The sequence below is a fragment of the Lineus longissimus genome, chromosome 12, assembly GCF_910592395.1.
Source record: "Lineus longissimus chromosome 12, tnLinLong1.2, whole genome shotgun sequence".
NCBI classification, from domain to species: Eukaryota; Metazoa; Nemertea; class Pilidiophora; order Heteronemertea; family Lineidae; genus Lineus; species Lineus longissimus.
In genome coordinates this window covers 4,219,012-4,363,190 of record NC_088319.1, presented here as the reverse complement: position 1 = coordinate 4,363,190, position 144,179 = coordinate 4,219,012, and the positions used below count along the sequence as shown (strand labels likewise).

The following is a 144,179-nucleotide window of genomic DNA, read 5'->3' as shown; positions in this document are numbered from 1 at the left end:
TCAAAATCTGACTGAATTATCACTCTTTTTCGATGTTGACTCCGATTTGACCCGAGTTAGCTCTACATGCGTCGACCATTTCCACGTGGATCGATGCACTAGTAAGGCGTTTCTTGGAGCCATGGATCTACCTTGTGACCTCTTGGTGCTGATCTCGAATTTTCTGTCGTCACGCTGATGGCGCTTGATTACCCCGCAACTGCGACAATAAATAGAAATGACGTTGCATCTTAATAGCGGGGTGACGAACACGCGGATCTCAGCGTGTACTCACGTGGCGGAAAAGGTCTTTCGCGCCAAGACTTGTGCGTACTAGAAATAACGAAACAACGCGTTTTTCTTCTATGTAAGAGCTGAAACAGAATTGGAAAAGCATCGAACACGTTCAGAAAAATAGTTTACTCCTGATGAACCAGAGGAAGAACAAACATACTGCAATAAAAAACCGTCCATACCTTTAAGCAATTCAGATTTAAACTTCCGCCATAGGAGCAGAAATATCAGTCTCTCACTGTCACACGTCATTCAAGGTCATTTAGCATAATACAGTATCTCAAAGGGACAACTCGGGCGTGGATTGTAGCTTGCCATGAGGATAGTAAAAACGCGATTGGGGTAAGGACAGGGTCATGGTCAATTACAACATCTGCTCCTGGATAGGTCCTGGTCTCAGCCATGCTGATGCTGCTCACGAAAACTTTCGTAACCGTAATGTACTCGATCATGTTGTGTGTGTTACCAATAGGAGAATGCCAAGTTGCCTTTCGACTGAGTTTTTGAGGAAATTCAGTTATCCGGAGGCCCCTCTTGTTTGTTACTCCTGAGCAAAATCTCCCGACGTTGCCTTTCCATTGGTCCTAGGCATCGGTGCCGATTTTTGCGTCACAGCCCCCTACTACCATAATAATGTCCTGCTTTGGGAGAGACTGCATAGTAGCCATGATGTCTTCGTAAAATCCATTCATCCTGTCCTCGGATCCAAAGCTTGTTGGAGCGTAGATCTGGACAACTGACAGGTTGAATGGTTTTGCGCTGATCCTCACAGTCATCATACGGTTGGAGACTGGTCAATACTCTTTTTAAAATTAAATAGTGAAAGTAACTAATTATTGTTATGTTTTACTACTCTGGTACATGTAGTTGCTATTGCACTGACTGTGGAATTATTTGTTTTAACTATCAACATGGTAATTCTTAACCATTTTGATGGTAGTTTTACTACCTATTTTAGTTGGAACCACTAATTAATGGTTAGTTTTTACTAATTTCACAGTTGGTGCACTAGGGACTACCAATAGGTTGCTTTTAGAACTGCTGGTGCCGTGTCCTTATGAATCATGGCTGCCATCCCATATCCACGCTTGGAATGTTTACCACTAAAGAAGAGTCTGTGTCCATCGGCTGTTCTCATCTCACCTGTACCAGTGAGCCTTGCCTCAGCCAGACCAACACTGTTCGACCTATATCGCCTAACTTCATACTCGAGCTGTTCGATCTTGCCCGCATGGGAATGGAGTAATATAATTAGATAGCAGACGCTAGCTCACCTGAACACTCATACATGAACGCGTACGTCAGGGAGAACAAGGCACAAAGAAAAATGCAGCCGAAACTATGACCCTCAAAATAAGAAACGGTGGGCATGTTATTACTCAATTCCTGATTTTAAGGTTTCGATCGGATCTCAATCACACTTCAACTGACTGGTAAGTGTCTTCTATTATAACTATTAATCATGCTCATCAAATGATCCCAAGAGGCTTGAAAGCCTCGTGTCTGAATGATGACCAGAACCACAGGTTTAATGATAACATAACAGCAAGCCATGCATCTAGCCAGCATTGAGAAGTACTCTAAAATAGACATAAAAAATAGAAACACAACGATCCAAAGATTTTCATGAACTCCGACTCGGAGACGATTTTCAACCTGAGATCGTTGAAACGTGGTTGTAAGCTCCGACTCGGTGACTGCACTCGACCAGCGATCGTTGAAACACGAACGTGAGCATGAACTCCAACTCGGTGACGACGGCGACCAGACATCTTTGAAACGAGGACGTAAGCTCCGATTCGATGAAGATAATCGTCCAGATATCTTTGCAACGCGATGGTGAACTCAATTATTCAATGACAAAATTGAACTGGGTCACACAATCCAGTACAGTGTAGAAGTGGAAAATGTCCCCCTGGAAAAAGTATCCGTCCGTTTTGAATTCTGATGGATTGTATTATATGGTGCATAGAGGCCATGACCGTCAATAAAAGAAGATGCAAGCTGAAACCTCCGAATATCGCTTTCTTTCACTTTCAATTTACAACTATTGCATTGAATTGCAATAACAGTTTAGTGGTCGAACTGACTCTTTCCATACTCTCATTTGAAAGATGATCTCCAAAATACGGCGATCGTCATTCAAATAACAGTCTGTCTTCGACTTGCTCATAGTGTTTTTCATCTCGTCTGGCCGAGGGCACTTTAATAGTTGAACTAAGGTATGTGACCACATCACATTTATCAAAAGATAGTGGTGTTGCTCAGAACAAGATTACTTAGTATCCTTGGGATTTGCCTGACCAGAGTCTTTCAACCAGTCTGAGAGTCTTTCAAATTTTTTATTTAAAGACTCTTGCCTAACCAATGCTCCTTTATGGTGTCAACCAAATACACTTTACTGCATGTGTAATTTCCCTCAATATACTTATTGCGACAATTATATCTCCCGGAATATCAATGAATTTATTTATGCAACACGGAAATTCCTTACGGTAGAGAGTGGAATGCTATGATGTCTGTTTCGATTTCGCGTAGATATAAGGATTTAGACAAAGATTCTAGTGTGCAAATTCCGAAAAATTAACGTAGTGAATTATTAGACATAGTAGCAGTCAGAAATATTGCATCCATAGCTGTGCCGTATCCGTCTCATCTTAGTTTCTTAATCAGCTACTGTGAGATTTGTTCGTGCAGCTCAGCTTTATAAACAATATAAGTCCACCCGAGTACTTTGTTACAGAGTAAATACCTTTGCGGTCATTTGCTTACCAGTAGCGAATTTGGGCCAGGCAAATAATCTTTCATTCGCATCGACTATTAACCAATGGTTGGAGACAAAAGGGTCACGTAAGGTCATCAATAACGTATTCTTAGCTTCCACCTCGGATTCATCCAGGCATGGCCCCAATTGCAACCTAAACAGAAATAGAGCGTGATTCTTAGGATTCAGCCTAAAGCTCTCCTTAGGACGCTTACTTAAAAATATGGTAACGAACTTCGCCCGATGAACCTCAACGACGACATTATATGATCCTAGCAAAGACAGAATTGCGGAGTCTCCCAATTTTCTGAACAAATCATCACGTAAGATAATCGACGTGGATTTATTATACTCGTCACACAACTTCTCTAATTTTCTTAAATTTTTTCTCCAGTCAAACACCAGTCAACACATAGTTGAAGAGCGACTCACAGTCAAATCCTAGTCAAACTATTTTACAACAGTCAAACACCAGTTAAAACCGGTCTTCAATTTTGAAGACCGAACTCTCAGTCAAACACAGTCAAACACATTTTTCCCCAGTCAAAACACCAGTCAACCCGCTCTTCAACAGTCAAACACCAGTCAAACTATTCTACAATTCTACAGACCGCTCGCTTCGCTCGCTGAACAACAATTCTACAATTCTACAAAAGTACACAACTTCTTCAACGGACACAAAATACATAACTTAATAAAAATTATTTTTTGTATATGATAAAGTATGTCCTTCCTCTTCGACGAACAACTTGAAACCCGTATCACACGATCGACAAATTATCTAAAGTGGAAAGAGCTCCCGTTGAACGTGAACTTAATGAAAAATTATTATTTTGTATAAATAAATGAACACCCCCATGATGATTTTCATCGCTTGCGACAAAATTCTCATGGGTGTGGTGAGCCCTGAATCCTACATTTTCGACCAAGTGGTGATTATATAGGATACAAAAATTCACAAACAAGTTCATCTGTCGAAATTCCCTCAGTTGGATAAACGTATGGTTTTTATATGAGAACATTTCATTTTATAGTCAAGTTTTTTTACTATGAAATGACTTACCGTAACCAAAACCGAAACTATAAAAGGGGAATTCCCTTTCCAAACGTAGATCTAATAAAAAATTATTTTTTTGTATAAATAAATATGACAACCTCATATAAAATCCACGACACTTACCCAACTGAGGGACTTTCGACCGATGAGTTGAAAATTCTCGCCTTTAGGCACAAAGTTAAAAAATACGGATCACTTTCAAGAGCTAATCTACTTGAACAACTTCAACAAATTCCGAATAGTTTCAACGATGTTGAAGTGAAAATTGACAAGCCAGTTTCTGACTTGTCTCAAATTGAGAAACGTGTTCTTTCGCAAAGACTCGGAGTCAATGCTAGAAAATTCAAAAAAGAACAGCTGGACTCAATTTTAGAAGATAAAATTCAGCATGTGAATTTGTCTGACATTAAACCAAAAGCTGTGAAAGCAAAAATTTCTATCAGAAAGCCGCTTTTACAGCAAGTTAAGGCTCTTGGTCATAAAAATTTTCAGAATCTCAACATTGAGAAGTTGAAAGAACTCTTGACCAAAGAACCAGTCAAAAGATTATTAAAATCTGATCTTTTCAAACAAGCGAAAGAGCTTGACATCAATGTCAAAAGTTCAATGACTAAAAAACTCATTCAGGAGTTGATCAAACAACATTCTGAATCAACCTCCTTCGTAAAAGTCAACTCTGCTTTCAAAGGTTATGTTAACCATTTCAGAATGCAAGGACTGCCAAAAATTGGAATACAGCCCTTCCTTGAGAAAGTTAAAACAGCCTTACAAGATAAAATTAAAGCTGAAACTCAGCACAACAGTTTAAAAATTAGCATTGTCTTATATATTTCAATGCAAAGGAAGACTGAAGTTCAAGAGTTTCAACTTCGATCTAGGCACATCCTTTACGTGGGTCAAGAACTTAATTATGACTCTCTCATCGAAGATATGCTTAAAGAATTGAAGAATCTCATTCAGAAAGGTTCTGGATGGAAATTTATAGAAGTAACCAAGATTGAGTTACACACTGTAAAATATCAACCACTTTCGGGATCTTCTTATATTCCTTTACCTCAACAGATCCAAAGGAAAAAAGCAGTGATCAATGTACAAAATACTGATCAGCTTTGCTTCAGATATTCTGTTGAAGCTTATCTTTTAAAGATTGAGAATCATGCCGAACGTGTGGCAAATTACAGCAAGCCTGAATTTGATCACATGTTCAAAGGTCTTGACCATCCTCTCAAAATAAAAGATATTGAGAAATTTGAGAACAACAACCCTGACATTGGAGTCAATGTGTTTACATTTATTCCTAGACAGGAAGTGGATAAAAATGGAGAAGAATCTACCATTTACCCAATTTCTCCTGTTAGAATCTCTGAGAGAATTTTAGCAGAAGACAAGTATATCAATCTTCTACACTATAAAGAAGAAGATGATATACCAGAAAATGGGCTCTAGGAAAATTCGTCCCCAGAAAATTCGTCCCCGGAAAACTCGTCCCCGGAAAATTCGTCCCCTAGGAAAATTCGTCCCCGGAAAATTCGTCCTCGAGGAAAATTCGTCCCCGGATAATTCATCCCCGAGGATAATTCGTCCCTGGAGAATTCGTCCCCGAGGATAATTCGTCCCTGGAAAATTCGTCCCCGAGGAAAATTTCGTCCCCGGAAAATATGTCCCCTAGGATAATTCGTCCCTGAGAAATTTGTCCTCAAAGATAATTCGTCCCCGGAAAATCAAACAACAATTGAAAGTTTCTGACATTACTTTCTAGTAATAACTACTACTTACTACTTTCGACTTTTCTCATTCATTATATCTCTCCTTACTACCCTACTAGCTAGTTACCTACTCCACTCTTTTCATAGTAGGTAGAGGTAGGCAGGGGAAATAATTTTTTTTTTTCAAATAAGTATTTTTACTGGTCAAAATGAAAGAAAAGCTCAAAATTCTTCAATAAAATATTTCGCCTGCCTACTTCTACCTACTATAAAAATAGTGGGGGAGGTAACTAGCTGTATGGTAGTAAAGAGAGGTGTTACACTGAATGAGAAAAATCGAAAGTAGTAGTTATTACTACAGTCCATTCGACAAGACTTAGAAAGTAAAGTCAGAAACTTTCAACTTTGTAAAATATTCTATATATATTCTATATATTTCCTGTAACCCCCAACTTTCAACTTTGTAAAATATTCTAGGGACGAATTATCCTCGGGGACGAACTTTCCAGGGACGAATTATCCTCGGGGACAAATTTTCCGGGGACGAATTATCCTCGGGGACGAATTATCCTCGGGGACGAATTTTCCGGGGACGAATTTTCCTTGGGGACGAATTATCCGGGGACGAATTTGCGGGGACGAATTTTCCGGGGACGAATTATCCGGGGACGGATTTTCCTGTAACCCAGAAAATGAGTGCATGGAAGACATCCAAGACGATGCTAATTACCATTACGCTTGGATCAAAAACTTCTCAAGACTTGTATCTGCCTCACATTCAAAACGTGATGGACAAGTCAAAGTTTGCTTCAGATGCATGAAAATTATTTCAGCATCAACGAGTGAATTTCTTGATGTACGATACAATTAACATCTTGAGAACTGCAAACAGTTTGAATGTGTAAAAGTTAGTATTCCTAATTGTCATACAAACCTCCTACTATTTAAAGATAAAAAAATGGAGCAAAAGCACCCTGTCTTTATAGTAGCTGATTTTGAGTCTACTTTGAAGGAAGTTGACCGACAATTAGGTGAAAAAACTGAGCAAATTCAGGAACACATTCCTAACTCATTTAGCTTCTATGTTGTATTTGATAAAGATCAAATTAAAGCTAGAAATCTCTTAGTAGAATATAGCTTTGACATTGATGATCCTAGCGAAAATATAGGAGAAAGATTCTGTGAAGAACTTGAAAAAGTCGTATATAAAATTTATGACAAGTTCTTTAGCCAATCTAAAGCTATGGAAGTATTAACACAAGTACAACAGGATAACTATGAGTCAGCTGGAAAATGTTATCTCTGTGACAAAGATTTCACAGCACAAAATTTCAAAGTGCGTGATCACAATCATTTCACAGGCGAATACAGAGGAGCAGCACATAAAATTTGTAACCTTCAATTTCAAGCTCCAAACTTCATACCTGTCTATTTACACAATCTGTCAGGCTATTATGCTCATCTGTTTGTGAAACATCTTAAAGGACAGCTTAAAGTGATCGCGAGTAATAGCGAAAACTATATATCTTTCAGTAAGGTGCTACATGTTGAAGATGGGAAGAGATTGTCGATCAGATTCCTTGATTCATATAGACTCATGCAGTCATCTCTAGCAAATCTAGCAAAGAATTTGCCAAACACAGAGAAAAAGCATCTGTCAAAATATTACAAAGATGAACAATTTGACCTATTAACTAGAAAAGGAGTATATCCTTATGAATGGGTTAATTCATCTGAAAAATTTGAACAGACTGAATTACCTTCGATTGACGCATTTTATTCCACATTCAATAATGCTGGAATAACCCAAGAAGAGTACTCACACGCACAACATGTATGGAAAAAATTTGGATGCAAAACATTCAGAGATTACCATGAAGTGTATTTGAGAACTGATGTACTTCTACTAGCTGATATCCTTGAAAATTTCAGACAGACTTGCATGGACATCTATAATTTAGATCCAGTGTGGACTTATTCGGCCTCAGGACTGTCTTGGCAAGCTATGCTTAAAAAGACTGATGTTGAGATTGAACTCCTCACATATGTGGATAAGTACAACTTCTTCGAATGTGGTATTCGAGGAGGAATATGTCAAGCAAGTCACAGATACGCAAAAGCTGAAGAAGGTAAATCCGTCATCGTCAATTTGGATGCAAATAATTTGTATGGCTTGGCGATGAGTGAAAAATTACCACATTCTAATTTTTGCTGGATGTCCCGCTTTCAATTGAGAAATTGGCAAGACATCCCGTGCACACTTGAAGTTGACTTAGAATATCCTAAGCATTTACACAACTTGCACAATGACTATCCTCTTGCCCCTGAGCACAAGAATGATAAGCTCATTCCTAACTTGCAAGACAAGAAAAATTATATTGTGCACCACAAGGCCTTGAAGTTCTATTTGAGTCAAGGTCTCATATTGACTAAGATTCACAGAGGAATTTCCTACACAGAGTCATACTTTTTGAAAGAGTACATTGACTTAAACACAAGTCAACGTGCAAATGCTAATAATGACTTCGAAAAGGACTTCTTCAAATTGATGAACAATTCATGCTTTGGAAAGACAATGGAGTCTGTAAGAGACAGAAAAGACATTTCTTTAGCCACAGTTGTCAATCAGCTTCGAAAATTAGTCAATTCGAATAACTATAAGTCGCATAAAATTTTTGGAGAAGATCTAGTCATGGTTGAGAGACAAAAAGCAAATGTCTATCTCAATAAGCCAATATTTATGGGTCAAACAATTTTAGATCTCTCAAAAATACACATGTATGACTTCCACTATAATCATATGATGAAAAAGTATGGAGACAAAGCACAACTGCTTTACACTGACACTGACTCATTAGTCTACCATATCGAAACCCCCGATTTGTATCAAGACTTGCATGAAGATGCAGAATTATTTGACTTTTCAAATTTTCCAAAAGATCATGCACTGTTTTCAGATGCAAATAAGAAAGTAATTGGCAAGTTCAAAGACGAAGAAGCTGGACATGCCATCACCGAGTTCATCGCCTTAAGATCTAAGCTGTATTCCTACACCACAGATGAAAAGCAAATTAAGAAATGCAAAGGTGTCAAGAAGAATGTGATTGTCAAGGACATCACCTTCGAAAACTACAAGTCTGTGCTCTTGGACAAGGCTCCAATCGAAAAAAGTATGAAAGTGTTTCGAAGTCGTCATCATAAACTTTACACTGAACAAGTCACCAAAGTGGCTTTAGATTCAAATGATGACAAGCGAGTAACTTTACCAGATGGTATTTCAACCTTAGCTTTAGGGCATTACAAACTTACTAAACACATTCTAGACAGATTTGTTATAGAAAGACAGTATGAAACACACATCGTGAATAAATTTCTTAAACAGCGTTATAGAAGAGATGAATATAGAGGAGAAGCATACACACACATCGGTGTATACAACCCAAAAGGAACGTTTTACATTAGTGACGATGATGAACTCGAATTCATAAAATTATATACAGAATGCATTGAAATGGGGTGTGACATTGGATTAGCTGAAAGAAGACGTCCGCTAGATGGATACGATTCAATCATCGTTGATCTTGACATAAAAATGGACCCGTCTGACTATAAAAATACTGAACATCTGTACACAAATGACCAGCTCATGGGAGTTATTGAAATTTACCAAAAATTCCTTCGCGAACACATTAAAGATCTGCCAGAAAAAGCATTAGAATGTTTTGTCTTAGAAAAGCCTATATCAACTAAAGATATCAAATTATCAAATGGTATTCACTTACATTTTCCTTATTGTCGAATAATAAATCGGGAGCATAGAGAACTTATATGCCTTATTAAAAAAAGTGTGAATAGTCTGTTCAATCAAGAAGTTTTGGATGCAGCTGTTATTAGTGTGCCTTGGTTAATGTATGGCTCTCGAAAGAAGACAGACTCTCATCCATATCTAGTCACTAAAATAATAGACTCAAATCTTAATGAAATTAAAAACGACTTCACATTAACTGAGTTGATACAATTACTAAGATTGAACAAGAATGACATTAACAAAAAAGTGAGGAAAAAATATGCTATGACGCTTGTTTCCGAAAGACTTGAAGCAGAAAGACAAGCCAAAAAATATGATGACGATGATGTAGAATTTGACAATAATCTCGAGCATTGTAAAATACTACTAGATTTATTGTCATATGAAAGATCATCTACATACAGAAATTGGATATTTATAGGTCAAATATTACATACAATATCTGACACTGAAGAATCATTCGATCTATGGGATGAATTTTCACAAAGATGTGTCTCTAAATATAAGTACAGCACATGTGAAGAAAAATGGTGTAATTTTAGAGAATCAGACCACGATATTTCTGTCTTACACTCAATGGCCAAATTTGACAATAAACAGAAGTACAATGAACTTAAATTCGAATAATTCTGTTGAATGTTGATTTGGCTCTTGGACATTACTCGCTGTGCTCAAGGAGGATACCGCGGTGACGTCACATCACGTGATCCCGACCCATATTAGTGATCGCTATGGCCAATCAGATTCAGTCTACTGACAGCACCAGCACTGAACACATCTCCACGTCTCACTGTCTGGTGCGCTCCTGTACACAAAAACACCAATAGACATGAAATATTGCAATACCTAGTATGGATTCTTCCTGTGTAAAATAAAATTTACAGAGCAGATTAACTTCCACGAATAAAAAAGACGTTTGGCGTGGCCAAAGTGCGGAAATAATGTCTCCGCTAAAATACACTACGAAATACACTAGGCAATACACTACGCAATATACAGTAGAGATGCAGTTGAGTTTGTTATTGTTTTGACTTAGAAGCCCGCCCATATCATAATATATTCATGTGTTCATGAAGTATGAACACATTTCTGTCCCATACAACTCTAAGAACAGTCAATTTCTCCTTAAATCATCACCTAAACCGCGATATCCGCAGGAAGATTTCGTTCTAGTGTCCGAAAATGCATGATCTTATAGGGGCGCTAACTCGTCAAATAGAGGGGATCTATGGGGATCTATGCCAGTTTTAGGTATTACAGGTCTCGAACTTGTAAAATCTGTAAACATGCCTCCAAATCCCATTATGATAATAAAGAGATTGCCCCATATCTGGGAGACTGTTTTGAAACCATCGCTAATTTTGGAAGATCGGTGCCGGCTATTTGGTTTAAAAAACCCTATTTTTCCCCATCAAAACAGCACTTTTCATTATTCAAATGATAGCTTATTGTCTGAAGACTTATTTCATAGCAGAAAAGTACTAATAACTCTGACTTGATGCGAAAAATCTAACTTTTTTGATGACTTGATTTTCCCTTGGCCGTGGATCGAGTTTGTTTACAATATGCAGCGCCATCGTGGAAAAGCCGTGACGTCACCGCGGTATCCTCCTTGCGCTGTGCTGTAAAAATTTTAACATAAATAAATAGAAACATTTCCTACATATCTTAAATTTAACTCAGAAGCAAATTATCCTGTCACTTACAAGAATAATTCTTTAACCAAAGATCCTTTCATTCATCATCACATTCAAGTAGCACCACATCAAAGCTTTGAATACGATACAATTGATATTTTCCCAGATAAATCGCCTCCACGAATATTTTCAAGTTATGCACAAGTGCAAGACTATTTAAAAAATGCGGCCATGGATAACTGGGACAACCAATTTAAATTTGCATTATTTTGTGCGACATCTGGCTGCGGTGTGTCATGGCACAATCATGTTAACCATGCTGACCCTTTAGTACAGAGTATCTTTAGATTCCATGTGTACTTTACCATCAGAAAGATATTACATCAGCTAAAAATTCCTTTACCAGGAAATCCTGACTTTAATTCAAAGAAGAACCCCTATCACACACAAGCATATGAAAATTTAAAGCTTGAATTTGCCTCTGTAGACTTCAACTACTTTCACAAAGGCAAAATGCAAGCATTAGACATCGTAATGGACAATGGTAACTATTACTTAAGTGACCCAAGTAAGTTTCCGTTTAATGCAGACAAAAAGGGGTATGTGTATGCTGATCATCGCAGGCTCTATATTGACACATTATCTTTCATTTACTCAGACGATTGGACAAATTTTATCACTTTAGACAGTCAAGGATTGACTAAAGCAGGCATGAGTAGAATCAATGAATCGATTAGAACATATGTGTATTGCATCCTGGGTGCACAAACCATGATCAGGCAAGACATTTTAGACTCCTTAGATGCGCAAAAGCAGTTCGGAATTTTAGTGGAAGATGCGATTCAAGGTCAAACGTTAGTCGATTCCATCAAAACATTTCAGACGGCTAGTATTTTAATCCGGTCTAAACAATCGTATGCGAACGCCTTAGAAAAAGTTGGTTCACGATTAGACTTTGCTGTAGGTTTAGGATTACAACTTGTACCGAGTCATATGCGTTTACATATTGGTACGATTGAAGGGTATAATAACTCTCTGTTAACTGCTACAGAAAATACAAATTTTGGCATCAACTCACATATCAATGTCAGAAAAAAGCGACAAGCGAGCACAACGCTCGCTTCGCTCGCTCCACCAAGTTCACCACGTTCACCAAGTTCACCCTCACAAGCGGGGCGTGTGGCAAGTACTGTGAGTTCAGTGAGTGAATCAGCTACAGTGAGCACAGCGAGCGAAGCGAGCGTTAGTGAGAGCAGTCATCTACCATTTACAATAGGATTAATTACTGTAGGTCTTTTAGTTCAAAATATTCTCTAAAATAAATATGTCATCTGTAATGCAAGAAGAATATGCGAAGTACTACTATCCATCTGCTTTAAAATTTTATAAGATCATGAAGAAGAAAGATCCTAGCATAAAATTTGATGACATTGATGCATTTGTAAAGCAGCAAAAACGTTATCAGCTTCACGAAAAGCAGCCACGAAAGATTCAGGCTCACATTATAGCCTATCGTGAGAATGCTCTATGGTTCATGGATCTTTTAGACATGTCAAATTACTCAAGACAAAATAAAGGTTACAAATGGATACTTCTTGCTATTGATACATTTACTAGAAAAGCCTATGCTGAAGCTTTAAAAAATAAGACAAAATTTGAAGTGAAAAATGGCTTTGAAAAAATTTACACACTTGCGAGCCCAATCACACTTATTATTACAGACTCAGGCAATGAATTCCTAAATAAGCCAGTACAAGACCTATTCAAAGAGTTAAACATCAAGCACGATACAGTGGACATAGGAGATCATCATGCTCTAGGACTTATTGACAGACTATCTAGAACCATTAAAGAGATGATATTCAAGGACTTTACAGAACGAAATTCAGTTAAATGGGTTGATCATTTGCAAGAGTACATTTCAGCTTACAATAGTAGGCCACATAGAGGAATTTTAGACTATAGTCCAAATGAAGCTGCGCATCATGAAAGTGAGTTGATTGAATTAAATGCTGAAAAGTCTATGCCAGTTGAATACAAATTTAAAATAGGTGAAAGTGTTAGAAAGAAGTTAAAAAGACCTATATTTACTAAAGGTTACAAACAAATATGGTCCAATAGAACTTACACTGTAAAAAATATTGAGGGAGTGCATGCAGTATTGAATGATGATGAAAGAGTTAGACTTGATCACTTACAAAAAATTACACCCGTCGCTAACGCTAAAGATTTTGAGTCTGTTTCTTCAGAGGTTGATCGCGTTGAAAAAGAAGCTAAAATTGAGTCAACAATTAAACACAAAGAAGGCTTAGATCCTGAAAATATTATTGACTCACGGTTGAGAAAGAAGTAAGATATTTATAATGTAAAATCATATTATAAACATGTTACTCAATTTGCAATGAAGGTGCTTTTTTCATTTCTTTTGGTACATCTTTCCATCTTCTACGGGTCAACATATAGTCTAAATAAGTTCCAATAATAGCCCACCATGTTTCTAATTTGGTGAAACTGTCATTTACTGATGTCTCAAGTTGATCCACTTTAAGATTGACATTAGTCACTGTCATAACGCCAGCATCAAACTGATCTAATTTAAACCTGTTTTTAACCTTTAGGATGTCTTCTTTTATATTCTCAATAGCTGCTGCTTGATCATCTTGTTCAGCATTGAACTTAATCGTACACATGTTACTCATTTATTTTAACATTTTATTTTTTATATAAATAAATGGCCATGTCCTACGGTAAATACTTAGATCCTTATCGAACAAATAAAGAATCAAGAGGCTTAAAAGCCAAAAGAAATGTTGAGGTCATTACACATAATCCTAATTCTGTGAATCCGGGTGAAACACTTTATGTGAAGATTCCGAAGCTTGAGAAAGGACAAGTGATTGTCCCTGAAAGCATGAAGCTCACGTTTAAACTTTCCACCTCATCAAAAGCAAGCAATGCAGCCAATGCTACACCTGCTACATTTGTGGCTAATGTAGGTCGAAATATTGTAGAAAGAATCACCACAAGCTTGGGAGGTCAACACATGAGTGAGGTGAATAAAGCTTTTATCTACAACACCTTCAAGGACTTTTGGCTCACTGAGAAACAGCGAAAGAATCGAGTACAACAAGGGATTGTGAAGGATCAGCGAAAAGATGGCATTAAAACAGCTTTTGAGGATCGTTACTGCATTCCTATTGAATCAGAACTATTTGATACACATGCGCCCTTTTACCCATCAGCTATTTTGGAGTCCATTGAGTATGATATCAAATTCAATGACGCAAAGTATGTTGTCGCTGGAACAGCATCCTCAAAGACATATGCTGTGACTGATATTCAGCTTGAATATGAAACAATCACCTCTGATGTCCTGGCTGAAACCATTGAATCTGTGTATAACTCTCAGATGAGATGGATGTATGAAGACGTGCATCTTTTGAGAACAGAGTCAATTGGAAAGAATAAGCGAATGAATATCAATGTAGATGTCAATCGCGCTTCTACAAAGGGCATCCTAATATTTTTCCAGAAAAATTTCAGTGAGTATGATGCAGAAAATACAAGTTTTCAAAATCCAGACATCACTAATGTGAGCATTACTTCAGAAGGAATTTCTCACTGTATATTCAAGTCGGGATTGAAAGCCTATAATCAATTTGATGAAGTCAAACGACTTTATATGTCAGAAGACCTTAAGCACACTGAAGGCTGTATGATGGATGTCGAAAAATTCTACGACAAACATAAATATGCGCTGTGGATTGATCTGAGAAGTACAGAAGATAACTCAGTGCATGGATCAGGAACAGCCATGAGCAATATCAAACATGGTTTACAACTTGAACTTACCAGAAGTTCTGACACAGAATATGACATGCTTGTCTATATTGTGGCAGATGGACTAGTAGGACTTGAGAAAGTGAAAGGTATTGTACATTAACGCGTAAAATAAATGGAAACATTTCATTCTTGTGATCTGCCTTTCAACATGTTAGTTGTTGGAATGACTGATTGCGGGAAAACATATTTTATACTTGACTTACTAGAACAAGAATTTCAGAAAAAATTCGATGACATCGTGATATTTTGTCCTACGATTGACATGAACAAAACTTATTAAGATAGAGCATGGATTACACAAGACAAAAATATACATATTTACCCATCTAAGTTAGTGTTAAGCGATTTAAATGCTTGCTTAGAAGATGCTGTTAATGTACTAAAAAGTCAAGATCATCAATCACTATTTATCATTGACGATTGTGCTAATTTGTGGGAAGCAAAGAATAAATGCACTAAATTAACTGAACTAGCTTTCTCTGGGCGACACTTTGGCATTTCTGTATGGCTTTTAACTCAAAAATATAATGCAGTCGTAAAAGACTTCCGTGAAAATTGTAAACATATGGTCATACATACGTTGAATGATCAATGTTCACTGGACCAAGTGTTTAAAGAAAATCGCTGTATTCCCAATAGCGAAAAGGACAGAGTGCTTGCGCAAATTGATGCAGGTAAGCGACTTTTACTACGCAGAAAGATACCATTTGAGTACTCGCTGTGTTCGTAAAATTTTGTAATATATAAATGGAGACAAGCGTAGACGTGTGTGTAGACAACTCGTGTGATTCGGTAACGGAGATGCGTACAGAACTTTTAGCACAATACCAAAGCGGACTTTTAACAAAATTAGGCATGAAAGCGAGTGAAGCGACTATCAAAAAGGCGAGTGGGAAAAACCTTGAAAAAATGTTCAATGAATATAAAGTGCGCTATAATACACAGATTGCTGACGATTTAGTATCTAATTTAATATTTGGATATACGCAAGCTGTGAGTGTGATGTTCCCAAATTTAGACCAGAAAAAACTTAAATGACAATTAAATGACAATGTTATAGTCAACAATGAAATCAAGAAACAACTGGGTCAATATATGAATCCAACACTTTTAGCTGCAGGTACAATTGTAGCAAATACTGCAGAAACTGCATTGGAAGCACCTGCACCAACGAGAAGTGTAGCAGCGAGTGAACTCTCACGAGCAGCGAGCGAAGCGAGCGAGTGTCAATAATTTTATAAGGTCTAACACAACCTATAAAATTAAGGCCAGTTTAACTGTTTAAATTCAGCATACACCTTTTTTAATGATGGAGTTAATTTTTTTGGTTGTTCAATCAAGAAGTAGTGTTCAAGTAATTTTTGCAGTATAAATTTATTAGTGAAGAAGTTCTTCCTATTTATTTCATCTTTCTTCTCATCAAACAATGCTTCGAGTGTTTTAAAATCTTTTTCAATCATATTATATTCCATTGTTTTGAACAATAGCTCGTCTTTATATTGGGCTTTAAATTTTGAAAATTTAGTTGGCACAATCACGTGTGTTCTTTCCATGCCATAGTTGAACCTCTGAATAGGGCTTTTTTTAATTGTATTTGACCATAAATCCAGTGTATGATTGAGCGGATCATAAGCATTGTCTACCGTTCCACAATCATAGCAAACTACTTCATGATCTAGTATAGCATGATCAGTTGAATAACAATCTTGACAAATCCAATGTTTGCAATACAAGATCACATATTTTTTTGCTATTTCGAGCTGTTCTTTAAGATGTGTAGCGTTTGAAATTTCATTTTGATACAGTGTAAGCTCTATTGGATTTTCTGCCAGTGCTTCAACAACTTTATCATAAATTTCATCAAATGTGTCAAAATTAATATCTGGTCTCATTTTATTCATAGTAGAAGAATAATTAAATATAAGTCACTTTAATAATGACTTTAATAGCCGCCAATAGTCACTTTAATAATGACTTTAATAATGACTTTAATAATGACTTTAATAGTCGCTAATAGTCACTTTAATAATGACTTTAATAGTCGTCAATAGTCGCTAATAGTCGTTAATATTTTTTCATATAAATAAAATGACGGATGTACAAGCTAAAGAGATTACAACAACTGAAGAAAAGCCAAAGAACCCTAAGAGAGTTGAATGGGGTAAGAAATTAGGTCAGTTGAATAAAGGAAAGAAGAAGCCTGTACAACAAGACGCCGTACAAGCTATGAACTACTATCCTTTAATTGTGGTAGGTGGTATTGGTGTAGCTGCATTTATGTGGTATTACAGCTCACACTCACGGGCAGCGAGCGAAGTGAGCGTGGTGAGTACTAGAAACTCATCGAGTAACGCAAAGACTAATGGAGATGCTCAACGCAGTAATACAAAGCTAGAAATTTAATTTTATTTTTTTTCATATAAATAAATGGACACTACCATTGACACAAAAACAATCAGTAATACAATTTACCATTCCGCAGTTTTGGCAGCACTTGTTGTTGGCTATGGTATGGCTGCAAAGAAACTACTGAAGTCAAACATTGGAGACCCTAGTAAACCTGACCTAATGGAAGCTGTTAAGCTCACTGGTGCAGTGTCGCTTGCTATTATTACGAAAGGTTATCTGGAAAAGCAAGAATTACCAAAGAACATCACTAATTAACTGAATTTCTTCTATAAATAAATGGCTGGAATGATACTTTCGACGATTTTTGGAGCAGTAGCTAATGCGACTGCTTTCGTAGGAGGTTCTGCTCTCTTTCACGCATTTGATAAACAGAATGCAGCAGTTGAACGTAAGCGCCATGACCTAGCATTAGAAAAATTACAAAAACAATCTGCGATGTGGTCACAGAATAGAATTAAACACCTTGACTTCCTTGCAGAACAACGTCAGAAAAAACATCAGGCACAATCAGACATGTTAGACATGAAAGACTCTATCCGCTATTACGACAGCATCCATCCTGAACCTACTTTAAAGCATTTCTATACACCTAGTGAATCTCAGAAAAAGTATGAACAAATGTATATTGCGGGCAGTGTCATTGGATCTGCGGTGTTATCAAAATTTATTTAAAATAAATGGAGAATGTCATAGAAATTGAAAATCCAGCCTATGAAGAAGATCCCGAATTTGTGGATGCGGAAGATGTCTCAGATCAACAAGGGGCGAATAATGATAATCTTATGAATAATTTTACTGGAGATGTACCACGACCTGCAAGAGCTAGTTTAATGAACGAAGAGGTCATCATTGATGCAAAAGAAAGATTTTTAGAAAAATTTATGCGTAGAAATAAGTTAAAATTAAGCGGAGACATGAACGAACTGCGTAACAGACTGACAATTAATGAAATCAATGAAATATTTTTTCGCAACTCAAGTGGGGAGAGCATTAGGCTAACAAGAAATAATAAAGAGCCTTATTTGCTTAGTTCTGTAAAAAGAAGATCAGAACTCATGTCATATTTTAGACCAAATAATGATGGGGAAACGCCAATACTTGAAAATGTTGGAGAAAAAACAGCTAGAAGACAATTGACCTACGAAGATGGAGCAAGATCTAGTTCTTCAGATAACATAAGGGACGTAATTCCACTGGAGCCTGAAGTTATTGTTACTAATACTGACTACAACCTCTTCCAAGAGACCAATGTTGATACAGGTGAAACAAATCTCGTTGAAGCTGACTCTAATGATGTAGACAACCTCCAAGATGCCATTTTGAATTCAAACGAACCTATGAAAACAAAGAATTCTAAATTAGATGAGGTCATTGACTACTTCAGGCGCCAGAATAAAGCTATTAAAGAAAAATATAGTCGAACACGTGACAGACTAAAAGATAAAATAAACACATTGAGACAAAGTGACGATATTGAAATGCAGCCTTTAATTGAGCCTGAAGAACAAAATTTAAAGGTGGCTAATGAAGCAGAAGCAGATGAAGTGACTAATTTGACTGAAAGAAGCAAGGGAGCTTTTAAACGATTAGCTATGAATTTACGAGATACAGTCAATGATACAAGAGAATCCTTAGGGGACAGACTTAGCGCTTTGTTCAAATTGAAAGGCTTTAAACTTGCCACCATTGTCAGTGCAGTTATTTTAGCATTGTCTGCCATTGGTTCAAGTTTCGTGTATGGTGTAGGTTCTTTAGTAAAACCAAGTGCACCTTCTAAGCCAGTTAAACCTGATACACCAGGAAGACCTGATAGACCTAGTAAACCTATAGGACCTAGCACACCTGGTCATCCTAGTAAAATTACGCAAGGTCTGATAAAATTTAAAAATTGGTTACTTTCCTTAGGTTCAAAAGCTCTCGCAGCACTCCCTGGAATTCTAGGAGCCATTGTATCCACTCTCTTGAAAGCAGCTGCTGGTGTAGTAGGATTTTTAGCAGAGCATTTGATTATAGCAGTGGCTGTCACTATTCTTGTCATTGTTCAAGTATTGACAAACAATATGGGGGTCATTAAACAAAGAGCAAATAAAATTACTTCTAAAATAAATGAACATTAGGTTCCACAACACATTAAGATGTGAACTCTCTGAGAGCATTCAACCATTTAAAACGGTAAAAGTTGAAAAGGCTATTATCCCTATGACTTACTATAATTTTTCAAGAGAATAAAAAAATCATTATCTACGATTTGCGACTGTTGTTGATGGGGCCTATACAAATCAAGACTTGATCACTATTCCCAACGGATTTTATACTCCAGTTACCTACAATAAAGCAGTACAAGAAGCGCTGAGTGAAAAAGGACATTCTGATAAATTTGAGTTAACTTATTTACCTAATGAAGGTAAAATTTAAATTAAAGTCGAGCCTCCATTTGCTGTAGTTCTCCATAAAGAACTAGGTGAATTATTAGGAATAACTTTTGAAGACAATACCTTTATAAGCTCAGAAATTACAGGTGATAAACCTTGTCAATTTTTACCTCATCATGAGTACAGAATTTCTTGTAATATTGTCGATACGAGTAAAAATTTAGTGAATGGAAAGCGTAGTGATCTTATTACTACATTTGTTCCCAAAGGTAAATATTATGGAGATATGCATGAATATACCTCCCTGCAAAAAGTAAAGATCAAACAGTATGACCATAAGTATATTGAACTTCAAATCAAAGAGCAGAATGAAGAGCCTATTGAATTTTTAACACCTGTTTCAATTGATTTACGGTTAAAATAAATGGATGATGTCGATGGTGTTGGTGTTGAAGAATTTAGACTTGAGAAAATTAAAGATAAAATTACTGAATTAGAGCTTAATGTTGGGGAAAGAAAAAAATTATATAGCAGATATAAGAAAGCCAGACAAATCTTGCATGGTTGTGAAATTGGAATGTATATCACCAGCATCACTGTGGCATCGATTGGTGCGGCGACTGTGATTGGAAATGTAGTAAGCATACCAATTTCCGCCATTTGTACAGTGTTAGGGTTGTCTGGAAAAATTGTAGTCCCTCAGTTAAGGAAAAAAGAGAAGAAACATTTAGATATTTTAACCAAGAAAAAAGCATGCTTAAATAATGTCAATAATTTACTTTCAAGAGTCATTGATAATGGAACTATTTCTGCGAGCGAATTTGAGCTCATCATTACATCCTAGTATCCAAAATTGGAAGAAAAAAAAAATAAAATGTGAAAATAAATGGCACAGTGATCGATACGAAAAATATTGGAAACACAATTTACCACTCTGTAGTTTTAGCAGCACTTGTTGGCTATGGATAATAAATGGGTGGAATTTTACAATAAAATTCCACCCATTGAATGATAAATTTTAGCTTCTAACATAATCCTCAATTGAGCGAAAACGATAGAAGCAGGGCTTATCACACCCAAAGTATCCGAAATGACATGACTTTCATCTGAGATAATCAGTTTGGGCTATTTTAGCAAGTCAGACAAAAGTAGTGTGGGTGTAATTTTATAGGCTTAAGAGCTTATAAAATTATTCCACCAGGTCAAACCCGTAGTAATTCTTACCATTGATTGACTCTTTCATACCTGTGGACCGTATATACTGGTGGTCAGATGTGATTTTTCGCTTAATGACACTCGTTGACCACACTGTGACATTGTCACCTTTCGAATCTTCCAGCGTGAGTAACATTGACTCACCCACTTTAGTCCTCAAATCTTTTAAGGCGTTGATTTTGTACCATACGTTCAACGGGAGCTCTTTCCACTTTAGATAATTTGTCGATCGTGTGATACGGGTTTCAAGTTGTTCGTCGGAGAGGAAGGACATACTTTATTATATACAAAAAATAATTTTTATTAAGTTATGTATTTTGTGTCCGTTGAAGAAGTTGTGTACTTTTGTAGAATTGTAGAATTGTTGTTCAGCGAGCGAAGCGAGCGGTTTGTAGAATTGTAGAATAGTTTGACTGGTGTTTGACTGTTGAAGAGCGGGTTGACTGGTGTTTTGACTGGGGAAAAATGTGTTTGACTGTGTTTGACTGAGAGTTCGGTCTTCAAAATTGAAGACCGGTTTTAACTGGTGTTTGACTGTTGTAAAATAGTTTGACTAGGATTTGACTGTGAGTCGCTCTTCAACTATGTGTTGACTGGTGTTTGACTGAATAATTGTTTGACTAGGATTTAACTGAAAGGAAATGAGAAAAGTGTTGACTGGTGTTTGACTGAAAGAAAAGTCAGTCAATTGTGGTCAGGTCCAGAACTGTCACTTTTACACTACTGAGTAATTCATACTAGCTGTAAATAAACCCAACACACTAAATATACTAAATATGGCTTCTTCATCCCTGGTAGGCAACCAGTCTAGGACTAACGAAATTCCGATATCAAACAGTCCAGTGCGAGCTTGTCAGTAGGGCGAGCAACGCCGTCCTAGTGTCTAACCGGTTGCGCACGCAACAACAGCAAATTATGTCTTTATTGCAAAATAGGTTGCGAATATAAAAACCGAAATATTGGCTACCTGCTTTTTCCAAAGCCGATGCCCTGTTTTCCCGCCTCTGCAAGTCCAGTCCTTGGTAGCAGCATCCTTGTGAAGATGGCAGGTTTCCGTTTGATCATGGCCGCATGGCCGTTCTTGGGGGTGGTGAAAAAGGCAACGCACATCTGAATATTCGAGCATGCCATACCACATCGAAGAATTGACTGAACTCGTAAGATTGCGAAAGTTAAATTGCTATCAGTTCCGTTAATGTCCATTGCCATGAATTGAAATGAGGAAAACACTAAACTTGCTAGAGCTCTGTCAATGTCGGTCAGGACCAGCAATAACTCCCATGTAGTCATGAATTGCATTTACACGCAATATAATTCTTGATTGGATTACCTGCTTTCTCGAGATATTGATGGTGTCATTGCAAACTTATACCACAGACAAAATCCTCCGGAGCAAATCTTTAAAGAAAATGGCCAAAAATGGCCAAAAAAGGCTATATAAAATCTATACCGGTATAGCACCTGTATAGGGTTTGTAAAGGACAACCTATAAACTATAAGATCCCATGTGAAAAAAAATCTATATAGTATATACAGTATAGTCTATGTATTTTATAAACATAGAAATTCTATATAACTAAAATAACTTTTTAAATCATACATGAAAAACCTATATAGCACCTATTAAAATCCGTTTAGAATACTGTAAAGGTAAAGGGTTTCTCAACAGATTTTCTTCAGAAATTTTTTTGCATGTGATTGTTTCTGAGCATTTTTGAATACACGATATAGCTAAAACAAATTAACTAGTGTCACCTACATCTACATGTAGGTGTCTATCCTTCACAATATTTCAGTCGACCTAACACATGCAATACAGCCAGTGTCGTCAAAAGGGCAAGTGTCGTCATGGGTGCACACTAGGTGTACCAAGGACCAAGCTGGGTGTACCTTAACAGCACCGCACCCAGGATGCTCCTGGGTGCTGCTTTAAAATGATCATTATGTGCAAACAGATTGAAATACGCGCCGATTAAAAAACCTGTGTCCGATGTGGGGTACGCGTGCTTTTGCTCTACATCCGTAATTTTGCTGAACACTAACTGTAAACGAGGTGTCAAAATGTCAGTTCGACATCAGTGGCAGGATCTAGGGGTCATTGCGCACACGTATGCTATGAACGGATGTATGTATGGATGGGGGAATCATCTCATACAGCATACCTAATGACATAGTAAATAGTATTATGTTCTTAAAAATACTTTTTCTTTATTTCTTACCACCATCTGTCATACATGTATATTTATACACTTTTTAAGCGAAAAATAGAGCAAATGTTCGACACGAGATTTTGTGATTTGCTACAAGACAAACATACCATTTTCAACCTAAGACACAGGTTTTTAATCGGCGCGAATTTCACACTGGGTGCACATACGGATATTTAAGTGAAGTTAAGGTACACCAAGATTGGTCCTGGGTGGGCACTATTCAAGACATGTGGAATTTGTGGTTATTAGGAGTCATTACGATACGTGCTAATTTCGAAGGGCAGACTGTAAACGCAGTCTCTTTAAACACCTCGATCGCAATAAGGCCTGTAGCTGGATGCAATGCCAACAATGACATGGAATTCTTGCCGAAAAGGAAAGGATTTTCGCGGCAGAATGCTTTCGCGATCATGAACTACTCGCCAAATTTGTGAAAACCTCCTAAACGCGAAATTTTCTGTTAAGACAAGCATATTTCGACAATGGATCAATGACGATTTGATTATCGAAGTAACATTCTGAAATACATTGCTATCACAAATCATAGTTAGCCTCTTTCTGTTTGCGGAACTGAGAGTTTTTGGAAACTCAACCAAGAGCCTCCTGGGATATGTTAAAATGCAGAATTTTGCATGGCACGAGCGTACATGTATATCTCAAATGCATTTGTGTACAAATAACATACTTTAACACTGCTGTCAGCGCTGACCCCAAACATTCGTCGGTCAAATGCCAGACACATCAACTGAAACCAAGGACGTTTAATAGAGCGTACACGTAATTCACAACAACACATCAAAGGTAAAAGCACACATTTACCATGCGGAAATAATAATTAGGCATATCAAGCTTCGTTTGGTCAATAGTTCGCCAAAAGTAAATCTCTTAAGTAAGTGAGGACGTAAGTGAGGACGTCAGCGTCTACGTCTCTGAGCTCCGCTACAAGAGGCGCTGATCAGGAAATGGTGAATTTCGAAAATAGCATGTTAAGTCACCTCTCTGATCTTGTGTCCCTAGTTCTGCTGCGACAGACACAACCGATGCAATAGAGCCTGATATTAGCAAGATAACTGTGGCTTTAACAAGACAACGTTTAATCAATAACAACACAACCAGCGTCAATAACTGTATTTGTTAAAATTGATTCAAAGAAAACAGTGCATCAACTTATTTTGACATCGATTGCTTTGAAAATGGATATCGTGGAATAGAATCCGACCCCATACGCATGTTCACATATAAAAATGTTGTTACGTAGCTATTTCTGATCCTGATCCTTGAAGCTAAAGTAGACTGGTGCTTTTTGTCACTACGACCTGTGATCATGATTGCATGCAACAAAAATCGCTCGTTTACCATGTTAACGGTGGTCATCGTAGGTCCTTGCATGGGGGACAGGAATCGATTATCGCGGCTCTGATCTCCCCGGCCAAAATCAAGAATTAAGATTTGTATAAGATTTTAAAGATATTATTCAGTTTTGTGAACGAGTGCATGTACATTTCGTTGCAAGATTTCTTATTTTAGATCTTAACTATATTAGGAATCTGGCAAGAATCCTCTTACAAATGTACAGTCTAGCTCGTAATAAAGGACGGTACAATACTAGTATATTATCTCTATCATTTTATCAGTTGTTTAATCGGGAATAGCATAGAAACTTCTTAACCTGTTTCCTACTTTTATCATCCTGTTTGCATTCCTGACTTGCCGGACTAGTATGGGTTATATTTTATGAGATGCCTATAATCAAGTTGTTCACTGGCATGATAATTATGATTAAACGTAAACACTAGGAATGTTGACCACTCAAGAAGAGTCTGTGTCCATCAGCTTTTGTCATCTCACCTGTACCAGTGAGCCTGGCCACAGCCAGACAAACAATATTCCACCTGTACCGCTGAAGTTCATACTCGAGCTGTTCGACCTTGTCCGCAGCTGGCATTCAGGGTCCGCACATGCCATTTTCCGATAACGATGATCTGTCGCCGAAGGCAGATTATGGGTGTCTGGATGCCAGTTGCACATTTATCAACTCCACCCTGGCTTGTAATAGGCGCGAACGTTCATAACCCGGGACGCATCCGATCCGGTATGGATTTCGTTGTTTTCCTTGCCATGTTGATTCACGGGCTGGGTAACTCCTTGTGGAGCCCATCTCCACTACAGGAGTCGATAGATGGCCACAAGAGGCGCTGATCAGGAAATGGTGAATTTCGAAAATAGCATGTTTAGTCACCTCTCTGATCTTGTGTCCCTAGTTCTGCTGCGACAGACACAACCGATACAATAGAGCCTGATATCAGCAAGATAACTGTGGCTTTAACAAGACAACGTTTAATCAATAACAACACAACCAGCGTCAATAACTGTATTTGTGAAAATTGATTCAAAGAAAACAGTGCATGAACTTATTTTGACATCGATTGCTTTTAAAATGGATATCGTGGAATAGAATCCGACCCCATACGCATGTTCACATATAAAAAATGTACATGTAGTTACGTAGCTATTTCTGATCCTGATCCTTGAACCTAAAGTAGACTTATGCTTTTTGTCACTGCGACCTGTGATCATGATTGCATGCAACAAAAATCGCTCGTTTACCATGTTTACGGTGGTCATCGTAGGTCCTTGCATGGGACAGGAACCGATTATCGCGGCTCTGATCTCCCCAGCTAAAATCCAGAATTAAGATTTGTATAAGATTTTAAAGATATTATTCAGTTTTGTGAACGAGTGCATGTACATTTCGTTGCAAGATTTCTTAGTTTAGATCTTAACTATATTAGGAATCTGGCAAGAATCCTCTTACGAATGTACAGTGTAGCTCGTAATAAAGGACGATAAAATACTAGTATATTATCTCTATCATTTTATCAGTTGTTTAATCGAGTATAGCATAGAAACTTCTTAACCTGTTTCCTACTTTTATCATCCTGTTTGCATTCCTGACTTGCTGGACTGGTATGGGTTATATTTTATGAGATACCTATAATCAAGTTGTTCACTGACATGATAATTATGATTAAACGTAAAAAGAATTTAGAGCGGGTTGGCATTTATTAAGCAATTAACATTTGAAATTCAGCCTTTGGAGCAGAAATATCAGTCTCAAGGGACAACTTGGATTGTAGCCTGGATTGTAGCTTGTAACCTGGATTGTAGCTTGTCATGAGGATAGTAAAAGCGCCATTGGGGTAAGGACAGGGTCATGGTCAATTCCAACATCTGCTCCTGGATAGGTCCTGGTCTCAGCCATGCTGATGCTGCTCACGAAAACTTTCGTAACCGTAATGTACTCGATCATGTTGTGTGTGTTACCAATAGAGGAATGCCAAGTTGCCTTTCGACTGAGTTTTTGAGGAAATTCAATTATCCGGAGGCCCCTCTTGTTTGTTACTCCTGAGCAAAATCTCCCGACGTTGCCTTTCCATTGGTCCTAGGCATCGGTGCCGATTTTTGCGTCACAGCCCCCTACTACCATAATAATGTCCTGCTTTGGGAGAGACTGCATAGTAGCCATGATGTCTTCGTAAAATCCATTCATCCTGTCCTCGGATCCAAAGCTTGTTGGAGCGTAGATCTGGACAACTGACAGGTTGAATGGTTTTGCGCTGATCCTCACAGTCATCATACGGTTGGAGACTGGTCAATACTCTTTTTAAAATTAAATAGTGAAAGTAACTAATTATTGTTATGTTTTACTACTCTGGTACATGTAGTTGCTATTGCACTGACTGTGGAATTATTTGTTTTAACTATCAAAATGATAATTCTTAACCATTTTGATGGTAGTTTTACTACCTATTTTAGTTGGAACCACTAATTAATGGTTAGTTTTTACTAATTTCACAGTTGGTGCACTAGGGACTACCAATAGGTTGCTTTTAGAACTGCTGGTGCCGTGTCCTTATGAATCATGGCTGCCATCCCATATCCACGCTTGGAATGTTTACCACTAAAGAAGAGTCTGTGTACATCGGCTGTTGTCATCTCACCTGTACCAGTGAGCCTTGCCTCAGCCAGACCAACACTGTTCGACCTATATCGCCTAACTTCATACTCGAGCTGTTCGATCTTGCCCGCATTGGAATGGAGTAATAAAATTAGATAGCAGACGCTAGCTCACCAGAACACTCATACTTGAACGTGTACGTCAGGGAGAACAAGGCACAAAGAAAAATGCAGCCGAAACTATGACCCTCAAAAATAAGAAACGGCGGGCATGTTATTACTCAATTCCTGATTTTAAGGTTTCGATCGGATCTCAATCACACTTCAACTGACTGGTAAGTGTCTTCTATTATAACTATTAATCATGCTCATCAAATGATCCCAAGAGGCTTGAAAGCCTCGTGTCTGAATGATGACCAGAACCACAGGTTTAATGATAACATAACAGCAAGCCATGCATCTAGCCAGCATTGAGAAGTAGTCTAAAATAGACATAAAAAATAGAAACACAACGATCCAAAGATTTTCATGAACTCCGACTCGGAGACGATTTTCAACCTGAGATCGTTGAAACGTGGTCGTAAGCTCCGACTCGGTGACTGCACTCGACCAGCGATCGTTGAAACACGAACGTGAGCATGAACTCCAACTCGGTAACGACGGCGACCAGACATCTTTGAAACGAGGACGTAAGCTCCGATTCGATGAAGATAATCGTCCAGATATCTTGGCAACGCGATGGTGAACTCAATTATTCAATGACAAAATTGAACTGGGTCACACAATCCAGTACAGTGTAGAAGTGGAAAATGTCCCCCTGGAAAAAGTCTCCGTCCGTTTTGAATTCTGATGGATTGTATTATATGGTGCATAGAGGCCATGACCGTCAATAAAAGAAGATGCAAGCTGAAACCTCCGAATATCGCTTTCTTTCACTTTCAATTTACAACTATTGCGTTGTATTGCAATAACAGTTTAGTGGTCGAACTGACTCTTTCCATACTCTCATTTGAAAGATGATCTCCAAAATACGGCGATCGTCATTCAAATAACAGTCTGTCTTCGACTTGCTCATAGTGTTTTTCATCTCGTCTGGCCGAGGGCACTTAGTTGAACTGAGGTATGTGACCACATCACGTTTATTAAAAGATAGTGGTGTTGCTCAGAACAAGATTACTTAGTATCCTTGGGATTTGCCTGACCAGAGTCTTTCAACCAGTCTGAAAGTCTTTCAATTTTTTTATTTAAAGACTCTTGCCTAACCAATGCTCCTTTATGGTGTCAACTAAACCTGGTCAACTATGACACCGGCTGCCCAAGGCTGTGTTTCATTACTATAATATTGGTGATCACACTATTACAATGCAGTGACAAGAGAAGAGCCAAGTAAATATGGCCAGATCTAAAATAATCCGAAATACACTTATACTGCATGTGTAATTTCCCTCAATATACTTATTGCGACAATTATATCTCCCGGAATATCAATGAATTTATTTATGCAACACGGAAATTCCTTACGGTAGAGAGTGGAATGCTATGATGTCTGTTTCGATTTCGCGTAGATATAAGGATTTAGACAAAGATTCTAGTGTGCAAATTCCGAAAAATTAACGTAGTGAATTATTAGACATAGTAGCAGTCAGAAATATTGCATCCATAGCTGTGCCGTATCCGTCTCATCTTAGTTTCTTAATCAGCTACTGTGAGATTTGTTCGTGCAGCTCAGCTTTATAAACAATATAAGTCCACCTGAGTACTTTGTTACGGAGTAAATACCTTTGCGGTCAATTGCTTACCAGCAGCGAATTTGGGCCAGGCAAATAATCTTTCATTCGCACCGACAATTAACCAATTGTTGGAGACAAAAGGGTCACGTAAGGTCATCAATAACGTATTCTTAGCTTCCACCTCGGATTCATCCAGGCATGGCCCCAATTGCAACCTAAACAGAAATAGCGAGTGATTCTTAGGATTCAGCCTAAAGCTCTCCTTAGGAAGCTTACTTAAAAATATGGTAACGAACTTCGCCCGATGAACCTCAACGACGACATTATATGATCCTAGCAAAGACAGAATTGCGGAGTCTCCCAATTTTCTGAAAAAATCATCACGTAAGATAATCGACGTGGATTTATTATACTCGTACGGTTTTTCTAAGATGGTGATGGAGTGTGTTCTGGATGATGATTTATAGAGATAACCATTCAAATCACATCGGATATCCTTTAACATGATGTTATCCATATCAGATAATAAAGCACTTTCGGCTTCAGGCACAAGAGAGTAATTTATCTCTTTTAGGCTTTTAACATACCGAAGTTTAAGAACAAACCCTATGTTTACTATTTTATACCAATTTAACCAAGACATAAACAGGTCTTTTCCCCTGTTTTTGTGCTGCTGAAATTTGCATCGAAAGGTCAACTCCAAGAAAACATTCTTACCACATGAAACCATTTTGAAATATTTGAACCTCGAATTCTTTGGACCGACGCTTTTCTCAAGTTCACCATAAGGTAGAATCAACTCTCTGCAATTGCTACTTCCAATCAAATCGAATTGAAATGCTCGCAACTTTTCAGCGACATATTTTCGTCTACGACGAGCGCTAACACCTATGACATCATTGCCATATTCGCCAGCAATGTATATGAGCTCGTCAAAATGAAAATGATACATCAGTTTAAAATCTCCGCTTATATCATCTTGGCTGTAGACGTAGACATTACGATAAGTACTCAAGGAGTAATGAAAACGAGCCATTGTGACTATGACACTTAGCCCAGTGTGGTAAAATACCGATGCCGCCCACGGTGGGAACTGGCCATAGATCCTTACATCACGGTACGACCGATAGGTGCCCCTCTGCTAGTTCGGCGTGGCGGTTAAAAGTTAAGATATGACAGTTTTAAATGAAGTGGATGAAATTGTTAAAATTAGGTTTTAATACATTACATTGTGGGAGAGATGGAAGGCTGTCTCTCTTTGTTGATTAGACAATCTTCATAAGTAATGCGCTCATCTTGTTTATATAAACCCATTATTAACGTATAGGCGGATACAGCCTTTTTGGTATACCCTGTATATATTATAGACAGGTTGGCAACAATGAGCGCCACTCTGAAAATCATCCTGACGGCCAGGGCAATTAAGCGGAATCTACGAAAACTGCGGAAAACTGGGAAAACTGGAAAATTATGGTAAAATTGAGCGGAAACACCCAAAAACAATGCACATGAAAAGATCGCTATAGAATATGTATATGATAATTATTTGTAAAAATTGCTACGTTTGGCCTTCTCCCCCACCACAGCCGATGTGGAAATGGTCCGAGAAGAATAATGCAGATCATTTTGTCATGCATGTTGGTTTTTTTTTTTCCTAAGTCGATAAATATATGGGTTTCAGCAAATTGATACTAATAGAACTTTTCAAATGTTTATTGCAGATTCCGCTAAATCTGAGCCTTGGCCCGTTCCGAGTCCCTCTCCGAGTCCCACTCCGACCTCATCTCCGATATTGAATTACGTACGGTTATCTAATATTCAGTTAATTGACGATCGTTTTCATTGTGCCATTCCACCTGGATTTTTACAGTAATGTTTATTTGGATCAGTGTATAAGATGGCTACAACGAAGTGGTTATCCAAATTGCAGTGCACGACTTAAAATACGACTTCATTATAGACAGGTACGCCTAAAGCAGAGGTCGGTCTGAATTTGAAAGTACTATTGTGCAGTTTCACGTAATTTTTATCATATATTTGTGAAAAATGTTTACCAGTTCAGTTGAATCGAAGTAATCATCAGACGACCATAATTTACCCTCAAAGTTGAAGTGTAGGTGTAAACCTTATTCCTCAGTTGACTGTACGCCATGCATTCGCACGAGAATTAGGTTTTTGTTTCAACAACTGCATAAAGTTGCATATTCAAGTCTCGGGCGATCGATTATCGTCGTTAAAGAAAATTTGAGTTCTAACAATGCGCAATGCGCGGATGATGGAGATCATTCAATAGAACGAGTCATTCATACTAACTGTAATTAAACCCAACACACTAAATATACTAAATATGGCTTCTTTAGCCCTGGTAGGCAACCAGTCTTGGACCAACGAAATTCCGATATCAAACAGTCCAATGCGAGCTTGTCAGTAGGACAAGCAACGCCGTCCTAGTGTCTAACCGGTTGCGCACGCAACAACAGCAAATTATGTCTTTATTGCAAAATAGGTTGCGAATATAAAAACCGAAATATTGGCTACCTGCTTTTTCCAAAGCCGATGCCCTGTTTTCCCGTCTCTACAAGTCCAGTAATTGGTAGCAGCATCCTTGTGAAGATGGCAGGTTTCCGTTTGATCATGGCCGTCATGGCCGTTCTTGGGGGTGGTGAAAAAGGCAACGCACATCTGAATATTCGAGCATGCCATACCACATCGAAGAATTGACTGAACTCGTAAGATTGCGAAAGTTAAATTGCTATCAGTTCCGTTAATGTCCATTGCCATGAATTGAAATGAGGAAAACACTAAACTTGCTAGAGCTCTGTCAATGTTGGTCAGGACCAGCAATAACTCCCATGTAGTCATGAATTGCATTTACACGCAATATAATTCTTGATTGGATTACCTGCTTTCTCGAGATATTGATGGTGTCATTGCAAACTTATACCACAGACAAAATCCTCCGGAGCAAATCTTTAAAGAAAATGGCCAAAAATGGCCAAAAAAGGCTATATAAAATCTATACCGGTATAGCACCTGTATAGGGTTTGTAAAGGACAACCTATAAACTATAAGATCCCATGTGAAAAAAAATCTATACAGTATATACAGTATAGTCTATGTATTTTATAAACATAGAAATTCTATATAACTAAAATAACTTTTTAAATCATACATGAAAAACCTATATAGCACCTATTAAAATCCGTTTAGAATACTGTAAAGGTAATGGGTTTCTCAACAGATTTTCTTCAGAAATTTTTTTGCATGTGATTGTTTCTTTCATTTTTGAATACACGATATAACTAAAACAAATTAACTAGTGTCACCTACATCTACATGTAAGTGTCTATCCTTCACAATATTTCAGTCGACCTAACACATGCAATACAGTCAGTGTCGTCGAAAGGGCAAATGTCGACATGGGTGCACCTTAGGTGTACCAAGGACCAAGCTGGGTGTACCTTAACAGCACCGCACCCAGGATGCTCCTGGGTGCTGCTTTAAAAGGATCATTATGTGCAAACAGATTGAAATACGCGCCGATTAAAAAACCTGTGTCCGATGTGGGGTACGCGTGCTTTTGCTCTACATCCGTAATTTTGCTGAACACTAACTGTAAACGAGGTGTCAAAATGTCAGTTCGACATCAGTGGCAGGATCTAGGGGTCATTGCGCACACGTGTGCTATGAACGGATGTATGTATGGATGGGGGAATCATCTCATGCAGCATACCTAATGACATAGTAAATAGTATTATGTCGGTCTTAAAAATACTTTTTCTTTATTTCTTACCGCCATATGTAATACATGTATATGAGCAAATGTTCGACACGAGATGTTCTGATTTGCTACAAGACAAACATACCATTTTCAACCTTGGACAAAGGTTTTTAATCGGCGCGAATTTCACACTGGGTGCAGATAAGAATCTTGTAGTGAAGTTAAGGTACACCAAGATTGGTCCTGGGTGCACTTAAGGTGCACCAAGGACCAACGATTGTTGGGCACTATTTAAGACATGTTGAACTTGTGGTTTTTAGGAGTCATTACGACACGTGCTAATTGCGTAGGGTACACTGTATACGCAGTTTCTTTAAACACCTCGATCAAAATAGGGGCTGTAGCTGGATGCAATGCCAACAATGACATGTAATTCTTGCCGAAAAGGAAAGGATTTTCGCGGCAGAATGCTTTCGCGATCATGACCTACTCGAGAAATTTGTGCAAAACCTCCTTAACGCGAAATTTTCTGTTAAGACAAGCATATTTCGGCAATGGATCAATGACGATTTGATTGTCGAAGGGACATTCTGAAATACATTTCTATCACAAATCATGGTTAGCCTCTTTCTGTTTGCGGAACTGAGAGTTTTTGGAGACTCAGCCAAGAGCCTCCTTGATTATGTTAAAATGCAGAATTTTGCATGGCACGAGCGTACGTGTATATCTCAAATGCATTTGTGTACAAATTAAATTCTTTAAGACTGCATTCAGCGCTGACCCCAAACATTCGTCGGTCAAATGCCAGACACATCAACTGAAACCAAGGACGTTTAATAGAGCGTACACGTAATTCACAACAACATCTATCAAATGTAAAATCACACAATTACCATGCGACAAGAATAATTAGGCATATCAAGCTTCGTTTGGTCAATAGTTCGCCAAAAGTAAATCAATTTCGAAGTAATTGAGGACGTCAGCGTCTACGTCTCAGAGCTCCGCTACAAGAGGCGCTGATCAGGAAATGGTGAATTTCGAAAATAGCATGTTTAGTCACCTCTCTGATCTTGTGTCCCTAGTTCTGCTGCGACAGACACAACCGATGCAATAGAGCCTGATTTTAGCAAGATAACTGTGGCTTTAACAAGACAACGTTTAATCAATAAAACCACAACCAGCGTCAATAACTGTATTTGTTAAATTTGATTCAAAGAAAACAGTGCATAAACTTATTTTGACATCGATTGCTTTGAAAATGGATATCGTGGAATAGAATCCGACCCCATACGCATGTTCACATATGAAAAATGTTGTTACGTAGCTATTTGTGATTCTGATCCTTGAACCTAAAGTAGACTTATGCTTTTTGTCACTACGACCTGTGATCATGATTGCATGCAACAAAAATTCCTCGTTTACCATGTTTACGGTGGTCATCGTAGGTCCTTGCATGGGACAGGAATCGATTATCGCGGCTCTGATCTCCCCGGCCAAAATCCAGAATTAAGATTTGAATAAGATTTTAAAGATATTATTCAGTTTTGTGAACGAGTGCATGTACATTTCGTTGCAAGTTTCTTAGTTTAGATCTTAACTATATTAGGAATCTGGCAAGAATCCTCTTACGAATGTACAGTCTAGCTCGTAATAAAGGACCGTACAATATTAGTATATTATCTCTATCATTGTATCAGTTGTTTAATCGGGAATAGCATAGAAACTTCTTAACCTGTTTTCACTTTTTTCATCCTGTTTGCATTCCTGACTTGCTGGACTAGTATGGGTTATGTTTTATGAGATGCCTATAATCAAGTTGTTCACTGACATGATAATTATGATTAGACGTAAAATGAATTTAGAGCGTTTTGGCATTTATTATGCAATTACAATTTGAAATTCAGCCTTTGGAGCAGAAATATCAGTCTCAAGGGACAATTTGGATTGTAGCCTGGATTGTAGCTTGTAACCTGGATTGTAGCTTGTCATGAGGTGAGTAAAAGCGCCATTGGGGTAAGGACAGGCTCATGGTCAAATCCAACATCTGCTCCTGGATAGATCCTGATCTTAGCCATGTTAATGCTGCTCATGAACCTTTTCGTAACCATAATGTAGCCGATCATGTTGTGTGTGTTACTACTAGGAGAATGCCAGGTTGTCTTTCGACTGAGTTTTTGAGGCTGGAAGGTGTTGGCTATGGCGAGTTCGTGGAATCTAGCAAATTCAGTAAGCCGGAGGCCCCTCTTGATGTTACTCCGGAGGAAAATCTCCCGACGTTGCCTTTCAATTAGTCTGAGGCGTCAGTGCCGATGTTTGCGTTACAGCGCCCTACTACCAGAATTATATCCTGCTTTGAGAGAGACTGCATAGTAGCCATGAAATCGTCGTAAAAGCCATTCATCCTGTCCTCGGATCCATCGCTTGTTGGAGCGTAGATCTGGACAACTGACAGGTTGAATGGTTTTGCGCTGATCCTCACAGTCATCATACGGTTGGAGACTGGTCAGTACTCTTTTTAAAATTAAATAGTAAAAGTAACTAATTATAGTTATGTTTTGCTACTCTGGTACATGCAGTTGCTATTATACTGACTGTGAAATTAGTTGTTTTAACTATGGTAATTCTTAACCATTTTAATGGTAGTTTTACTATACCCTTTTTAGTTGGAACAACTAATAATTGGTTAGTTTTTAGTAATTTCCAAGTTGGTGCAATAGGAGCTACCAATTAGTTGCTTTTAGAACTGCTGGAGCCGTGTCCTTATGAACCAAGCTTGCCGTTCCATACCCGCACACTAGGAATGTTGACGACTCAAGAAGAGTCTGTGTCCATCAGCTTTTGTCATCTCACCTGTACCAGTGAGCCTGGCCACAGCCAGACCAACATTATTCCACCTGTACCGCTGAAGTTCATACTCGAGCTGTTCGACCTTGTCCGCAGCTAGCATTCAGGGTTCGCACATGCCATTTTCCGATAACGATGTTCTTTCGCCGAAGACAGATTATGGGTGTCTGGGTGCCAGTTGCACATTTATCACCTCCACCCTGGCTTGTGGTAGGCGCGAAAGTTCATAACCCGGGACGCATCCGATCCGGTATGGATTTCGTTGTTTTCCTTGCCATGTTGATTCACGGGCTGGGTAACTCCTTGTGGAGCCTATCTCCACTACAGGAGTCGATAGATGGCCAAGGGCTGGACAATGAGCTCATCAGCTCTTAAGATGGAGATTGGTTTTAGTTCCATCTGGGTGTTTGGCCACCCTCCACACCAGAGTCAAAGACTCTGGTTGGGGTACCGGTTAAGTCGCCGATTGTCCGACCCTGAGCAAGTTGCACTGGTCTACAGGTTTGCCAGTGGCAGGTCATTGGCCGGACCTGACAGAATTGCAAGCCATACAATTTTTAAAAGTACAATGAGCAGAGTGGAGCTAAACGTTGCGATTCCATGGGACCCTCAATCGGGAATGGAGTTATTGCATGAGATAACAGACGCTAGCTGACCTGACCATCTGCACATGAATGAACGCGGACGTCGGAAGGTTTCGATCGAATCTAAATCACACTTCAACTTACTGGCAAGTGTCTTCTATCTTACAATTAACCATGCTCATGAAGTGATCCCAGGAGGTTTGAAAGCTTCGCGATTGAATGATGTCCAGGGTCCTGTTTCATAAAACTTTTTAACGGACTTCTTTCAAGGTACCATAAAGGAAGGATATAACGTCTATTTAAAGCTACATATTAAAAGCGTTTCATAACTCGTTTTTACTCTGCCATTACATTAAATTTAACAGGCCTGCCATTAATAAATGATTGTATGGTGTACCTCATTGGTGAAAAAAAGTTACTCGAACGCAGAGTGATTTTATATATTGTGTTGAGATTCGTAATACATGATCGGGCTGTGACAAAATGTGTCAATTTCAGTGTCTTTGGTTACTATACACTATATGAATGCTCTTTCGACATACGAACCTTCCTTTCGATGCATTAACTCTGTTCCCGGAACATGGCCAAGAGACAGCGATCTCGCAATGGGACTGATAATGAATTTGTGACCCGCTCTACCAAAACTAGGCGCTTGTCGCATCTGAACTTGACAGGTTGATACGGACTTGTTGTTCATTTCCCTGTTGTAGACCTTTTGTGAAATCTGATTTCACAAAAGGTCTACAATAGGGAAATGAACAACAAGTCCGTATCAACCTGTCAAGTTCAGATGCGAGATTTCACAAAAGGTCTACAACAGGGAAATGAACAACAAGTCCGTATCAACCTGTCAAGTTCAGATGCGACAAGCGCCTAGTTTTGGTAGAGCACCCTGGTGGCCAAATCTGTCACTTTTGGGTCTTTTAAGGGCGAAATCATACCGGGTCCCGATCGAGGTATTCCTTGGATTTCGTTGGTGCATCCAATTGGTACAGGACTGAATACTCTACCCTGAGACTGACTGGCTAATAGACTCTGTTGTGTACAGAAGGGGGTGGCACGGAAAAAGCCCCGCCATATCATTTTAAAGTCGTTCTTCCGTCCTGATTGACTGTTAGATGAAACTTGGCATGGATAAAGTTGCGTCAAAGACATGGACTAAGTCGTGTCAGTTCAATCCAGGATCGCCCTTCTTGGTGGATGGCAGGATAAAACTTGGCATGGAGAAGGTCGCGCCAGTTCAACCTCGAATCGTCCTTCCTTCTCGGTGGATGACGGGATGAAACTTGGCATGGACAAAGTCGCGCCAGTTCAACTTGGAATCGCCCTTCCTTCTCCGTGGGTGGCAGGAGGAAACTTGGCATGGACAAAGACGCGCCAAAGGGATCGCCTCAACACGAGGCGAGATAGGAACATTCCACATAATGAAATGTATGCTCAGTACCATAAGGGAGCTTCCATTAAGTACGGATAAAGATGTTCACCAACTATCGCATTTGTGACAACAAGTAACAAGTTCCGTGACTCGTGACTTTATGTTAGTCCGTAAGGGCACGCCACAAAGCTTGTATGTAATAATATCAACGATCCCGAGCTTTGTTTAATAATTGTTCATGTGCACAATCAATATCGTTCATGACATGGAAGCATGGTCTAATATAAAGTTTTGATGATGACAATGGGAAGACGGATGAAGAGGCGACATGAGAGTTCAGTTCTCAGTTAAATCAAACGAATAGAGATTTGACGTTGAACTCCTAATGAGTATCTAAAATCCTAAAACAGAGGACGATCCTCTCCATTATTCAATATTACCAACCACCTAGGCTAAGCGAAGCGAGGGGTGGTCTGATAACAAAGCACTTGTAGAAATGTACATGTACATGTACATGTAATTATTGAATTATGAATAAATGTTAGTGTTTGATCGTGGTCTTTTAATGCATTAGGGTCTGCCCGCGCTGACATAATGGGAAGCATGGGGCTGACAAACGAACATTAACATATATAGAAATGGAAAAAGGAATTTCGAAATTGAATGACGATTCTGAAATTCAGACTAAAATTCCATGTGCCATGTACGTCCCTAATACCGAAGCATAGACTTTCTCACAGGCAAGCCTGTGCGTGTATCGCTTTGATTTTTAGTATTTGAACCTTACAAGTTTGAGTGCCAAATTGTTATTGAAAGACTGTCCAGAAATGACGCCGTTCTATATATTTTTGACGTCAAAAACATGACGTCACGACAGCGATTGACCAATAGGTATCGTGGAAATCTGGATTCTGAGGACGTAGAATTCTGTCCAAAAATGTCCAAAATTTACATTTCAAACTCACGAATAATTCTTCTACAAGTTGTCGCATAGAAATTATACACACCAGATAGATCTTGACGAGGAAGTTTATAGAAATCAACTCACAAAGAATGATTTGCCAGATCAATGGAAAGCCCGAATTTTCCTGACAAAATTTTTTAACATTAATTCCCTGAGAAGGACGCGAAAGTCTGAGACCAAGTTTGGTATTTTGATCGGCAAATAATTATTCTACAAGACAAGAATTAATAATTATACATACAGTATAGATTAGGAACTTATCTACCAAGGAGAGGAAGTTTACGGAAATTCCCCCACAAAGAAATTATTTGAGAACCAATTCCCCCTGGAAATTTGTAAGGAAAAGTTACCAAAATGGCGGCTTTGCGGCTTCATTCATGCAAAACGGGATCAACGTAAGGCAAAGTATTTCTAGCTAGAAATAATTATTTTACTAGCAACTTTCTGCTGAAAAAGACATAGACGACGAAGAGAGATGATTCAACTGCTAGTTGCAAAAGTTTCAGCAAAAATCCTCTATAAGGTCAAAACAAGTTAAATGTGATGTTTCTGGTTTCATGGTCAACTGAAAATGGATGCGATCATGCGGAAATTTTTTTCTGCGATAACTTTTATTACTTCTCGTAAGCTAATTTGGCAATATCCACATAACCAAACGGGTGGAGAATTTTGATACCAAACGATATGGCAACAGAAATTAGCTGCCGTGACATTGTTGTACCAATACAATGAAATGCTCACGTGGCGTGTCAAAACTACTCACATCCGTAGCGGCGTGTGGCCAACCAATGCTGAATAATGTATACAAATCAATTCATGCCTGAGGGAAATTTCATCAATGAGTCATCAACTAACCAGCCCTCTCAACTTGAAGATGGTCAAGGACCAAAGTTATCAATCATTCAATGAATTTGTTCCAGGTCATTCCAATGAGTAAACTCTATTTTCCTAAAAGCTACTTTAATTTTACTAAAACTTACTACATGTAGCAGAGAAATAAACCAGGAGCTATGGCACAATTTGAGCACATTTTTTTCAATGGACAAACTAGATAAAAATCAATAACATTTCCAATAACATGTAGCAAAACAGAAATCGATAAAAACCCTGTTAGATGTAAATGTTCATGTTGGCATAAATAACTTAACAAAGTTTGTTGAAAACCACTTTTTCCATTTTAGGATGGGTCAACAACGATTTTTTATAAGATGTTTGAGCTTCCACTTGAAATACATGTCCAACACAATACAATCTAAGAATAACAACAATTATAGATTAGATTTAATCTATATTTGAGAACTATAATAAATATGAAATGTCCTAGGGACATTGTGCTCACCTGGGAATGACTGCGTGGTAGATGAAATGAGACATGGAGATTAAATTGACTTTTAGAGACTTGATTGAAGGCCGATTTCGGGTCAACTTGCACAAATGCCTATATGTGTCTACATATAAAATTTGAAGAATCTGTGACAAATAGCGGTGAAACGTACCACCCATATTGAAAGTTTAGAGTTTGACCTTTTTGACCTTGGAAACTAGGTCAAGGTCAAAATTTTATAAGCACCATGGCAAGCTTGATCATATCAATCAATGATGCACATAAAGATCACACAGTGCAGGTTTCCCTATATAATACCGACATGGGTTTTGTGACCTGACCTACTTACAACTGAAAAGTAGGTCACATTGGCCTGATTTTTAAAGATTTGTACAGATGCCCAATAGGTGTCTACATATCAAATTTGAAGAGTCTAGGACATTTAATGACGAAACCTGTAATTTTAGAGTTTGACCTCTGTGACCTTCAAAAGAAGGTCAAATCAAAAATTGTGTCATGAAGTCTCGACAGAAGTATTGAAAGTAAAAATTTCATAGTTCTAGCTATCAGCATTCATGAGTTATTGACAAAATAAGGTTTTCAAAGATGGCCCCCTGGAGCCCGGAAAGTAGGTCAAATGGCGATGATTTTTTTTGTGTGTCAAGTCATGTTGTCATAAGACATACACATACCAAGCTTCAACTTTCTAGACTCAACAGTGAGCAAACGGGCCACTACTGTTGACTCCCTTTGAAATTTTCATGTTAAGACTTACCGTCTCCATTAAAGCTTACGTGTTTTTGAACAACCCAGCCCTGGTTTCAATATAAAGTAAAAATATTGTCAAAATAGTGTTGGTTTTCATTATAAGAATTTGCAGAAATCATAATACTCTAATTTTTTTCTTAACATTAAATGCCAGCAAATCTAAAAGATGGTGAAGTATATCGAAGCGATGGTCAAGTTATCCTGCACTTAGAAACACTGATGCATTTTCTGCGGGTTAGCAAGATGAGTTAATTCCAGGAAATACTATGTCTAACTGAGGCATGCCCTTGGGAAATGTCGATTTGATTCTCTAGGGTGACATTAGGGAAGCCATGGTGTGACTTTATCAGTTTGGATGTGACATGAATTGTGAGATGGTCCCCTTCAATATCGGATATAACTTTCTAATATTCCAATCAAAAGAAATTCATGCAATTCCTGAATCTGTGACAAATATTCCAATTAAAAGAAATTCATGCAATTCCTGAATCTGAGGCACTGGCGAAGTTTCCTGTTTCCCAGCACCTGTAATTCAGCTCCATCCTTGTCGATTTTCATTAAGGGTCTGCTTCAAATGCTTCCCCTTTTAACCAAGATGAGTCTTGAAATAAACTTATAAAGTTACTGAAATCCACATGGATTTTACCCTTGGTTAGTCTGATTCATCTGCACTTGGCCCCTTGCTTGGAATATTTGACCCGGTGACCTCCTCTGCGACCTTTTTCTTCTTATTCCCTGGGCAAATGTCCTTGTGCCTCCGCTGCCAATCGTTCATTTGACACTCCTTCGAGCAGTAAAGTTCCTCACAGTTTGCACAGCGTTTTAATTTTTCACCTTCACCCTTCAAACAAACGAAACATCGCCGGATGAAGTGATAGCCATGGACTTCTCGGTATTTGAAAAATATCTGTGAAAAGAAAACGCATCATGACGTTTAACTTCGTGAGGATTACACACTCAAGTAACTTGATAAGAATGTTTTTGATGAAGCACTACGACTGGATGAAAGTAAGAACTATTAACACAAAGTTCCAGCAAATTTTTATGCATGATAACAGCACTACGGCATTGTGTATAACTGCATATCTATTTTCCTCAAACTCCAGTAGTTACAAATGACGTACCCCTTTAACAGATTGAACTTCCTTGAGTATTTTCATACCACCTTGATGACCGAGTACACCGGTATATTCTGCAGGTTCTGCACTGACACGTACCTCATCAAAAAGTTTTGTAGTACTAGGATCGGGATCTTTTTTCATATCTTTGCCTTTCTCGTTTATTCTGAGGAATCCAGCATCAGACAGTGCTTTCTTAAGATCACCATATTCCAATGCTGCTTTTGCTCGATTATAGACTGACTTTTGGAGTAATTCCTTTGCCTCTGTGGTATCTGAAATAATTGAAAATACAGTCATTGGCAAAAGTTTAAGACCGCCTAAAATCATCAAATTTGATACCTTTCATATTCTGATAATTCTGGCGTTTTTTTCTACATTATGATGAGAAGTTGACACATAAAAATAACGTGCACATGTCATCCACCTCAGAAAATCCCTTACCCTCCAGACACTTCGCTATAGCTTCATCACAATTCTCCACTGCCTCTTTGTGTTTGCCAAGGTTCAGGAAACACTGGGCTCGGTGACCATAAAGTTGAGCAGCGATGGGTGTCCTGAAAAAGAAGTAAGCACTGGAAGTCTCGTGAGATTAAGAACAATATTGACCTACACACAACTCAAGCAACAGAAGACTACCATGGACACTATCTGACAGAAACGACGTACGCGAAGATGATTACTGAACAGCTAAGAAATAAGCAGCAAGAGACTTACAATAAAGACTCTTTCAGGACAGATTGTTCCACACTACAGCAGAAGGTGACACATTTGCAACACTGCCAACCCTCCATAAGGACTCTCAGGAAATGCTTCCAAAAACTGCCCTCTCCGAAGTATTTGCGACCAAAATATTAGTGCTACTTTTCAGTATTTTTGCAAGTGACCTTCAGTACTCCCCATGGAATAGAGAAGGAAACTCCCGGTGACTTCAAAATCGTTTTACAAGTTTTGGCCAATTTCAAGTACTGGTGGGTTGGAAGCTCTGTAGGGATATTCATGCTTCATATTGTTACACAAATGGATTGGTCTAGACTTTAGTACAGAGACCTCCAACTACAGTGTTAATTTCTTAAATATCAGATACAGACATCAGTACAATAATTATTTGAAAGACAGTGCTGTACTTGCAATGGTTCACAAAGACTATAATGACAGCTGTTTTTATTTTATTATTTTGCAGAAAAGTGGTATTTTTTCACGTGGCCCTGTCCTTACCAAAGTTCATAGGTACAGTTACAGCTGTGTCCCCGACACACTCCCACATTCTCATAATGCAGACAGACACACGGTATATTGTGCTTTGATGGCGGACAGAACTTCAAGGCATCGGTGTAATTGGTGAGCGCCTTTTTATATTCTTGGCGCTTGAATGCTGCATTTCCACGCTCCATCCTGGATGAGGCTTCGTCTTCGTCGAAGCTGTTGGTCCCCATGGCCTTGTGACCCTTCAGCCTGGCCTCCTGGGAAAGCCAATCCCTGAAAACAAACAACAGTAAATTGCCTACAAATGAGGTTTCAGCCAGATTCAGGAGACAATTCAGTACAAACTGTCAACAAAAGACATGAAATAACCATTAGATTATCTAACAGAATGATGAACATTTATATGCCTTTTCAGATAAGAAGATTTCATTGTCAAATTTCAGAGGTGCAAGCGAGCACCGTTATCTTGGATTATACTGGCGTTCACAGCTCACATAATTTACCTGACTCCTGAAGCTTTGACTGCTGTCTTCATGTTTCCCCACTCTGCACACAAGTCATGCTGTAAGTAGAAAGGCAAGGTGTTGTAAGTTTCTTTTACAGATTTATAAATATCCTTTTGGCTAATATCAGGGAGTCTGTTTTCGGTAAGAAAATCGTATCACCTGCAACTTGTAACAGGCACTATTTCCTTGATGGACGCGTGTCTTTATATTAAGGTGCGAGAACAACAGATGGTAGCACCATACACATCTACCAGCAGGAGGAAAAAAACCCATCTAGTCCGTTAGTAATAACTGGGGATTCAGGAAACTAGAAATGCAGTTGTATACACAATGCTGTGGTACAGTTATGTATTTGCTGAAACTTAGTATTAACAGTACATGTATTTGGATATCTGTCTACATAACGGCAATACTGGAAATTATATTGAGAACAGATTTAAATAAAATTACAAATTTCAAATTTTTAATGATAGCAAAGGCCTTTTAAAGTAACAACATACGGAGGGATCTCCAGTCCACTTATTTAGTCACCAAGAGTGATACTCTTCAAACCACATTCAGCAAACGTAATCCATTATCAGCAATTATCAAAACCAACAGCTCTTACTGAGTGCACAGAACTGTGTTGGGACGATCACAAATGAGCTAACATGACGTGAGAACAGGCTAGGGCCGTTAAAAGCACATTACTACTAAGCTACATGTATATGCTGCACAGTCACCTTCCTTGCCACATTAGCAGATTCCATCATCAAAACGCAGATAATATGAAAAAAATTCAAAATCTGACAGAATTATCATGCTGAAACGACTTTTATCCCAAAGGAACCAGGGTGAGCCCGCCGTGCAGCAATCACCTCTGTGCGGATTGATGCATTATCAACACGCTGCCTGATGCCGAGGACTGACATGAACATGTCACCACATTGACGCTCTGTTACCCCCAATACCCCAACAAAACTGGCAATGGCATAAGAGTCGTATCATCGGGTGAACATAAAATCCAACCTTGTTATGCATTCCCCAGGGCACAACAAAAAGTTTCATCAATACTCCACTGGCCTTTTCAGGCTGAGGATAAACTCTGTCTTAGCCTGAATGCGAGCTGTGTATTCCCCTCATTGTCAATTATCAACCGAATTGACTACACATCCCCGTGGTACTTCACATCATGCCACTGAATCTAAAAAAAACAGGCTAATTTTCCAGCAATTAGCTAAACTAACATGTCCTGTTGACTTAGTGCAGACATCAATAACTCAATAACAAAAGCTGTAAACGAACGAATTAAAGGGGACTACAGGTAGGAGGAGAGGGGCTAATTTGGCCATCTTCAAGTGACAAGTATACACAGTAAGGGCCCTTGGACTTGGTCATGTCAGACTAAGCACTAAATACATCCCTCGTACAAGTGTGAATCATTTCGACCTACTGCGAGATGTAAGAGACCCCTATTGGCGGCTTTGTGCAACTTTCTCTTGCCTGCCTAGCTGCTTCCTATATTGCCCGTTTAATACTACAAAAAATAACACTCATTACATTACATTCTCTCACCGAGAGACAAGTGGCCCAGAGAAACCAGGTCCACAAACCGCGTCCTGATCAAGTAATAAACCCATCCAGGCAGTATTCAGCAGACAGCATCGCTCCATCCTCAATCAACTTCTCAACCTCCCAGACAGTATCGAACAGGTAGCACCATTTATCTGCTAATGAGTTATCAATCATCTCGGACAGAATTCATCAAAGAACACCACTCAATCTGCAAGTCATACACAAGCACGATTATTGTATCACAGGTCCACCCGATGAAAACGTCAAGAACATTCTCCAACCCATATCTTATCACCAGGTTCTAGCGCCAGTAGACAGGGAGAACTGACCATCAATCATGGCCAGTATCCGGTCATTGCAATCATTGCTTACATACTCCTCTGATATCATGGACACAGAAATAGAATTATGGTATACTAGTAATTTCTCTCAATAACAAAGTCACCAGCCAAGGACGAGGGGCAATCACTGATTACAAACTAGATGTAGGTAAGTTCTGTATTGACGGACCAATACAATTTTCAAAATGACTGTTGGTCATGTTTGTAGCATTTAACAACATTTCAAGCAAATGAAAACTTGTGTCCTTGATAATAGAGGTGTCCGCTACGGGAGGTTTCACTGTATCAGCGTCTGATCTAGTAGGGGAATGCACAAGCCCCTTATTTAAAAAAATTCTTGGAACATTGACCAGTAATTTGGGTAGGTACCCCAAAAGTACAAGTCAGCACATCCTTTCAGTTTCACACTGGTCAGGTAAACTGGCCATTCCAGGTATTAAATGACCATCGGCTGCCTCACACCGGTTTTGACATTAAGGGACTCCGTAATTCAAAAATCTCTTTCTACATTTTTACATGCAAAGTTTCTGTCTGAGTGGATTTAAAGCTACTATCAAGTACACGTTTGGAGAGGAATTTGAAACATATTTATGCAAGTATCAAGGCTCAAGCATCACCCTTTTTTCACCAATGCTACTTTTTCTTTCGTCGAGACATCACCATCAACAATATATCAGTTATCACCGTCATATAAAGTAACCGAACTAATTTTACTGGGTAAGGCTGTATGTTCGACAAGACATCGACACATTAGCATCCTTATTCTTTCCAGCTTCGCCAAATTTTCACTAAAGGAAAAATAAATACTACTCAAGCATCGGCAAAGATTAGTGGTGATAGCTTAACTACCCTTGAGGGGGGGGGGGGGGGGAGTACAAGAAACGACTTGATACTTGCATTAGTGTGGCAAGTCGGCAGACCAAAAAAATTATTTGATGAAAATAACCTCTCTCAAACTTGTCTCAAAACTTTCCGTGGTCAGCCACCACTCAAAATGTCACCAGTTTCTTGCGAGACTCTAATATCCAAATTTCATATTCAGAACCACACATGTAAATTGATTCAACACGGTGAAACATTGCCAAATTAATTGCTAAATGGCTTGAAAATTCAATGGTGGTCTTCTCTCTTCAAGACTATGAACTTCGAAGCTGGGTTAATGATGTAGATCATAGGGCGAGATACCACAACAATCCTATTAGCTTGTGTACACAATAATCCAATATCCCCTGCTTTATATCCACCAATAAAACTCTGTAATGTTTCAATATGTCGTTCCAGTTGTCATACTGACATTTCTTAGGAAATAGTATTATCTGAGCTCACCATCGTCAGGTTCTTACCACTCGAGGTACAGCACCTCATCATGCTGTCTGTCATATTTAGTATTCAGGATTTTTTAAACACTTAATTAAAGAATCGTAACTGGACATTAATTATAAATAAAAAAGACAAACTTCAAAACTGAGATTGAATCAAACTGGCACGAACAGCATAAAATTCTTAAAGAGCATAAAGAATTTAGCGGGCCAGAATTTAGCCATGCCATCATAATCTTGACACATAAGGCTCTTTGATTCTAATGTTCTTCAAATAAGCTCTGGAGGTCCTGTAGAGTGAGATGAGCTACAATATCTGACTCTTGTCCCAATTCTAAGACAGTGATGCTGATGAGTTATTCAGAGAATGATGCACCAACTTCAAAGACAAATTTCACAAATTTTCCTATCTAAACGGAACTGGTACAACAAAAAATATAACATGGTGAAAAGAAATGAACCAGACCCTAAAGAGTTGTGACAATCACCAATCCCTGTTAGTGCCAAGCAAAATACACTGGTGTCAAGGAGCTTATTTAGGGACAATGCTATTACAAGTATCAGAGGTATTGGCAAAGCTGACACTATATTTCCCTCGATGATAATGATTAGATTACGTCCCCATATCCCAGCCGCTGATTAGGTTGGCACGAGATAACTGAATCGACCATCAGTCCATCTCCTACTGCATTGAGTATGAAGTGTTTTGATCGAATCAGTAGGCAGATATTGCCATCTCTAGAACAGAAAAATTTTTGCGTGCAGAATATTTTTGCAAATTTCACGAGTAGGTTATGAAAATATTCTGTGGCAAAACCCTTGGTTTTCACAAGAATTCCATACCTCTATATTGCACTTAGTTCCTAATTTAGTTCATCATGGGAAACAGTACTAAGAGGGAGATACACTGCACAATTACCACATATCATAATCGAGTGAGAAGTGAGATGGTAGATTTGTGTATACTATGAGGCATCGACACTGGAGCTCTATTTCACGTACCAATTTTTTAAAAAAAGGAATGGCCATGACCTGCGAAAATATTCTGACGCAATTATATCCATCGTTCGGCATGCGCGAAAAAACTTTATGGCGCGAAAATATTCTGTTCTACAGTATTCGCTACAGTAGTCAAAAAGATAATTGTTTTTCATTACCAGCTATGGCAGGCCAAGCACACTCTGTTTTGAATAGAGGGAGACTCCATCATTCCTATTGTTTGAGATTGGACAGGTGTGAATTAATCTGGCAATTAGCCTCCTGTGCATTGTTGCATGCAAACACTAAAATGTTTGGTTTTAGCCAATTAAGGGGCAAATAAATCAGCCAAAAGTTTTGAAAGCTACACAAATGATTGTTGCAAGGAAGTACTTTATGATAGTTTGCGAAATTTTGATTAATTCTAGGTGGAAAGTAATATTTTTCGCATATTTGTTGGGAAAAAAATTGAAAATCCTCCAATTTTCAGCCCCCCTATGGACACTATGAATTTTTCTCCAATAAAGCTGAAATCTTGGGAATATAATCCTAAGAGTTATATCAATCACGTCTGAAGTCGGGAGTTTGTATCAAATATATAGTTTCGGAGCTAGCGCAGCTAGAAAAGCCCCCAAAACCCAATTTCTCAGGAATTTACACTACGGGCTGCGAGTGAAGCATTACAGATTTACCAAAATTTTCAGCCTATAGATGGACCCATCGAATTTCCATCCAAATCACTCCAAATTTTGCCAGTAAATACCTAGACATATATAGAATTGTGTCAGAAGTCGGGAGTTGGGATTATTTTAACACCCCGCCCAAAAAGCCAACTTTATTGATATTTCCTATGCATTTTCCATTAGGCTTGCCAGGACCAATTAAGCAGGTGAACTAATTGGCTTAATTGGCTAGGCCCGCAATAGCTGGTAATGTTGGGAAATGGTGAAAGGCAAACTAAGTAGCCTTTTGGCAATCCAACATGATGACATTCTTGTACATGCTTGCAAAACACAAACAATATTGGTTCTCCGCTAGTGATATTCTTCATTCTTCTTCCAACGTTTGCTCTGCACTTTCGCCAGAGAGTACTCCTCCTCCTCCTCCTCAGTGGGACAAGCGTTTTTGCGTGCCACTATGGTTAGATGCCAAGTTGGTTTATTGCCCTAGCAACTCCGTCCTTAGCCAGAGGTAGAGTCCACGCAAGCTACTCATGTTTCTCATTTGGTGGGATCTTTGCTGGTTTTAAGTCTCACTTAAAGGACTATGACGTGCCATGAATTTTATTTCCTCGGAAGTGATATGAACCAAGACATATTCAACATAATATCTGGCATCAGCTTTAATAGCTAACACTCCCTCGCACGGATGGCATGTGACACTAAGTCGGCACACAATGGAGTGCATGGCCCATTGTACGTGTAAAGATTCATTTTTGCTTCTGCTTGACATTCAACTGTAGCAAAGATTAAAGAAGATTCATTTTTTCTTTTGCTTGACATTCAGCTGCATGTATAGCAAATCTGACTGTGACGCAGAGGTAATTTGCTCAATACCCAAGAAATAGGATGATTGAGTAGGCTCATTTAGTCATTTGCACAATAGCTTCTTCATGCTGCTCTTTTCATTATGGCAAAAAGAGATAAGGCAAGTTCCGCAAATTTTTTACGATAATATGCAGGTTTAGAAACATTTTCAAATGACGAAGCAGAAGATCTGTGGTATCATCAAGGCCCGCAACACTAGTAAATCATCTTTTAGACTAAGTTGTTGGTGAAAGCCAGATTTTTAGAAATAATGTATTCTTCGATAGAATGCGTTGACATACTTTGTTGTTTGAAGCTCTTTGCAAGGCTTTTGAAACCAGTCTTTCACCTAACTGATGTGCACCTTCAAGTTACCGCATAAAATAATTGAATGTCACCCCTAATACTGTCATTGCCAGATGTGGGTGCTTCGGAAATGGCAACCTTCTTCATTATCGACCTTTCAAAACCTATGCCTGGCGTTCCTTATCAGCATTTAGAGTATGAAAGTATCTGCGAAACAGTCTGCAAGACAATATATAACTCTATAATAGAACTTTTCAAAAGGCACCTTTTACAATCGCTTTGTGGGCAGAATTGTTAAGTTTGATAATTGCCAGGAAAGCAACTCGTAATTAGATAACGGTCCTCTGCCATCTATCATTAACCATGGCAACCTATTTCTGTAACCTGTTGGAACACCATTTCCTTGCCCCAGTAGCTTCATCAAGCATGCAACCCAGCCTGTAGAGGATACTGCGGGGGAAAAGTCACGAATATCTAGGTATCGTTTCGATGATAAACTACCAATAAAACACTTGGGGTATCTCGTAATGGATCTAATCCAGCTACAAGATAGAACAGATGTCCTTAGATTATGAGCCTTTTCCCCACAGCAATTTGTTTAACTGCTTGCTTAGATAGAAGTATGTACTGCAGCTTATTTCAGTCGGTACCAATGACAGCCTAAAAACAGTGAGTGAAAAAAGTAGATAACCATTAAACATGCGTTATGGGTTAGGATTTCAGGGAGGGCATAACCCTCAGATTGCTTGTTAGGGTTTGTTGTGTCCTTGATCATGACACTTGACCCTGCAGGTGCTTCTCTCAACCCAGAAGTATAAATTGGTGAAACAAGCTTCTTTATTTCCCCAGAACAGTTGTAGGATTAAGACTGGCGTTGGTGCGGAGGGGGCGGGGCGGTGGTATATGTGACGCTCAAATTGAGCCAATACTTGATTTAGCACACCCCCGACAGTGACCCTCCAGCACCTTTTGTCATCAAACCATTCATTTCCATTATTGCCTCCTCTATATATCACTTCCATGTAAGCAGTTATTTACAAGGTTTTGATTTCATGCTCGGCTGCCCAATAATTGCTGACCTCCAGCTTTGCCCGGAATGTCAAAGTTGTTTATCTACCTGTTGCTGTGTTGAAGTAAGGTTGGATATCCAGTCTGCTGCCAGCTGAGGGCAGGGACATTATTGGTAAGCAAAGATTTCTGTCAGTTAGGCAGTATAATTATCAAGTCTTCACTTATGTAGCATTAAGCTTACTTTATTCTTTTGACCCATCAGCAAATGCTGCTTTCCACTGTTCACCATTTTACCTGGTGACTTGAGGGTTCTGGCCAGGAATTGTTAAGGTGTGACACTCACACAGAGTGATGCAGGTATTATGACCTGCTGTATTAGAATTTCTATCAAAACAAACAAAAACAGTTCTTTTAAGCATAGTAGGACGAGCTGATAACAGTCTTAGATTGTTTTAAAATAAGAATTTAGAAAATATTTTTTACACATCGCATGATGGTTGCTCAAAACACAACTAGGACCATGTAAGTCTAAACTGTGCACCCTAATCGTGATACTAATGAAAAAAACAGATGCATCCCAAAAAACTCTGCTCAAATGACTAGCTAATGGGAATAAGATGGTCGTAGAAAATCACCAATGATGAGCTCTAACCAGACAAGAACACAAGTCAATTACCACCAAGCCTCAGCATCAAGCAAAGAGCAAAGAAATGGCTCGGCCACCTGATGAGACATCCTGAAAATGCCCCATCAAGAAGGGTGCCGATGGCACTGCATCAAAGACATGTATGGGAGATCAAAAGGCTGGCCATCACGGCTCACTCTTAATATACAGGAATATGAACTGATCAATCAATCACTCAATCAAGTGTCATTTCTATGGCAGAACTTTCAAGGCAAAAGAGTCCCGTTCAAGTGCACCCTCCCATCGTACTTAGTAGTCCTTTCTGTAAAGTTCTGTTTTCATCATTTTGTGGGCAAGTTATCTGCAAAGTTATCACTGAAAAATTTATCTGACAGTCAAGAGATCTGGTTACACACAAGAAACATCTTCCTCCTTATCATGCTTTTTGTAGGCCTTCTTTTACAGTTACAGTTTTACACAAGAAATGGGCTTGTCAGAGAGGTTGCATTTGACTTCTTTTAATGCAGATTGATACAGCATCTATTTGGCAATGGAATGAAATAATCACAAGATAAGTCTAAGATATGTATAGACAATCAGAGGTTGAAAATGCAGATTGGAGTTTTAGTAAGATCATATTAGGTTTCATGTTCAAGATTATTAGTCAAGATCTTAACTGAGAATCTTAAAATAATCTTACGAAGTCAGTACTTCCAGACATGCAGATGCACACCAAAATCATTAAGATCTGAAATAAGATTTTATAAAGAATCTTATCTGCATTTTTGATCTGGGATGGTACATTCTTACCACCTGTTATCTAAGAAAGAAAAGCTCCAACAGAGCTGTCTGATCCCTGCCATCATAACCTATAGCTTATGGCAAGAAGCCCTTGCAAGTGTTGATGGAAACCTTCGTTTGAGATGTGAAGAGATTAACATGTTACAATACTTCTATTAGTGTGGAATCAGCAACACCTTCTCCGAGGGTTGTCCACCTCTCCCGAGTCAAGGCAAATCACCTCTCCTCTACTGAGCAAATCCAGCCTCAGCCAGAAGTTAACCTCAAAATCTGGCTGTTGTATGAACCGAACAGGCAAGTTTGACGAACTGTCCTTGTGTAAAAACAAACTAACTGGCTTGGAACCACACAGGCCCCGGGTGGGTTCAGGACGGTTTCCTCGAACTATCACCATGTAAAATCAGCATAATGTTGCATATCTCTCTCAGTGAAATGCAAATGAGATGAGAAAATGACTGGATTAATGCTTTGATTTCTACCATAGGTGCAACTTCTTTCATAACACATAAACAAGTTTGTGACCAGATCAAGTTTAATAACTGATAGACTACATGTACCGTGGATTTCAAAAGCAATATAGCATATTCTACACTCAACTACTTTCAACACCTTTTTATCATTAATGTATCATAGCTTCCAGCAAAAGTAGTCTACCTTGAGAAACAAGTCAAGAGAACACCATCAATAACATCATTATAAGAAGCCTACCTGGCCAATGTTAAAAGCAACATATCAAATATTCTAAGCTTGAATGTGTTAGGTCACTTGTATCTAAAACATCATCGCCAAGTTTCGAACAGAGAATTCCATCTCAACACTTATATTTTACTTAAACGAATAATGGTAAAAAAATTGGTTCCACTGAAATCTTAGAAAATTGTGCCCGATGTGGAGCTATTAAAGAATATAAAATTTTTCCACCAATGTTTTAACTCGGTAGAGCCTGACATGAAAAAGGTAGTTTTTGTGTTGGAATGAATGATAGATTGCCAACACTGTATCTGTTATCATTCTATTGGCAAGGACTTTAAAAACTTGCACTTATCCATTACTGCCAAGCAACTCTTGAAAGGAATCTCTAACATGATTTATATGACGACATCGAAGTAAGCTAATGGTAATACAGAACCCATGACTGTCCTCAAATGACAGTATTTCAAAGAGACTGTCTCTCTCTTTATGACATTTCAGCTTGTCATCGCCAACGGATACCAACCCTTTGTTGTAACATGTGCAGATGTCTTTTTTTTCTTATCTTTGCTGATATAGAAGAACCTCCCTCAGCGAACACCTCTCTATTAAGGACTTCCTCTCTATCAAATACACTCCTTTTGGTCCCAAACTGGTTGTTTCCATTCAATTTGACCTCTCTAATCAGTACACCTCTCTATTAAAGACAGACACAAGGGTGTCCTTAATAGAGAGGTTCTACTGTACATCGATTATAACAAGGCTTAGAAATGCATTGGCTGATGCTTTTTTAGTCTGCAGTTTATCCAATATACATGGTGTCAGATAATCTATAAAGTAAGAATCAAAGGGACAAAAACAAGTTGATAGCAAGACAACAAGGACTTGTTGTGACTTGTCAGGAAGTTGGTTTACTCCATAAACATGATAAATAAAGAGGTGTATGGAATTTATAGAATGGTGGATGAAATCTTTTGTCCTTGCTAAGATATAGCTGCTCAAAAGAAGCAGCCTTTCAGGTAAGGTACCAGTAGGTTTGAAGAAATATTACTGTTCATTTACTGCTGATAAAACATATAAACAAGATGAAACGGCCAGGGGCCATTGTGCTCACCGTATACATCTTTTAGTAGGCAGGATCATGCTTAGTTTAGAGGTGAATATGGTGAACACAATCAGACATGAAGACTTTTTTTAGATGTGTATTGATGTCAAGTAATAAGACAGGGCAGTATATATAAGTTTATGATCCAACCAATAATTGTCTATGACATCAACAAGATCAATATCGTGTGATTGCTAAGAGTCCCTGCAATAAAAAATTCATCGAAAAAAAGTCATTAATAAGCGAGATATTGCACTTCCTACTTTTTCAGTTTTGACCCCCTGGTGGCCAAATCAAGAATCAGATCAGGCCAAAATTCGGTGATTATCTAATGTAGGGGGTTACATGTACCAACTTTCAAGTTCATAGCTTCAGCAGTTAAGAAACGTGCCATAGTTACACTCTAATGGCCAATTTACGCCATTTGACCTCTGTGACCTAGAAAAGGAGGTCAAATCCAAAAATCGTAGGACATGTGGTGTATCCTTGCTAGAGGTCCCTGCCATAAAAATTTTATCGAAAACAATTCACTCAAATAAGCAAGATATTGCACTTCTTCCTTTTTCCATTATGGCCCCCTGGTGGCCGAATAAAGAATCAGATCAGGTCAAAATTCGGCATCAAAGGTTATCTGATGTAGGGGGTTATATGCACTAAGTTTCAAGTTCATAGCTTTAGTGGTTAAGAAACGTGCCATAGTTTACACTCTAACGGCCAATTTACGCCATATGACCTCTGTGACCTTGAAAAGTAGGTCAAATTGAAAACCCGTACGATATGTGATGTATTTTTCCTAAGAGTACCTACCATAAAAATTTTATCGGAAACAAGTCACTTATAAGCGAGATATCACACTTTTTAGATTTCCACTTTTGGCCCCCTGGTGGCAAAGTTGAGGATCAGATCAAACTGAAATTCAGCACCAGAGGCTATGTGATATAGGGGGTTATATGTACTAAGTTTCAAGTTCATAGCTTTAGTGGTTAAGAAACGTGCCATAGTTTCTCTAACAGCCAATTTACGCCATATGACCTCTGTGAACTTGAAAAGTAGGTCAAATTAAAAACCCGTATGATATAAGATGTATATTTGCTATGAGTACCTACAACACAAGTTTCATCGAAAACAAGTCACTAATAATTGAGATATCACACTTTTTAGATATCGACATTTGGCCCCCTGGTGGCCAAGTTGAGAATCAGATCGGACCGAGATTCAGTGTCAAAGGTCACCTGACCTAGGGGGTGCTGTGTACAAAGTTTCAAGTTCATAGCCCTAGCGGTTAAGAAACGTGCCACTGTTTTTGAAATAGGATACGACGACGGACGACGGACGACGGACGACGGACACTGCGGTATTACATAGACTCCCCTACGGTGAGCCAAAAAACAAACAACAGCCTGAGGACAACTGCTGTTGTCTGCTGCAAGATATCAGACTTAAGACAATGCATGGCTGAATGATATGCTATGCTGTTAACCAGACTATTTACATCAGTCCTTTGCGAATTCATTGGAATGATCCACCATATAACCCCCTGATTTATTAAAAATCAATCTGCTCTAATGTCATGTTTCAGAGATTTATGATCTGATAATACCAAGAAAGGGAATAAAGCACTGCTGGGTTGAGCAGACTCGTGGATACTTTATGCTCTCCATAGAGCTATGAGTTTATTGTGATGATGAACAAGGCAAGAAATGTCGCTGGATTTACTGGACTGTAATTTGGCAGTTTCAAGGGAATCTTGATTGTGTACAGTTGCCTGATGGTGATTTAGTGATAGGATTATTGGGAAAGCTGTGGTGTGTCTGGAGTATCAGATGAAGGGTCGATGGCCCTGAAGGCTTTCAGAATCTGGTTCGGTGAAATTTGTGACAATGCTGAGCAAGATGATTGTTTCTGGCCTTCAAAACTCTTCATCGCACCAAGGCAGACAAGTGTCGATTGAATTTAAGAGTTCAAAAAGAATTTTGACATTGAAGAGCAATCCGAGTCTTGTCAATGCAAATCAATGCTGTTTGGACATCTTTTTTCATTAGCAAGGCTCAAAAGGGATAGCAACCTTTAAGCTTGGCTTGCCAATCATTTGTAGACATTATAGAAGAAGATTCATGAGATTCATGAACCTACTGTAAACCTGGTAATATTGACCGCCATTTTATTTTGCAGTTTTGTGAAATTGCAACTTTTGAGTACTTTTTATCAAGCATTTTGAAAACCCAGTAACAGTAATTTCAATCTTTTTTTCATCTTATTTTGCAGTTGGTAAGAACAACAAAAAAAATCCAGGCATGCAAATATTTCCAGGTTTACAAAAACTTTTAATGTTGAAACAGACCACACTGCAAATGTTTACCTTGTAAGAGCTACTGGAGATTTTTAATGAAATTAGGCATACTCTATTCCCTGTTTGGCTAATTTCGTCCACTGAAACACACTGTTTCAACATTTGAACCAGCTCCAACATTTGGATTAATGTTATGTGAGGTGCAGTAAAACGTCTAAAGAAATGTTTTCCTCACGCAATTTCAAAAATATTGATGGAGGGATATAATGACATAACACAGCAGGCAAAACTGGGGATTAGGAAGCTGTAGGGTTAAAGGGTTTATAGCAACCCCAACATCCAAGGTGTAATAGTCGGTAGGCCTATTGTTGTCTTACATCTATATTTACATTTTCCGATGATGAATGTTTTATATGGACCTTCATCTAGTAAGCAACCCGACACCAACTGCAACCAAGGATCAACTCCACCTGAACATCTCAAACAATCATTTACCTAGCTTGTACCTTTTCATTCTCATGTCGGTACTTAGCACCATTAACCCATTTATATCACTCTCAGTGCACATATACTTAAGCAAGGATATTATTCCAGCAATTTTTCCAAGGGACTCTAAGATTAGAACATTGCGTGATTAAGGATCATTCCGTTTAACACCAACAGGTGGCATCACCATGTCTTAGACAACACAGTACTGACTGTTACAGGCAAGAATAAAAGCTCCAAAACGCAATTCATCATATGCATTCAACAAACTTTGGGTGATTCAGTGGCTGTATTATGATACCTTCAAACCAGACAGATCAACAATTTTCTGAATCTGTACATAATCGACAACCTCCCTTTTCTTTAAAGGGCTTCGCCATTCCTTCAAAGTTATTTAGTCAACATATACCAGTGGTTCGATTATATCCTGTGTCATCTTCAAATGTTAGACAATGCCGACAGTCAATGTGCGTGTAAACACAAAAGACGTAGAAGGCAGTCAGGCAAATCATTTTCAACATCTCTTCGGCACCCCAGTTGTAAATTTCACACGACACACTGTCTTATCTAATCTCATGCTTCCAATACCAAGGTAGAGTAACTGAATGGGCATGGACATTGTGATTCTTGTGTGCTATCAATAAGACTTGTTCGAGCGTTCTGGTGTTTTAGTCATTCTTGCATATTGTAATTCTTGAGCCTTTAGTTATTTTCCAATAATCCCAGGGTCGTCCTGACATTTACTGCTGCAAAGTTGGCTCATTACTTCAAAAGCATTAACACACATGTAACTCGCTCACTTGAGATGCCTTTCCAAGCATGATGCTTGTATCAAACGACATACAACATTAAAGAGACATCCAACCATCCACGCTACAAAGAAATATCCTTCATGGATTTGTGGTTCAGCAGCTCAGCTCTGTCGCTAAAAGTGAAGTAACGCTAAGAGCGATTTGTCAATGGATGAGTGAACACAAAAAAACACACTCTTCCAAAGGCTTGGGAACAGAACCACGAACATCAAGCTCGACCCGAAAAAACTGAGGCAATTTGGTGCAGACCTTTACATTTACTGGACTCACCATGTTCCTCCAGCTGCAAAAGGAACTAAACTATGCTCCACATATTTTGCTCAGCTGAACAACGCCCTCCTTGAAACCCAGTCATTTAATAAAGAAGACAGAGAGGATATTCTTACAATCTCTTTTAAAACTTGGTGTGGATAGATTACACTGTACACTGCAATATTATTTTGGGAAAGTTTTATTCTTTTTTACTTGCGAAAATGAATTTTTTAAAAATAACATTTTCACCATTTTTATTTTTGCAAAATGAGATTATTCATGAAATCTGAGAAAATAAAAAATGCTCGCAAAGATTTTTGCATTTTAGTGTTGTGATTGCCTACAAAATGAAAGTAGTAAAGATTACAAACCAGTCTGCTAAACTGATCTAGAAAAACAGTTAAAATCAAGCAATACCAGCCATGTAACAGAACCTCTATTGGTAGTGCACAAGAACACGCCAGCTCTACCAGCAGGAGCAACGTAGCTTCTATTGGTAGCAGAGCTATCCACTACTTCATACAGCAAGCACTCGACACCAGATGACAAGGGTGGTTCAGCCTTCAGTGGGGGAATATGTCACTGTCAGATACATACGAACAGGATTAATGTGACAACATTCGGGAATACATCTACTATATTCTTCATAACGGATTTAATCTGATTTAAGGTAAGTTTATGTAACTTGGATGGGAAGGAGGACTTGTATCAGGGGCAGATCGAGGAGCCAGAAAAAGAGGGGGGCGTGGACTGCATTTCTAAATTAAATTTCTGATGTGTTCTAAAGTTTCATGGTTGAATTAAAAAAATTTCATAAATTTGGGGGGGTGCGTCAGTCTGTACTTTTTTTGTAAGAATAATAAGATGCAATCATTTTGGTGGGATCTGACAATTGATAAGATACAATCGTGGTGGTGGCGATACCAAGGACCGCTGCAATCAAAATTAGGCTTCAGAAAGCTTCTGAGGAATATTCTATGACCAAGGCCTTTTAGCATGGGTCATACACTGTCACTCATCAACAGACTTCATGTCATTAGGCAAACTTGGGCCTGACACATGCAGACTGAGCTACTGAGCTACGCCTAATCACAATTGTCATCCCTAAATTCACGTCACTGACGCGCTAACCAGCGCGTAAAATTCACGAAACATAGAGAGAGCATCACTGGTGTGTCATTGATGCACAACTCGCATGTACGTTGCGTGTCAATGACGCGAAGCAGGATGGACGTCAGTTGTGATTTGGACTGTAATTTGGAGTACACCATTAGAGAACATGCAGATGACATCATCACGATGACGCGACGTTACATTAGGTTGGTTCGGTACCCTCAACTGGCCTGAATGTCCAAGCATGTGAAAAAGTGAGCTCAATAGCTTCCTGACCTTTATCAACAATGGCACCTTTTTTGTAGCACCCTCAAGGCATTGTCCACAAATGCCTACATACACCCGCATGTTTACATAATCAATGTAAAGCTGAAAAATCTATGTGAATGCATTCGTTTGAAATATTCAAGAATTGCCTGACGTTTGTAAATATATTGGTAACATGAATTATCCATGGGAAAATACTTATGATTTCGAATAAAGGAATATTGATGATTTGCAACCTTGTCGATATGCACCTGATGCAATGCATTGTAAGCTATAATTGGCAGGTATCGATGGAACAGGATTGTTTGATCAAGGATCTGATTTGGTTATTCTTGGCAAATACTTATCCTTGCCCCTCATCCCCCGAAGAATCAAAATCATGACCTCTGGGCATTATGTGCCAAATCCTGGTTCCGAGCATCTCGTATTCCTGAAATCCGGATCCCTCAATCGTGCGTCCAGGAAAACCGCCCTCCCTTGCTGCTAAAGATCCAAAAGTTCTGATTCAACTTATGTGTTTGGATCTGGTGATCTTGGGGAACACGATCGTTGAAGTTACACATTAAAGGTACCGTCCAAAAGGCTGCAATAAGTGAAAAGCTTTTGTTGTTAATGCTAGCTTTACAATCTTTTGCTTCGTCACGCCGCCCTAGCAGAGATACGGTGCTTGAAATCAGTCCATAGCAGGCTCAGTAGTTCTAGATCCAAATGTACGTGTCATTTGAATACTACCATATTTAGTTATGCTGTGGAAGAGCCATTTTTGCTAGGAAACTATTGAGGGACTCGGAATTCAGAAGTACAAGATGACTCGGCACCTGGACTTGGCACACAATGCCCGGAATTCAGGATTTTGATTCTCCGGGGGTGCTCATGGCACAGAAGTTCTTGACTTCATTGTTTGTGATATTTGGAATGATCACTGCTAGGCAAGAGAAACATGCAAAAAGTTAAAGAAATTTATATCAATTTGTCGCCAAAACAAATCTTTTACCAAATATTTCAAGACTTAGGTTGAAAGGGTGAATGGCAAACTTGCAACATGTGAACCGTCAAAGCAAAACCAGGCGCATGTCGCTCAGAGCTTGGCAGGTTGAGACAGACTGTTTGTTCATTTCACTGTTGTCTGCCTTCTGTGAAATAAGAGCAGGTCAATTTCTTCCATTATCTCCTGGTGTCATTTAGGCTCATCTTCTGTGCGACATGCGCCTGGTTTTGCTGTGACGGGTCACACATTATCCTTTTTGCAGAATGGCATCATAACAGAACTGCAATGATGAATAATTGACACTATGCAACATGACATCAGAAAATTACATGTTCGTCTGCCTTTTCATGATAATTCATCCCAACCATCCCTGGTAATAGATAGCTTCATATTTAACGATAGAACTTCTCGCATATCTGGTTTGAAGAATCCATCCAACCTTTTCAATATTACATGCGGACAAATGAGATACTTTGCTGTAATTGACACAATTACAGACCCAGTTGCAACTAAGGTTGGTAGATTGTGGTTAGAGGATTCATGCATAATGTGCATAACGTATGCAAATTCAGGCATGTCAATTGTGATTGGGACTGTATCTTGCCTACAAATTCATGCTTGAAATGAAATTTCAAATGTACATGTACTTGAATTGAAAATATGGTTTTTGACATAGTGAAATAAGCGAAACCATAATATTCTGTAAGTTTTCAGTGTTCATAGAATCCTTGGTTCCCAGTAATAAGCCCTATGTTATAGTGGAGGTAAAGACTAGTCCAATAAACTGGAAGGGGCATTGTATTGTAAGTCAGGTCTTGACCTTTGATCTCAGTGACATTTGACCAGGGCAAAATTAGACCCCTACTAGGGTTAAGAGTTGTTTGGCAACATTTTATGCATATTCTTTAAAGCTACTTTGGCCATTCTGACACAAATAGAGAGATAGGCAGTACCTGCTCCAGCATTCAGTTATAAAGTGCTGTCCCAATACCTGACAACATGGACAAGCAAAATCAGCCAAATCCCGAAGCAATCCACTGCGAAGGCCGAATACTGCCAAAATTAAACGACCAGGGCCATTGTGCTCACCTGTTAACATGGAAGGAAGATGCATGTTGCTAACTTGATTATAGTTAGCAGCGTTCAAGAGCGCCACCAATATGGCAGACAAGCAGTCAAATTGTGCTAATTTTTATTTTGAAAGGTCTTGCCTACGGGTACCCACACATCAAGTATGAACCTTCCAGGTTAAGTGGTTAAGAAACGCGCCACTCTTTTGTCAAAGGTTAACGGCTGACGACGACGACTGACACCTTGGTATTGTATAAGCTTCCCTGAAAGGTGAGCTGATAAAGGTGTATCCCATGGCACGCCAAAGCGGAATTATTTCAACCCTGTACAAAATATTAGCAACATTTTAAAAACGATCCAACATTTTCAGAATACAAGCCAACATTAGCGGAATTATTTCAACCCTGTACAAAATATAAGCATTATTTAAAAAAAAGATCCAACATTTTGAGAAAACAAGCCAACATTTTTTTTTAAGATGTTGACAAAATTTTATGGCAACATTTATTTTCGTTCAAGATTTTTTTCTTGCAACATTTTTTTTCGTCAACAATTTTTTCGTCCAACAACGAGCGCCACCTGTGAACAACTAATCGAACTATATCCCCTCGAGACGAGGTTTAGCTACGGGGTACTTCTGGCATGTTTCTTTACACGAATATCTTACGCACGTGGTTGTCACTCGTCATGAATGTGTCAGTGTCAGATTTTTACCGTCATTAAATTACATAAGTTAAACCCCTACAATCATGACAAACAATTTAAATTTGCTAGCGAATGCTAGCGATTTCAAAGATTTGCTGAGAGAACTGCGGAGATCTTCCCAGCTTAACCTCGTCCCTGCACGCGAGTTCTATTAGCAGTTCATAGGTGGCGCTCGTTGTTGAACGGAAAAAATGTTGAACGAAAAAAATGTTGCCAAGAAAAAAATCTTGAACGAAAATAAATGTTGCAGTAAAATTTTGTCAAGATTTTTTTTTAAATGGCGTGGAAAAAATTTTTAAGAGAAGAAAAAAATGTAAACGAATTTTTCGAAGTATCACGAAAAAAAAAATATGTTGGCTTGTTTTTTCAAAATGTTGACATGAGTCTAAAAAAATTTATCTTTTTTAAAAGATAGTCGGGTATATTTTTGAAAGTTTAAATAGTATTTCTTCTCTGTTGCCAAGAAATTTGTAGTTGCTAATATTTTTTCAGGGTTGAAATAATTCCGCTTTGGCGTGCCATAATCCCAGCAGCGATTATCCATTTGGCGTCCCAAGAAATACAGTTCTCCAGATTTTACATTTCATTCTCATAGGCTTCGTACCTGTCATCAGACTTAGGCAACCTCAACGATAACAGTTTTTCTACTCAGGTACACATTGTAACCCAAACTGGTTCTGTTCAGTTTTCTTATTTTTGCATTGCAATAAGATTTGTAGCAAATGTTGTATGCTGATATACAGACAATATTACAGGTGAAAATAGTGCAACACCTGCATATACATATTCATTAACCCACTGACATTGATTGAGGAGAAAAGGCCCGAGGAAACAAGCAACAATCAGCACAGGGTTCATAACCTTAAAGACCAAAATGATTCAAAGACTTTCACTGACTTTTCCTAACCATTTTTAATGACTTTTGAAAGACTTTCCTGAACATTCAGAGCTTACAAATCAAGCCCGCCCGCCATTTGCATTACAATGTTACCTCGAGTTCCCTATTTTGCCGTTAGGCGGCTCTCGCAGCACAGACTCCACATAAATTATCTCATCTAGACTCGTAACAAAGGCAGGAATGCGGCCAGCAGGGACCAGCACCGCAAATTTTAACACTTGGTTTCGGAAAGATGCTGCCGATTCCAGAATGACGATATCTTAGAAAAGAAATAACACACAATAACATATTTAAAGACTTTTTAAAAACCACTTATTTCATTTGCTGAAGTTCACAAGACCTTAACGACCTTGTTCAAAATTCACAGACTTTCCTTGACTTCACTGACTGCTACGAACCCTGCAGCATGTTTCAGAAAGGCCTAGGTAAAACTCGCTTTATCTCACAGCCTACTTTCTGAAAAGTGACACAGCCCTGGGCCTCATGATGAATTCATCATCTGAAAAGTGCATAATTTCTACACTGACTGAATTCCAAATCTTATAAGCTCATAGTCAATGATATCGTCAAAAGAGCTAAGTTGTTCCCATAGGAGGATTCTGGAATGCAGTTCACAACCCTTTTAAAAGTTTCATGTACCATACTGGACTTCATAACTACTGCAAAGAAACATAAATGAAATGAAATTACCTACCTTATTTCCGAAAGCAGCAATTTTAATAAGACATGAAAAGAAAGAACTGAGTACAACACATTTATCTTAACCCTTTATCTGCCGAATAATTTTTTCAATTTTTAAAATTTTCATGACCTTTTCATAAGACTGTAGATCGAAAGAGAGAAGAGTTAGATTCCTCAAAACCGCCTTAGAAATGTTCTACTACCTACACGCCATCAATCAGTAGGCGGGAAAACTGCGTAGCAGACAATCTTTTCGCCAAAAAATGAATAACACAATTTGGCGACGGTGGCAGTCAAAGGGTTAAGCATACCACGGAAAGTACTCAACCCGTCTCTGGTTACTTTTAATTTTTTTCTTATGTTTACGAGCAGTATCATAAATTAGAAATTCCAGAGTAATTGTCCTCCATTTCTTCCAACTGTATGGCGATAAACTCATTTGATGTACAAACACACTCAGTAATCAAAACGTGTATAGCTGTGTCGGCGAGTTTAAGCCAGTTGAATCATGTACGCTCCACATAGACCAATAACAGGCAAAACAGGCCTATTGTACAGGCACCAACTTCAACACATCAACAAGGTTTATCACTGAAACCAACACTAAAATCATTACACATATCCGAACCTGTTACATCTTATAGCAATTTCGCCAATGTTCCGGAAAGTAATATAATTTCCACTAATGAACATGGAAGCTATGCCATGAAAGCAATGTCAACAGGGGTTCCCTTGGCAGATTTGATGGACTTCTCATAACGAAATTGACAGAGTGGTTCAACTTCCGGAGAGTAATAAATTGTTACAATAATCTTTGCCCAAAAGATGCAATCGAAGTCCCCCAATTGGTAACCATGACTGCTATGTCATTACACAACTTTTGCAACAACAAAAAGATTACAAGGAAATATTATTTTCATCTCAGAAGGTATGTACATTTCCATTAAGAAGCCTTGAAGTGCTCATTGGACAAATTCTTCTGGGAGATGTAAATGTCACCATGACTACTAAACTCTTCGACTTCCTTTACTGGATATCTTCAAAGAGAGGTGCCTTTAACTGGAAATGGTCTTAAAATATGCCACTGCATGGAGAAAATACAAAGTGGTCTATCTTATGCAAAACTTGAATATGTGTTATTAGACATTATGGTAATATTTCAATGTTACAGCTAGTACCAGAACTAAGTATAATTTTTGAGCTGTACGGTCCGAGTAGGAACCGACATGATCTGATGACGGTATCGTACTGTGCAATGAATTTTTTGGGTACGGTCCGAGAGAATCCAGCACACGACCCAAAAAAATTCATAGTACAGTCCAATAAAATATAAAGTACGAGCCGATAGATATCGAAGCTTCAATGAACGGCAAACAAGCTGAGCTAAGCAACTGGTGACCCGACAAAATGAAAAAAAATTTCCTGACATTAATCAAGGATGATATCAGTCTCTTGCTTGCATTTGAATTCATCATGGATTAAAATTCCTTGAAATTTCCTTTACATGTCAGCAACTCAACCTTAAAATTCAATTACTTGCGCTTACGCAAATTTGAGATCTGGGCTCATAATTGTGGAGAAAGCAGCTGGCATTACGTTATCATGATGATTGATATATTTCCCTCTGGCACATTATTATCACATTTTATCGCCAAGTTAACCCAGGAGTCAAGTGATTATTCTCATTCCTTCAGGGGTGCAAAGTGTACGCAATTAATTATATTTTTCTCCTTATCTCAGCTGATACCAGTCAGCTTCTTTTGCTCCAAATGCCTACAAAAGAAATCTTTCCTTGCATCGATATACTGGTGTATATCACTACAGTTTTAATAACTCTTCTTTCACCTGTTGCATTTCAACTGGTTAGGCGTTCACATTATTCGTTTTAAGGAATGTGACTGTGGGACGTAGCTCTGCATCTGTTTCCACTTGCTTGTTTTTTCAAAAGATGTGGGCAATGGTCCAGCTTCTCCACATCTGGTGATCTGACGACAGTCTTTCAAGGTCTGATCGGGTGTTTTGTCAAAGAAACAGAACCACTCCATTCTCCAGCGGCAGCGTCAAGATCTCAGTCAGAAGACAGTAACTTATTATTCACTCTCAAGTTTGATGACGTAATCTGCCTTAGAGCTGCAGCCATCGTCACATGCCACTCACTGGGTGTGGAATTTCCTCTTTAGTAACGCCCTTGATTCTTGATATGTGGATTGGACCTTTGGCAGAGGGAGTTGGCTGCCTCCTCTCAAAAGCTTATCTGACATTTCATACTCGAAGGTTTTAATGATGACTTTAACCTTTACTTCATGTACGGTTCCAAAGGAGTTTACTAATGGCGCTTGATTACCATGCTACTGCGACAATAATGGAAATGACCTTGCCTCGTAACAGCAAGGTGATGTGAACTCTGATCTGGGCATGCACTCACCTGGCGGGAAAGGTCTTTCGCGCCAGGACTTGTGCATACTAAGAATAACGAATAATGCGTTTTTCTACTATCTAAGAGCTGAAAGAATTTGGAAAAGCATCAAACACGTTCAGAAAAATAGTTTACTGACGAACCTGAAGATGAACAAACATACTGCAGTAAAAAGCCGCCCATTCCTTAAAGATATTATCTGCACATTGTCTGCCAAGCTTCCAGTAAGAACCAATAAAAACAACGGCAGCAAACCTACAGCTACAATTCACCATCTTTCCCTGTGGAGCTTGCTGTACTGCACATGTTCTTGCATTTAAAATTTCTATTGTAAAAAGAGAAACGATTCTTGCTTGTACTCTATTCCAATTACCACTTGCCTCTGAACTTGGAATATAGCATGACATGTACAAATGCAGTAGAGTCACAAAGTGTTTAATGAATGAACAGAGTCAATAGTAAAAGCCATAGTTGAGTTCCCTATTTAAGCCAACATGAATGTATATGAACATGATAATGTACATACACATGGCACATGAACAAATAATACTTTAAATAGTTTTTTTTAACAATAGAGGATATTGATTTTGGTTTCACAGCACTAGGTAACACTTACAGAGTTTTATTGCAAGCACATCAAGTTGCAACCTCTGATATATGGTCACGATGCCATGCTACTCAGTTTGACCTACATTTTTCTCTTGGTTATGAGGCCATGGTATGCAGCTTCGCGGTAATGAGGCTATGGTATGAGGTTTGACCTACATTACATTTGCTTCTCGGTTATGAGACCATGGTAAGCAGCTTCTTGGTTATGAGGCCATGATACTGCAATCTCCGGATCCATCATCATTCAGCTAATCCCCAAGATCACTGAAGCAATCCGCTGGGGATTATAGCAAGCATCACTGACAAGACATGAATATCAAGCAGGGAAACATTGCTATAATTTTGTTTTTACTCATGTCTGCTCTGTTTGGGGGGGGGGCCTTCTTCTCCCAAGGCCATTTATTTTGCATGCTGGGCTGGTCGACCTGGATTTTTTAGTTCCGAATGCATGCCAAATGTCGGCTATATAGTGGCATTATAGTTCCATGATGTTGAAAAGAGACACAGAAACACAGCCAGTGTTGCTATTTAACTTCATTGTATCTTGTATTTGCTGATAACACAATGTGTATGGCATAATTGACATTTTAGTTTAACTGCTGGTATAAGCATGAACGTCAGATTTTGTGATGACTTATGGCAACCAAACTAATGCTTTTCACTGTGGACACATGAGAGTTGTAAAATTAACACAAAACCTGGAGATTTCCTACAGTAAAACAGTATTTGACCGACAGCGATAATAGAGTCGCGTCCACTACATAAAACGCCGGTGTTGGTCCGGGGTTTTTTCGCTTACACCTGTTCATTTCCCCCTGGAAAACGCCGGTGTTTTCTTGTCACGGCGATGGATTCAGGGCTAAATGGGGGCTAATTTAAGCATGGCGTTTTATGTAGTGTTATCACAAAAACGCCGGCGTTAGTTAGTTTCTACACTCGGCGAGTGCCATTTTGTGTCGGTCAATCGCGACTTCAACAATAACAAAAAATTGGAGAGTTCTACAGGAATTTCATATAGACCACACCATCTGTCGCCGTGTTCAGTAACTGCTTCCATGTAGTGGAAGTCCTCGCCTTGTCTTCTCCGGGCTTTTTCTGGTTCGGAGTATCCCCGGGGTTTAAAAACGCCGGGGTTTTCCATGTAGTGGACGTACTACTAATGTAACCGACTGCAGAAAAGTTCCATAAATGTTGACCCCAACGTTAGCTATCATTAGTAAAAGCACTTATTTTGGTAAGTGTGTAAGGCTGCGATGATATAGAGGTCACATTTTCACATGTAGTGTGTCACATTTTAGGCAAGATTTTTTTTATACCTTGGTTTAGCGTGCTTTTTTATCCAAGGACAAGCTGGGGAGGGTGGAATAAAAATAGAAATAAATTTTTTTTGGACTCTCACGGAAGACTTCTGTAGAGGCCGCTCAGAGGAGGAATAAAAAAAAGTTCTGTTTCCATCTTTGCGTGGCATTGTAGGTAGATTTTAGATCTCGTGCAACTTTATTTGGCCTCACTCCACAGTGCAGCAGTTGTCAAATGTTACAGTCTGGCTTCGTGGACCTGAACAGCGGTGGTAAGGATAAAAATGAAAAAAATGATAATTTTTTGGTGATTTTGAGTGCGGCAGGCTTGTTAAAATGACCATGTCACCTTTCCCCTTCAATGTCGTATTTTCCAGCCTAACTCAGTTAAGTCGTGACAAGTGAAACATGACAAGTGACAACGTGAGTCCTATATAACTCCAGCCTAAGAGTCCATTTTCACACCCAAATTCTGGTGTCATCATTTGGACACCTCTTGAGTACCAATAGGATAACAAGCATCGCATTTAGTTGCCATGATCACATGATATATCCTACAAATATCCTACAAACGCTAAATGTATTCGTGGTACCTAAACATCATCACCATCATGATCAGTTAGGTAATGGCATATGGGGATCTTTTCCTCCAAATGAGTCATATGTTATGTACGACAGGCAGTTTTTCGATTACAACAACATTTACCGACAAATGGTAGATTAGGCGGGACATGTCGAATTATTGTTTTGTGCAATGTTATTATGAAAAATATTTTTATCATGATTCATAGGAGGATGGCTTTTACCACTGACAAGCACCGGCCATTGGTATGGTACTTAGACAAATAGTCCTATACCACTATGACTATTGTCTGCTGGCGATGCATTCCAATATTCCAATATCTATGAGCCATCACCACTACAAGGTATTTCATTAACATTTTCACTGTGGAATACATTGTGCAGTAGTGGAGAGCAATGGCGAACATTGCGTACTTTTCAAATGAATGGGCCAATAATGTTCAAAAGTTTGCGCTTTTCCACAAGTGATGGGGACATTGTGACATGATATGCACATCACTTGCTACAACACTCAATTACACTACTATCGGAATTCTCGTCTTGACCATACATTTTTGGACTCCACTACGTAGCATCGGAATTCGTTACACCAAACCTTGACTAAGAATACACCATGCATCTATATATCAGCTATTGTTCACACACTCAGCATTGCTGAACACAAGAATGTGATATGACTGACCATCGCTATTGCTCACACATTCTGAGAAAACTACAACATATGTCACATTGAAAGTTATGCAGTGTCACGAGAAGGTAATGACGGCAAGCCATGTGAAGTCGTTGTTTCCTACATCAACCTATAGATTTCCACATACGTACCAGTGCTTTATGAGACTGCAATCCCTCCCCCAAGCATACACTGTAAACATTGCCAGGGTTGGCACTAGGTCATGAAAGCTCTTAGTCAATGTGGCTAAACAGTCCAAAATCTTCTAGCTACACAAGTGTGTGGTTTGCCACGACATCACCTGCCTTTCTGTGGCGAAACCCTTCACCACAATTCGCCCCTTTTCACAATGATTAGCAAGTCTTAGCCACGAACAGCGCCCACGGGAATCCTCGATAGAATGACAAGCTCGCTACCAACAGCCGGTATACCAGCATGTATCTATATAATACAATGCCTAACATTCGATTGAGAAGTGAGGTCGTGACCCCATTATGCTGTATCCAATCAAAGGGCGGCTATCACGTGGACAGCATTTGTGTCATCCAAATATGGTAACATTACAACTGTCTATGAATGAGTGCAACTGGTCGTGTGTTGATATCTTTTTACGTCAGATATTTAAATCAATTAGCATCAAAGACATGCGAGATCTCATTAATAACGATTTTCGTGGTTTGCATACCAAAGTTTCTGATCAATGCTGCGGAGTTCCAATGTTTGCTTCTGGTGTTATCGGCAAAGATATACTAGATGGTGGCAATTTCGATTCGCCACTTGCAAAAATTGGGTCCTTTGCCAGCGTGGCGTGCTAGGGGAATATTTTCAACGCCACAAACAAATCTAAATTCAAACATTCAAGCAACCATTACTTCTGATATTAACAGCTGCACCAATATAATTGTTGCATAAATCAACAGTGTAATAATTTCGAGTGGTAATGTCCCATTGTTCAATAATGAATACAGATTAATTGTATGTGATATTCAAGGCCCACCTATTGAGAGGATTGGTATTGGGAGTTCTGCAGGATGCAAAAAATAATTCAAAGAGTGCACAGGTTCAGAAAAATTATAATGCAAGAAAATTGTATTCCTTGTCAGTGTCTTGTTACTTAGACGCCTCCTTGGGCAAAGCAATCAACCATACTTGTCCCTTTCGGATTACAGCATCCAACTTTAAAGTGGCTCAGACTCATACAAAAGGTTGGGAAATGAGTCTCAACTTCACCACTCACATGCCAGAAGTTGCTAACTCCCCTTTTACCACAGAAAATCTCTATGTTAACATAGGAACACCTTTGAACACTAACTAATGTGGTGTTTTTTTCTCACAACTGGAAAGATATGTTGGAATCAAAATGTTCAAATTGTCTGAAGGTTTGTAACTGTGAATTTACCAAACTGACAACAAGGCAAAGTCAATCTGAAGATCAAGTGACAAGTAGAGAACAAGTACAAGGTACTTTTAAAATTCCATGGTATCACATTTAAAAGACACAGTTTCTGTTTGCGCTAGCAAGACAAAAGATCATTCTGCCAATTAAAAATGACCAGACATCATCCTGATGACTGCAGAGAAGGCTTAACATCACTCGGAGAAGATATCAATACCGGTATTCTTTGAAATACTCAGGCTAGCAGGTTGACATTACTGCAAGGATCATATTGTGACATTGCAGCCTAGGGATACCATTGCAATGATGGGCAACAGGAACAAACGTCTCGGATTTCCAAGAAATGGGCACTATTACTTATCATCATGCCTGGATATTGATCGGAGGCCAATTCCTTTTTCCACCACAAAATTCCATGGGTTCCCATGTGGAAAATAAACTTGGGCTTTGACGTGAAGTTTGAAACTACTGACAGTATATTTATAAGGTTTTGGGGTGGACCTCCAATCATCTAGTCCACTCCGTCCAGTGACACAGTGGATGAAGATCTCCGACAGCATGAGTTTCCCCCAGGGTCACTCTTCTTCTCCAAGGTAACACTGGTACAACACGATTCAATATTTTCATAAAACCAAGGAGAGATCTTACCAAAATAAAGCTACAACAATCTGTTTGATGATATCAGCTCTTAACTCAATTTTTTAAATGTTATATATTCTTGCTAAGTTACAGCAGCTATAGGCCAACAATAAATGTTAAGCAGGTGGTAGAACTATTCTAGCTGTAGGCCTAAAGAATGCATACCATTTCCCAGGTAAAGCTATTCCTGCTGATCCACAATTACTGAATACTTGGCTTCAGGCTAATCTTATTGTGCTCTTGCTACTTGTAGAGGTTTCATCTTACTCATGAAGGCTTGCGTATATTGGGTTACGAACTTGGATTCCATCATCACTTGATGGATGTCTCATCTAGAAATGAGGGCTATTAAGCCCATAAACTAGCCAAATAGATCAGATTACAACTAATGAAGGCTAATGCCCATACACAAGCCTAATAGATCAGACTACAAATGAAGGTTAGTAGGCCCATAAACCTGCTAAATAGATCAATACAGAGGAAGGCTAGTAGGCCCATACACTAAGCCTGAGAAGTCGAACTACAAATGTAGGCTAATAGGCCCATACACTAAAGCATGGTCACTTTGTGAAATCATCGACGAATTGGCACAATTTTGAATTAAATCCAGAATTATTTTTGGCCGTTTTATTTCAAAGTTCTATAAAATTTCTAGGCCAACTTTGGCGCACTTTTAATATAGAATTTCGACAAACCTGTAACTCTACCAATTACCGTATTTAGTATCACGGTTAATATGACTTTTGAACATCTACATGTACACGCCCAGGTTTTTTTCGTCATTACCTCAGTACCAAGAGCCGTGAGTGACATCCTGAAAAATTGCTGCACACAGTAGCTGCATTCCCCCAACAATTGATAGGTAAGCTAACTAGTCAAGAAAATGACAGATTATGTTGCCATGACAACAAGACATCATCACTATCAAAGAAAATTTAGGAGTTATTTTTCAAAAGAGAAATCTCAACTGACATTGGCAGGGAGTTTCTCAAGAGGAACGGTGAATAAATCGCACAGCTGTAAATGCCTCTGGCAATTCTTTTGTGTGGACATTACGTGTTTTCTTGGGCGTTTTCCACCTAGACTTCACATCGTCTGAGTCAATTTCACACAGCTGAGCAAGTCCCAATTGACCAAGACATGGATCATTAAATTTGATAAGGGTAATCATGTATATCTTTGTAATTCAATCTTCGCCACGCCAAACAAGTCGGTCTTGGGCAAAACTTTGTTCAAGAGCTGCTTTTTAATCACACCCAAGTTTTTAGTGTTATACACGTCACACGGAGATTCTCCAACAGCAGGTACCTGGCATTCTTATGAAGTCAACTTGTGTGGAAGCGAAATTCTTCAAGACAAAATGTGTACAGGTACCAACCAATGTCAATTACAATTTACCAGAAAATGGGTCACAATTTGGGAATCAAATGCCTTCTTCACGTTTTTCAATGTACGTCCTAGAACTCCAATATTACTGCTTTGTCTATATCAAAAACTATGCTGTAGCTGTCCTTATGTAACCATAATACAATTCACATTTCTATTTTTATTTGAATTTCGGTAGTGCATGCGCATCATTGCAATTTCAGACTATGTTTTTTGTGTCAAACCAGTGCGACCACAACAAACCGCTTCGAATATACACACGTACATACATGCACAGTTGCTGAGCAAAATGGATGTAGTGAAAATTTAAAGGTTACCTCTGTAACCTGGAAAAGTAGGTCGTATTGACCTAATTTTTAGCACACCAAGTTTCAACTTTCCAGACCCAATGGCGAGCAACCATGCCATCATTGTTAACAGATGAAAAACAACCCCAACAACAAAAGAACAGACAAGAAGTGTTAACATAAGCCCAGCCGAGTTTATAGCTGAATATTGCCAGGAAACAATTTTCTGTAGTTTTTGATTGGAAAGACTGAGAGTCATTCATTATCTGCAAAAATAGAAATTTGGCATTTATCTTTTAGAAAACCGACTTCCTAAAAACAATTGTTGCAGAAATTTCACCATGTGTATTTTCTGTAATATAGCAACACACGCGAGTGGGAACATGCAGTGTTGCGCATGGTATATTGCCTCGCATCCATCTCCATATATTCATGTAATATCCCAAGATGGGTGATAAAACGATGTTTCCTTCACGGGTTATTTGCATCTCACATCATGTGGATGTTTTACCAGCAGGATTCATGCAAAGTGAATCTCAAGAGAGACTGGCATCATGCCTAGTCTCTCTTAAAGCACATGATGCCAGTCTCTCTTAAAGCACAGTCAACAGACACCACTATACCCCCTCACACTCAGAAACCACAAACGCCCACACCTTCCTGCTACCTTAATACTTCTAGATTTCAATGTTAAACCATGAGCACCTTGCAAACACATAGTTTTTTTGTCTGAAAATGCAATGTTGCTAGCAACCACTGACACCTTTGTTTCTAGTAAGAGCAGAATCATCGCCTGTTTAACCCTTCTCGTGACAAAGTCACATTGCGACCTGTATGTGGCAGCCAGTGTTTAGCAGGCGATATCAATCCTTACTTTTACCTGTATGGGAAAATAGCAATCAAAAGTGCCACCATCTATATCATTTGGACCATACTCATCTTTCTGGGTGTGTAAGGCAAAGTAAATTTTTTTTGTAGAATGTTAAGTTTCAAGGCAGAGGATGAATTACTGATATCTTGAATGGTGATAAAATGACAATGTAATACAGATTGCTGTAATTTGGCATTACTCAACTGGATTGTGTAGAATACCAATTCTTTGACTGAATGAATATGCCTGACGATCATAGTCTCAGTGTTTCCAATCTATTTTCATTCAGGTAAAGATGGATGATTGTCATAACAGATTTTGACCACTGAGGCCTTTGTGAATACTCTTAAGACACACAGATAATCCTCTTAACTCACACGCTATAGTCCTGATAATGGAAAATGATAACAAAACATGACACGTTCAGAAAAATGTTGGGAAAACTTTGACCTCTCAGTGTAACCTTGCCAACATGTACCATTATCATGCAAAAGGTTCCCTAGTTATGTAAACCAACAAACAGCTGGCAAAGTGCAACAGCCCCTTATCACTTATCTACTTCTCTAATGATGTCCTTTGTTGCTATTGACAGAATCACCATAGTAATCTTGATGATGACTCATACTCCATGACAACTATATCTAAATGAATCTGCAACTTGCAGTCCCATACTGTGTGACACTGAAAGACTGAGTGTGTTTACAATGACTGTTATCATCAACTAGCAACGTTCATGAGATATAGCTAAAAGTAGTTATTCACAAAGGGGCCGTTTATACACTTTCCAGAAAGATCCCATAAGACTGCATTCAGATCCGATCAAATCGAACCCCATTCCAGACCAGATGTGGTCTCATTCAAATGTACCCGTTTAGATGCTCAACAGCAATGAGGACTGATGTGGACTATTTTGGGGGGGTTCCACCAATAATCCGCAGGATGTCGCCGTGACCACACCGATTCAGCACCACTACGCATGCATGCAGGTAAAAGTTTAGTCCACATGAGATCGCAGGCCCGATCGCGTTTGGATGACCGATTTTGATCCAGATGCATCTGGACTAGCCTCGATGGAACCAGCAAAAGGGGTGGACCACTTGGAGTCCCGTTTAGTTTGCGTTTACACCAGGGAAATTTAGACCGCATTTGGATTCGATCGGATCTCATCGGCTCCATTTTCAGTCGTCTAAACCGCCCTATAGCGCCACCAATTGGACCGAAGGTAGGTCAAGATTTATCAAACACACTAAAATGCACAATGACACTACAGGAGCATCATACCACCCAAAGCGGTTACATAGATATGCTCTGAAAACAAGCGGAACAAACCCACAGATAGCCAACAACAGACAAACTTTGCAAGGGGCAGCAATAACTCTATACCCTATTTGGGCTGATGGGCAAGAACTAGAGTACCGTCCAATGTTGATCCCTCGATATCAACTATTCGCGATACTTCCATTTTCGTGAAAACCACACCAGAGGACAAGAATATATCATTGGACACAATCTATTTCAGATTCATGTACCTCGACACCATATATTCAGGGTTTTTCACTAGCCTTAATGGCCTGACCATAAGGGGGGCTGCCTGCCTTTGGGCCGCCTGAAAAAAACAAACATTTTGACCCAGGGACACCTCTAGTCCACTTCCATTAGCTCCATTGTGTTTCTCAAGACATGAAAAATGATTTAAAAGTTCATATTCGTCAAATTTCGTAGATCCACCAGACCATTCACAGAACCTGCGGAGAACACTGCATAGGGTAAAAAATTTCATTTTGAAAACTGTTCTAGAGGATATACTTGCATCATTGGGCACAATGAATTTTTTATATTTATTTGGATAAGTGCAAACGTGCCTTGCACTCACTTCCAAAGCATATACAGTTTATATTATTATTTTCCTGAAAGCTGGTACCACAGAATAAGAATACAAGTATATCAATGGCCACAATCCATTTCTGATACTACAGCACCATATATTGCCAATATTATTGCTTTCCGGAAAACAGTACCTTTTTGTTCTGAAACCATTGAGAATGAGTTGAGTGCTAACAAGAGAAGCTTTTGGGAGCAGCTAGCCTTAAGCTTTTAGCTCCCTCTATAATTGACGCATAGCCTTGCCGTTTTGTTTTGCACTTGCGTGGACGAGGCCTACATGGCTAAATGAGCTAATGAATTATACACGGACTGGTCTGGCATTGATTCTAAAGTCTCACAATGTCTAGTGTTGATGCGAATAACTCAGTTTGAGAGAGAATGAAGTATTTCTATTAGAAACCTTAGAGGCTTTTTGACATTTCTTTTTTATTACAGTGTACCTCGTGACCATGTATGAGCCTTGGTAGTTTACAGTAAACAAGGGCAGAAATCTAGAGCATGATTTTTTTTTCGATAAGTACCAACACAGTGTGCATTGCATTGTTGGGATTCCCCTTCCCCAGTTTCAACCTTGTGATGGGATTTTTGTCTTGGCAAGTTACAGTCCATGTTTTACCCCTTTTATCTCTCCTCAGCCATCATCAGCCTCACTAGCTGCGACCCTCGAAGTCAACGGGCTTGTTAATATAGAGGTTGAACTAATTCTGCTTATCATGCCTTGGGGAGACACAAAAACATAAAACAACAGAAATGTCGTTTGGTATCGAGTTATGAAATATAGCTGTTTAAATTACCAAACAAACTGCATTAGGCCATTAGAAAAACTCAATCAGCTCTCATTTCTGAGTCTACTGATGAACATGAGTGTTTGTATTTCTCCTCATCAGACACAAATACAGCCTATTATCGTTATCATCAATATAAAACTAGAATAGAACTGGAATAATCCAGCCGTTTTAGTTTGCTTGTGCTTACCAATATTTGTTGTGGATATACTCAATCAGAATGGAATTTCAATTTTAATTTATAAGTGTCTTTCAACATGTTCAATAAAATTTAAAACAAAAAATCTGTCAGGTGCTTGAAAAAACAACAGATGTTCCCTGTAGAGTGCACATTAAATGATTGTTATGTACTCTTGCTTCTACTTACATTCATATGTCGAGGGTAGAATCACCACACAAGTCATACCTCGGTCAAATTAATCTACGATTTGCAAAGTACCTTTTTATGGATACATCCTCAACACTTCAAAATTGAAACTTCAATCTACTCTCATGACTTTATTTGTAATTCATTTTATTTATTTGGACAACAGAACACAATGCATGCAAAAGCAAAGCGTCATACACTGACAGAAAAAACAAATCGATGGCTGACCTGATCCAACACCAACATTTCCCACAGTATGCAAGGAATAAGTTCCATCAAATGCACTCACAGTTTTGAGTGCTTGGTGTTTGGAGAGAAACAAATCTCTTGGGCCTAACCATGGTTCTCATCTCCTCCCACCTACAGATAACATACAACCAGATAGAAACGCATTTTATCGACTTTAAAATAATTAGATTAAAACCCTTTCCGACAGCACAGCATCAGTCACAGTGAGAAATAATGGATGCATGTCACAAGTAATTTCACTTGCCCCCCATAATCCTACTAGCTTTTAGAGATCCTTGATGTCATATGACTGGAATTTTAAAACAGGCAGATGTCAACAGAATAGAATTTGAATGGCATTTATATTTACCATTGATAAAAAAAATGGAAAAATTTGGAAAAATTACATTTGGCGGCACAGACACAAATATCTGTTCAGCTGTAAAGCATGAGCAGCATTCTGAAATGTGTAATTCTAAATTCATTAGCTGGCCTTATGTAGGTTGTTTATCTATGTTGGTGTACTATGGTGGGGGCATGGATCCAGAAGTCTGAGAAAGAGGGGACACTTCAGAAAAAGACGGGTCACCCAGATGATTTTGACATCAATTGGAAACACATGTCAAAAAAAATCCCGGCTGGCCCCGGCTCATGGTTTATCCAGCAGGCCTCATACAATACAAACTCTTACTACTTAGGGTGATGCAAATGGTCTGACTCGATCTGCAGAGTCTACAAGTACCTCAGAAATGATGGGATTTCCCTATTTGCATTATATCAAAAATATTATAAAAGATACACTCACAATACCAGCATTATTGCCATTAAGTTGTATTCCGAAATTTGTGACATGTTCACATACCAATACATGTAGATACAGGCATATGTAATATGTCAAATTGTAACCATTATGAACGTCTATGTAACTTGCAAGCACACAGAGGCATGCCAGGGCCCACATACAGCAAACAGTCACAGCACAAGCACGTCATTTTAGGATCAAATATTTCAACACATGGTCGTAAGTAGGCATGATTTTTTAGTATAAAGGGCGTAGTTGAATTTTATAAATCTACAGTGTATCTGAAAATACGATGTAACTAGGGTCAAACTTATTATTTTTGATGTTAATCTATATTACGCTTTAACAGCTTGGAGGGGGCAATAGGAGAGTGCAGCAGAACATCATTTTTTTCATTCCAAATCTACTTGAAAAAAACAATCTTCAAAGACACTTTGGCCCCCCCCCTGCTCAATATGGCCAAGTGGATTGAGCAGCTAAGACAAATACTGTCTTCATCACAATTTCAATAGAGCAGCTTGTAGCACTCATCTGATCATCCAACTGAAACCAGTGACTGCATGAACGGTTTGAGGAAGTGCATTGAAACAAGGCACATTCCATGAGCCTCAATCTCTTGTGGCAGATGACACATGTTCTTCACATATGATACATCAGGTACAGCATCAGCCCCCCTTTGCCCCCATTATCTAACTATGACAACAAAATAGGGCTGGAGTAAAAATTTCAACAACCTCTATCCGTCAAAAGAGTTCATCAATAACAATTTATATAGCTTTTTAAGAAAAGTGAGATAATGGGGTGATATGTATAAACACTAGTAAATGCTTTTACTTCTATTTTGTACAGAAATGCCTAGTGTAAATGTATGTGTAGTTTTAAGTAAAAGCATTTCCTAGTCTTTATTCATATCACCCAATGAATGAACAGAACAGGACTTAATGACATTCAGAAAACATGCATCCTGTACATATCGCCCATGTCAGACCCCCACCAACAGCATGTAACTGATATTATTGATATTGATTAGGAATAATGCATTGAGCAACTTGAAAATGGGCGGAATGGTGTAAAGGCTTGCCATATGTTTCAATACACCTGTTCCAAGCCTTATACATGATACACCAGTAACAATTACAAACATGACAAATACCATTGACCCATTGACTTCATGTTTGAAGAGGAAAAGTCAGTTTCATTGGGGTCCACCCTACCGCTTTGCCAGGTAACGAAGGTGATCAGCTGTTGCACTGTCCAGTTTTGTTAATTTTTTCCTGTTTTGGACAAAAATCAAAATATTTCGAAAATGAGCTGACTAAACTACATTTTTGATCGCATTTTTCTCGAGCATTAGCTATGGTGAAAACCGGTACTTTTGGATTTACCCATAAGAAAAATTAATAAAATCACTGTTTTTAGTGGTTTGAAATTTTCAGTTTGAGATGGCATCAAGTGCTTGGAGTGAATACTGCACTGATAACTGACTAATTGTATTCATTAAACAAATGAGGTGAGTTGTGTAGAAAGAGATCACAGCCTTTCCAGTGGTGTACAGCACCAATTAGTCATTCTTTAAAAAACGCATTCAAAACACATTTTGAAGTGGGTGTCATTCGCAATTGAGAGAACATACTGACGTCACACACTTTCGGGAGAACTGTTTTAAAGTGTGATCAAAATGGTGAGCTGAAGCCATTTAGCTAAGCCAAGTATATTACCACTCAAAAGCTTACTTCTCCAGTCTGAACTGAGAACATTATTCCAAGCCGACTACCAACATCACTTTTCTGCCTGTAATACTGTCAGCAATACTCTGAACCATCCATCAAATATGGCATTAATATTTCATCCCATTACTGTACAAAGCAGAGCAATTTGGGAGTTGCTGTTTTGGATCAATTCACGATGTTACATGTAATGCTAGATTAAAAATCTAAAGCAATTTGGCTGTTAGCATAGTGTGGAGATTTTTTACATCATTTCTTTTAGTACTCTACTCTTCAGAAGTTAGATCGTGGTAATGGTGTGCTGCCCAATTACTGTGGAAGCCCTTATGACAAGCAAAGATAATGACTCCGGATGCGCTGGTTAATAACATGCAAGTCTTCACCCCAGGGAAGAACGACACTGTCCAATAGTTCAGTGCAAGATGGTCTTCTAAAATGGACTACCACAGATCCATTAATTTAATTGGGAAAAACGTTTACAGGAAAATTGACACTCCTTCCTTATTTTCCGAATTTTTCCATTGTTGCATTGATTAATGAAGCAATGCATTAGAAAGGAAATTTTTTTTAGATTAGAATGGTTTTTCTAATAGTTTTGAAATGTGTTTTAGCATTAAGTTGTAGCAGCCTCTGCGATGACAAACTTCAAAACCAAACATTGGCACCATAATAGGGACGTCATATTCGATGCTTCAGCATACAAAATGCACCGTTGATTGCCAGAATAGGGCAGCATCCCAGGCAGGATACTTTTTGAGAATTTGGCCGAAATTTACAGATTTTTTGCAAGTTGCATTTGGTCCTTTACCTCTAAGAAGATAATCCTGAAAGTATTCTTCAAAATGGTAAAAATATTTATCATAAAACTTTCCCAAAATTTTATTTTTTCAGACTATCCTTTCTCAGTTACTCTCTCGTAAAGGGTGTGCCCAACCTATAGTCAGAGTACCAGCTCTACAAATCCTATTCTGGCACCAAACTGACATTGTGGTGTTCACCTCCCAAATAACTGAGATACAGAAGACATGAAAACAGAGACCCATGCGTTCAGAATAAGATGAATATCAGCTCAGCAAAGCATAGTTCCATTTCTGCCGTCAAAAAAATGTGTGGTACTGATCTCCATGACCATTCCAGTTATCTCCCCCATGTCTCTATAGATAAAGGAATAACATAATTGCATCCATCTATGTGGTACAGTCATTCTGGTCTTACCTTTTATGCCTAATGTGCTTCCCAATTACGGCTAACCCCCAAGGGTTACCAATTTTCACATCGGGTGTCCCCCTGTGAAGGAATCCCAGTCCAATTACGGAGATACCTTGATATGAGGAACATCTAGAGACAAAGACCCATGAAACCGGACTAAGATGACTTGGATATCACCCCACCCTAACAGCCACACTCAATCCTGACCAAACAGCTGAATACCAACCCCTCAGCAATCATCGCATTATCTTTAGGCAACCAAATCATGCTTGGATGAAGAAATCACATTACTGTCTCCATCATTGCACAGCGCTTTCCAACTACAGTAGAACCTCCCTTAGCGGACACCTCTCTATTAAGGACACCCTCTCTATAAAGGACACTGGTTTTGGTCCCAAATTGGGTGTTTCCATTCAATTTGACCTCTCTAATCAGGACACCTCCCTATTAAGGACAGCACTTGTCAGTCCCGAGGGTGTCCTTGATAGAAAGGTTCTACTGTACTATAAGCAGGTTGTTGGGGCAACAGGGTGAACAAGGGGGCACCAGAAAACTGATAGGCTGCCCCAGGGGCCTACAGGCTGCTGTGGTCAGAAGCGTTGCCAAAAACTTATTTCCAACAACATTTTTTCTTCGGAAAGTTCGGAAATCAGCGACGACCCGCTCTGAGAAATTGGAAAGCCCTGTCACAGCACAGTGTTTGTGGCTTCCTTTTCTTTGCCCAGCCATGATCCCTAAATGGTTACCAGCTTTCACATTTAACATTAGACGTTTGCCATGTGAAGGAATTTCCAGCCAAATAATTCAGATGCCTCACGGAATATATAATGGATCGAAGAAACCATGGTGCTCACGTGGTATGCCCAATTACAGCCATCTCCCACAGTATTGTCTCTCTCACCATGTACAGTAGTTCTTGTCTTGCCTTTCTGTCTGCTCTTACTTCATACTAATGAAAAAATGGCTGTCTCCTAAGATTACCAACTCTCTTTCACATCAGGTGTACTTGGATACTTTGTACCTGTAAGTTGCTTGGCACCTAAAGCGCCATCCATTTCTGACTTCTGATCTGGAATTCATGTTGTTATAACCATGCCTGATTACAGCCTTCTCCCTCGGCTACCGCAACTTGATGAAGGAATCACATTATTGTCATCATCTGAAGAGTACGGTGGTTCTGCTGTTCCCCATGTCATTTACTTCATCAGATATGGCTACCCCCAAGGGTGACCAGCTCTCACATCAATCAGGTGTAACCCATGAAGAAATAGCTTTGCATGAGTTGTGCAATTTTCCATCCCTCTAATCTAAGGGTCACAGTTGGAAGGGGCACAGGGGGGGGAATCCCCCTCCTGCCCAACAGAACATGTTTTTCATACAGATTTTGACTGATTTTCAGTCTAAGGACAAAAGAGGTGTATTGCCCCCATGACCAAAAAATTAGCTACTGGCCTGAATCCCTGTATGTAAGCTTATATATATCAGTTGTTATTCTCCAGATAATATTTTTCTCGAAGGCTGAAAGAGCAAGTTTCGCAGGCCACATCGGTTATTCGGTAATTGGGAGCAATGTCTCCTATTGAGAGCAGCATGTTACATATTTGTTTGTGATTAGACGTTATTGTTGGCCACAATGGCATGGCCTGAAATATTACTGACATTTGATTGATTATCTGTGGGTCTCTATAGCCCTGATGCAAGTGGTGACAGATACTCTGCTTTCAGTGTATGATAGATATCGCAGCACACACACGAGAACAACTTTGGTTACAACGACTTTCATTTACATGTATATTTCATTTCACATGGGCAGATACACTATACACTAGTGATACATAGGGGTCAGTTTCAAAAAGTCCCTCAAACTTGCCCGACATAAAAATTACACACTTCCTTGAAAAGGGTATCAACTCAAATCATAGAAAATAACATCTGGTTCACAAGCTGTAGAGAGGACTTAATACGCAATAGAATAGAACATCAAACCTCTGACAGAGCCTGTATTAACAGAAAGACTGGGGTATTCTAATGCGTTTTTCTATTTTTTGGTGGACTAGTTCTTAAATGTTAGTTAAAAGGTCCTATTTTGAAAATTTCAAGGACTTCAGAAGCATTTTTATGCATTTGGGGTCACAATGTAGCATTTTAAGGTGGATCAAATGAATAAAGATTTTTTTTAAGGGGGTGGAAATTGTACCCCCTGGGGGTAAGGGGGCGGCGCCTCTTTTTTAAGGGTGTGGCGAACACTGCTTTGAATCACGGTTTTCACAAGAGTCTGATAAACAGATTTGATGTGAACCGTTTATGTGGTCAGGCCTTTCATGACAGAATATTGCCAAGTGCTCAGGCAATTTGCACTGCGTGACGGCAAGTATGGATACTTGGTACCAGTATTCACTGTTGCCACCCATTATAATATTTGTAAGAGTTTTCAATCAGACCATTAAGCCAAAATTTGCTGCCAGCTCTAAATTCAAAAGACGTGCAAGCTAAATGCTCAGGATTTAGTTTCGTTCGAAAATATACTTGAGGGAAGGCATCACTGCTGCCCAGCTCACTAAATGAACAAGACACTGCATTACATCTAATAACATAACATACCATCATCAAGTATGCACAGGCATGTTTTCACTTTTAGAACCAACTCGGACCTCACTCATACCAAATTAATGTTTTATTTTTATCGATAGTTACCATAGCCACAGACTGATGAATAGCCCGCTGTCTGGGATTGCCAAAAACGACCTTTGTCATTTTGTTACCAATTTGCTGAAATCCACAGAAGTAATTTTTCTTTGTTACCATGGTAATTATTGAAAACATCATCAGTTGGTCATCAGTTATTTTGGTACTACAGACAAATCTTTTATGTGTTCAACTGGACACACAGAGCTTTGATATATATGTGGCCACCAACATGTGCTATCATATCAACTTTTGGACTTCATGACCCACCAGAATGTGATGAGTTTATTATTTTGAATTCCAGTCATATTTCTTCTTCTTCAATGTTTGCTCTGCACTTGGAGAAGTATTTTCCTTCAAGGCAGGATGAGCATTTTAACATACCACTATGGTTAGGTACCAATTGGGTTTCTTCGCCTAGTGACTCGTCTTCAGACCACTCATGTTTCTCACTTCTTGGGGTCCTTGCTTGCCCTGGTATAGACACCAGATACAAGGAACTTAATTTTTATGTCGGAGTCTAAGTACTGTAAAGAACCTTGAAGGTCACGTAGTCATAAAATAGCTTTGAATGAAGTCTCCTTCTGAGGTGTGCTATTAACTAAAATATTAGAAAAGAAGCTACTGGTGATGAACACTGTCCTTATGCTGAATATTCAACACACACAACACATGAAGCTAATAGTCTAGCTAAGCTGTATGAAGATAAGCCGTCACAGACATTTATCAACTGTCACTGAGACAAGACCTGCTGAGGGGTGTCATTCTCTTTCTGCAAATTGTGAGTGGAATAATGGATAGTGCAAGCTGTGATATTTCTATCAACGTAAATTGCAAATGGAAATCTTGAGAGGAAGATTTATATCATCCGTGGCAGTCAATTGATTATTTAGGACTGCATTCAAGACATTTGGATCATGAGAAGAAACAAGACAGGCAAAGATGGCATAGAGGCATTAAAAGTTCTCCCAGCAGGTTTATAACAATGGTGTAATTGAGCAGATACAGAGATATGCAAATGAAATAAGCTAAAATAAATAAGGCATGTATCCCTTATTCCGTTCATTACTGTGGAGTGGAACCTGACTTGGAAGCCAAAGTGATACGATCTGGAGATAGTGGTTGTCTCACCAAATACTGCAAGGGTTGAGCTAAAATGTTGGCCAAAACTGAGACACCTTGATGAGGGTTTGACCAAAATGACAGCTCTACCCAAGTGGTCTTTTGTGAGACTACCAAGATCGGTAGTGAGGTGCAATTTCTATTCTAAAACACCTAGAACTAAAACACTAAAATGTTATTTTGACTGATTTTCAGCAGCTTCCATATTTTACACCAACCCAAGCTGATATGGTCGCATACCCATAACCACTGCACTGCCACGGACTCTGAATATTCTCATAAGGGTGAAAAGTAATACAGGGCGATCTCTGAAAAATGCAAGAGACACTCTACTTTTTCATTTTTTGTTCTCTATTGAGGCTCAAGAATTACTGATGGCCATCACTATCATCAGATTCCACATGAGTGCTCATGCATAAAATAATGTACACAAACATTCAAACAACTGGAGAGTACACACTTCTTGATGTATCCATCCATACCGCTCTTATCTGCACAGAATATTCAAAACTCCATGGCCTAATCCTTTGAAGCACCAAGCAACGAGTGTTCAGGAAAAGCAGATCGGCCATCAATTTTGCTAAGCAGGTTTAGAAAGACGCAATAGACACCAGATGTGTTGTTCAGACATGTTCGGACTAACAAGTAGAAGTTTATCCGGCTTTGTTACTATATGATTTATAATGCTATCAATCTGAAATAATTGTTAGGGAGGCAGGAATGATTTCGGGTGAATGATTTCTCAGCTGCAGCTAGCAGCCCAGTGGGTGCCTTAAAGGAAATCAAAATTCACCGCATGTCCCCCAAACCCAACTGCAGTCAGTTTTTAAAGCGTATCATTTTAATTGATGCAATCTGTATTACAAAGTGCTCTGAATAGGGAGCTACGTTACTGTAAAATTTGCAATATCAAATAAACTAGAGTAGAAGCTCTCTTTTAAGGACACCATCTGGAATTACAGTAGAACCTCTCTATTAAGGACACCCTCGGGTCCTGAAAAGTGCTGTCCTTAATAGAGAGGTGTCCTGATTAGAGAGGTCAAATTGAATGGAAACATCCTATTTGGAACCAAAACTAGTGTCCTTAATAGAGAGGTTGTCCTTAAAAGAGAGGCGTCCGCTAAGGGCGGTGCTACTCTACATGTAAAGAGCTCGATAATTTTAACGATAAAATGAGGAAGTTCCTCGGGCTCAACAAGTTATATACCAGCTGGGCTTACAGGTCAACAACAGGCCTAGTGTGTGAAGTGGAATGAATCAGGGGAACATTCTATTGAAAAGGCCACAGGAATGCATTTGGTACAAGAGATCGTGAGATAATATAAATGACCATGCAAGTCTTTGGTCATTACAGTTTTTCAGTGTCCTCTTCACGACTCTTGAATAAACTACCTGAGGACCTTACGGCGATCGAGATAGGCTCTTTAAATGAAATGGCCAGGGCCATTGCGCTCACCTCATGTGGAGGAAAGATGGATAAAGAGCATGATATTGTGTCATGTAGTGTTAGGTTTGATGTAGGTCCAAGCAATTACAATTTCCCCAAAATGGCCAATTTACAGTACATTCGACCTCTGTGACCTTGAAAAGTAGGTCAAATCAAAGAAGACCCGGGTGATACATTGAATGGTTGTTAGAATTAGATGTACCTATGATATAAAATTGGTGCCAATCGGGCAAGTCATTACTAGGAATAATGGCATTTTGAAGAATTTAGGATTTGGCCCCCTCCCTGGAGGCCAAACGGCAAATCAGATCGCACCAAACTTCGGTACCTGAGATCACCTGACCAAGGGGTACATGTGTACTTAATTTGTGATCAATAGTCATTGCAGTTTAGAAACGTGCCATAGTTACGGCCTGACGGCGAATTTACGCCATTTGACCTCTGTGACCTTGACAAGAAGGTCAAATTAAAAACCTGTGTGACATAAACTGTATGGTGGTTAGATGTACCCATGATATCAAATTGGTGGCAATCGGGCAAGAAGTTAAGGAATAATCACATTTTTAAGGTTTTTGGATTTTGCCCCCTGGTGGTCAAGTGGTGAATCATATTGGACCAAACTTTGGTCCCTGAGATCACCTGACTAATGGGTAAATGTGTACCAAATTTGGTATCAATAGTCATTGCAGTTTAGAAATGTGCCATCGTTACATCCTAATGGCCAATTTACACCATTTGACCTCTGTGACCTTGAAAAGGAGGTCAAATCAAAAACCCGGAGGATATATGATGCACCTTTGCTAGAAGTACCTACCATATTTTTTTCAAAATTTCCCGACTACTATTAAGGGAGATATTGCATATTTTCACTTTTAACGTTTGGCCCCCTGGTGGCCAAACCATGACACGAATCGGACCGAAACTTGGTCTCCAAGGTGTCATTACATAAGGGTACATGTGTACCAAGTTTCAACTCAATAGCTCTAACAGTTACGAAACGTGCCCTGCTAACGGACGACGGACGACGACGACGACGACGACGCCAACGACGACGACGACGACGACGACGACGGACGACGGACGCCACGGTATGGGATAAGCTCACCTCTGCTAAGAGGTGAGCTAAAAAGCATGGGACATTATCTGTGATAAATCAACTGTAGCGCTTCAACTTTTGATATTTTTTCAGAGGGCAACACATTATATCAACAGAGTCGCAATCTCTTTCAGATGTTTTATTGCAACATCAACAGTTCAACAGCATTCCATTTCGTGACCATTGCATATTATTTCATAACACTCATGTATTCATTTTCTTTCTACTTGCAGATGGCGCTGGTTTTCAACACACCCATGAGGGATGTCGGGTGGTTTGCCCTCGCATTCACAACTTACCTTATCGGAGTGACTTTTGGAAAAGACGTCATTGTTGACGTCATGGCAAAACACGTCACACAACTACGAATCAATTGGACAATTCAAGGAGAAGCTGACACTCTCAAATTAGAATATGCAAAGAAGGACTACCCTGGGCGTACAACAATAGAACTAGTAAATAATGCAACAGAATTCACAATCGAAGACTTAGTCGCAAATACAAAGTATAATGTGTGCGTACATGTGACGAAAACATCAACAACGTTTTCTGACTGTAAGTATATTAAGACAATTCCGGTGATGCGCGATGATAGCATTATTGCACTTATCGTCGTTATCCTGATTGTGATACTTCTTATTGGTGCCGGCTTCTGCTATCAGCGATATCGCAGAAATGTGTTAGATCGCAAAATGGAACAGGATGAACAAGGACTGCAGGCTCATGAGAATAACATTGATGACGAAGATCATTATGAACACCCCAAATCGGCAATCGAAGACGAGCAAGTTAACGTCCGGTTATAACCGTGATAAATCGCGTAGGAATAGGAACTAGGAACAAAGTACCTGTGGAGGAAGGATGTAGTTGTGTATGGACACCCACCTTGGAAAATCAAAAGTTCAAAGTTAGATATTCGCAGCTTTCTGCAAAGTAAACTGTACACTGGAAAATACAGGTTGTGTTGTCTTGTCAGACCTTCAGAAACTTCCTCATTTCTAGAATTGTGGTCCCAGAATTGCAATGGGGTATGGTCTTGCGTCTCCACCACCTGACAATAACTGGCCGAGTGTTATAACAAGTATATAACTATTTCAATTAAATCTCAATAGAAGAAAGTGGACTCTGAAGCTAGAAGGATATGCGTGATTTTGCGAAGTATTTCTGGAACCTAAGCCTCTTACACTGCTGATAATAATGATGAAAATTGTTATCAAATCAAACATGTCTCTGCGAAAATCACAGAATTCATGAATCATACACGCCACCTGGCTTACCTGGGAATGATGACATCACACCTTGTAGGCCCAAGCGAAATTTGTCATACTGAGTAACCTGTAAGTCACTCACAGATCGCTCTTGTCGATGAAATTCAAAATATTCATTTTGGAAAGACTCCTCCGTAACGTATACAAATATATTGAGAACAAAGGCACAACAGATCTGTCATAAAATTGTGCAGTGTGACTTACCTGTTCTTTTAGTTTAATATGATACATGTACTTTATTTTTCAAACATCTTTGCCTATACAAAATAGTTCACTTCCAAGGGCTGAAGCAATGCATTAATAGCCCTGTTCTTTTGTCATGTTTGCAAGTTGCGACACTCGGCTCAGCACTAGATATGAAATCATTATTCTTGGGTTGACAACAAAACGCTAGGTGACTTCATTGCTTGAATTAACAATACACAAATTTGGCATCAACATTTCTGACCGACATTTTTTATTATCATTATCATTATTATTTATATCATTATTATGATATCCAAATAAAAACTGTTTTAAAATGTCTGTTCACCTTTGAGAAAACACTTCTAAAAATGGGGTGAAGATTACAAAATAGGGCTGGCATAAACAAAGCTGTGAGGCCTCCAGGGACATTCTGATTTATAGTACCGGTGCGAGTGAACAGGATCAAATCATGAGAAGTGTGTCCAGATAATGCCAGCATTCTAAAGGAAGTTTACAGAGTTGTTGAAAAGAGTGGTTTCTGGGATATAAAAACTGGGTGGACGCAATTTAGCAAGTTGAAGGGTGCCTGAGCAAAAGGTGTAAACTACGTGTGACAGGCCTATGATACGCACCAAAACCAGTTAAATAGTGTCTATGTAGAATGTATCAGAAAAAAACACATATTGGAGCGGTCAATTGTGTTACATGTAATCAATTTAGAAATATTTTTGAGTATTTTACCATGGTATCTTTACAGATTATTTGCAAACTTTTAAAACATAATAGTAGCTGTCGTGTATTAATCTCTATTCTTATCGAATGTGTACATGTTTAATACATTGTAAAGCGCTTAAAAGGTTTAACCTTAAGTGCTATAAAAATGGTAATAACAACACCATCCATACATGATATTAACAATAAAATTCAACAAGACTGCCAAGCACGTAGATCTGTAGCACACCCTGAAATCATCTTAAAGAGATCCAGTCGTGGCAAAAGTCTTTATTTAGACTACCTACAATACCTAAAATAACTAAATTTGTGATTAACTCTTATGCAGTTTATTGACTGGTGTCAGTTATGTTATGCAACTATATACAATGTTACCCAGATTCCCAACTCACATAAAAAACAACTACCTGGGGAACTCGAAACTGCTAAGTTTCATCAATGAAAGCTTATTCCCGTCTTAGGTTTTAACCGGGCCTTTCAATACTCCCTATTTTATAAGCGTTTCGCTACAGGTTTCCTTTAACATGTTAAAAGTGTTGAACCAGCAGTATCTCATGATACTCCTCCATACGCTGCCTTGAATATCTAGTACAAACCAATGTCTCTGTTTTATCAGCAGCAGATGTGGCTGTCGTGGACTTATAGCATATTGGTAGCTATTATCTTCTGTTGCTTTTGTATCGAGGCAAGTGGTTGAAACATGTAGAACTCCATTAAATTACACTGAATCTTCAAAACAGTTTTTTAAGGAAATTTGTCATTTTGAGATAGAAATTTCAATATTGTTAAAGCCATTTGTCTGGTACGTGTAATCCAAACAAAACTGTGTAGATTCATTTTTGCAGTAGCATTTAATAGAAAAGGAAAGAAATCATCTAAATAAAGGTGGGTTGAATTCAAACAGACTTCAACTCCAGAGATAATGGGCATTATAACTATGCCACACTGGCAAAGTGATTGAAAATAGTACTTAGACCTTTTGGTCCCTTATCGAGAATGTGTTAACTGGCAGAAGACTCGGTTTCAGAGCAGAAGATATCATTTAAAGCAACAATGACAATACAGCATAACTCTATGAGTGAACAGGGTGACAATTCAACAAGAAATATCTCAAGTTCAAGAGGTGATTTTGAAAAGACCTCAGACTGCAAAGTGAACATGCCAGAGAGAACTGAGAAGCAGCAGAGTTCTCCACTAGCCTAATGGTCTGGCAGGTTGCCTGACCATTAAGGGATATCAGGCGGCCCATTACCGAAAAAATAAAGACTTTGAAATTGTTTTTTATGACCCAGAGACACCTCTAGTCCACTTTCAGTAGCTCCAATGTGCCTCTAAAGACATGAAAAATGCTTTAAAAGTTCACAAAAGTCAAGAAATGTAACTAAAGAAGAACTTTGAAGAAAAATGTCGATTTTTTTCCATTGAATTTCGTAGATCTGCAAGACCATTCACAGAACCTGCGGAGAACACTGAAGCAGATGTCTGAAAATCACTCAAAACCACACAACAACTGCAACGTAGGTGGTCGAAACTATAGAATTTTTCCCAAGAGAGACATAATATAATGTATGGAAAACAGTTCCAAGTTTCTCGTCGACTTCAGTGTTAATCCAGCATAAAAGTTACCCAGTAATCAAACTGAATTTAACGCACAAAAACAAATCCATGAAAACGTTTTTGAATTTTGCTATTAAATTTTTAGGTTTATACAGTATCTGATAATTTTGGTCAGTGTGACTGGAATGTATATACTGTATTTATGTTGTCGAGTCAAAGGATCTTAATAAATATAACTGAAGGGTTAATTGTATAAAATGTATATTTAATCAAAATCACAGAATTCTTAAATTGTAGATTAAAAAATTGTGATTTTTTGAACATATTTTTCATGATTTTAAGGGGATTTGGTTTTTATCAAGTAACTCCCATGTATTTAGTGGACCCTGTATGATCTTTCCTGAATTATACGCCAAAGTTCTATATACCCCTAAGACAACAGAGAATGGTATCACTCTCTCAATCACCTTGCACACTGAGAGATGACAGGTCATCCCAGGGGATGACGATGTTAGAGCATGAATTGTAAGGTTGACCCCAAGATGCAAGATGTTGTGAGGGTCTCCATTGTAGGGTTAGAACGGCATAATCACTCCCTACCAAAAGTCTGTAGGAAAGTTTCGTGTAATATAAAAACCATTTTGTATAGTATTTGCTGTCAAAAGGCTGCAGAACTCAATATATCACATCACTATCAGCGACCAAAACTGTGAAAATAAATGTACATTTAACTGGTTCACAGGAAGCTTTATTGATGTTGCAGTTTACTATATCGCTACATGTATTTTGTCTGTATAGCCAATGAAATGAATAAGATCAAAAGAATGTAATATTTCGCCTAAAAATAATAATAGGCATGAAAGTATATGTTTGTGCTTCAATCGTTTTTTTAATTTTGTCTCTTATCAAGGATGTTTTCTTCATTATCTAAAATCAAGTGGTAGTTAATGATATAGAAAAGTATTATATTATACAGCAGAACCTCTCTTAGCGGACACCTCTCTATTAAGGACACAAGTTTTGGTCCCAAATTGGGTGTTTCCATTCGAATCACCCTCAGTAATCAGGACACCTCTCTATTAGGGACAGCATTTATCAGTCCCAAGGGTGTCCTTAATAGAGAGGTTCTACTGTACTTAGTAGGCAGATTTTACAGTTTTCCTCTAGTTTCGAAATTTTCAGTTGCTTCATGCAAGTTCAAGCAAAGTTCTGCAAGGATGTGTCGATTGTCGACAAAGAGGACAGGCGGTTTCAAATAGGGATATGGGGTGCAATCTACAAGAGACCTTAATCCTCTCCTCTGAAGAAGCCATTCTGGACTATGGTGAAACTGTCGACAGTAATCTCCAGTAAATTTGAATCCAGTGTCAGCAGTGAACAGGTTGAAAAAAGAAAAAAAGAAACAGTTGACATAACTGACAATCGATGAAAACTCCATTGAAGAAAAGTCTGCTAAAAGTGAAAAGGACTGAAACTTAGAAAAATTTGAATCTACATGTAACATGTTGCTATTTTGAATTGAATTATGAAGAAACGTCTTAATTTTTTATTCAATGTCTTTTATATATTTATATCATTGTTCAATATTCTTTGTGGATATGGGTGTTTCTCCTTGTGTGATGATAAAGCATTATCCATGTTTTGAAAATAAATGGTCAAAAATTCAAAATTTTGATATTTCTTCAATTATTTCCACACAAGAAATTCATGCCCTACATCAACCTATGCCACATCAAGGATTTCACCTCGGTCATTTGGTTAACCTGTTGGGCTCACCAGCGTGCTGCCTAAGTTCAATTCCTTGTCCTGGTCGATTTGAAGAAGGAATCTGCTTTGATAGGACTGGATGAAAAACAGACCCAACAACAGCATGGGAGAAGTGTTGATCACTATAGTGCAAGTGCTTCCCTCTGTGAGATGGATATGAAACCATTATGAGAAACAGTGTTAAATATAAAGAGTTAAAAGTTGATCTGCTCAGCTTTAAACTAAATTTCAAATTTCTACTGAAAATTCACCTACAGACTTTGTTTTGGATATATGATAGAAGGGAAAAATTACCAGATTTTGAGCATACCTATATTAATGACTTTCTTAAGATTGAGGACTGTAAAATATTGGTAGAGTTCTGATCCCTACCAAAAAGAAGGAAAAGAATACACTTATGTAAATCCTAGAGCCGGGATTTTGTAGGCTCTTTTGTTTGAGTTAATAAATGTTTATAAAAAAAAAAAAACCATTATGAGAAGGAAATAAAGGGCATCGAAAGGATGTGGTCTCTCAACTTTAAGCCATGTCTTTGGAGTTTACAGATACCCTGAGTAAGTTAGAGGCACATGAAGTCCCTCGGTTCTAACCAAAAAAATTATACCGGTAGAACCTTGTGTCATTCCTTTGCTATTCTTATTACGCAATACAAATGTCAAGGTATTGCTCCCCAATGACACACATTTAGCTCTGCCTTGCGCGCGACTATTGTGTTCTTTTGAAGTGTCTCATCGCAAAACATTATATGTGCCATATCCAACAATACCACAGCATTGCCCATGAAGACTGATTTGACCTTCAACATGTTGAAATTGCAGAGCATTCGGGCCAATAGTGCAACTCTGGGTTCATAGTCTTAAAGACCAAAATGATTCAAAGACTTTCACTGACTTTTCCTAACCATTTTTAATGACTTTTGAAAGACTTTCCTGAACATTCAGAGCTTACGACTCATGCCGCGCCTGCCAATTGCATTACAGTTACCTCCAGTTCCCTAGTTTGCCGTTAGGCGGCTCTTGCAGCGCAGACTCCACATAAATTATCTCATCTGGACTCGAACAAAGGCGGGAATGCAACCAGCCCGGGACCAGCACTGCAAATTTTAACACGTGATTTCGGAAAAATGCTGCCGATTCCAGAATGACGATATCTTAGAAAAGAAATAACACACAATAACATATTTAAAGACTTTTTAAAGACCTTTTATTTCATTTGCTGAAATTTAAAGACATTTAAAGACCTTGTTCAAAATTCACAGACTTTCCTTGAATTCACTGACCGCTACGAACCCTGCATGATCAAAACTGTCCAAAATTTGTCAATGCATTTCAATTAGAATATAAACCAAAATGGCAACGGATCTTGTTTTGAGATGAAACTCTTCATTTGTAATACAGAACATGTATTATAATGTGAAATTCTCAGAGAAATTTAAGTTATATTCCAACTCACCTAACGTGAAAGGAAGGAATAAAATATAAAATACTTACATAGAAGTTATAATCGTTCCATATGATGAGCTGGCGTATATTAAAACCGCAATCTATGACTGCCTGGGCGGTTTGTCCCGTCAGAAGAAAGGTGACCGCTTTTACCGCCTGGATGGCAACCTGAAAAAGATGCATTCGTTCGTGGTACTCACTCCCGCCATATTTTGGTGACCTTCACCTTGAACCCATATTGTTGTTGTTGTTGTTGTTGTTGTGTAGCTCACTGGCCCTTCTCCCTCCAACAAGTCATGCAACAAAGTAGTGCATCCTGTCCAGCTGCTTCTCAGGGATATTTAAGAGAGAGATTATTAAGCCTTTCCCATCAACTTTTTTAATTTTTAGGCATCGATATTGCCTTCTATTACGGAATGAATACAGGAGTGTTGTATTGTAATGTCCCAGTTGACACTCAGGTCTTACCTCAAAATTTTCATATTTTTAAGTATTTAACGTATCATAATGTTTAGGGACATGGATCACCTCCACAGCATATCCAAACCAGAGCAGACTGAACGGCCCCTAAAAGACAATGGAACAGACCAGGGAGCCCAAGGGAAGGAGCGTCAGAGGCTAGCACCTCCTGAGACCTTTGACAGAAGAAGGGGTTGGCAGTGGGAGTTGAGACCCACCTCTTTTTCATAGGATCCACAGTAGCTTAACAATGCCTTGACAATGATCTTGTTCTTAGAGACGTAATCACGACACACCCCCTGGTGACTGGCTAATCTCTTAACAACTATCAGGTACTCAATAAGGTTTTTGTAGTGAGGACAGAAGACTGAAAATAAAAGTCAGAAATTCAACAGGCAATATCAACTCTACAAGTAATATTTTTTCAAAGAGGCATCTGGGTATCTAAGAATTGCCCTCTTACAAGGGCTCTGAAACTATCAATGATGCGGGCCGTCATGACCTCAACAGGAGCTGTGGTGGTGTAGTGGCTCAGGTCTCTGACTAGCTGTCATAAGATCCCCGGTTTGATCCCTACTGTCGATTTGCGACGCAGCTCTCGTTGACTTACATGCCTTACTCCAACCAGGTGTCTAAATGGGTACCAGTTGGAAATTATCAAGTTGTAGCGCTGATTAAGCAGCAGCTGTTCAAGTCTACTAACAGGTTTTAGGGTGAACCGCAAAGTGTGAAGTTGGAATGTACTTGCTGAGAACATCAAATAGGGAACGTAACGAACACAGTACTTACTGAGCACCTCGAGTAGGGTGAGGATGTTGTGCTCCTTGATGAAGAAAAGAGCAATCGTCTCGTTCACACACAGATTGCCAATGAGTCTTGTACAGGCACCAATCATCTCCATGTCGCCTGGAACCATGAGGGGCGAGCGGAACCAAAACATCATGCCCTGAAAAATTGGAAAATATGCAGATTGAACGGAACCTGACCTCACAGGACTTGAGTTAAAAAAGTTAAAGTTAAAAAGTTTAGGGTTTATAGTCTGATATCAACTACGATATAGGTTATCATCCGACTTTACACTTTAACCCCAGTCTGTCCTGAAACCTTTCAGTAGACCTCAGATGAGCTGCTCAACCAGCGCTACAATCTGAGCATTTCTGACTGGTACCCATTTATACACCTGGGTGCAGAGAGGCAAGTAAGACAGAGAGACCAGCCTACAGTCTCACGCCGACAGTGGGGATCGAACCCGGGACCTCTTGACCGCTGGTCGGGAGTCCAAGCCACTATACCACAGCGACTCCTGGGTCACTGCGATGACTGAATTAGTGAATAACTGACATCCAAGATGTCCGGCAGTGTAGGGGTTTTGAACTCAAACATGCTCAGCAGTGAAAGGGTTTTAATGGAGCATTTGTTCAAGGCCCCTAGTCTGGGTTTTTTAACCGAAGGAAAAGACAACAAGAGTTTTTTTTAAGAGAGAAAGGTTTTCATAGTTCACTATCTGCTGTGTGTGCTTATTTACCAGGTGCTTGAGGTCCAAGACTAAGAAACATCGTCTTGTAATTTGGTTACACCACTAACATGACTGACACTTTCAGAACCCACGTAACACCCCCTTTTCAGACCCCCAGCGGGAAAATCTATCAGAGATGAGTATCTCAATGAGTTTTTTTGCACTAGCCACCGTAAGACCAGAGCTTGCTGAATCAACAGAGAGAAGAAAACTCTGCCCACAGCTGTTTTTTATTTTCAGATTGAAAAGGGACATAAAGTGACCAAAACAACCATCTTTTCAGCACTCCCTGAACCTCTCAAAACACTCCAGAAGTCAGAATCGCTTCACGACTGTTTTTACCAATTGAATAAGCCAGTTCCTTTATCACCCTGAAGATGGCGTTTGTGTTGTTTTAACCCTGATATGCGGATGGTGGGGGTATTTTTGGTCGGAAAGTGATCTAGATCAATGTTGGGTGCCAAGACTGGCATGTTTACATGTGACTGATGCCAATTGCATGCCCGAAAGGTGAGGCTCACCTTCATCAGTTTCTTATCTTTCAGCATGGACGCACGTCCATTTTCTGGACCTTTCGCAGCAGCCCAAGCCAGGCTCCGTGCACAGTTAGCAGACATCACTCTGCCCCAATGGACAAGTAGATCTTTCGTATTTTCAGTACTTTTATTCCAACCGAACATCTCGAGCCGAATGCCGCTATCACGAGTGTAATAAATCCACCAACGACGGTACAAGATCGTTTCTTCCCACGGGTGAACTTTCTGAAAGTGATTTCAAATAATAATGCATGTGTAGTAATTCAAATAGACACCCTACGAAAATAAATTTCGGCCATTTTGAAACGACCCTTTTCACAGGCAATGTTTGTTTACCAATAAATATTTTTAATTCCATGGCATAAAAGTAAAAATATACAAGCTTATTCAAGCAGTTTACTTGAAGTTTTCCCTGCCTTTTATTGTTCCTGATATTTTGAATGCTTTTGGTGATGATTGACTTTTATGTCATGGTAAACTTACGCTACCTGTGAAAAGGGTCTTTTCAAAATGGCCAAATTTGTTTTCGCATACGGCCGATAATAATGCATGTGCACCCGGTAATAATTCAACTAAATAATGCAAATGTAGTAAAGGTTTGGAGACAAAATACACATTAGTCGTTACGACTAAATGAAGGTATTTCACAGGAAGCAACTCCCTGGCCATTTTCTAGTTACTCTGCTGAGTTTTTCATTGTCTTCCCATCACATGGCACTGCAAAGTTCTTCCTGCCATGTTTATAGTGCAAAAATGTGTTGGACACTTGGAATTTCCAAAATCTAGATATCAATAAAATAAGAATACTGCTCGAGTGTGTGATCTTCGTCACCAAATTGCATGAATTGATTTTCTCTGGCCTTAGAAAGCTCGAGACCTAAGTAATCAATGTTACTGTACTGTGGGTGTTATATTTTCCTGAATTTTCTGAATTACCTATACATATATTTGCAAAACAGAAATATAGAAAAATTTTATTATTTGAAAAGTGGAAAGAAATTCAATAATCAACCAAAATAATCATGAAAATTGTATTTTATCACTTTCAGGGATTAGTGCGATAACCTAAAAAGGCTTGTCAGCATGCCAGCAGATGCCACCAGGGCCTGAGTACTTGGGGAAACTAGGACACTATCCATCTGCAATCTGAAGGACGTAGGAGAGTGCAGACACTGCCACCAGTACCCAAGGAGAGACTAGGTCAGTATTCATCTTAGTTTGCGTAATGTTATGTATTTTGTGTATTTTTTCCATTGTTTCGATAATAATGTACATTTTTATTTTAATATTCTTGCCTGATGCACAGCCAGATGCACAGCCAGATGCACATGGTTGTGTTTTATTTGCTGAAAAATTAATTTCATTTTTAAAATTTTATTTCATTTCAGCTCTGCAACTTGTAGGATTGATGTAGGATGGAGAGCGCAAACTTTACCATCACCTGAGCACACTAGGACACAACTAAGAACAATATTTTTCCATTGTTTTGATAAAACTGTACATTTTTAATTTCAATATTCTTGCCAGATGCACACGATTGTGTTTTGGATAAAAAAGTCATTTCATTTTAAAAATGTTATTTCATTTCATTTCTGCAACTTGTAGGATTGATGTAGGATGGAGAGTGTGAACTTCACCATCACCTGAGCACACTAGGACACAACTAAGAACAATATTTTTCCATTGTTTGATAACACTGCACATTTTTAATTTCAATATTCTTGCCAGATGCACACGATTGTGTTTTGGATAAAAAAGTCATTTCATTTTAAAAATGTTATTTCATTTCATTTCTGCAACTTGTAGGATTGATGTAGGATGGACAGTGCGAACTTTACCATCAGGTGAGAACACTAGGACACAAGAACAATATTCAGTGTCAGTCAGGAACCAGGCACGATCACGACGGCGCCCGTGAAAAAAAATTGTTGGAGTGATGTGATGACGCTGGTGAACCATTTTACTGGCGCACTTTGATAGCGCCCGTCAATCATATTCTTGCCAGCGTGAATCACGCCTGTGATCATTCTCGAATCATGCCCGTCATGTTTATTCAGCCATTAACCCTTTTGCTGCCAACTTCGCATTTCTGCACAATGACTTTTGTTCCTTTTGCTGCCAACTTCGCATTTTGGCGAAATTTTCCTATGTGGTGAAAATACATTGATTTTTCGTCTGCTAGCGTCGTTTATGGTATATACCTATAGATGGCGTGGTAGAGGAGTTACCACGCTACGTTTCTACTGTACATGTTATATATCGATTTGCTGAGATTTCAGGTGAAAATCACTTCCAAAAGTTCACAAAATGGCGAATCGGATGTCATTATCACAGGTACTCGATGAATTGGATATCATGCATGATTCAAAGAACTGTTTCGAAAGGTACCAAGCAGTTGTCAATTATTAGAATAGAGTTATCTGACTGCTACATACATTCTATGACAGGACATTTGGCTGAGAAACTTTGAACTTTCATGTTTAGTTGAGGAAACCCTGAATTTTAGCTGTTTTATACCAGGCCCCCTCCATAGGGACCCCTGACCCCCCTATCTACTATTAGTTCTCTGGTAGCACTAAAAAGGAGCTCTAGGGAGTGAAGGTATGTAATTTAGTCCCAACATATCACCATAAGTAGTAATTTTTGGTCTACAAAGTAAATGGCTGATCATTGAATTTTGAAGAATTTTGCTCGATTTCTGTAAATAACGCATCGGTATTTCTTGGCAATTTTGTTACAAAGCAATACAAATTCAGGGTTTACAAGGTTATGGACTTAGAAAGGAAAGAGTAAAGAAACATGCAGATGCATAAAAATAGTTTTATTAGTTGTATTATTACATTTATTCCAAATTACAGTGGTTTATTCTACAAAATCTTCAATTCTCATTAGTTATTCAAGATGGCGGCATGCAAATTAGGGCGTGACCTACTTTTTTAAAATTTTAATTTAAAGTCCAGGTCATACTGAACAACTTCCATGTGCATTGTTTTGACATATCTCCAATAGTTTTCTCAGGAAAAATATTTTAAATTGATCATATCAATTTTTTTCAATTGAACCTAAAATTGCTTGGCACTGAGGACTCAAAAAAAAAAAACTTGCTTGGCAGCAAAAGGGTTAAACCGAAAGTTGACGAAAAGTACCGAGTCATCTCCGGGAACTGCCGAAAACCATGCACGGAAACTCCCGAGGGCGATCAACTACGTAGCCTAATACCATTAGGCCCCGCGTGGTGGCGCTCAGGCGGCCGCTGCCGGTGGCCTAATTCTAAACGATCGTATTTTTGTAATCCTTCTGTTTGATTGTATAAATTTTTATTTATTTGATTTGTTGGATAGTAGTAACTACTTCCTTGATGCAAAAATACTTTATTTTTTGTGTTTAGCACTGCAATAAAGTTAAAGGTTCTTCACAAGAGTCTTTTTGCCCTTGTTTATACTATTTTTCACCATGACCACGGGAGTGAATCACTCCCCTGGGATGCAACTGAGAAGTGGTTTTTAAATAGCTTCAGTAGCATTTTCACTGGAGTGATTGGTAGCTCTGTAGTTTAATCTTCTGACTCACACTGAATATTTTTCCATTGTTATTAATATTCTTGCCTGATGCACAAGATTGTAATTTGGCTAATAAATTCATTTTATATTTATGAATTTTATTTCATTTCATTTCTGCAACTTGTAGGATTGATACGGAGAGTGTGAACTTCACCATCAACTGAGCACACTAGGACACAACTAAGAATATTTTTCCATTGTTTTGATAACACTGTACATGTTTATTTTAATATTCTTGCCAGATGCACAAGATTGTGTTTTGCATAAAAAATTCATTTTATTTTATGAATTTTATTTCATTTCATTTCTGCAACTTGTAGGATTGACACGGAGAGTGTGAACCTTACCATCACCTGAGCACACTAGGACACTATAATCTAATGTTGTTGTTATCAAATATCAGCTAACACACTGTCATGATGGTATTACCAAAGCTACCACACAGCAGCTAGGCCTACACACACACTCTGTTTATGTGAACGACCACAACAAACAAATCTGAATTTATTTTCTACCAGCTGTAGGGAATCACAGAATAAATATGACCCATCTCAATCATATTTCTGCTTGGGTGAACATTTATAGATCTCCATTTACCAGTAATGCATGAAGTATGTCATGTGCACATTTGAGCTACATAGTATTAAGCTATTTTCATTCTCCTTAGGGTGGGACACACTTGACATGCTACACAAGAATGAGATAACATCAAAAATAGGTCAGCTATTTTAGTACTTGTACACTGTGTACCTGAGACAAGACCACCATGATTTTTTTAATTGTCAATGTTTGACTGTGTCGCATCAAATACTGCTTGGGGTTGTGAATCTGAAATTTTGATATGATATTCCGGACAGTCGGGCAAGTAAATGGTGAAAAGTAAACTGGTAGTTGACCACACAATTTTTGTGATAATCGACAAATTGGACAGACGTTGATATTTCCACTCTTTTCAGCCAACTGGCAGAAAAATCTCAAAACACTATTGCCAAATTAGCAAAATTCAAAATTAATTTTTTCATCAAATAATTTCTTTATATCTGCAGCATTGCCATACCAAATGTCTTTTCAAGACCTCTCCAAATATGATATGCACTTGAGTTAAAAACATACTCGCATCTTATTGATAGGTCCGGAACCTCAAACCTATTAATATTCATTCAATGGTGGTCTTGTCTCACCTCCTTTACAACAATGAAGGGCAACAAGTGTACTAAGCGATGATTCCAGAAAATCCTTATGTTTGAAAAGCCATTGAAAACATCATGTGACCCATCATATAGTATCAAGATTCAATAGTAAGTCGTAAGACCTAGTATTGCGCAATTCTATGTGGGGCAGGGGAAATAAAACAAAAACTTGCTTATTGTTTTCTATATTTTAGTCTCAGATCATACAAGGGGAGCGAAAAAAAATCAAAATTGGGTGAAATTGGTCGGAAAATGACCCCAGGCGGATTCGTAATCTGACAAAAAAAGTGTGGCCTAAGCCTTATAAACACCATATATATCTTAATGCAGCCTCCACTGTCTAAGTGCAGATGAAAACATGTATCACCTACAAGAACAAGGACCAGTCACTGCCCAGTGGGGCTGAAAGGGTGGATGTCGTCCTGGGTGCCGACAAATGGTACCCAGGTTCCAGATCAACTGGACAATAAGCACCCTGGATGCCATTACACTAGACAAACAGCACCCAGCTTCTTCTTCTACACTTTTTCTATACCTACAACCGAGGTTGGCCCCACGCTCACGGAGGTCACGTGTCACGATAACCAGAATAAAAATTAAAATTAAAATACGCAGCAAATCCATTCATTTTGTCATCACACAATTTTTCATTCTCTGAATATATCCCTCCTACATACCTTTTCTGAATAAATCATCCGAAACGTGCTTTCAAAGACCTATAGGCCTAGACGCGTTTTTTTCTGTTTATCTGTTCTTTTTATTTCGCGCACTGCTAATGCCGCAAGTACCACAGCGCGAGATAAAACGAAATTGCAAGAAACGTCCTCGTCCCTAAGATCCGTAAGCCAGGCAAAAAGAAGCTGGGTGCTGTTTGTCTCGTGTAATGGCACCCAGGGTGCTTATTGTCCAGTCGATCTGGAACCTGGGTACCATTTGTCGGCACCCAGGACGACATCCACCCTTTCAGCCCCAGTGGGAACATGTCTTCATGTGAAAGAGAGGGTGACACTCTCCGACGATGGACAGTGTAGTTAACCCCAGGAAGTCTGGTTTCCTCCAACATTCCATTACAAAACATCCGATATGTTGGACAATTATAACTTGACTCTGGATATCTATCATTAGCATTCCTATGGAAAGATGAACACATTGTTAAAAGAAAGAAGAATAACAGACAAAATGAAAAAAAATTACCTTTGATCTGTACCAGTGTATGAATCGTTTGACACCGTAATCTTTATGGAGATATTCTGCACATATTGCCACACCGTTGTTGAATAGGAATCGGTCACCAAGACTTTTATCCTTGCAATGCTCAAACACCATGGTGACACAGTGGGACATGCAAACAGCTGTCATCATGCACTGTCTGCCTGAAAACAGAAAAAGATACTCAAGAACCAGAAAGCAGGGATTTTTTATGAAGATGGGCCTGCTGCTGCTGCTGGGCAAGGATGGTCTGAGTCTCGACCTATACTGTAACCCAGGAAAATTTTGCGGGCAGGTTAATTTTGCGGTATTTCGGTCAGCACAAATCCGCAAAATTAACCTGCCCGCAAATATAATCTGATCTTGCTGTGATGCACTCATCCGCAAAAATAAACTGTATAAATACTAAAACGTACACACATATACAGAGAGTGTTTACCTACACTGCGCCAATCGGCAATGAGAATGCGGTCGGGAGCCGATCAATTAAGACAGACGGGGCATCGTTTGACAGGGTAGGAAAGTTTAGATTGACGCTGCACTTTCTTTGCTTCGTTCCGTAGTCTTGGCTATATTTTTGCCGAATGCATGTTAATTTTGCGGGATTTGCGGTCGGCCACAGTCCGCAAATTTAAAATGCGCAAATAATACTGTTTAGACTGAAAATTGACAAATCCACAAAAAAACCTGCCGCCAAATTTTCCTGGGTTACAGTATTTGTGCAAAATCATATCTCCCCTTTTTGAGAATTCTTTTCAGCAATTTTTTAACTGAGGCCTGTATATAAATCCTGGTTATGGAACTTTTCAACTTCAGTTTTATAAGAAAAAAACAAATTCGATTTTGCACAAATAGGTCAGACTCAGAAAAACGTAACTCGACAAGCATAAATTTCAAAGTGCATTCTCTCAAAATAAGATGAAAGTTAATTTGCCACTTTGACAAAACATTAATGCACTGTGAAGAAAAACTCAGAAATATTACCTACCATCAACTAATCTTAGGCAACCTTCAAAGAATTTTGAATCGGACACAAATTTTGGATCATTGTATAGTTCTGCAGACAAAATTCCCTTGTTTCGTATTATATGTAGCATGATATCTGCAGTGCTAATCCACAATGCATTCCAAGGCAGTTCTTCCACAGATTTCTCAGGACTCGTTGAACAACTTTTTACTTCTCTGTCAAAGTCAGCGTTGGCTTTACTTTTGGGAGGCGGTGCATCAACCATCAGGAGACCGGCAAGCTTGTTTGTGATATCAAGTTCTTCGGTGAGGATCGACATAAGAAGAGTGCGATTCCTGGACCCGATCTGAAAAAAAATTTAGATATCACAACAACCTGTTGAAGATCTCAAATCAACTTCATCTCATTTCTTATAGACTTAACCTCCTGACTACCGCTGACAGCTATAGCGGTCGCAATCAAATACAGGTGTTTACCGCCTACCGCTTGAGCGGTCGCTATAATAGACCTTTCGGTGTACAGTTTGGTATGATCTGGCACGGCTCTACTAAAGTGTTCTCCACAAGGCTATTTGTCAGGGTGGCCCACCCTACCTTGGCAGCTTACCACCGTACCTTGGAAGAGCCACCCTACCTTGCTCTAGAACTTTGTAGAGGGTTCCTATAGGGCCACCCTACCTCAAATTTATGGCCACCCTACCTTGTGTTGCACACTGGTAAAACGTCATGCAAATCAAGGGTATCACCCTACCTTGAGAAAACCCTGTGGAACACTGAGTACTGGTGTATAGTGATGCAGGCATGTCGTCTGCTATCCACCAACTTGACTCTACTGGTGTATAGTGACGCAGGCATATCGTCTGCTATCCACCAACTCGACTCTACTGGTGTATAGTGACGCAGGCATATCGTCTGCTATCCACCAACTTGACTCTACTGGTGTATAGTGACGCAGGCATGTCGTCTTCTACCCACCAACTTGACTCTACTGGTGTATAGTGACGCAGGCATATCGTCTGCTATCCACCAACTTGACTCTACTGGTGTATAGTGACGCAGGCATGTCGTCTGCTATCCACCAACTCGACTCTACTGGTGTATAGTGACGCAGGCATGTCGTCTGCTATCCACCAACTCGACTCTACTGGTGTATAGTGACGCAGGCATATCGTCTGCTATCCACCAACTCGACTCTACTGGTGTATAGTGACGCAGGCATGTCGTCTGCTATCCACCAACTCGACTCTACTGGTGTATAGTGACGCAGGCATGTCGTCTGCTATCCACCAACTTGACTCTACTGGTGTATAGTGACGCAGGCATGTCGTCTGCTACCCACCAACTTGACTCTACTGGTGTATAGTGACGCAGGCATGTCGTCTGCTATCCACCAACTTGACTCTACTGGTGTATAGTGACGCAGGCATGTCGTCTGCTATCCACCAACTTGACTCTACTGGTGTATAGTGACGCAGGCATGTCGTCTGCTACCCACCAACTTGACTCTACTGGTGTATAGTGACGCAGGCATGTCGTCTGCTACCCACCAACTTGACTCTACTGGTGTATAGTGACGCAGGCATGTCGTCTGCTATCCACCAACTTGAACTAAGTCGTATAGATGGAGCTGCAGTGGCAGCGAAGACGGAGGTTTTGCCAGATTCACGTGGTTGCACAATAATACCAAAAAGGCCCTGGTATGGAACGGTTCGAACGGCCCGGTAGTCAAGAGGTTAAAAGAGTATACATCTACCCCATTTCAAAACAGAGATTAGGCATGTTAGGCCCACATTATATTCTAATACTACAAGAAAAGATATAACAAATATATTTTCTGACGGATAGGTTCATTGCCAATCTCTAATCCCATGCAGCAAATGATTTGAGACTTGACTCACAGGTCCTACACATAACCTACCAAACCATGCAAGAGGCCAAACTCGAAGCTTCATTATAGATCAAATACAGTGGAACCTCCCTTAGTGGACACCTCTCTATTAAGGACACGGTCCTATCTATCAAGGACACTAGTTTTGGTCCCAAGTGGTTGTTTCCATTCAATGTGACCTAATCAGGACACCTCTCTATTCAGGAGAGCACTTGTCAGTCCCGAGCATGTCCCTAATAGAGAGGTTCCACAGTATATTAAAAGCAACATGTAGTGAAGTATCTTTTGAAGATGAAATGATACTGAATTCTGACTGCACTTACACTGGCTGCTGTTTCCGTTGATGTCTTTTCTGTCGAGCCCGCCTTTGCCGGTGGGCCCGCCTTTGCCGGTGGGCCCGCCTTTGTCGTAGAGCCCGCCTTTGTCGGTGGGCCAGCCTTTGTCGGTGAGCCCGCCTTTGCTGGTGAGCATGCCTTTGCCTCGTTATGGTGCCGTCCACAACTGATCGATAAAATGATCCGACCCTGGAAGAAGTTCTGAAAAAAATAAAAGCACGTTAGATTCTTGTTCTCGTAATCCAAAGCTAGTCCAGGCATAGCTAGTCCGGCAATACCTAGTCCAGCCATAACTAGTCCGGCCAAAGCTAGTCCAGCCATAGCCGACTACCTCGGATAGTGGCCTCTGAAAACTACTTTAAAAAGTATGGACATGCCCTTTCAAATCATGTTTAGTTGCGACTTTTGCAATCGCCACACATGTACTACATTGTACGAGACGATTGGGATAGAATTGGTCATGATGAAAATATAAGAGCAATTGTGAAAATGAGAGCAATTCGCAAGATTTCTGAACATCTTGGACAAGACTACCAAAGGCCACTTTAATACACGTTAACTTGGACTAAATCAATGACGAGGACAACGAACACAATATTTACATCGTCTCGTCTCCGTTCCAAGCGTCCTTCCTCAAGTTCATCTGCCAGAACAGTAGCAGCTTTGATAAGCTTTTGCTGCAGGCTTACGTCCTTGCCCAGGGCAAAAGCCAGCGCTTTAACTACTTCTGCGACTGGTGTGTCACCACTGGCACTGTCACTAGTGTCAGTGTTGCCACTGGCACTGTCAGAGTCGCCACTGGCACTGCCAGTGTCACCACTGGCGCTGCCAGTGCCAGTGTGAGTGTCGCCACTGGCAGTGTCAGTGTAACCAGCCCAAAGGAAATTGTCTACCAAACCAGTCAATATCTTTTTTAAACTAGATTTTGTGGTGTTTGGATCTACTAAGACGTCTTCCATGTTCTTTGGACTATTCATATTTGTAGCTATTCTGCGATTTCAGATGCTTCTTCGCACATGTTGCACGATATCACGAAAATAATCACAAGTTTCAACAACCAATATCATGGCATGCAAAGTTGTTGTGATCGGTTTGACATTCGAAAAAGACCACTTCCACATGAGCCGTGGAGCAGTAACAAAACAAACGGTAGATGTCACTAGCTAATTGTCATCAGGGTGACGCAGAAAATAGGCTGTTAGTGAATGGTACTCTTAAGTCTGATTGTCACAGAACATTGAACTAAACACTGATGGGTCAATTAAGAAGCCTTTCCACTTATTCAATATCATCATCGTCTCTCTTTATCGCCAAGTCCTGCTTTTATCGCCATAAATTTACCTTAATACAGTAATTACGATCAAGAAGTGGCGATATTACCCACAATCCACTCATATCTCAGGACGCGTGAGCACAAGAGTTTGACAAATTTTTAATCATGTTTACCTTTTTTCCTATCTCTGGACTTCATCGATGCGGGATTCTTGAGTGACAAATATTACATCGAAATTGGGACCTTTTTTTCCAATGTGTACCTTCCCTTAACTGTGGTGCAGCTTACAGCCAAGCCTAAGGCATGTAGATATCATTCCCATGGTATTAACCATGAAGTAAACTAGACATCCCTGCCCAACAGTATCGATGCGGGCTCATCAACTTCTCAATAGCGCTATTAATGGACATCAGGTCAAATTGGTCCATTCATCATTGTTGTTAGCCTCGCGTAGGTCAATTTCAAATGAAAGAATAAATCTTGGCAACTTGACTGGATGACAGACACCTGAACAACTCTGTGCGCTGTGTCTGGGAGATTTGCATTACTTTTGCTGATCTACTCCACTGGACATCCAGGACAGGACAACAGAGACACCTCTACACCCAGTACGCTGCTTTTGACACCTCCATTTGGTGTTGTGATTGGGATGTGTTGAGATGTTCATTTGGATTCCAGTATGAATACGCTGTTTCAATAATTCTTCCACTTTGTAGGGTTTTATAATAACACCAAGTGATCTATTATGCATGCATACTGGAAACAAATCTGGGATTTGTGATTACTATCCTTCCAATCACAGTACCATTATCAGCACTAGCAGCCAGTGGGAGCAATGAACATAACAATAAAACCTGTATAAATATATCAATATTTATTTCATGATTTTTGAAATCTAGACAGCTGGAGATTGTAAAAGAAACTGGGAAATTCAACTAAAACATAATGCTAGCTGGTGACGCTAACTCTCAGATTAAACCACAAATAAAACTTGCTAAATGCAGAAGTAATTTGTTCAGACAAGCAGACAGTTTTCTATCAATGTTGTACGCAAAGTTAAATCCGTTATCTAGCACATGGTTAGTTAGCACAAATTATTTTTCAAACCATTCAATTTCAAGAGCAAACTGGTAAACAGTAAGAGAGCAAATTAAGCACAATGGAATCAAAACAGAAAATGAAACATGAATGTCTCATTTAAAGATGCAAGTCGAATAGAAACATGACAAAGTCAAATCTGTAAATTATGGACTGAGTACATACAGTTGCGTCCTTGGGTAAGTCACATAGCCTGGTCCTTCATTGTTCCCGTGAAAAAATTATGTTTCAGAATATCTACAAAAATCTCGAATAAGGCAAATTTGAGTAGCCTAAAGTACCATGTACCAGTTCGACAGAATGCTCGAAACCCAAAACCAAACTACTGGTAATTAGTGCAATAACTTAATAAATTGAGATAATCTCCAATGTTTCAATAGTTTAGGATATCTATACAACCACCGATGACAACAATTCCAATGTTTAAAACACTACATCTCATCATACTATTGTTCTATAGCCAAGTTTGTCCAAACTGACAGCATATTGATACAGCGAGTTGTGTGTAAAAATGTTCCAAGTCCTATGGACAAACTTGAAGTACAATGCGACTAATATGACTATCAATTACTATAGATTATTAGAACACATGGAATTTACTGACTAACTGAGTGAAGAGGCCTGTGAGGGTACCGGTATACTACTATATGACTGGAAAATACCTTAAGTTTTGACTATGTAATTTATTTAAGCCTAGGGTAAACTAATCCATCTTTGACAAGACATCAATTAACCCTGTTAGAAGTTGAAGCAAGTTTTTTGGGGAGGAACTAATAACACTTTACTGATCACTTAGTGTATCTTTAATCAAACTTTTGCTCTACATGTATATGCTGGAGAGAAATATCTTAAAATGACCATGAATGTACATAAACATAATGAGCAATTCTTCAGATGTTTTATCTGTAAGGCCTGTCAAGGTTATGGACTTTATGAAAATGATCTGTAGCAGTCCTCAAAGAAGCTTCTTCAAATTCTACAGGGTAATAAAATGCATCCTTGTTCAAAACTGAATCTCGACAAGCAGCCAAGAGAATTGAAACAGTCCCAACGACAACTCCGTGACCATATTTACACTGGTTATCATAGTTACACCATGACGCTCCTTATTTCTTGCTAGCCATGTACGCAATCAGATCACATACACGCTGACTGTAGCCAACTTCATTGTCATACCTGCAGGACAAAAAAAACACGTTATTCGAGATTGAAGCGAACTAGGTACAAGCAATATAATGCCCTTACCACCACTGGTCGGGATCAAAGCTATTGATGCATCAAGTCATACGCGGGTTTCTGAATAGAACCCTTACAGGCCCTATTGTCCACATGTTCATCAGGCCGTATCTTGCCAACTCATCAGAGTCAAACTTATAAACAGGAAATGAGAAATTTATCGCCCGAGAAAATGTAAAAGGTAGGTTGAAACATTTGTCGTGCGGAATCCCCTTTAAAACAGGTCCTTCCTCTCAGCACTGTTAGAATAAACACACTTGGCCTGCTGTTCAAATGACCCCGATCACACCTTGATATGCTGAGGTGAGGCATTTTTCAAGCAGAACTCAATCAACGACAAGGACACATGACTTCTGTGTTGAGGAAACCAAAAGTCAGTTTCATTATATTGAGATGAAAATAGTTCCAAAATCAGAGTAATTTTTTACCAAGCAATTAGGGCTATATTTTCTGTGCATCCCATTTCATTCAATTTTCATTGTTTTACTGTACCTTTGAAACATTTTATTGGTACCATTGAAGTAAGGAGTACAATAACTTGTTCGAGTACCAGGATTTTTTCACAAAAGAAGGCGGCTACTGTATCCCCCCTTCTCTGTACAATGAGATACCATAACATTTTGATCAAAGAAGGCAGCTACTGTATTCCCTTCTCTGTACAATGAGATACCATAGCATTTTGATCAAAGTAGAACAAGGTGGCTGTGTAAATCGGAGGATACAAACAGCCCGTTGCTACTTTTGAACCCCTGAATTAGCCCTGAGGCAAAAAGTATCACAACTTACCATGACACAAGCTTGACAAAGTTCTCATTCAATGCAATACCAGCACCTGCGTCAAAGATGCTGCTGCGAACATCACCTCGGAAGTCCATGGAGACCACCTTATCCTCAGTGTAACCCAGGTATCCCTTCATTTCGTTCTCAGAGGCACGCTTCACCTCGGCCTTGATTGCTTCGTATGAGGCCTACATGGAAACAGGACAAAATGAACACAAAGAATAAGCACAACTACACATACACGCACCCAGTAATCAAATGTTTCACACAATAAAAAGTCATCATTAGCTTGATACGCAGCCTAATTTAAACTATTTAAGGCAAGTATTTTGTTACCAAAATCAAGCGACAACCAGCCAAGTTTGGAGCAGTAATCTATACTTTGTAGCCAATTTATCATGTATAAGCCCCCTATGGTCGGGGTTTGAAACCTTGAGCTGGAACAGATAAGGTGCTATAGTATTCATTCCACAGTCTGAATCGTTATTAATTTTTGCTATCTATTTATTTCCGATTGAGATGAAGACCTCAGTCCAAAAAGAATATGGAAAAACTTCACATCATTTACTGATCAGTCACCATGACGAGAGAGGAACTTCGTCAAGAAAGCAGATAAAAGCCCTACTCTTACTTACACCCTTTTTTAGCCTGCATGTCAAGTCAACAACAGAGACATCTGGAGTTGGGACGCGGAAGGCCATACCCGTAAGTTTGCCATTCAGCTCTGGAATGACCTTGCCAACAGCTTTAGCAGCACCAGTTGATGCTGGGATGATATTCTGGAAAGCCCCACGGCCATCTCGCCAGCTCTTACCACTTGGGGCATCAACACACTTCTGGGTTGCAGTGAAAGCGTGGACTGTGGTCATGAGCCCCTCCTCAATGCCATATTTGTCGTTGATCACTTTAGCCAGAGGTGCAAGACAGTTGGTGGTGCATGAGGCATTGCTCACGACATCATGTTTGGCTGGGTCGTATAATGTGTGATTGACACCCATCACAAACATCTCAGCGTCTGCAGATGGGGCAGAAATGATGACTTTCTTCGCACCACCTTTCGTATGTTTCTAGAAAATAATGACATATAATAAATATACATTCACTTACACAATTTTCATGGTGCAATCTCCAGGAAACTACTCTACTCTTGACATGCACACTCCGCCTGGTCGGAAGAATGAGTTTTTTCAACTTACATTATATTTGCTTTGGATTATCCAAACTTCACTTGATCTTGCTCTTTATTGACAGCACTGCCTGAATTCTTTGCTCCATAAGATCACACATTTTTGTGCTCCATCACTCTCGAGTGCCCACACTAACAGGCACAAAGTGAACTCAATCTGACTAGCATTATGATTAATATGAATCGAAAGACATTCCACGCACAGTTCCAATGTCATCCGCTCTAAGCTGAACAGCTCAGGCTGATGAGACAGGATTTCAATTCGTTCTCTATACAACCGAAGTGTAGCTCCACCCAACCCCTTAAAAAACAGAAAAAGACGTAACCTGTCAAATCTGTTGAAATAATACCGTGGAACCTCCCTTAGCGGACACCTCTCTATTAAGGACACTAGTTCTAGACCCAATTTGGTTGTTTCCATTCAATTTGACCTCTCTTATCAGGACACCTCTCTATTAAGGATAACGTTTGTCAGTCCCAAGGGTGAACTTGATAGAGAGGTGCTAGTGTACTTACTGCAGCATTGTCTTTTGTAGTGAAAACACCAGTTGATTCCACGACATATTCTGCTCCCATCTCACTCCAGGGGATGTTGGAGGGGTCCCTCTCTCCATACACCTTCACCACGGCTTTTCCCACCCTCAAGAGTTTCTTCTCTTTGTTCTCAATGGACACAGTCTCGCCAAACTTTCCGTGAGTTGAGTCATATTGGAACATGTAAACCTGAAGGAGATGAAGATGTTCAGTGAATAAAGTCAAAATGCAACAAGTCAGATTTTTCAAAGCCAATCATGAAATTTTTGAGAGAAAAAGTTTTTATGCATGCACATGTTAAGGATTGACCATAGGTACCGTCATTATGGCTAGACCTCCAAATCCTAAAGCAATTGGAACTCTTTTAAAACGAAGTGAATGCTTATTTTGAAAGGGCTGGAGTCAGTTCTTTGTTTTCCAGAGAACAGCCTCCTAGGTTTTAAATGAGCATTCAATTTATTTGGAAAGAGTTTTAATTGCTTTAGGATTTTGAGGTCAAACCAAAATGGCAGTATCTATGGTCAACCCTAAACAGCTCATTGAAAATTTTGAAAGAAAAAGTTTTCCATACATGAAATGTGTTGTAAATCAATCAATTTTTAACGTTACGTTCAATCACTGCATTATAAACATCCTAGACCTAGTCAATATCGCCAAATAATTGATTGGTAATGTGGCACATGTTTCTTTGATTTGATTATGATTGCATCTGGTTGCCCAAGCTTTGAATATATATATCCTTCCTACAATAATCATTACCAAGGCTTTCCAACTACTAGTACCAAGCAGGTTATTGGGGCATCATGCTGTTCGCGGGCACCGACAGGCTGCACTGGGGTTAGCCTGTCGGTTTTCTGGTGCCCCCTGGGTTCAGCATGACACCCCAATGACCCGCTTAGTAGTTGGAAAGCCCTAGGAGTGATTTTTGTAGGAAATACATATATTTCAAAGCTTGGGCAACCAGATGCCTGTTGCAAAAACAAATTTGGAAAAAAAATTGGGGGGGTTTGTTTCCCCCATCACATTTTTTAACCAACAAACACATGGCAAATGAGTATAAACAAGTCTATTTCAGCCTCGAAATCTTTCTTATAAGGGCTAAATGATGCATACAATCAATCCCAGAAAGTAAATTGGGGGTCGTACGCACTACTAGCGCGTTTTTCATGGCATTATCTCTACAGGGTGGCCCAGAATTATTTTCCTTTGGACAATTTCTATCTAAATGTGTGTCCATTGTGTGAGGGAAAATAATTCTGGGCCACCCTGCACATTAGACCTTCAGCGAAAACCTGGTTACAACGTTCAGATTACGACAGAGAGCAGGTGGAGTGAAGCAGCATTCCAAGTTCTGCATGTACATATTAACACATCACATTGTCAGCATTGTACAGAACATGGTCTCGAGGAAAGACAAACCTTTTCAAAGGTAACAGCTGAAAGCCAAGCATTCTTTGTCTGTCTCACTTGCCTAGAACTAGTCTAACCTCGGTTCTAAATATAGCCTCAAGGTAAGCCTAGCCAGTCAAAGGCACAACAAGGTTAAACTGTCAGTACACTATAGCGAGAAAAGGTTTTTCTTTATGAGGGAACTACCATTATTCTCTGCCGTGTACACCTATTTGTAAATCTGGCAAATTGCCAAACTGCCAGTTGCCAAGCTACAACACAATCAAGTTTTGAATATTTTCACCTGCTAAAGTGCTATCATTCAAGTATTTTTCGAATTTCCCTGTATAAAATTGGAAGTTGGGCCACATTCTGGGATTCAATGAGGTAAATTATGACTTATCCCCGCCTGTGTCTTCCAGCTTGTTTGAAACTGCATACTTAAGGGTTGGCTATGGTACCATCATTTTGGCTAGAACCTGAAATCCTAAAGCAATTAGAACTCCTTCAAAATGAAGTGAATGCTGATTCAAAACCTGGGAGGCTGTTCTCTGGAAAACAAAGAACAGACTCCCACCTTTAAAATTGCCATTCACTTTGTTTTGAAGGCGTTCTAATTGATTTTGGACTTCAGGTTCTAGCCAAAATGAGGGTACCTATAGCCAACCCTTGGTCAGGAAACCTTGCAATCAAGTAATCAATTCCTTTATTATTTCACTCACCATGTAATCGAGATCGATGAAAGGATCGTTGACAGCTACAACTTCCACGGCTCCAGACTCGAGAGCTGAACGAAACACCAGACGGCCAATACGGCCAAATCTAAGGAGAAAGAATACCATACAACTGATAAACTGAAATTAACACTCATATCATAGCTCAATAGAGAGCATAAAGGCATCCATCCGCGAGTCGGTGCTTGTCAGCCCAATGAAATAAACTGTGAACATATACATGAAGCAGAATTTACTGATAAATGATGGGTGGGAAACTGAGAAAATATTCAAGCCCTTTTAATTCAAACAGGACCTGAAACACAAGTTCATTCATAACGCAAACCAGAGTCACTCACAGTTCAAAAATCAAAATAAACGCTTGTAATTATTATAATTTATAATTTCATCAAAAACTCTTTATTTTTTGCAATGAAAATGGAAAGAGTGGTTTTTAAAACCTTCATAATTTACAAAGAATGTTTTAAAACATGCCTGTCTAAGGTGAACTCGTCACATTTCAACCATGAAGCGAGACACCTCCACCTAATTTTCGAAAACATTTCTCGAGGAAATATGTCCTAAACTTTTAGTGACAAATATTCACAAGGCCATACATGTATAAACAGGTCGTAGCTGATGTGATATTGATTTAGAGAAGACAAGTTAGAGGCTAACCTACTCTTTAAAGAGCTCTTACTCACCCATTGATTCCAACCTTTGGGACAGGCATGGTGATGAATGAATAGAGAACTTGGTATTGAAGGACAAGAGGTCACGGAGCTGCAAAAAATCAACCAACTATTATTGTGACTGCTCGATTTTCACAGACGGTGCTGTTTGTTGTTTCATTTCTTCATAGATTCCATTTTACAGATGTTCATTGTTTAAGAACATACACACTCCCAACCTGTTAGTCCTTTCATCATAGCCAGGTCAACATGCGTGTGATTGCAGAAGGTCACTTTTACTATCAGTATCAGCCCTAAAATGACTGCCTTTCACACTCTCAATCTCATGTCTAGCCCTGTACGATGAAATATTCTACAAAAAGGATGTCATGTAAGGACTTAGCAGGTATCCTCGTATTGCATTACCTCCGTTGGACAATTTGAAACCACATTTCAAACGAGTATACTACAATGTCTTCCAACAGACAATGTAAACTTAAAATGACATTGGCATTAAGTCAATGTGACCTCCTCTGCAATCTAGGTTTATCTATCAAGGCCTCATGGTTCAATCCAAATCAGTCACCGAGTGAGTTCTATGTAGTCTGAATTTTTTTAAACCAACTCATTGTTGCCTGTTCTACAAGTTAGTTCCAAGGTCAGTCGAAGGGCTTTGCCAAACCACCACGACAAAATGAGTCGCATGACGCACCGAAGATGAGCCTAAAATGACACCAGGTCATAGAAGAAATTAATACACTCAGAATCAGATTTCACAAAAGGCAGATAATATTAAAAAATGAACAACCAGTCTGTCTTAACCTGCCAAGCTCAAAGCAACATGCGACTCTTGCTATGGTGGGTCACATATGTGACCCGTCACAGCAAAACCAGGCGCATGTCGCACAGAAAATGAGCCTAAATGACACCAAGATAATAGAAGAAATTGACGTGCTCATATTTCACAAAAGGCAGACAATAGAGAAATGAATAAACAGTACGTCTCAACCTGCCAAGCTCAGAGTGACATGTGCCTGGTTTTGTTGTGACGGGTCATGTCTATGTTAACCAAGATACTAAGTGAGCTCTCGCCTGTTCCATCTATTCCGATTTGCATTTTATGACCAGACATTGCTTGTTCCTGGATCACAATTTTGACGCATGAATTTTCGGCAACAAGTATGCATGGCGCACTAGCTGACTGAATCAAAATCAGAGGAAATTTGAATGGGGCTGCCACCGATACACATACGTAAATATCCACGAGAGTGGGATTTCTCCAGACAGAGGCAAGGCTGTCAGACCAGGCCCTCCACCCAATCCATGTATTGTCTTTCGCTTTGACTAGGGAACTCCTGAAGACCCAAGTCCAAGGCCCTATGCACTAAATGCAGATAAACAGCATCATCAAAATCCCGTCCTGTCCAACTTCCAAGGTACCGGTAAATTATTTTGCATGAAGGGTTGACCAGGCACCACTTCGACAGCAAGAGGCCATTTTGGCTTGAACATCCTACTGGTATTTTAATCAGAACTCGAAAATGACAAGGTGAATGCCAATAATGCCATAGGGAACTTTGTTCTGTTAGTGTTTATTACTAATACCACGTGTTTGGCTGGGATGGCTTGCGCAGCCCAATGCCAATTGATGGCATTGCCAGTGGCAACTGACACCCACTGGCCACTCCCAATTCCCACACCCTTCCACTTCATTTCCAGTCAGAGCCCAAAGGCACTTCAGACTTGACACTTCTTCGCTCTTTTGAAAGATTGACTAGGCCTATGACATGACATGAGAGTTCAAAAAAGTTATGCTTTAGAATTTGAAGGGCTAGCCGAAATGGTGGTGCCTTTGGCCCTTTGGACAACCCTTTAAAAATTTAATTTAAAGGTTAATGCAGGCAGGATGACTCAAGGAAAATATATTTTTTCAGGGGACAATAATTTCCTTTCACACAAGCCTGTGCTGCACACTACACAACGTCACAAGTAGTCCGTACATCACCAGTACAGCAGTTAAGAGTGAGAGCCGGCAAAGCCAGACAAATTCGACAAGCAATTTCAGTCATCAAGTTCGCCATAAGTACAGCACAAAATCCGAAAACAAAGGTATCTCCATAATGGCAATGACGTGAATTACGAACTTTCCTGACATAATCGAGATTCATTCATGCATTGTGAAGAATTACGCAATAATCGGCGACAAGAAATATTCGTTCTCCTACCTTCGTCAAGGTCAAATTGGCGAGGCTTGCGCAGGCGCAGAGCAAACGAAACCTAGGAAGTCTAGGAGATGGATTTCCATACCGCTGACGCCACCTGGCGAGTCTAGACGAAGATAGATTTCTATTACCGTTGAAAACAATGCAGGTTATAACGCCTGGAGCGTGTACCGGCCTGCCATTTTAGACTTAAGTGGTCGAATGCATCTACAACTGGGGCTGGTTCCTACGGTGGCTGGAAAGTGCCATCATTATTTTTTCCGGAATATTTCTTTTTTTTTAATTAACATTATTTTTCTTAAATAAAGTGTTTTTTTTAATTTCCGCCGCGTGGCGATAATTATTACCGCCGCGGCGATAATTATTTCCGCCGCGTGGCGATAATTATTTCCGCCGCGTGGCGATAATTATTACCGCCGCGGCGATAATTATTTCCGCCGTGCCCGAAATTATTTCCGCCGCGTGGCGATAATTATTACCGCCGCGGCGATAATTACTTCCGCCGTGCCCGAAATTATTTCCGCCGCGTGGCGATAATTATTACCGCCGCGGCGATAATTACTTCCGCCGTGCCCGAAATTATTTCCGCCGCGTGGCGATAATTATTACCGCCGCGGCGATAATTATTTCCACCGTGCCCGAAATTAATTACCGCCACTTTAAGCCCATTGGCTGAGGGCGTCAATGTCAAGGACACCGCTATTGATACCAATTTCAAGGCTGGTATGCAGTTCCCTGGAAAACAAAGAACTGCATACCATCCTTGAAATTTGAATTCACTTCATTTTGAAGAAGTTCTAATTGCTCCAAGATTTCACGTTCTAGCGAAAATGGTGGTGCCTATAGCAAACCCTTAAGGCGTGTTAAAACATGTGGCTTCCCAGAACATGACGTCAAATCGTGCGTCCAATCATCTTTGTGGCTGTAATTAATTTCGGGCACGGCGGAAATAATTTCGGGCACGGTGGAAATAATTATCGCCGCGGCGGTAATAATTATCGCCACGCGGCGGAAATAATTTCGGGCACGGCGGAAATAATTATCGCCGCGGCGGTATTAATTATCGCCACGCGGCGGAAATAATTTCGGGCACGGCAGAAATAATTATCGCCGTGGCGGTAATAATTATCGCCACGCGGCGGAAATTAAAAAAAACACTTTATTTAAGAAAAATAATGTTAATTAAAAAAAAAAAATATTCCGGAAAAAATAATGAAGGCACTTTCCAGCCACCGTAGGTTCCGACTTGATAAGCCGATGTTTATCGTACATTCGTATGGTCCATACAATCGACTTTACTGGATGTATAGGCTAAACCTAGCTTTATACAGATTGTACCCGGCATGGCTATCGCTAATGGTCATCTGTGCTTGTAGTTCTTTGGGTTTTCGTGGACAAGAGGATGACATCGTCAACTCTAAGAAATATTTTACTATTAATAGTAAAATAGTTACTATTTAATGGATTTATATTGCACCTACATAGAAGTAGTAATTTTCACTACTTCAAAGTAGTTAAGAAATTTAACCAAATAAGCGGTAACTTTTTTTACAATTAAATAGTAATTACTTTTTTGATAGTTGTTTTTCGTAGTTAACTATTCCTGGTGTTTATGGTTGAACATTCCTCTTCCGCTGTATAACCGCATAAATGGTAATTTTTTAACTATTTCTTAGTTGTCGCGGTTACTATTCGTTGGTGGTAATAATAATAATAATAATTATTTGACTGGGTTGTTCTAAAATATAGATTGTTGAATCGGATATGCGACTGATTTCTAAACTACCGTCAAATTACGATGTGGGGCCAGCCAAGGCTCCCGGAGGCTCCCTCTTCCGCCTTTGGATTGTTTTTAGAAAACATAACTTTATTCTAACCGTCATTTCTAAGGCTTTAATTCGATGACAAAACGGAGGTAAAACTCAGTTGTTGAACATGAAATTATGTGAATTTTTAATTACCTGTGATGGGTGATCTGGGTCCTCCACTGGCCTCAACACAATTTCAGGCAAGAGACAAAGTTAGAGCCAAACATGCATTTAGGCTGGAAAGTAATACTTCGTCCAAACCTGCTCTGCTACAATGTATGTTTTTTTAGAAGGGGCATTCCAGGTGCTCCCCAGTTCTCATAAGCCTGGGTCCCTCTTTGATGAAATCGTCATCTTTAATTACTTCATTGCTTACACATGGTAAATTTAGGATGAAGAAGGACTAAATTAACGATTTTCTATAAATGCAGCTCTGCGACAGCTCACACTACATTTAGTTGCTTCCGCTGGCATGACAATGTCCCTTATGTTCTTATCGTTTGTTAAGTATTGAACTTCCGCTTGCAGTTTTTAAACACTTTATGAATCCGCAAGCCATTGCAGATTTGTACCAAGGTAACCAGAGGAAGAATGGTCCTCAGCATCAATGGATAGTTAATATTCTTAAATGTGCGTTTGTCCAACCAAATGAAAGTTATTGAAATTGGAAGTTCTGCTGACGTTCGATATTAAATTAACTGTTTAGTTCTTACGAGAACAACATTCAAGACATGTCTTCGAAAAAGCATGTGTATTTCTTCTGAAAGGCGCGGGATACTCTCGACACAGGACGCATCAATATAATTCTACCGGCGGAAATCAAAATTTATTGTGAATTGTAAATAGGAGGGATGGTCTAGATTCCGCTAGAAGAAAGTTTTTGCGCGTCAATTTTTTCAAATTTGAATTGTTCTTAAATGAGGACTACTTGTCCAACTCTAATCTTAATCTAATCAAAATTCTTCAGCTGTCAATAACTTGCAAGAACGAAGTGAACCTGCCCTGAATAACAGCGTACCAAATAAAAACCCGTATAGGTCGTTTTGGTTCCAATAATTTTCTTGCATATTCAATAGTCAACATGTTCGGAAGTAGACCCAAATAATAGTGTGACACTCGTGTTGTCCTCCGGCTAGCAATGCAACACGAACATCAGGAAGTTCCTCTTCAACACTTTTATCAGAAATAATTGTAGCAGAAAATACAAGCGGGACTACTCAACTCTGCATCACACACCACGCATACCCACTGCGCAGCTTTACTAGAGACGTTAAGTAATAGGGGGGGGGGGGGGGGGGGGATACCATCGCCACAATAGAAACCACAAACAGCGAGGCCCCAAAACCCCAGGCAATACTGCATGCTCATTGCTAGAAGAGCGGTTTTTCTCATCCACTGGCTCACTTGACCTTGTGAAGTCAGTATCGACCATTGGATCACTTTGCTGAGACTATCGAGAACAAGTTTAGCTTGACCTTGTGGAGTCAGTATCGACCATTGGATCACTTTGCTGAGACTATCGAGAACAAGTTTCACTTGACCTTGTGGAGTCAGTATCGACCATTGGATCACTTTGCTGAGACTATCGAGAACAAGTTTAGCTTGACCTTGTGGAGTCAGTATCGACCATTGGATCACTTTGCTGAGACTGTCGAGAACAAGTTTCACTTGACCTTGTGGAGTCAGTATCGACCAATGGATCACTTTGCTGAGACTATCGAGAACAGGTTTAGCTTGACCTTGTGGAGTCAGTATCGACCATTGGATCACTTTGCTGAGACTATCTAGAACAAGTTTCACTTGACCTTGTGGAGTCAGTATCGACCATTGGATCACTTTGCTGAGACTATCGAGAACAAGTTTAGCTTGACCTTGTGGAGTCAGTATCGAACATTGGATCACTTTGCTGAGAGTATCGAGAACAAGTTTAGCTTGACCTTGTGGAGTCAGTATCGACCATTGGATCACTTTGCTGAGACTATCGAGAACAAGTTTAGCTTGACCTTGTGGAGTCAGTATCGACCATTGGATCACTTTGCTGAGGCCGTCGAGAACAAGTTTCTCTTGAAGGCCCTTCGTTTTGTGTGGACTATTTTGTCATTTTTTAAGGATTTCAATTCCAACTTAATTTTGAATGTATGATCAAACACAACGGTTTAAGGAATTGATACCAAACTGGAGGTGTTGGTTGTCTCACCAAAACCGCGAGGGTGGAGCTAAAATGTAGACCAAAACCGAGAGTGGTTCATCGTAGGTTTCCAAGGAAGTTTAAACTCTCCTAAGGAACAAACAGGAAGTAGGGCGAGGCACTCGAACAGCCCACGACAGGTTTTGAGAGAGCTTTCGATCTAAGTTAGCTGCAGTTCCGCCCGCCTCGGAGATGTAATGTGCATCTGATCGATGTGAGGGTGGAAAATTTGCCTCATTGCGCACCATTTTCCTTCACTCACTGACGATATTTTACTAACACCCCTGAGCAGCCGGTGTCATAGTTGACCATGCAGCTACTGCTTATTTGACACCGTGAAAGAGCATTGCCAATGCCCGCCGTTCACGATCAAATTTAATTTGACCAAAAAAATATGACCAAAAAGTTTGATCGTGAACGACGGGAAATTGGATGAAATAGTTCCTAGGATAAAAATTGTTGTGGATAGAACCGGTCCTATTTATTTAGTACGATTCGGAAATATTGGATCGTGAGCGGCGGGATTGGATTTTTTCTGTACGATTAACCGTTTGAGTCAAAGTAGCCATTTCAATATTATCGGGCCATCAATCAATGAACACATCAATTAGATGGGGTTGACAGCGACAAAGACAGTTAATAGTTATAATAATGAGTATTATGCGCCAAGAAATAATTCAGGTAGGCCTACACTTTATACAAGCAACTCGCACCATACCTGCACACTCGGTCGAAACGCAGGCTTGTACCCAGAAGTATTAAGGTAGCAGGAAGGGTTGGGCGTTTGTGGTTTCTGAGTCTGAGGGGGTTGGTGTCTGTTGACTGTGCTTTAAGAGAGACTAGGCATGGCGCCAGTCTCTCTTAAAGCACAGTCAACAGGCATTTGGTCTCAGTATTTGGGTTTTGATTGCCATGACTGTACCCCTGTAAAAGTCAGAGGAGGAGAAGTTTGGAATGATGAAAGCATTGAAGAAGAAGAAATGTTATTATTGAGGAAAGCAAAATTTATTATGAGACTAGAAGGCAGTGTCCTGACTTGATTATTTTGAAAATGGCGGTCTGAACACATTAAAAGGTGGAACATGGCATTTTATCGACTTTGAAGTGTTCCGCAGTTAAAGGGAGACTATAGGCAGCAGCTAGGTAGGCAAGATAAAGTCATACAAATTTGCCAATAGGGGTCAGTCATATCTCTAGGCATGGCGCCAGTCTCTCTTAAAGCACAGTCAACAGGCATTTGGTCTTAGTATTTGGGTAAGTACAGAATCAAGGCAGCTCAGAGAGCAATGATTGAACGATGCTGTGGACAAGTCCAAGGATACTGCATCAGTCACGACCAACTTCTCATCAGAAAGCGTCACCACCAGCATATTCAATGTTCAGTTCCAACCTGTACCAGTCCAATGCACGCCTGTCATGGTCAGCAGTGGTCAGCTTAGCGCGATATGGAACATTCTTCCGAAACTCAAGCGAGGGAAGTCTGCTCATTAGCCTATCTCGCGCACTGCTCCTTCTTGTCAAACATCGTAGTGAAATCGTGGTACAGTGGGGCGTCCTCGAGGATTGCAGCTGGTCGGACAGACGTGAGGTGGAATGTGGGCGGCTGCACTTCTTCGTTGATGTGCGATGGCAGATAGCACAGTTGTTGCGTTGCATGACAGCTGAAAGTGAATGTGATATCATAGAACTGAGGCGTTTGCAATGATATTATAGGTGAAGTAGAAGGAAGGAGTGAAATGGGCCATCTTCCAGTGACTAATATACAGAGTAAGGGCACTGGGTGTTGTTAGATTCAGCATTGAATGTATTCCTCGTACAAGCGTGAATAGTGTGGACATACAGTGAGAGGTGAGAGACCCCTATTGACTACTTCTTGTAACTTTATCTTGGATATTATATTAGTATTGAACTTCTAGCCATGGAATATGAAGAAATTGAAGTTGTAGGCATGGAATATGAAAAATTATTCAACGGTGAAAGACATTATTCCATGAGGCTTTGCCGTGATCGCAAAGGACGCGACGTGATTGGTTCACATGCTAATGAGGTATGATAATGATAATTACCTCTATAATGCTACTTGGATAGCGACTGTGTCGTTGACTGCAACAGTGGTCAATGTCAATGTGTGCCTGTAATGTCAATGAAGTATGATGAGGTGATGACGATAGTGCAATTATTAAATATTGGCAAGATATCATACTGCAACATAGGTCTTGTTTTTGACAGATGACTGTGCGACATTCCCATTGGGTCTTGTTAGAGTCAGCGCTGCATGTATTCCTTGTACAAGCTTGAATAGTTGTGACGGACTTTGAGGGGTGAGAGACCCCTATCGGCTACTTCGTCTAACTTTATCTTGCCTACCTAGCTGCTGGCAATTGTGCCCCTTTATCAAGACTGAAACCCACTGTGCGGGGCTAAGAAATTACCTTTATAATCCTAGTTGGATAACCACTGTGTAGATGATTTGAAGAGTGCTCTGTGGATGTGTGCCTGTAATGTCAATGAAAGTATGATGAGGTGATGACGATAGTGGAATGACGAAATATTGGAAAGAGATCTATTCCTAGAAGAACATATGTCCTGTTTTGACTAGGTGGCGCATTTTAGAATCAGCAGTGAGCACTGTGTGTAACATGGTGGAGGCAGCGGAGATAATAACTGTGTCGAAAGTATTGTTATAGTGCCTTCCCTAGGCCCATGGGGTTAAATTTACAATCCACCATTGAAAAGACGTAGTTTGATCGCATTCAACTATAAATACATTGAACAGTTTTGTTCCTTTAGTCAACCGATGACCTTTTGTTGGGCCATGATCGGGGATTGTAAACTGTAAATGTATTATGGACTGGGAGACGGGGGAAACACAAGTGAAACTGAAATGGACCAAAACAAGTGATTTTGGGGCTTTGGTTTAGACGCATGCCCCACATGCGCCATGCGGGATTATACGGTTCATGTGAACTTGTTGACATCTACATGATCTGGTGCTGTTATTGGTCATGGTACATGGTAGGCCTAATCATCATGGCTATATGTTTCAGGAAAAGCTCGGAGTAAAATGAACTGCCGATGAATAATGATGTTGTTCATGTTTACCATGTTTACTAGTACATAGCCATAGGGTATGCACTGGCCAGTGCACTTTCTGCACGTCGTCATGGTCATGTACGTGATACCTTGCATATTTTGTTTTTTGAATGCGCATGCTTTTTGGGCAAAATCACTTGTACCAACACTAATGAATAATGTCTTCTTATCCCTATGACTCCATACACAGTGAGGGCATTGTCCCATTCCCATCAAATGGTAACTTATTGTACCGTATTAGGGTGGAAGTTGGGGAGGAGATACCTACCGTTGCACGCCTGTCATAATCAGTAGTGATGAGCTTAGCGCGATATGGAACATTCTTCAGAAACTCAAGCGAGGGAAGTCTGCTCATTAGCATATCTCGCGCACTGCTCCTTCTTGTCAAACATCGTAGTGAAATCGTATTGGAAAACGTCTGGCTTTGCGCCAGACGTTGAGACTAATAAGTGAAGAACTAATAGGTAAAGAAATTCTACTTGCGCGAGACTGCTCTGATAAAATTATCATTGCAGAGACTACGGTGACGTACACATATATTTTTTACAATCAAAAATGCCCTCAAAAGACGAAATGGAATGATTATTTTATTGATTTTTCCTACTATATGACTTCCAATTATCACTTTATACAAATAGATCGGCGTTAGGTCGCATGCTTTTCTTTCCTGGTGACACTATAAAGCAAAATAGTTGCAACCCCGTAAATGCGCTATAAGTCCAATAATAAGTGACGGTGACCCGTTATAAATGTTTCGCCAGCTTCGCTTTTTTGCCGCTACGCGGCGCGTTGGGCCCTTGCGTCAAGATGGTTTGGACACAAAATGCTGTAGATGTGTTGATCGAAGAGTGTAGGGCTCGCAACAATTGCAGTTATGGCTGCACATGCAGCAGCTGCCGCAATCAGTCTTGACTGCACGGGAGCCATATTGGAAAAGATTTGATGAAATAAATCTATCGTGCACGACGGGCGGCTGAACTAGAAAATTTGACACAAAAGATTGACCAACAGATTTGACCAAAAAATTTGATCGTGAACGGCGGGCATTAGGCCCTTCCTAAGCATGATCTAATGTTGTGCAATACCACTATCTCTTGGGAAATGTGGTCTGGTCACATTCCTGAGTTCAACTAAGTACCTTTGTCCAGAACGATATGGAAAACACTTTACTGGTGTTAGTTTGCGTTGTCATGAGAAGGATGAATACCAAGAATCTGACACTCCAGAAAGTATTTACCTTGTGTTACATAAAGTTTACAGCCCAAAGGTTCCTAGGCTAAAATATTTACTTTAATTAAATAAACTGTACTGAGTTAAGCGAAGCGTTCCTTTACATTGGTTTGAAACATTGAAGAACTATATTAAAACATCACAGCGCAGTGAGCAGCTGCTCTGCATCGGGTCAGAAAGTTTCACCCGAATCCCGCATGGGTTTTCCTAGCTTCACTGTTAGCCACCACAAGCGGCAATCGAGTTCCTGGCGTCAAGACGATCTGATTGACAGCTTGTTTCCTTCTAACCTGTGTTCAGCAGATCGCCGTACTCTCCCAAGTAGCTCTTCAATTCCTAACGATGGTATATATGGTCACACCACTTCCTAGCAATGTTTGGACGCTCTCTGATGAGAAGTCGACGTTAGACATGTTAGAGAGAACGCAGGTCCTATCAGATGTTCGGTACGATATAGACATGCACTCATCGTCAGTCTGACACTGCATGGCACATGTCGCCCTGCTTCCAACATTGAACTGTTGAAGGCGCTTGTCGGTTGGGATATCACCATCGGCAAACTGCCTGAATCTCGATTCTGGAATAAGGAAATATCGATTGGTACACGGCCAATGCATTTATACGTTCTCACCGAGTGGGTTCTAATGCATCCCGAGTTCTATGTGCCGAGTGGGTTCAAGTGTCTTTAAATCGAAATGGTCCAATGTGCCCTGTGGGGGAATATTGAATGATTCTTGACAATATCTAAAACAGCCTGACCTAACCATCACCCCAACTCTAGCCACAACCTTCCCCTACAATTTGGCCTCCTTGAGCCTGATCCAGAAACCTTTCTTCCAATCGTCTACATGTCACGCGACTCTTGGCCATTCTAGCCAGAGATCTGCAAACCCCTCGCGCAAAGGTTACTTAGTTGATAGTATTCACACCAGTGCCGTTGTCAATATTCACAAAAAATGCCATCTGACCACCTTCTGGCAAAAAGCAACTTCAATTGCAGTGCAGTTCAGGTCTCTGTGAGCCTTAGATAACTAACAAAAGTCAGTAATCTCCGACTTTACCGTATGGGTTTGCGCGCTTTAGGCAGTGCTTCCTAGCTCTGTTCATGTCATCTACAGATAGCCCGACATTGAACATCATAACGCAGCTCATCTCCCCAAGGAAGAAACTATCGGTCTGCGTCAAGCGTTTGCCGAGTATGATTTGAGATTTATTGGTGTTCGGTTTGATGAAGCCCGTGGTGTTCTCTCCCGTCTTCGCACCAACTTGCCCAATAAGCTTGGAGGCAGCCATGTCGTAAGAAACACCAATGAAACTCCATGTGTTGAGAGGTATCATAAGATCACTAAACGTGTATCTGTTAGTCCCGAATATCGATAACTGCTCCACCATGTTGATATATAGGTTATTCGATGGATAAAACCACACATGCAAGCCAAATACTTCACCTTCCGTATACTCCATTATGGCAGCAGTGTTTTTCTGTAGTTTCACAAATGCAGTGAATGAAAATGATCCGTCGGCACAGACATCAAGAGAATTCGAACCCTTGACACTCAGGTAGGACGTAGCTCGTCCGTGAAATTTAAACGCTGTGTCCTTTTCACCCGTTGGTCCAGATGCGGACGTGACGTCATACTCTATTGCATTATTTCCGAAACCAGATTGATCTTCGGCCCATGTGTCTGCATTCATCATCCAGATAGCAGCCGGCGGCGGTGTAAAAGCTGTGTTATAAAGAACTGAGTAAAAAATGGTTATTGAATTTTACAAGAATAGTATTTCTTGATATCACTCAACTATGTACATGTACATCCTTCACTGCCGATAACTGCCCCTGATCAGCCGTCAGAAGGGCTGGTACTTTATCGGTAGTCTCCCTGCATTCCTTTCCCACGCGTCCTATGTCGCGACAACACTAACATTACATTCACTCGTGGTTGTCGCACGAGACACTTACTGAAAGCCATCATAATTGAAGACCAGATGTACAATGAGTAACGGTTCAAGGGATGCTGACCTGACCCAAATGTACAGTGCATGTTGTATAGAAGAAGTGTAAACTAATCCGGTGGTTTGCACTATCAATTCAGGCCGTCATTCAACTACTTTGTGTCGAGCAATTTGCCTGGTCAACCGTTTATGATGGTGCGTCCGACAGATTACCGGCGGTGAAAGGAGGAGACTTTAGGACTGATATTCACCGCCGATAAGTCGGCATGCCTGAACAACTGCAAAAGTAATTACCACAAATTATTATACATGATCGAATTCGCGTAAGAATAAAATTATTTTGTCGTTGACAGGAGACCGTGGTGAAGTCAGTGAAAACAGAATAGGTGGAATATATTATCTCAAGTTGAGCGCCGATCGTTTTATGATGTCAATTCTCACCTGACACAATCAACACCGCCGAGGCAAGGCACATCACAAACATTACCATTTTTCTGCCTGTTATCTTCAACTGAATGTCACAAACATATATCCTGGTGGCCTGTCTTACTTTGCTGACTGGTTTCCGTGATATAGCAAATTAACAACAGTTATTACTAAACAATTACTTATTGTTAAAGAATAAGTAGAATGAGTAATAAGCGCGCAGCAGAAAAGCCGAAGCTTTTCTGCGAAGCGCTACTATGGTTAACGTGCATACGACGTATCCAATGTAAACAATGTTTCTCAAGTCCATGGATTCGTTTCAAATGGCTTAAATTTGACTTAAAATGGCCGCCAGAAGAGATAAACGCGCGAATAAAGCAACTTGACTATTCTGAGCTCCGAGAGAGAACCACATGAATATTCACACTGTTTTTTAATCAAACTTCAATTTCAGGGGGGGGGGTTCGGGGGGTTTACCCCCCCCCCCCCCGACATATATGTTTTGATTTTTGAAACTTTAGTAATAATATCCAAAAGATTCTTAAAATGGATATAATCCCGAATTAATGAAGCAAAAGCAGGCGTTTCGAGAAAAAAAAATTATTTTGAGATTTCAATAAACCTTTTGAACGAATTCCACATGGGCCGTGGTGGGATCCGAAGACACCTCAAGGAGGAATGTATGTTTTTATGGGGTACCATTGGTTTTGCAGATCTTCTGTTTTTTTCTAAAGAATAATCAATATTCGCTGGCAGGCTTTTTATGCTCCCAGGTATGAAGAGGATTCTATGTTCCTCAGGTTCTTTGTTCATCAGTCTGGTGTTCCTCAAGAGTCAAGTGTCTTCAAGTCTCTTGGCCAGCAAAAACCCTTTCCAACCAATTTTTTATGCATTAACCATTCGGCAACATGTTGGTGGGGGAAAAACCTGATCCCTAGATCCCTGACCCCTTGAATTGGTTGCCCAGGTACGACCACAAGCAATTGTCTCAAGGAAGCCACCAGTACGACCTCTTAGGAGTCTTGCCAATATCATGCCAGTGAAAAGGAAGGGTAATGATGGTTGAGGGTTGCAGTTAGGGTACCATCAAAAGAGTACCTCTTGCTCGCTCTGGGTTAAACGTGACAAAGGACTGCACCATCATGAAGGTTTGGGGGTTCCACTCGAGCGCCCCATGGTAAGCAGCTCGGAAGGACTTATTGAAAGGCCAATAGGGGGTTTGAGGGGCCTCCCCCCAATGCACTGGCTAAAACATGTCAGAAGGACGGGGTGGGGGGGGGGGGGGGGCTCTCCATGGCGACAGTTGCGCGAGTTCAATAGAGCTTGCACAAGTTACATTAGAATCTGCCAGAGTCCCAGGCTACGATAGCCTGGACACCTTTCGGGGGGGGGGGGGGGCATTTTCCATTTCTTTGCCGGCTATTATGATGATGGAGTTGAGTTACTGCTATTGCGATACACGGAGAAAACTGTCTATTAAAACAAAAAATTGGCGGAAGGAACTATAGCAGGTTCCCAACCAGGGGGTTTGGGGGGTTTCCCCCAACCTAAAGGCGATGCGCGCTTACTGGGGCACTGCACTGATAATATTAAGTAAAATGGACCAGAAACTTCTGAGCGGAAATCAGGTCGTATATGAATTTTCGAGGCCAATTTACATTTGGCTAGCCATTCCCTCCCAAACGCACTGGTCCGTGGAGGCCGCCATTTACATCGTATGACGTCACAGAATTGTATGTTACGTCATATATCGACCTCTACTGCGCCGAGTTGCGTGCTACGTACCTGTAATAAAGTTGTTTACCGTTTTCCCTTTAAAACCGTACTTTCTACATGCTCATAACTTTTTCCGAGACGTTATCCGGGAGGAACGCTTTCAAAGCCAAATTGGCCTATCCTAGCCTGTCAAACCACGAAATTTTCGTTGTACGTTATGCATGATAATTTCAGGGTTTGGGGGGTCTGAAATTAGGGGGTGATTAGACGGCTTTTAACCCGCGAGTCAGCATTCTTATCACGACGTGTTTACTGGAGCCTCAAAACCACATAAGTAAGCCAATTGGACTAAAACTTCATAATTTTTTTAAACACACCTTATATTCTCAATTTAAAGAAAAATTACGTCTTAAATGGAAAATACCATTCAACTGGTATGGTGAGACCCCGCATTGATCTCAATCTGAACTTTATTCATACAACCGCGTGCTTATTGGTTTAATACAGGTGCGTGACCTGCGTAAATTTTGCAAGTACCCGACCCGTCGGCGACACGAGGACGTCTATTTTGGATTTTACATGGCCGACGTCTGTTTTTGGCGACAAGATATTTGCCCCTTGAACGGCCGATTCAAATTCCCGATATAGGTCATGTGGCAATATTTCGGCACGGAAATTCGGTCAGTTGTGATATGTCGAGTTAATATCCCACGGGTTAACTGTATTTCAAACGATTTTAAAGGCTTTCTACTTACTCTTTAAATGTACTCCATCGATAGCAAGACAAAGCAAAAATTCTATCGCGTTCTGATACCAGGTCGTTAATGATGTTCCTGCGGGACCTGTGAATACAGAAAATATCGTGCCCGAACGCTTGTACAAAGTAACACGGTGGATAAAGGAGCTGTTCAACTGAATGAAGACATTAAAGGATCATCTAAAGAGTGGTCGGGCCCGCGAACCTTCGACCTTCTAATCATGAGTCTAACGCTCTTCCAGGCACTGACACTGTGCCACCGCGCTCACCAACCGATTTCGTCCTCGTTTTCCCACGACCTCCGTTCTGCGCTATAATACCTGACGATCTGACGACAGGGTGTGCCTTTGAGAGCGACCGTCTTGTCTTCACGCTCTTTGCGATCGGCGCTGGCATCTACTGTCGAATACACAACCGAGCAAACGAATCGAGCGATATTCCTCGAGCATATCAGTATAACACGACAGCCTACTATCCAGGTAGAAACGGTGAGAAAGTTCCATTTGTGATACTGAGACAGCATTTTAACAGTATATTACTTCTACATCAAACAACAACTTTTAAAGCAGCATATCATGCAATAAAACTGAATATAACAGATTGATACTCAATCCCAGAATGCACATTAACAGGGGGGGGGGGGGGGAGGATATACTTACATTTCCTATAAAAAACAGACAATGCAGCATTCTATAGAGGTTCTTCACTGACGTCACATGATGACTCAAATTCCTCCGTCAAAGGGCGATCGTGTCGCGCCGCGCAACGTCATACTTTTACGACAGGTGGCAGCAGCAGCGATTAAAGGCAATCTATATAATAATACTGGAAGGGGGACGAATAAACTCACACTTAGAGGTGTTGGATCGCCTTGAAATTTTGCATGAATGGTGGTGACACCTTGCCCTGATGCAACGTCTTGGTTTTGTTCAAAAATTTACTTCAGCGGAGCAGTAATGAGGGCTTTTTAATCGGACACTGTCTATTCTCCTTACCACCATTGCTGTTAAGTTATGCAGGGGCTTAATCAATTACCTGTACTCCCTGTGGGGTGAATAACATTACCTTTTGAACAGCTGGCTGTAGGGGATGATTGGAACAGCCGGTATACCTGCTGACCTGCTTGAACCCAGTTTAATGTTAATTTCAATCCACGATTGCAGGTCACCTGATTTTTGAGATTTCGCGGGAAATGAAATTGTAAACAAACACATGTGTGCAGTTCAAATGTAAACAAAAATGTATTTTTGGTACTTTTGGTTGCTGGACTTGGGTTTTCCCGCAGTCAGGAGCTGGGGTCAAATAGGTGGTCTATTGTTTATGGGTGCTGTTTTAGTCAGAGCTAGCCCTTGATTATGAAGGGATTTTCAAGTTAAGGTGACCATGGTCTGTTTATGTGCTCACCACAGCTTTCAATACTTGATGTATCTGAAGAGGCGCGCTGAACCTGACATGGCTCTATCAAAGAGCTGCTCATGCTGCTGAACTTTTAGCTTGCCTGTCGACTAAGTGCCTTGCCCGAGACATTGCTACATGTAGGAGCACGCATTTTAAAGTTACAGTAGTGATAGAACAATTGGTTCGAGCCATTTGGAAGCCGACATGTGAAGGCCTATCTGAGTTCTCCTTCTTCTTCTCTGTATGAAAAAAGGGGCATATTGCTGACTAAGGAACGAGGCATATTGACATTGCCTCATCATCTCTATCGGACCAATTGATAAACTTTGTTATGCACTCATACATCACGCCACAGCTTGGTCCGAGTCTGTGGACATTAATGGTTTGTTTAATTTGTCTCTTCGATATATCCCCTTTGATATTGCATTAGATTTTCATCGCAATTCAATCTATTCATGATCAAGATATAGCCCATTTGAACCTGCCTGCGTCACGGGTATAATGCTAGTACTTATTGATATTCTGTAGGTGACACCGTGAAGACCCCAGCAGTGATCAACTTGTTTGTATCAATGGTATTGATCGATTAATGGCAATGATTACTGATATTCTGTAGGTGACACCGTGAAGACCCCAGCAGTGATCAACTTGTTTGTATCAATGGTATTGATCGATTAATGGCAATGATTACTGATATTCTGTAGGTTACACCTTGAAGGTCCCCTACTTATCCGACCACTATTGATTGATTAAGGGCATTAATCACTAATATATTCGAGGAGACTTACTAAATGTCCTCAGTAGCGATCAACTTACTTATCGGTTCTGTAATGATTGATTAACGGCATTTATTATTCGCATTTTAGTTAGACACTCTGAAGGTCCCCAGGAGCGATCAACTTACTCATCCGACCAGTATTGATTGATAAACGGCATGTATCACTGGTATTTAAATGGAGACACTCTGAAGGTCCCCAGGAGCGATCAGCTTTCTTATCAGTTCAGTATTGATTAATTAACGGCATTTATTACTCACATTCTTTTAGTGGAGACTCACTTAAGGTCCCCAGGAGCGATCAACTCACTCATCCGACAAGTATTGATTATGTCACGGCATTAATCAGTCGCATTTTAGGGGAGACACTCTGAAGGTCCCCAGGAGGGATTAACCTACTTATCGGTCCTGTATTGATTGATTAACGGCATTTATTACTCACATTCTTTTAGTGGAGACTTACTTAAGGTCCCCAGGAGCGAGCAACTTACTCATCCGACAAGTATTGATTGATAAACGGCATGAATCACTGGTATAAGTGGAGACACTCTGAAGGTCCCCAGGAGCGATCAATTTACTTACCGGTCAAGTATCGCCGAAGTAGATACAGGAACCCGAGCTTAGAACTCAAAATAGATACTCTAGTTACTTCTCTCTAAGCCCGGTCCGACAGGTTCATTAACTCTTGGCATAACCGGCCCCAATACACAATGGACTGAGCAGGGCCTTTGTGGATTGGCTGGCATTTGTCGGTTGTCGATGGTGGTGGCAAGTTGATTGACAGTGGCGGATAATTTTTATTTTAATACGATGACTTGAAACTGATCATGGTGACCTATCCACGAGACACTATCCTGTATTGTGTGGTGGATCCATTTCTAATCAGTCCATGTGGTATTGGGCTACGGGGTGGTTCAGAAAAAATGCCCAAAGCAAATTGCCAAACTCTTATGCTTGTGAGAAAATCTTCGAAACCACCATGTACATGTACATGTAGCCGTATGGAAATACGGTTCAATGCTTCTGTCCGTATTGATTTTACAGGAAGATTAAAAAAACAATCGTTTTCATTTCAACGCTCAATGTATTATAACCACTAACACAATGCGTTTTAGTTCAGAATTTAATCACAGCACTGACAATAGGGAGGTTTCGCAAATTCGACGGACTACGAAGTACGAACTACGAATTTCTACTTCGAATTTGCGAAACCTCCCTAATAGCTTAGGCTTAAACAAAAAATGCTGTGTTTCGGGTCACCTCAAAAATAAATTTTAGGGTAGGACGGTCGGAAGATTATTTTATTTTATTTTATTTTTTTCCTCAATATACTTTATGATTGAAATTCACACTCAAAAGTACTGTTTGTTGCTCGACGCATTTGCCGTCGTGAATTTCGAAGCCTACGCATATCCTACCTGCTTATAATCAGGCCTTTCAATTACATCTTTTGGGATACACCTTCTAATTTTCTACCCTAATTTGGGCTCACCTGTAAGTCTTAATTTGGGCTTAAAATGATGCGTAACGCCAATTTTTGAGAAAGAGATTAAGATAAAATACTTTAAATATAGCAGTTTAGCATTATTTGCCATAATTGCATGAAATACTACTACACAATAACTATTTTATGGCAGTATAAAATACAATCTTAAAATTCCATTATTTTTTTATTTATTTTTTTTTTAAATCTAGGGTCGGGGCTTTTCGGTAGGGTCGGTCGTGCGACCCGAAACACAGCATTTTTTTTGTTTAGGCCTTACGGATTCGCTCGTGATACGGACACATTTCAAGTTCTTAGGCTTAGTCAATCACTCAATGTCAATTTCGTGTTCAGCAATGTCCACCAATTCAAGTCCTGGCTCCTGTTCGTCCTCCTCCTCGTCCAAAGCATTCAGGGGCCCAGCGTCGATGGGTGCAGGGCGGAATGCAGCCTCAAATCCGTTTACGATAACCTGCTGATCTACAGCTTCTAGGCTTGGCTTACAATGTTCACAACGTCTCTTAGTCCTATCCTATCGCAGGAATGAATTGAAGAATGCCAGCCATCTCAGTCACTCTCATGCCAAAGCCTTCCGTTTGATGGACACGGTATCGGTCTGCAAGGAGAAGAAACTGGTCGGGCTGCTGCTCAGTGACGTGCGGTTCGAAAACTTCATCGAGCCAGTGAAGAACAGTTTCCTCCTTCATCCATCCCGTCGCAGAGGAGGTCACCTTGACGTTGGCAGGCAAGTCTTCTTGCAGTAAGGCATTCAGCTGACGGACAAAGCCTCTTCTTGGGAACGTAACGTGGGCATCTAATTTTCCGCCAGTTGCTGTGATGCAAAGCGTGACTGTACACCCCAGTTTGGTGTTGGACCTTGATGTTCGGACGTCGATGGACTGGGCTCCCTTGGTATTTGCAGTGTACATCGGTCGGATCTCAAAAAGAAGAAACGTCTGGTCCATATTGAACACGACTCTCATCTGGATGTTGAAACGGTCGATGGTACCAGTTGCATCATTTCGGAAGACTTCAACTCGGGCTGCAGCATCAGCAGGCAACGTCGTGGTGTTCTTGTTAGTCTTTCGCAAGGTGATCCTCTTCCGCTTCATAAAACCTTCTACCCAGCCAACGGATGCATGGAAATCATGGTACACGGGTCTTGCTTGGACTATGGCCTGTCTCCGGTTCTCTGGTGTCTCATTCCACCATTCATCAAATATCGTCATGGCTTTCTCTTGTATGTCCTGGATAGCAAGAGGAAGGCGGCGCTCTCGAACTTGCAGGAACCATTCATCAATACGATCTTCAACCAATGGCCAGAGACCAACCAGTCGCTCTTTCACAGTTCTGTCGCTGCCTCTGCCGTCTGCTTCTTGATTTTGTAGGTGTTGTAGATGCCACTTTCGGAGAGTTTCGACTGGAATGTTGTAGTTTGCCGCAAACTCTGTCATGGTGTTGACGGTGCCATTCAGCAGGGCTGCCTCTAGGTCTCTCAGATAGGCGATTTTCTCGTGGACGGAATAGCTCCTCCGACGTTTTGGCAATGGTTCTTGAGGTTCCATGTCGATTATTGAAGTCTGTCTGAGGATAGGGTAGTTGGCATCGGTTTATATAGGGCCAAAACCCCCAATATAGAGATGAAGTAAAAGAAATAGACAACATTTTTGTGCCTTAATTGAACGCCATGCATCACTCATGTCACTTCTTTATTTCACTGATGACTACACAGTTTCATCACTCATGTCACCTTTTACATCGTGTCCAGAAATAAAGCACCCAGCGTTTTCTTATAAGGTACATTACACTGACAATGACTGATGTCTAGGATTAGGCCTGGCAAAGAATCACACATGTGAGAATGATCCTTTATTTAAGCTTAGAAATACCGAGTGTAAACAGTACAGCCTAAACATCGTTTTAGAGTAAAACAGAAAGTTAGCATGCACGTTTTGAATCATCCAGTCAATCAAAGTGCAGATTTTATGAACCCATGGGCCTAATTGAATTGAATTTGAATTCTTCCTTTGAAATAGACACGGTCTAGACCACTAAGCCATGACCATGCATGGCCATCAGTGGGCGACGTGGTGCCACTCACACATTAGTCAATCGTGTTGAATAGAGTCGAGAACCACGTGATTGTGTAGGCTATGCCTTGCATATTCGAAACCGGGCTTAGAGAGAAGTAACTAGAGTATCTACCCCAGTCATACATGCTAAGCGCCTCCCCTCCTCCTCATAAGCACACGGGTATGTGAGTGGGATTGGACTCGATTGGGATAAGATGGATAAAAAAGGCATAGCAGGCGTATGGCCTGTTATGTGTAGCACTATGCGATTCACTGATTCATTCAATATTTCAGTCAGAAATCGAATGAATAGTTTCTTTAGTGAAAAATAAATCAAATAAATTGTCAATCGAATCGAATGATAGGTTGTTTTATCAAAAAATGTATTGGAAAGAGTTTAAAATATCAAGACCGAGATCAAACAATCTCATTCGATTCTTACAAATCACCTATTCAATATTAATCGCATAATTCGTCATATAGATTAAAGTACATTTCGATATAATCAAATAGTTCTTACAAAAAATTGAATGATAATTTGATTTTAAGAATGAATGTTCATTCGATTCCATATCAAATGAAAAGCAATATTCGATTTAAAAATCAAATGGTCTATTCGATTTAAATCGAATGAGTATTCGATTTCTAAATCAAATGGTCTCATTCGATTCTGCTCCTATTCCATTCGATTCTAATTGGTTGCTAGTTTGTCACGTGACTATGATTGACCAATCAAAATCGAATAGAAATCTACAAAAATCGAATGACCTATTCGGTTTTAAATCGAATGGTCTATTCGATTCTGCTCCTATTCCATTCGATTCTAATTGGTTGCTAGTTTGTCACGTGACTACGATTGACCAATCAAAATCGAATAGAAATCTACAAAAATCGAATGACATATTCAATTTTAAATCGAATGGTCTATTCGATTTTAAATCGAATGACCTATTCGATTTAAATCGAATGAGTATTCGATTTCAAAATCGTATATACTTCTTATTTGATTCTGAAATTGAATATACTTTGATTAAATTGAAAGATTTGGTGTAATTAAAATCGAAAATGCTTCGTTTTTTGACCAGTTAATGCGATATATTTGAATCTGATTTTGATCTATTTCTTTCACCTTTTGATTTTTTCTAAGTTATATTCGATTATGAATTTATAGTGTTTGATTTGATATACAACAAGAACAGTATTTTTTGTTGATAAATGTTTGAAAAAAATCGAATGAATATGCAAAAAAATCAAATGATTGAGGGAAGAATCGAACAAAGTTGATTAAAATCGAATAGATAGGCACAAAAATCGAATTTTAATTGCAATGTTGCTCAAATCGAATTTTGCTACAAAAAACATGCCATACAGGCGACTTATCAACTACCGATCAAAAGATTTCGCTGCACCGCCTGGCCACTCTCCATTCATAATCAACGCATGCGCACTAGCAAAGTGCTGATTGGAGACCCGGTCACGTGAGGGCCTGAGCCAAGCAGCGATCACTCTCTTCGGACCCTGATCCGTCAGCTGGCTGAATCGGCAATGTAAACTAGTATTGGGCAATTCGCCTAACAGCAAATTGCAGACCATATCCCTGGTGAAAGTATTTTGTCATGTTGAGAAATTAGGTTTGCACCAGGATATAACCAGATAAATCAGAGGCAAATAACCCTGAATAACCAGCTGAATTAGGTTGTGACAGTGGGTGCATCACAAATAATAGAAATAGCGATGGTTCTGGGACTGCAACAACTCAGCATATGGATGGTCAGAATCCAGCAGACAACAAGCAAATGTAATCTGAATCTCAACATCTTTCGTATCTTTTGACGAGTTTTCTGGTCGAGTGAGGGAAACCAGTTGGCCATCTGATATGGGTGGTGGGGATGAAAGCTCCCAATGTTGGGACGACCAATAAATGAGAGTTGAACATTGAATTCCTTTGAAGTGTAGGTTGTGACGAGTCAGGCCAGTTTGTGCATGATTACAACATAGGGGCAACTAGTTGCAACAATCCTTTTTTAGTGTAGATTGTGAAGGAATAGTCTTGATCTTTCAATTAATTCCTTTGGTATGGACTTTATGGTGCAACAAACCAGTCCAGTAGATATAAACATGGTCATAGCATACGGCATCGAGACAACCAGTATGCAAGGTTACGGCCAGGCCCAAGGGGTATGACCGATCAGCACTAAGAGTAAAAACGTAACATGCAATAATATCTTTTTAAACTAACTGCCACAGTAGGTTTATTTATTCAGTCTTTTTGAAGTAAAAGTATTACAGTGAAAAAGAACGAAATACGGCTGGAATATTATACTGGTTTGTCTTCGGACGGCAAATTCAGCACTGCACCGATGTCAAGGTTAAGACGGTTATACGACTTTGCCTCATCAGCTCCTCGTGGTCAAGGCTCCTATATCCGTGACTGATGCGGTCGCAGAACAGAACAGATGCTGATCATCCCCGTCAGGCTGTAAAACAGAGCGAGGAAATATTTTAACTTCACCAGAAGTTTTATAATTCATTATTCAGACCAACAGACACTGTTACCTGCTAATAGTCTATGAATTTCATTGTCATAATTCAGAACAAACACTTATCACCTTTGCTGACAATATTTTCAGAAGGTGTGTATACATTCGTGTGTCCATTTACACTGCACGTGTATACGTGCTTTACTGTACATTTCTACAGGAGTGAGCAGGATGTACAGAAAAACGATCTCCAAAACTGTTGCTTTCAGCACTCGCGACACGTTAAGCGAGGTTTCAGCAATTATTTTCAGTGAAGGTATATCTCATGTGTAGAGTCTGGGTGATTTTGAGACATTCTTAGGTGTTTAAGGCGCACAGTTTGATGAAACTTGCCCGAATTCGTAATTTTTTTGATGAATGTATATCCGCCATTGCGGGGATCTGGAAACTTTTGGATGACAAGTTTGCCTCAAAAGATGGACGTGCTCCCTATAATCACCCAAACTAACAGCGAATATATATTCTTAAGATCCTTTTCTTGACCTCTGATGAGTTAATTTTGTCTGATGCAGTGTTTCAACACAAATTTGAGGGCGATTACAATCACGAAAAATTCACACTCACCCAGTCTAGAATGCGTAGACGAAATGTCTGTTGGCTCTTCCATGTAGGGGGTATCCTCCCACCTGTTCAGGTCGGGACAGATCAACGTTGAGCAACTTGCCTAATCGGTAAAAACGCGGGAGGCAGTGCTATTACCGGAACGGTTCAGAACCGGCGATTTTCATCAAAAATCACCCGAAAACTAAAAAAGTAAGCAACGGCTGCAAAAATAAAGTACACGTTGTTCGTTAGCAGGTTATGAAACGTAACCGAACCAAATTTCAGGTCGTTCCGTGCGGCAGTTTCGGAGATACGTGTCGAAAACCACATCCCTCGGGTCCTGGCGATCGGCTCAGTAAAAACAATCGACCATATCCACGGAGTTGTGGATATGGTCTAACAAAAGGTTTTCGATTTGTTTGAAGTCAAAATCATAGATTAAAAGACTTGTTTCGTTGAAAACCCTTACAACCGCGAATATTCAAGTTACCAGAGAACATTTCTAGTAGCACAATTTCAATTTTTACGGAAAGGAAGCGGTTTTCATTTGGATAGTCGCCACCTAATTTGAGACGCACCCAGTCAGATGTCAGTCAGTGTCACTTCATCTTCCATAATATCTTGGTCTTGTGTTATGTTTTCCTGGTTCCATTTGATTCAATAGAGGCAAGTCCTGGTTTATCGTAGAATATCACTTTATTATTCGAAATGACAATCTCCACCACATGAACAAGCTGAGCGCGTCGCTCCTTCTCGGAAGATCCCCGGATGAACAGGGTCTACACAACCCGTGCCCTGATTAAAGGAGTCTGGGCCTGCTCTAAATATTGTGCTATTTATACATCACATCCCCCTTATTTACTAAAAAATCTTTAACAAAGATTTTTGATTTTTAACTAAACAACCTACTTTACTTCTTAACCTGTCCTGTTTATGAAGTTACACTGAAGTCTAACTAAGATTACATGTACCTAGATTCAAAGTACCTGGATTCAAAAATAGCTTATAACATGTATCAAAGTTACATATCAATGCAACCAATTACATGTACTTCTGTTTTACAACAATATAGCTAGAAACTTACATAATTACTATACATTATTACTAATATTGTATTATTAGACAAGACATCACTTCTTACTGTACTTGTTCCTTCCTGCTTGAAATGTGAACTTGGCCTAATTCACCTCTCTGGATAAAGTCAACTACCAGACAGATACCTGTATTTCACACAAGATATTGCTGCATCACATAACGTCACATTAACACTTTAAAATGACTGTCGAGTTAAATTCTATACGAAACTCAATTGATGCAACTGGAACTTAGAAAACAACTTGCTCATTTACTCAAAATGATCACCTTAACACCATGAGGCATCGAGCATTTGGGTACAACCACAAGATAAAAACATTACCACAAAATCATCAACAACACTCTACACTCACAATACCTACATTATCCTTATGAAAAACGGAAAACGCTCGCGTCACTGGCCTTTCTACTGGGGCTGCTCTGAAAGGAAAGGCGTGATCATCTGCAGACAATGGGCAGAATTGTACTAGCTGGGCTGGAAGGGCTATTGGCATAATCCTTTCAAGGTCATCATCGTCTTCCCTTGGTGCTCTGCTGAGGAAATCTGAAATGACCATATCGGACACTTTACAGTAAGAAATGTCAAAAGAATACTGAGATAGTCGTTCCCATAGCTTCTGCAACCTAAGAGTAGGTGGCTGGTGTTTTGACTTGTACATCTGGACTAGAGAGGAGTGGTCAACATAGCAATGAAATGTCGTAGATTGTAAGTAATATTTCCAAGCTGTAACATTCATGAGAAGACCTGTCAATTCAAGTTCACTGACACTGTACCTTTGTGCGGCGCTGGGCAAGATTTTGCTGTAATAGCCAACAACACGCTGTTGTCCACAAATATCTTGCATTAACACTGAACCGGTGGCACACCTAGAAGTATCGCTGTACAAATGGAAATCACCAGTGCCTTGAGGGGCACATAAGATTGGAGGGGATACAAGAAGTTCTCTGATCTTCTCAAATCTGTCGTCATGTTCCTCAGTCCAAAGAAATCTCTGATTTTTCCTAGAAAGAGAATGAAGGGGTTTGAAGAGAATCTGGAGTTTCGGTAAATACATAGAAAGAAACGTGACGGCTCCAATAAAGCGTCTCAACTCTCGCTGGTTAGAGGGTTTCCTCATGTTTCTAATCGCTGCGCACTTGTCCATCATCGCTCGGACTTGAACAATTCCGTCTGGTTCTGAAATGGAAATTTCATGACCAATATATGTACAACTTGATCGAAACAAACGGCATTTTTGGGCTGACAGCTTTAATCCATGTTCCTGAAAAACCTGCAGAATACATTGAAGATGACCCATGTGCTCAGACTCATTACGGCTAAAAATCAAACAATCGTCATGTATAGCAACACAAAAGTCATCTTTATCTGGAATTGTAGCTAATATCTCATTAATCTGTTGTTGCCACTTGGCTGGTGACATGTTCATTCCCATTGGTAACCGTTGGTACATATACATCGGTGCGCCCGGATAGGGGCAAATCCCTGTGTATCTCTGCGATTTTTTAGAAAGGGGTAGCGTATGAAAAGCAGATTTTAAATCTATAACAGAAAGAACTCGACACTCTGATTTTCCTAATCTAGAAAGAACATTCTGCAACGAGAGATAATTCTGTTGAGCTGTCACAACTTTCCGGTTGAGAAACCTAAAATCTGAAACAAATCTAAATTGATCTGAATTGGGCTTCTTGATTAACAAACACGGCGAACTGTAGGCGGAACAACCCTTCTTGAGAATCCCTAACTTCACCAACTTCCGTAGTTCTCTATCCATTATGGGTTTCTGTACATCTGGAATTGGATATGGTTTGATATAAAATGGAGTTGTGTCCTTCAATTCAATATCCACTTCAATGTTTGGACAATGTCCTATCTCACCATAAAGACTAAAAGCATCTTTGTGCTTTAAAATCATCTCCCTTACTCTTTGTTTCCCTTCTGTGTCTAAAATACAAGTGTCCGAATCAAGATCAATGGTATCCTTTAAAATCTCTCGAGGTGTCTTCCTGGAAAGGGTATCAGTACATTCAAGGTGGGGATACTTTTTCAGGTTTTTATACTGGACATCTGACTCACAAGAAGCTCTTGCCAAATGCGTCTGTAACATCTCCTGTGGAACTTGCCTGAAAGTATGAGAAAACTCACCCAAGTCAGTAAACGCTACTGGTTTATCAGAACTTAGAGAAATTGATCTTTTCCCCGTATTAGTGACTTGAACAGTACCCGTGCCCTTCTTAAGCTTTAAAAGTATATGAGATGGACAAAATCTGGTCAAATATTTACCAGAGTGTAGAAGGATCTCAGAATTTTTCAATACTTTTGGCAACTTACCTTTCACCAATACATGTTTTGTTTCTCCGGGTTTGATGATACTACGGTTGACAGGTGTGAACCAAACCTTCTTTGGTCTCACAGTAAAAGTACGGGTTGCAAAATCTAATGAACCATTCAAAGCGGATAACGTAGAGGCTCCTACCAACACATCTGGGCCAGTCAGGTTGTCTACTATGCAGGCATAAATTCTCAACCTACAACCCTGAATAGAAACTTCGAATGATAGTGCTTGATTAGTCTGTAGATATTCTCCATTACCAATTTTGAAGCAACGTGGTGCAATATCAAATGCTGGCAAGCTACTAAGAAACTTCGATTTCTGTATACAAGAACCTGAAATAAGACTAGAAGTTGCTCCTGAATCAAACAATAAGAGAATACCCTCTTTACTATCAAGATAGCCTTTGGCATAATTATTAGCTGTTAACTGTATGGCTGTAGTGTCAGTACCTAAAAATTCAGATGGGTCTTCAGCTTTTCTAACAGTTTCTCGGGGTAACTCAGTTGGTCCTTCTGAACCACCCCCTACTGAAAATTCTGATCTCTATTGGGTTGTCTGGGTCGCCATGACTGTCCTGACCTACCTGAGCCTGGGTCTTGCTGAAAGGAAGACTGGTTCATCATGTGATCGGCTTGCGTCTGGAACATAGGGTGCTGACCTTGTTGGGCTGGAAATGGAGAGGGTTGTCCCTGTTGACCTTGTGCCATCTTGAGGTAACTCCAACACTTTCTCCATCCATGACCAAACTTCCCACAGAAATGACACTGGAACGGACGGTATCCCTTGTTTTGCGGGCGATCAGTTGACCTTCTAGGACTGGGTTCTCGTTGTTGATCCTGGGTGGGAGTACGAGGACGAGAGGGGCTATTAGATCGATGACGATACCCGTGTCCGAACTCATTCCTCATTCTCTGTCTTCTGGGACTCCGACTATTGGGCCTATGATCATCATGACGACGACTTCCTGCTGCATTGCTGGCAAACTGCACCTGTAGGTCTTTGATGCTTGCTTCTAGTTCTTGAATGTCACTCTTGATGTCCCTTACATCTTGGGAGGGAGCTGCTACATGCACCTGATCTGTAAAGGATACACTTTTCGGCATTATATCTAAGTACTTTTGGGCTAGATTGGCAAGAACTTGGGCATTGGCTCCAACTGGAGCGGCCATGACAACTGCTCTCTGGCATTCTTCTGGCAGAGAGTGTAAAAACTTTGTTCGGATCTGTTGATCATTGTAGTTTATCATCTGCCCTGCAATTCTTATCTTCTGCAAGAACTGCTCTGCAGATTCACCTGTTTTGTAAACAATGTTGTCAAAGTATTTGACATTGGCAAACTCGCTATGGTGTTGGCTAAACCGCTGGATGAATGAGTCTCTCATATCATTCAGGTCTGTAAACATGCGACCATGTGCCCACAATCTTGCATTTCCTGCTAGAGACAATCTAAACCTAACCGTTACTGCTGGCATTGCTGCAGCATTGTGGTTGTCTAATCCATGGACCTGCAAATAGTCTGTAAAGAGATACCAATGACTGATCGCTTTCTCATTAGATACATCTTCACCAGTAAACTTAGGGTCTGGAAGAAAATCTGCTGGTCTAAGTACTGGTTGAGCTGGGGCTGCACCTGGAGCTGGAGCTGGAGCTGGGGCTGGAGCTGGAGCTGGAGCTGGAGCTGCGGCTGGGGCTGCACCTGGAGCTGGGTCTGCCATCTGTAGTGCTATAAAACTAAAAAACTAAGAGTTGACAAGTAGAAATCCTAGTATTTGAAATGGCAACGCATCACAAACTATAACTACACGCAGTGTCAACACATTAAGTCTTCCCAGAGTTTAAAATTAGAAATGAAATGACCGTGAGTATAGCATGCCAATGGTTAGGAGTAATGCATGAAGTTCCCTTGCACTACCACGCCTCAAAATGAAAAGCTGACCATGTCGGACAAATGAAAAGTTAACTTGGTAATAAGTAGGCCTATTCCTCCTAGTAAATCAATTTAAGATAGGACTAAGTATAGCTACCGGACAAGGAAAACTGGCAAAGCTGGAAATCAAGAACATTATAGCGAGCAAAAAAGTTGACACAAACATTACAATGTTGACACAAACATATGCAATAATGCGACTAAAAGATACCACATATCTGTAACTTGATACCGATTGTCTATGAAGATGGAATATTATACAAACAACAATAATGATCTAGAAACAGTAGAAGTAAACTAGTCTCTCATACACAAAAACAGTGTGCATTATTCGAAGACATCTAAGGATCACTCCTGAAGATAACTGCATAGCGGGTAACAATGTCCATCGCTGTTTGACGAGGGGTTGATCA

General features: G+C 39.7%; 2 protein-coding genes and 1 long non-coding RNA gene across 3 annotated transcripts; 1 reads left to right on the top strand and 2 right to left on the bottom strand.

Annotated features, from left to right (window-relative positions):
- Positions 1-37,725: 37,725 nt before the first annotated feature.
- On the bottom strand, positions 37,726-106,389 carry LOC135496632 (uncharacterized). The gene is made up of 13 exons (XM_064786051.1): positions 105,930-106,389; positions 105,316-105,528; positions 103,127-103,451; positions 102,124-102,302; positions 96,165-96,404; positions 94,917-95,073; positions 94,346-94,494; positions 93,717-93,836; positions 43,389-43,447; positions 42,898-43,158; positions 42,124-42,236; positions 41,779-41,954; positions 37,726-41,468 (listed from the first exon to the last, which is right to left on the bottom strand). Exons 1-13 carry the CDS (start codon positions 106,302-106,304, stop codon positions 41,214-41,216), a joined length of 2,622 nt encoding a protein of 873 aa, XP_064642121.1. The 5' UTR covers positions 106,305-106,389; the 3' UTR covers positions 37,726-41,213.
- On the top strand, positions 58,013-92,128 carry LOC135496633 (uncharacterized). Its single transcript, XR_010448704.1, has 2 exons — positions 58,013-58,157; positions 86,950-92,128. It is a non-coding gene; the product is annotated as an uncharacterized LOC135496633 (long non-coding RNA).
- A 1,070-nt stretch (positions 106,390-107,459) lies between the features above and the next one.
- On the bottom strand, positions 107,460-116,515 carry LOC135496647 (glyceraldehyde-3-phosphate dehydrogenase-like). The gene is made up of 7 exons (XM_064786074.1): positions 116,433-116,515; positions 114,241-114,319; positions 113,546-113,645; positions 111,417-111,623; positions 110,350-110,781; positions 109,721-109,902; positions 107,460-108,874 (listed from the first exon to the last, which is right to left on the bottom strand). The coding sequence occupies exons 2-7, from the start codon at positions 114,267-114,269 to the stop codon at positions 108,805-108,807; spliced, it is 1,020 nt and encodes a 339-aa protein (XP_064642144.1). The 5' UTR covers positions 114,270-114,319; positions 116,433-116,515; the 3' UTR covers positions 107,460-108,804.
- Between the last annotated feature and the right edge of the window lie 27,664 nt (positions 116,516-144,179).

What these genes read in the sequence shown, in the direction of transcription:
- LOC135496632 (XM_064786051.1), bottom strand. Translation starts at nt 106,304, where the DNA reads ATGAATAGTCCAAAGAACATGGAAGACGTCTTAGTAGATCCAAACACC. An exon ending in CAACGGAAACAGCAGCCAGT is followed by an intron (nt 103,452 to 105,315) that starts GTAAGTGCAGTC and finishes ATTTTTTTTCAG; the next exon opens with ATCGGGTCCAGGAATCGCAC. An exon ending in AACTGTACCTATGAACTTTG is followed by an intron (nt 42,237 to 42,897) that starts GTAAGGACAGGG and finishes CTTCTTTTTCAG; the next exon opens with GACACCCATCGCTGCTCAAC.
- LOC135496647 (XM_064786074.1), bottom strand. Translation starts at nt 114,269, where the DNA reads ATGCCTGTCCCAAAGGTTGGAATCAATGG. An exon ending in TCATCGATCTCGATTACATG is followed by an intron (nt 111,624 to 113,545) that starts GTGAGTGAAATA and finishes CATCTCCTTCAG; the next exon opens with GTTTACATGTTCCAATATGA. An exon ending in TTTGTCAAGCTTGTGTCATG is followed by an intron (nt 108,875 to 109,720) that starts GTAAGTTGTGAT and finishes TTTGTCCTGCAG; the next exon opens with GTATGACAATGAAGTTGGCT.